Source organism: Phyllobates terribilis, unplaced genomic scaffold (assembly GCF_046119375.1).
Source record: "Phyllobates terribilis strain yellow unplaced genomic scaffold, ASM4611937v1 Scaffold_4__5_contigs__length_816908805, whole genome shotgun sequence".
Lineage (NCBI taxonomy): Eukaryota > Metazoa > Chordata > Amphibia > Anura > Dendrobatidae > Phyllobates > Phyllobates terribilis.
The window spans coordinates 159,443,124-159,587,302 of record NW_027362764.1 but is presented as its reverse complement, the minus strand read 5'-3'; the positions used below and the strand labels follow the sequence as shown (position 1 = coordinate 159,587,302).

Genomic DNA, 144,179 nt, shown 5'->3' with positions numbered 1-144,179 from the left:
CAGGGACAGACAAGATAGTCACTTCAGTACCTTTTACTGATGGAAATTCAGGCACTCCCCAGAACACTGTAGGGTGGTGTATGTCCGGATCCTCCCCAATGAGCGAGTTTTGGGCCACCTGTTTCTTGACTCTGCGTAGTAAGTTTCTGACCTGCCTGGAGCTAGGCATAACTTTGTCTCTGTCCTGCGCTGGCTGACCTTGTGGTAGGGCCTTCTCTTGGAGTGCACGCTCCCGACCTACGGGGCCTATGTGTCTCCTGGCTCTGGTACGTATCAGCACTTTAGCGATCCTGGGACTTGAAGTTCTCCAGGGATTCCGGTTTATCTTACTGGGTCATGGAGATCCCGGTAAGCTTCGGACCCGGTGTCCGGTAACTGCTTCTTCGGGGTGAGCTAGTTAAGCTCCTCTGCCCCCTATGAACTAACTCTCTCTACTCGCCTTCGGCCTACTCGGGCCCTCAATAGGCTACTCACACTAACGGCAGCTGACCGCGCTTCACCGATCTTATGGCGCCGGCACACCTGAAGCTCACCTCTCTGAGCTACACGGAGTCTTGATCTGGAAGCTCCACTGCAGGATATCAATTGCTGGAGCTGGAACAGGTTTTTTGTCCTCTGAGGTAACTCTTCTCAGACTGCACTGGACTCACTGCTAAACCCAGACTATACTCCAACTTAAACTCTCACTTAGACTAACTGCTGCCTGGCTCCACCTTCCCTTTTATATCTCCCTAACGGGCTCCCTCTGCTGTTCTGAGGTGGAAGGTGGAGACATGTGAATGGTCATGGGGGCCTCTTGTGGAGGAATCCTTCGATACACCCTTCTAGGATCTGTGATACCAAGCACAGCTGGGCTTCACAGTTGCTTTTACTGCCACAAACAGATTTGGTAAGGCAATAACTAAGAAGATGAATTTTCAAAACTGAATGAAGTTACAGACATATCCTTAGAAGATCTGACACTTCAGTTGTGATTATGTTAGTGAGTGTGGAGTAGGGAATGCAGAGAAACCCCATAAGCTCCCACATTGCAACACATTTGAACTTTTGGACACAGCCATAGGTCTGTTTTGACAGCATTAAATTAATGTCAACTTACTTGGCTTTTATTTCTCTTTGAATAATTTAGAATTGAGACTCCCCATAACTAGTGATCACTCTACAAACCTTATGCCAAGCTTTAAGGATTTCTATCCATCTAGCACCATCTACTGGTCATTCAGCTGTAGTGCACATCTCACATGTTCATTCCAAAGGATTAACGACATATTCACAGGTGATGACATATTTGCTGCTTGTATCTAACAATCTCCTAAATCTGAGGCTTTGATCCAGTGCAGGAGCCAATATTAATAGGATTATACTTAAGGGGGAAAATCTGCCATTGTATTCACCTGTTATCTGATTATGTTATGAAGATGTAAATGATTGACATTACCCCTAGCAAATGATTTCTTGTCTTGTTTCTGTGTTCACACTAGACTGCCATTTAGTACGGAAGCTTTGATTTTGTTCTTATTCTGTCATTTGATATAACAGATCCAAACACTGGTTGAGAACCCTAGTTACCTATGATGGGGTCTATAAGGGTTTTGTTGAGATTTCCTTCATTCTTAGGCCACGGCCCCACTATCAGTATTTGGTCAGTATTTTTTTCTCAGGAGTGGGAGCCAAAACCAGACGTGGGTGATAAATGCAGAATTGGTGACTTGTTTCTATTATACCTTTTCTCTGATTGTTCCTCACCTGGTGTTTGCTCCCACTCCTGAGAAAAATAACTGACCGAAACTGACCAAACTTGTACGGCCTTGGCCTTGCAGCAAAAATAGCTTTCCATGCTACATTAAGTACCAATGAAAATGTGACATATAAGCCGGCTGAGGTTTTGAACACAAATGTGAACCAAGTGCATCGTGTCAACATTTTCTGTAATGCAAAGTTCAGCGAAATGCAACAGATTTCGGCACTTTATAGGGTGTAGTTGCTCGTTGTGTCACAGCACAATGGTAGTTATGGTAGTTATAGTGTTTCCCATTAGAGTGTAGTTCCCCACAAAAAAAAGAACCAGGACTGAAGGGTAACGCATGAAGTAATTCTGAGTTAATAGAGGTGGTGGGTCTTCTATAAAGGATTCCTTATTTCTCAGCCGTAGAGAAGAGTGGCTTTAAAGAGCATCTTGCTCAGGAGGACCTGTCTTATCCTGCATGACACAGAGAACATCTTCATGTGAATAAGTCCTCCTGTGTAATGCTTCATTTCTTCTATGGTGGCATTGCAGGGAAAATAAACACTTTCTGCTAAACTTCCCATGGATTACTGCTGATTGAGGGAATCCCAGTAGGGGGACACTTTGTGATCCATTTACTGTCAAGGAAAATTTTTAAAAAATATGGATAGTGCAAAGTGCAGGACACCTAAAAGCCTACGAGCCCACGATCAGGAATAGCAGCGTTTTGGACTCATCTCACCTGCACTGTGTCCTATACAGCAGGGTTCCCCAACTCCAGTCCTCAAGGCCCACCAACAGGTCATGTTTTTTGTATTTCCTTAGTATTGCACAGGTGATGGAATTATTGCCTGAGCAATACTAAGGAAATCCTGAAAACATGGCCTGTTGGTGGGCCTTGAGGACTGGAGTTGGGGAACCCTGCTATACAGTACACTGCATTCTACATTACAAGCACAGTGGATGGATTTATAGAAATCCCATGCCCACTGTGCTTCTATTTGACGCTGCATAAACTTACCGGCGGGTTTACGAGCTGCAGCATGTTAATTTCTGTTGCTAAGACGCTTGTCTCCGCAACAGGGATTTCCACAATAGAATGTATTGGATGCATTAAATCTGCATGGTTCACTGAACACCTGCGGATTTAACTGCGTGATTAGAACACAGCGTTTTGGACGCAACGAATATACGCTGCTACTGCCTGATCGTGATCACATACCCTGAGGAGTCAAGCTGTCAGAGTATATAACAGCTGCAGGCACAAAACAGGGGATGGACTGTGTTTCGCAGACTGCAGATGGTGCTGTGTTAATCAGGGCTATGGAGTCAGAGTACATTTCGGTGGAATCGGAGTCGGTATAAAATGGATGAACTCCCGACTCCTAAAATATATAATAAATTGGGTACAGTAGTTCAATGCAGTTTGTGGGGAATAGATTTTCATAAGAATTTGGGAAAGTTATGAAATGTCCTATAAATGTCTGTTCTATTCCTGATCTAAGGGTCTAGACTTTTAGCTGAGATGAATCTGTGCTACAGTAAATTTATCACTTAAAAATGAGCCGTGTATGAGGGAGTCAGAGGTTTGGCTTACCGACTCCACAGCCCTGGTGTTAATTATCATAATTTCTTTTGCTCGTCACAGTTTTTTTTGCTGAAATCCTCAATGATTTGACTATGCAGATAGTAATTGTTGTATGTCTCAAATAAGACTGTTCATTCTCGCACAGCGCCTAAGTGATGATTCTGATGTGAGGTTTCTATTCTTTCTTCTGATAAATTGGCCCGTCTACTGACTTTTTAATGCACAAACACTGCCAGCACTGACCTTACCAAAATACCAACCTGAGCAAATTCAGCCAGCAGTGACCCAAGTCAGTATATTGTTCTAAAAATTCGGGACTTCAGAGTTTTGGGGAAAAAATGGTATTTTCTGTTGCCATGTTTCAAGACTTTTATTTCAAGTTTCTAAAAGCTGCCCTGTTTTGTTTATATCGTTCCCCTTAAGGCTCTTTTTACACCTCAGTTCCCATTGCAATCGTCCTGTTCAAGAGGTCCTGGTCCAACAAAGTTATGCTCTGGGACATGTATAAAATGGAGCTTCTACTGTGATGGTTGATGCCATGGAAAGAGGCAGAGCCTCCTTCATTAGAGCAGTGTGCCTGTATGCTGAGAATGAAGAGGAGTGATGTACTGTGGGATGGGGCTGGGTGTAGAGGTGTTGAGAGGAAAGATAAACTGCAGGATAAAGGCTGCATACAAGGTGCTAAAGGAGGGATATTCTGCAGAATGGTTTCACACAGGGAGCTGAAAGGAACGATATAATGGCAGGATATGACGGCTGAGAGGAGAGATATACTGCAGCAGTGGGCTCTGTATACAGAGGACAGAAAGGAGGATATACTGCAAGATGTATAGAGGTACTGAAATTACTCGCCTGCAGCTGAGAGATCAGTGTTGAGAAACGTCAAATGCTGCTCTGTTGATGCATATAACAGGATTATATTCAATCATATGCATCAAAAGAGCAGCATTTGCAGCTACACAAAACTGAGTTTTCAGCTGCAGGCAAGAAACACAGCTCTGCATTGTTGTTGCAGGAGTGCATGAGATTTGAGTAAAATCACACTGGAGCTATACCGATGTAGATTGCATGTGATGCGCCCCCAGGGCCGTGGGGTACTCGGCAGCCGGGCCTCTGGTTGCCGGGGGATATCACGGTAGCTGGCCTGGTCCGTGACCCAGGGCGGTCAGTAAAAGGGGAATATTTTTATATGGGGTTTTTGGGATTGTTCGTGACGCCACCTGTGGATTGCGGCTAAAGGGTGCCGCCACTGCGGAGCAGGTCCTCTGGAGGTGGTGTTACGGTAGCAGGGGTGGTGTGGCTCTCCATAGGTAGAGCTAGCTCCAGAGCAGTGTAGAATTTGTAAGGTGCGCTGGGAGTTGAAGTGCAGGGAGGGAACGATGGCGCAGATTAAAGAATGGACGGAGGCAGTGCTGTGCAGTCATCCGAGTTTTTACTCACAGTTCTTATGACAGTTCTACTGGTGCACTGTACAGGTGCTAACCTCCCACGTCGCGCTGCGTTCACCAGGCAGGAGTTCAGCACTTCCTCAGGCAGATCAGGAGTACCTGGCAGAACCCCACTTTCACGTGTTCCTATCTAGACCGACTTCACGCTGGGTCTTTCTCCCTCCTGCCCTGCGCTTCCCAGCCTCAATCCTGCTCGGGTACTCTGAAGTCCCTCCTGTATGTCGGAGTTCACAGACCTGCTTGACCCTCACGGGGATTAGAATGAGGCTTCGGCAACTGACTATATAAGCCAGGAGCCTCCGGTTTTTCCAGCCGGGACTTGAAGTACACGACGGGGCCAGGGGCCGGTCCCCTTCTTGCGGCCTACGATCCATCTGTCTTCTGACAGATGCGGGGCGTACGGGTGCCGTCCTGCACTCGCCGTACCCCCTAGGATCACTTCTACAGAACGGAGCCTACTCCCTGCTCCCCTCCTGGGCCTCTGACACTGGGCCCTACTTGTGGGGCAGAGCTCCTACTGAGACTCTGCTCCTGGACTGTTCATCTGAACTGTCCCCTCACTACTCCACTATCACTCATCTGACTGAACTGCCACCCTAAGATGGCTTCCCATTTTATACTCCTACCAAAGTGCTCCCCCTAACTATTTCCTCCACCCACACCCACTACTGGTTCCCCCTACTCCAGCCAGGGTCAGGGCTCAGCAGGAACATACATTGCGTCTTGCCCTTCCAGCTGGCCTGGAGCAGTGTAGTGTTGGATGCAGGTGTTGGGGTTCCAAGCAGCACTCCCTCCTTACCTGAGAGGAGACACCACACCTCTGGGTGAGGTGCAGTACCTCTGTGGCGACTGAACCCTCAGGGGCGGCACACATGTATGGTGACCCATTAGTTAGTACCATAGCGCTGGGGTCCTGGATTCAAATCCCACCAAGCACAGCATCTGCAAGGAGTTTGTATGTTCTTCATGGGTTTCCACCGGTTTCTTCCCACACTACAAAGACATATTTACTGATAGGGAATTTATATTGTGAGCCCCATGGAGACAGTGATGATGTCTCTAAGGTGCTGAAGAATTAATGGTGCTATATAAATAAAATAGAAGATAAAACCAGTCAGGCAGGGAACTGTACAGGAGCATAGAGTCATGATGGAGAATTCTACAACTAGATTAGTTTGATCATAACTCAGAGTGGGGTTAGTATGGAGCACACAAGAGAGGGAGGGGTCAGCAGCACTGAGGAGAAGCAAGCGCTGCTGGGAAATGTAGTTTTAGCAGACAAGAATAGGACTGACCATTCAGCTCTGTGAAGCTAGATGCACGGAGGGACAGATAGTGATGAAAAGAGGCACAGAGGTACAAGAAAGAAATGTTTTGTTTGGCTTAGTCTGCATATTAACAATAAGTATGCCATACCTCACAAATTTTGAATAACAGAAAGAGGGACAAATCATGCATCGCAGCAAATTTTAACCATGCTCCTGGCCACACCCATTTACCATTTCTTTCTATCCTGGCATTAGGAGATGTCAGAGGGGCGCTGGTAGTGAAGGACATTCAGCAGACACCAGAGACTGCAGGACGTAGAACCAAATCCGGGAATTTCATGCTGTAGCCAGGATGGTTTGGACTAGAGATGAGCGGATCAATTCACTGGACTCCAGTCCAGCGTCCAGGTCCGTGGTACCGGGCAGCTGAATGGGAGGCCTGAGAATCTCTGACTTTCCGGCATCCCCGGCACAGCTGTTGATTAGCCAGGGCTGGTGCTATGACATCTGTGCGTCATGCTGATCTCTATTTGGGAGCTGTGGATTTATTTTTTGTTCATTAATTCATAGTCATATTAGCCAGAATGTTATGTAGCTGCACTATATACAATATGAAATCTGGCTTTTTGTGTCTGTAAAGTCGTGTTCACACTTTCTGCAATTACAGTCTTTTTGTTTTCTGCAAGTGTCCGCACCAAACTACACAATAACTTTCTGGTTATTGCATTTTAGCTGCATTTTTTATGCTTTTTACCCCTTACTTGATGAATTTTTTTGGGGTGCAGATGTGAAGCCACATTTTTAATGTGGTTTTTATAGTACAGAAAAGCTTTGATTCTGCAATAAAAAATAATGACTGCAGTTTTTCACATGCATTTTTTAAGGCTCCACATAGAAGCCTCTAGGGGAAAAAAATACCAAAGCCTTACAATTCAGCAGTGTCTTTAGATGCACAGTGGGCGCAGTTTTCATGAAATCATATCCACTTTGCTTGGACAGTTAAACAGCAGTATTTCAGTGCTAAAAAAAAGCATCAGAAAATAAGCAGCATTTACGCTACATGTGAACACAGCCTAAAAATCAAAACAAAGTGGATGTGATTTCATGAAAACTCCTGACCTCGGTACGTTTAAAGACACTGCTGAACTGTGTGGTTTTGGTGCTTTTTCTCTCTATAGGCTTCTATGTGGAGCTTGAAAAATGCACGTAAAAAAAAAGGTGTTGCATTATTAACACCTTAATGACCTTGGTCGTATACAGTACAGACCAAAAGTTTGGACACACCTCATTTAAAAATTTTTCTGTATTTTCATGACTTTAAAAATTGTACATTCACACTGAAGGCATCAAAACTATGAATTAACATTATGAAAGACCATTTCCGGTGACTACCTCTTGAAGATCATGAAGAGAATGCCAAGAGTGTGCAAAGCAGTCATCAAAGCAAAAGGTGGCTACTTTGAAGAACCTAGAATATAAGACATATTTTCAGTTGTTTCACACTTTTTTTGTTAAGTATATAATTCCACATGTGTTAATTCATAGTTTTGATGCCTTCAGTGTGAATGTACAATTTTCAAAGTCATGAAAATACAGAAAAATCTAATCTGATCTGATCAGCTGTCATGTGCCCCTAACAGCAGCAATTGGAATCACGATACACCCAAGGCTGTTAACATGTTAAATTCCGCTGTCAAACACAGACAACGGCATTTACGATGGCTGCACCGGAAGAGCATCATAAGACCCGCCCATTGGCACATGACCGCGGGTCTCCGATGGGTTGGCATGACAGCCCAGGGTCTGCAGGAGACCCCTGTGGTTCTCATAGCCGACCTGCTAGGAGCGGCAACCGCTGTTGCACAGGCGATCAGATGATTGCAACTTCTAGTCTCCTACGGTGACTATTGGAAGCAAGTGAAAAAAAATGTTTTTAAAAATATTAATAAAATATAAAAAGGTCAACTCTTTGCTTGTTTTGTTTTTGAATGAGGTCAAAGGGGTGGGGGGGGCCCTTTCACCTCGTTCAGAAAGAAAACAAAAAAAAAAAAATACACATATTTGGTATCGCCGGAACTAATATATATATAAAGAATTAATCCAATCGGTAAACGGCGTAACAAAAAAAAAAAATCAAAAACGCCAGAATTAAGTTTTTTTGGTCGCCGTAACATTGCAATATAATGCACTAACAGGTGATCAAAACAATGTATCTACACAAAAATTGTATAAATAAAAACGTCAGCTTGATGCGCAAAAGATAAGTCCTCACCCAGCACCAGATCCCGAAAAATGGAGATGCTACGGGTCTCAGGAAATGGCACCATTTTGTTTTTGCTTTTTTGTTTCTTACAAACTTTGGATTTTTTTTTCACCACTTGAATAAAAAAGAACTTGTACATATTTGGTATCTACAAACTTGTAATGACGCGGAGAATCATAATGACAGGTCAGTTTTAGCATTTAGTGAACATGATAAAAAAAAAATTAAAAAAAAACTATTGTGGGATGGCAATTTTTTTGCAATTTCACCGCACTTGGAATTTTTTTCACGTTGTCCAGTACATGGTATGGTAAAACCAATGGTGTCGCTCAAAAGTAAAACTCATCTCGCAAAAAAACAAGCCCTCATATGGCCATATTGACAGAAAAATAAAAAAGTCATGGCTCTGAAAAGAAGAGGAGCAAAAAATGAAAACGCAAAAAAAAACAAGGCGGTAAAGGGGCTGAGCACAGAATCTAAGCTTCCCTGTACTATTAAAAAAAAGTGTTAAAAACGCTTCACATCTGCACCAAAAACACATTGAATAAAGGGAAAAACACAGAAAAGAAAAGCAACAAACACGCAATAATCAAAGAAGATTGTTATTACGTTGTGTGCTGCGGACACCTGCAGAAAAAAAGCAGTACAAAAAACTCAACATTTACGCTACATTTTTTTTACTTTTTTTATGAATTTAAGGCCGGGTTCACATTAGCGTATAGCATCGTATACGATATGCTAATGACACTAGGCTCAAACTCTGCTGCGAGAGGGAGCCGAGTGTCAGTGCTCTGTGCTCCGATCCTCTTGCATGAGAGAATCCCAGCACAGGAGCGGAGGGGACGCAAAAAGTAATTTCTCCATCGCCTCCATTGCCAGCATCCGCAGTAATCGCACTGCACTCGAACAACATGGAAGTGCAGTCTGATGTTTTGCATGCACCCATAAACTTGTATAGGTGTGTGCTGTCCGTGATACGCTGCAAATCGTATAAACGCCAGTTAGAACTGCTCCATAATATAACATTGGCACGAGTGCTATCTGATGAAGCATTGGACACCACTCGTCCGGGTTATATGCTGGCAATATGTCAGTCTGAGTAAGCCCTAACAGAGAAAAAAAAATCAATCATGACATTTTTTTTTTTACACCATTTAAAGATTAGTATAAATAATCTGATTGCTGTGTTGTATTGGTCTTTAGAATTACAAGGACACGTCTGTTATTTGCTGATTTGCGGTCCTTGTTTTTTAAAAATAAAAGAAGAAAAACATATTAAAAATGTCATTGTAATTGTTTTTCATCATTTTTAGTAATTTTATAGGAAGCAAAAAATCTGACTCATTTTCCTTCTAGAATATAGAAACATAGAAATGAACTACTATGTACAGATGTATCTCCATGTACCAGTATAATCTGCCTGTGGGTCAGAGACTGCACTGCAGCTGCAAGTATATAAAAACCTCCGAAGCCTTCTAGTGTAGGGTTTGGCACATACTTTTACTGGCTGCCTGCAATGATTTAGGTTGTGAATTTGATTCCTGGAGAGACCAGTTCTCACAAGAAAGAAAAATTGACATTTTTGTAATTGTTTTTCATTATTTTTTTTATTTTTTTAGTAATTTCAAAGGATCAAAAAAATTCAGCCTTTTTTATTCACCTCTAGAATACAGGGACAGTGTAGTTTTACGCACAGATGTATCTATATGCACCAATACAAACTACTTCCAATGCAGTTCCAAGTACACAAAATCCTCCTAGCTGAATCCTTGCAGGCTGTGACTCATCGCTTTAGCTACTGTCTGCAAAGATAGACATTGGGGGTTTTATTCCCGATGGAAACCAAATCACAAAAAAAGAAGAGAATTGTAAGTTTAGAGATGAAGAACCAGACCCTGAGGAAGAGGAGCAATGGAGATGCCGGCGAGACGAGAGTGTGGTGGAAGGCTGGGACAGTTCTGCAGAATCTGGGGGAGTTGGGAGCTATGAGTATACATTTACTCTGATTTGTGAAACATAATGAGGATCTGGGAATAACCCTTTAAGAGTGACAATAAAACATCTGATGTGTCACCAGTACTGGGACATGTGAGGGTCTGTTTAGAGGTGATGTAGGGCGGTACGGTGGTGCAGTGGTTAGCACTGAAGCCTTGCAGCCCTTGGGTCCTGGGTTCAAATCCCACCAAGGACAACATCTGCAAGGAGTTTGTATGTTCTCCCTGTGTTTGCGTGGGTTTCCTCCGGGTTTTCTGGTTTCCTCCCACACTCCAAAGACATACTGACAGGGACTGTAGATTGTGAGCCCCGATGGGGACAGCAACAATAATGTATGTAAAGTGCTGCAGAATATGTTAGCGCTATATAAAAATAAAGATTATTATGTAACAAGGGTGTAGGTGCTATAATAAACTGAGTACCACTACACACTGCTGTCAAACTACCACAGTGGCAATACCAACAAGTACAGGTGATTGTGATCATGTCATTGGAGATTTCTTTGATGTCACGAGAGGGATTGCCAGAAACAGGGGTGACATTCCCTGACCTGATTCCTTTAAGATCTACGGACCTTCAAATATGTGGTGAGGTCTTGTTTCCGCTAAACACACAGTGATTCTCTCTAAGCCATTCATCTACACAAAGAAAATGGTTGGTATTCATTATAGTGTGGAACTGAGAACATCACAGTAGTTCTGGTCTGTATAAGAGTTTGATTTTCTCAGAGAGGTCTCTCCCTTTCTATATATATATATCTATAGAAAAAATATAAAGAGGCAGCACTCCAAGAAATTTTTGAAAAAAAAAATGGACTTTAATGAGCCCAAAGGCGATATATACAGTGCCTACAAGTAGTATTCAACCCCCTGCAGATTTAGCTGGTTTGATAAGATGCAAATAAGTTAGAGCCTTCAAACTGCAAACGAGAGTAGGTTTTATGAACAGAAGCATAAATCTTACAAACCAAAAAGTTATGTTGCTCAGTTGAATTTTATTAAATTTTAAACATAAAAGTGTGGGTCAATTATTATTCAACCCCTATGTTTAATATTTTGTGGAATAACCCTTGTTTGCAATTACAGCTAATAATCGTCTTTTATAAGACCTGATCAGGCCGGCACAGGTCTGTGGAGTTATCTTGGCCCACTCCTCTATGCAGATCTTCTCCAAGTTATCTAGGTTCTTTGGGTGTCTCATGTGGACTTTATTCTTGAGCTCCTTCCACAAGTTTTCAATTGGGTTAAGGTCAGGAGACTGACTAGGCCACTCCAACACCTTGACTTTTTCCCTATTGAACCAGGCCTTGGTTTTCTTGGCTGTGTGCTTTGAGTCGTTGTCTTGTTGGAAGATGAAATTACGACCCATCTTAAGATCCTTGATGGAGGAGCGGAGGTTCTTGGCCAAAATCTCCAGGTAGGCCGTGCTATCCATCTTCCCATGGATGCGGACCAGATGGCCAGGCCCCTTGGCAGAGAAACAGCCCCACAGCATGATGCTGCCACCACCATGCTTGACTGTAGGGATGGTATTCTTGGGGTCGTATGCAGTGCCATCCAGTCTCCAAACGTCACGTGTGTGGTTGGCACCAAAGATCTCGATCTTGGTCTCATCAGACCATAGAACCTTGAACCAGTCTGTCTCAGAGTCCTCCAAGTGATCATGAGCAAACTGTAGACGAGCCTTGACATGACGCTTTGAAAGTAAAGGTACCTTACGGGCTCGTCTGGAACGGAGACCATTGTGGTGGAGTACGTTACTTATGGTATTGACTGAAACCAATGTCCCCACTGCCATGAGATCTTCCCGGAGCTCCTTCCTTGTTGTCCTTGGGTTAGCCTTGACTCTTCGGACAAGCCTGGCCTCGGCACGGGAGGACACTTTCAAAGGCTGTCCTGGCCGTGGAAGGCTAACAGTAGTTCCATAAGCCTTCCACTTACGGATGATGCTCCCACAGTGGAGACAGGTAGGCCCAACTCCTTGGAAAGGGTTTTGTACCCCTTGCCAGCCTTGTGACCCTCCACGATCTTGTCTCTGATGGCCTTGGAATGCTCCTTTGTCTTTCCCATGTTGACCATGTCTGAGTGTTGTTCACAAGTTTGGGGAGGGTCTTAAATAGTCAGAAAAGGCTGGCAAAAGAGATCTTTAATCCACACATGTGAAGCTCATTATTCTTGGTGCCTGAACTCCTTCTTAATACTTTAGGGGGACCAAACAGAATTCTTGTGGTTTGAGGGGTTGAATAATAAATGACACTCTGAATTAACTTTTAACGTTTTAAAAAAAAAAAAAAAAAAAAAATTTGCTGCAGTGCATTTCCCACTTCCAGGCTGATCTACAGTACAAATGTCACAATGCCAAGTTAATTCCGCATGTGTCAACCAGCTAAATCTGCAGGGGGTTGAATACTACTTGTAGGCACTGTATATATTATTTTTTTTATATATATATACTTTTTTTATTTTTATTTATTTATTTTGCTCTACAGCGTATACCACAATGAATCCAAGTGGGTTGGGTTGAGATAAAATCGTTTACATCATGAAGTTTAGAGGCCATGACAGTGAAAGCATGCTACACATGCAAAACCCAGACATTTAAGTAGGTATATCAGAGTTTAATTCCTACTAAATCAATGTCACAGTGCCATCTAGTGGATCACCAAGACCTGGCACACAGGAAAAAAATATAGAGGAAAACAAACTCAAAATTGTGTTGGTATAGGAGAAATACGAGATTGTAAACTGTAAACAGGGCATATTAGCACACTTACTTCTTTGACAGTCACAGATTTTGCAGAATCATTTAAATTAAGAAATGGAAATCAGTTTACAGCACATGCATTAATCCTGAATGCCTCGTATACACTGTCGTATAGATCTGCAATCTTGCGCCTATCCCAAGTTGTCAAAATGAAGGCACATACTGACAATCCTGTTCTGGGCAGCTATTAATTAAAGCAGATCCTTATAGCCTCCACTCCAGTCTTGATGAAGGCACCGCTGGGGTAAGATGCGCCCAATTCATTAACAGGCACACACCTCTTAATGAATTAAGAGAGTCTTCGAATTGCCGTGTGCCCCCGCTAGAAATTTTGCTCAATTCAGGTACTGGAGTATATATCTAGCATAATTTACACATGAAATTTGAATAATTTGCCAGGATGGCCTTGCCACAACCCTTTTAAAGACAATTCAGTGGAGATGGCCTGGACCAGAACAAGAACTGAAATGTTTGCTCAACTTTGAGTTATGCAAAAGAACTGCAACATTTTAAGTGGTTTTATCCCCCAAAAAATGCTGAAAACACCTTCATGAATTGGGCTCTTCATGTTTTGCCCACTCCTGCACATGATACAAATCAATGGGAGCTCTCTCTCAGATGCCTTCTCGTACATTTGGACCACAAAACAGCAGGAATTAGCAAAATGGGAGCTTCCTAGACAGATCATGTCTGGATAAGAGAATGTACGTATTCTCTTCGGATTGTGGTGGACAGAGCAAAACTAGGGTGTTAGAAGATCATAGGCACAAGCCTCAAGGGATATATTTCACTGTAAGACCTCACCATTGCCTATATATATTTATTATATAACACCGCTACTGCACAAGGACTAAATAATACTTACATACTGTTACTAATAACAGTGTACAAAACATTATTACTAAGAATACCACTTTACAAGGCCAAAATAATACTGCTACACTATGTCCACTACATGGCGAATAAAAAATATTATCATACTTCTGAAAAGAAACACGCCGTAGAAAGACCAGTGTTACTAATAAAACCACTGTACCTCTATCACTACATACTGACTGAACTGTACAACACACTAATAAAAAAAAAAACAATATTAGCACCATACAGTGACCATACAGTGGTAGCTATCAGTTCCTCATATATCCGTATAAGTGACTAGCCATTAGTGATGTCTGCACTGTTTGAAACAGACATTTAACTTCTCACATTTCCAGCACTCTTCCTAGCTTTTCCCAATCAATACAAACTCTTTATCCTGCTGCTTCCCTTAATTCTGTGCCTGTTGCCCCACCACTGTGTCAAAGTGATCCAATACTTTAAACATTGCGTATATAATTACTCCTCATTTGAAAATTATAATGCTCTGAAAGTGTACTTACAGTAATAATGCTCCTTATATGGTCCCTTTAAGTCCCACTAAGTACCCAGTTAAAGTAATAATGCCTTAGTGTCCCCTCAAAAAGTAATAGAACCTCTGAGTGTTCTCTTAAAAAGTAACAATCCCTCCTGAGCGCTCCCTTAAAAAGTAATAATATCCCGATGGCCACCTTTAAAAATGAATGTCTTGATTGGTCCCCCGAGTTCCCCCTTTTAAAAAATAATGCTCTGTGAATGCTACTTAAAAAGTAATAATGCCACTTAAGTGGCCCCTTAACAAAATTATAATGTCCTGAGTGCCCCTTTTAAAATGTAATGTCCCCTGATAATGTTAACACTGATACAGTTCAAAGTGGCATACTAGGCAAGAGGTCCTGGGCATGTGCACATGTGTTCAATGCTAGCAACCCCTTTGGGCAGGGGGCTTACACATACTACACATTGATCAGACAACAGTCCTCTCTATTCTCTATGATTAGTGTACACGATCATTGCTGCCCGATAAATAACTTGAGAAATTAAATTTCACTTCTGCCGTGCCAAAGCAAATACGGAGGAGCCTCCAAAAAGGTATCAGGGACATTATTAGGTTATAGTTTACATCGGTTTATCAGGATACCTTCTGTTCATATATGCTACTACTAGCAGCCCGAGTTCCGAAACAAGTTTCGGAAGTTAGAAAAAAGTGTGCTCTACCTAATAAAAAGTAACTCAAATTACCCATGTCTATCTACTTTCAGCCTTCTTATACGATAAACAACAAAGTTGTCATAATTAATAAAGTAGTAAATGGCATTACGGAAAACAAAAACAACATTTAGAAGATTACAGAGACATTCGCCAATTCAAAAAATTAATTGCCCTGGGCAGATTTCATAGAAATCTCTTTGTATGCCTTATCACCTTTAGCTGATCCTGTTAAAATTTCTGCCTCAAGAACATTTCTATTCAATGATGTTACAACTAGTGGTGTACCACTGCAGAGTCCTTGTTTTGTTTTAAAAAAATTTCAACAACATAATAATGCTGCCTACCTTAAGTCTAAGTCAATGACTTGGCATGCCTGATGATGTTAAAGGGAACCTGTCATGTCCTCTCTACTATCTACACTGCCCCCATTGCTTTGTTAGTGATGCAATGTGCAAGCTTTTTTCATTAAAACTGGTGCAAATATAATGATTTTATAACCTTTTATGTACTTAGATCCTACCTGCTCATTTTTAGTCATAGGGGTGTGATTCTGCTATTCAGTCATGGGCGGGCATCACATTCAGTCACTGCTGGCTCCACCCACGTATTTGAATATTGCTCCCAGCAAGCACTATTATTGTGGCGCATGCGCATTTTTAGGTGTCCAACCACTGGTCCCCGCGCATGCGCAGCGAGGCTGTGTAGTTCGCACCTTCACTGCGCATGCGCTATGACCCGCAGCTCCCCGTGCGTGTGAACTACACAGCTTCACTGCACACGGGCGGGGACCTGCGGCCGGACAAGTACACAAATATCAGCGCTTGCTGGGAGCAAATTTCAAATACGTGGGCGGCGCCAGCAGTGACTGAATGCGGCACCCGCTCCTGACTGAATATGAGGATCACACCCCTATGACTGAAAACGAGCAGTTAGGATATAAGTATTTAAAATGTAATAGAATCATTATAATGCCACCAATTTTAATGAAAAAAAGCTGGTTGGTGATGCACATTGAGTCACTAACAAAGCAATGCGGGCAGTGTAGATAGTAGATAGGACATGACAAGTTCCCTTTAAGCTATTTAAAAATTCAATAGGAAAATGTTCCCTTTCATCATCGCTCCAACGTCAGCTGATGTTTTTCTCGGACTCACTTCAACATTAAGCTCTTTATATAGTAAGATGGTAGAACATCCTCTGTGTTAAGGGGATATCTTAATTTTACAACTTTAAGTCTTGAAAGTTTGTTCCAATCAAAATTATCCCAGTTATGCATTATATGAAACATTCATTTAACCTAGTTACAGTTCAATAGTATCATATTTTTATGGATTAAAAGGAGTTTATCTATTTGTAGTCCTATTTATTGGCAGCAGGAACTCAGCCGATTGTTCTAAACACATGTGGAAAAAGATTATTTAGTCTCAGAAGTCCACTGGGCGGTCCTAGATAGTGATTGACAGCATTGTCTGCACAGTCATAAGGGCATGACTGTCAGTCACTGAATAGGACCACCCACTGGGCTGCTAAGCATAAAAGAGTAGGGATTTAATAGCATAAAAGAGAACAGATTGATACAGTTTTACAGAAACAGATTCAGATCAGCTTTTCCTGCTCTATAACATGCCGCCTGCAGATCAAGAACTTTGACATGACTGGGTCCGTATAGTTCAAAAAGATACACATCATAGGAAATGTATTTAAGTTACAAAGTTTACGCACATGCCTTTTTCTAGTGTACAACCACAGCCTTTGTATCAGTGTTTTATGTTTATCTTTAGCTACTTTTCCCTTTGCAGTAATGTTACAGTCACACAACAGACATTCTCAGAGATGTAGAAAGTTTCCATGTGCTTTACTCAGACTGTTGACAGGAAAATTATATATTTGTCTATAAAGTTCCATGAAAATAACCATAGCAATCATAAAGCTTTGTGGTGTAAATTTACTGAACAGCAGATCCTATTGTGCGCTCCCAACCATCAATCTTCAGAGCTAATAATAAAAGCAGTTTATCTTGGTTCTGCAGCAGATGAGTCTGTACTTCACATTGTACATATTTTAGTTTGGTAGTTTGTGGGATTTTCAGCTGCCTTATTCTCCTCCTATTAACTTGCTTTATTAGCTTTTTCTAGAAATTAATACAGAGAAGTAGAACCACGGCAATGCTTACTGCAATCAGTATTTGTTTTCAAAATCAAGAGTGGGTGAAAAATACAGAAGTATGAAAAATGCATATTTATATTATACTTTTCCTCCATTTGTTCCACTCCTGATTTTGGCTTACAAATACCGATGTAAAATACTGACCAAATACTGAATGTGTGAATGTGACCTTACAAGCTAAATCTAATGAGGAGCGAAATACTAATGAAATACTATGAACAAGGCATGAGCAGATACCAAGCCAGCTTATTTCTGTTGACGGTATCATATGACAACTGCAGTTGGGAAAGCCAACTTTTTCAAACATTTAAAGGAGGTCGGTCACCAGATCTCATAATACAAACTGCATACATCATTAAATAGATTCTATAGACCTGGTAAGGCTGGTGTACTTACTTGTCAGAATTGCTGTATAAAGTTTTTGAAAATGTGGCACCTGGTAAAATGAGCATTGTAGGAGTTTACCTAGAGCTGAGCTCACAAAATGCTCATCCTAATACCGAGATTATACAGGCATTGTAGCATCATTTTAAAATGTAAATACAGAAACTTCAAGAGGCCAAAGGGGTCTGTTTAATAAGGTGTTCAGTTTATTGTATGAAATCTGATGACCGATTCAATTTTAAAAGAAAACCCAGTAGGTACAAGAAATCCCCCCCCCCCCATGGCTTGTTTTTGGATACATATTCAACATCTTGATTATCTGACTATGTTCTCATGGAGTTGTTGAAGAGTTGGGGAAAAAAAACAAATTTTTCAAGATTAAACTATTTCAGGAAATGCTCCTTTTTTGGGAAGAGCTTTTGTTTTCCAGAAGAGGTATGGGAGGTTTTTTTTTAACCCCTTATGGGGGTTAAATGCTTTGTGGGTTACTGTCACTTTATGAGGTAATAACTCTGGAACGCTTCAACGGATCCCGCTAATTCTGAGGTAGTTTTTTTCGTGACATTGTACTTTATGGTAGTGGTCAAATTTCTTCGATATGACTTGCGTTTATTTGTGAAAGAAATGGAAATTTGGCAAAAATGTTTAAAATTAAAAATTTGAAAAATGTGAAGTTTTTATGTCCTTAAATCAGAGTTGTGCCTAGAAGAGCCGCAAATCATGCAGACGCAGGGACTCAAACATAATATACGAGCAAGATAACACCCAACCATGTTCTGTTTACCCCTTATCCGAGTACTTTCGCTTATCACTAAAAACGACAAACTGGATCAAGTTCAAAGAGCTACCAGGATGGCAAGTGGAGTGCAAACTATGTCTTATGAAGAATGGTTAAAGGATCTGGGAATGTTTAGCTTGCACAAATAAAAGGCTAAGAGGAGACTTCATAGCTGTCTACAAACATAATAATCTTTTTATTTATATAGTGCCAACATATTACGCAGCGCTTTACAATTCAGACAATTTACAGACATTATTGGCACTGTCACCATTGAGGTTCACAATCTACTGTACATTCCCTATCAGTATGTCTTTGGAGTGTGGGAGGAAACCCACGCAAACACAGGTAGAACATATAAACTCCTTGCAGATGTTGTCCTTGGTGGGATTTAAACCCAGGACCCCAGAGCTGCAAGGCTGCAGTGCTAACCACTGAGCCACCGTGCTCCCCCAAATATCAGAAGGGATCATCAATATTTTCATTTGTACACGGAAACACGAGAAGCAATGGAATGAAATTGAAAGGGAGAAGATACAGACTAGATAATAGAAAAAAAAATTTGAGAGTGAGGGTGATCAATGAGTGGAACAGGCTGCCACGAGACGTGGGGAGTTCTCCTTCAATGGCAGTCTTCACACACAGACTGGACAGGCATCTGTCTGAGATGGTTTAGTGAATCCCACATTGAGCAGGGGGTTGGACACAATGACCCTGGAGGTCCCCTCCAACTCTGAACAATGTCGGATTAATCTTTTCAGATGAAGTTCAACATAACGTAATTTTCAGGAGAGAAAACCGACTACGTTTTTCAAGAGTAAGATGCTTCATGAAACACCTGCATTTTGTTTTCCTGAATAATCTTTTTTGGTAGCTTCCCTGAGTGGTTTTAGATGTTTTTGGCTGCCTATGGGGTTTTTTAGCACGTCTTTTTTACTGGCGTCCTTCAGATATACAGTACAGACCAAAAGTTTGGCCACACCTTCTCATTTGAAGATTTTTCTGTATTTTCATGACTATGAAAATTGTACATTCACACTGAAGGCATCAAAACTATGAATTAACACATGTGGAATTATATACTTAACAAAAAAGTGTGAAACAACTGAAAATATGTCTTATATTCTAGGTTGTTCAAAGTAGCCACATTTTCCTTTGATGACTGCTTTGCACACTCTTGGCATTCTCTTGATGAGCTTCAAGAGGTAGTCACCGGAAATGGTTTTCACTTCACAGGTGTGCCCTGTCAGGTTTAATAAGTGGGATTTCTTGCCTTATAAATGGGGTTGGGACCATCAGTTGTGTTGTGCAGAAGTCAGGTGGATACACAGCTGATAGTCCTACTGAATAGACTGTTAGAATTTGTATTATGGCAAGAAAAAAGCAGCTAAGTAAAGAAAAACGAGTGGCCATCATTACTTTAAGAAATTAAGGTCAGTCAGTATGAAAAATTGGGAAAACTTTGAAAGTGTCCCCAAATGCAGTTGCAAAAACCATCAAGCGCTACAAAGAAACTGGCTCACATGAGGACCGCCCCAGGAAAGGAAGACCAAGAGTCACCTCTGCTTCTGATGATAAGTTTATCCGAGTCACCAGCCTCAGAAATCGCAGGTTAACAGCAGCTCAGATTAGAGACCAGGTCAATGCCACACAGAGTTCTAGCAGCAGACACATCTCTACAACAACTGTTAAGAGGAGACTTTGTGCCGCAGGCCTTCATGGTAAAATAGCTGCTAGGAAACCACTGCTAAGGACGGGCAACAAGCAGAAGAGACTTGTTTGGGCTAAAGAACACAAGGAATGGACATTAGACCAGTGGAAATCTGTGCTTTGGTCTGAGGAGTCCAAATTTGAGATCTTTGGTTCCAACCACCGTGTCTTTGTGCGAAGCAGAAAAGGTGAACGGATGGACTCTACATGCCTGGTTCCCACAGTGAAGCATGGAGGAGGAGGTGTGATGGTGTGGGGGTGCTTTGATGGTGACACTGTTGGGGATTTATTCAAAATTGAAGGCATACTGAACCAGCATGGCTACCACAGCATCTTGCAGCGGCATGCTATTCCATCCGGTTTGCGTTTAGTTAGACCATCATTTATTTTTCAACAGGACAATGACTCCAAACACACCACCAGGCTGTGTAAGGGCTATTTGACCAAGAAGGAGAGTGATGGGGTGCTACGCCAGATGACCTGGCCTCCACAGTCACCAGACCTGAACCCAATCGTGATGGTTTGGGGTGAGCTGGACCGGAGAGTGAAGGCAAAAGGGCCAACAAGTGCTAAGCATCTCTGGGAACTCCTTCAAGATTGTTGGAAGACCATTTCCGGTGACTACCTCTTGAAGCTCATCAAGAGAATGCCAAGAGTGTGCAAAGCAGTCATCAAAGGAAAAGGTGGCTACTTTGAAGAACCTAGAATATAAGACATATTTTCAGTTGTTTCACACTTTTTTGTTAAGTATATAATTCCACATGTGTTAATTCATAGTGTTGATGCCTTTATTGTGAATGTACAATTTTCATAGTCATGAAAATAGAGAAATCTTTAAATAAGGTGTGTCCAAACTTTTGGTCTGTACTGTATATATATATTTTTTAAAGTCCATTCAGCAAGAAACCACTAGCAGTTTTTCAAGTAATGCTGCAAAGAGCTCAAAAAGACACTCATTGGCTTGTATTGTAAATTATAAAGCGTTTTTGGAGAAGATGCTTGAAGAATTATCTCCCTTTTTCTAACCACTTTAACCACATCTTTGGAAACCAAAAGAAGTTAAAAGATGCTCAAAATACATATGAACAGCAAGACATTTTTCCATAGAAATGCCTATTGTTCATTCTTTTGAGCATTTAGTTAGCTGTTTTCTAGGCGGTTTTCAGAGAACCAGCTTGAAAAAAACAACATCTTGTGCACATACCCAAGCTAGTTAGAGCTTGATATTTGTTATTTCCACCTTAGTCTTCATGACTGTTTCTGTCAAAAGCATATGTGGACATAACATGATGTATCTACAGCATCAAGATTTGGTGAAAAGGAGTATGATGACACCTTGTGGTCAAAAACAGAAACCACAACATGTTTAATAAACTAATACATAAAAACTCTATACTCTATACATGGAGTTTAAAAAAACAGCTCACTGTGGATTTGCAGGTACAATAGTCAAAGCACTTACAGATGTTCCAATGGCTCATGCTCCACAGAACACATTTATGTGTTTGACCCCAATGTCAAAGATGTGGGAATCTTTATGTAATGATAGGTTTCACCTTGTAGTTTTTTTGGGGGAATACTGCATGTAATATTACAAATCAACACATCAAGCAACAAATACATCATAAAGTGTCTTTAAAGAGGCTATTTTCATAATTTCATTCCCAGAGTTGCATTGCATAGCTTATAAATCTCCTTTCGCCCACTTGGTGCTCTCCACAAGGAGAAATTTTATCCCTTATACACCCTGTCAGAAGCAGCTCACCCAGCCAAACTAGTACTCCTGCTTTGCATTAATGAGGGGGGCAAACACCCAGAAACATATGGAGTTTCTGGTTTGGCTTCTTATTTTAAAGCCTTCTTCACAATACTGTATAAAACACATACGTGAAAAACGGGTACCGGTGTCAGTGTTTTCTATCAGTGTGTCATCCGTGTGTCTATTTTTACCATGGATGTGTCAGTGTTTCGCCGATACAGATAGAGAAATTACAAAACTTCTCCTATACTTTACAATGTTAAACACAGACAGCATAGACTGATGCAAACCATGCACTGTGTGTGGTTTTCGCAGACCCATAGACTAGTATGGGCCTTGGTCATCCGTGCTGGCAGGAAAAAAAACGGACATCTATATTGTGAGCATTCAGTCTGACCAGTGTGAAATCATACAAGTGTGACATATTGAATTAGACCTGAATTTAATACGATGTATACAGTCCGCATCTTGTCATCTACTATCATCGCACTCTAATCAGCATGTCCATTTGTCTATTCTTCTTGCAGGTACGGCACCCAACTTTCCATGTGTGTGAGGTATCTTCCTCTCCTGTGTTCACGAACTCGGTATGTTTGTAAATTGACCACTGCACGACCCCTGTTCAACACTTTTCTTTATGGCCAGCCTGTTTTACTTTGCTTGTGTTATATCCTGCAACTGGCCCAATTTGTAATTATCCAATAAAGATGGGTCGGAGGCCTCTCCCCTCTGCTTAACACCTGAATGCATTTACTAGCATATATATTGTGAGCACTCAGTCTGCTGATGTAGTCCGCCCAGTGTGAAATCATACAAATGTGGCATATTGAATTAGACCTGAAGGGAACCGAAGGAAACTGGATACCCAGGCAAAGTAAACAACGTTTGTTTGTTTTCACTCTCTCCCTTATAGTCCTCCACGTTCTACTAACCCCCCTAATCCCTACACCAAGTAATGAACTCTTCATTTCTCCCTCCATCCTCCCCATTCATCTCACCTCCTCCTCAGAACTATTCCTCAATATTCACTCCTGTCTCTCCAAACACAGACAGCCACCTCATGCCCTCTCCTGCTCCCATCTACTAACACTTTCTCTGCTCCTTCTGACTGCCTGCGATCTCTCCAAATCCTGGCCCTCCTCAGCACATCCTGTCACTTCCACCTCCTATCCACGATCTGTCACAATCTCTCGCAACTTTTCAAATCTTATATCCATCCGTCTAGCCCCCGCTTCCCCAGTCCCACATCCGTATTCAAACAGTCCCTCACTTCTTTCAAGTCCACACTTACCGTAGCAAAACAAACCTACTTCTCATCTCTCATATCCACCCCATCTCGCAACCCTAAACAGCTATTGCACTTTCAATTCTCTCCTCCGTGCCCCAGCACCTCCTCCCTCTCCTCTCATCTCAGCCAAAGACTTAGCCTCATTCTTCAAGCAAAAGATTGACACCATCAGACAAAGCTTCTGCCTAAAGTCCCCACAGCCCCTCCTGATATCCACTCATCCCTCCTCCTCCAAAACCAGCTTCTCCACCATTATGGACGATAACATTTCCTCTTTACTCTCCAAATCACATCTCAGCACCTGCTACCTTGACCCAATCCCGTCCCACCACACCCTAAGATCACCAGTCTTCATCCCAACCCTAACCCACCTTTTCAACCTGTCACTAAGAACTGGTGTCTTCCCCTCATGCTTCCAACATGTCTCGATGACATCCATCCTCAAAAAGCCCTCCCTTGACCTATCCTTTCTGACTAGCTATTGCCCCATATCACTTCTCCCCTACACCTCAAAACTACTGGAACAACACGATCATTCTGAACTGTCCTCCCTCCTCTCTTCCTACTCCCTCTTTGACTGCTTACAATCTGGCTTCCAACCGCATCACTCCACTGAAACTGCCCTGACTTTAGTCACCAACAACCTACTAACTGCCAAATCCAAGCGACACTACTCTGTCCTCCTCCTCCTGGACATGTCATCTGCATTTGACACAGTAGACCATTCCCTCTTACTACAAACTCATGTCCCAGCATCACAGACTTGGCCCTATCTTGGATCTTTTCATACCTAACAGACCAGACATATAGTGTCTCCCACTCACACACCACCTCTTCATATTGCCCCCTATCTGTCGGTGTCCAAGGTTCGGCTCTAGGACCCCTGCTCTTCTGCATCTATACCTTCAGCCACGGACAGCTCAGTCTCACAGCTTTCAGTATTATCTCTATGCTGATGACACACAGATCTACCTCTCTGGACCTGATATCACCTCCTTACTAACCTGAATCCCACAATGTCTGTCCGCTATTTCATCCTTCGTCTGTAATAGATTTCTAAAACTTAACATGGATAAAACTGAATTAATCATCTTTCCACCGTCTCACTCAACCCCCCCCCATCTGACCTATCCATCAGTCAATGGCTGCTCACTCTCCCGTCCCGCAAGCTCGCTGCCCCGAGGTAACCCTGGACTCGCCTTCAAACCACATATCCAAGCCCTTTCCACTTCCTGCCGACTCCAACTTAAAAATAACTCCTGGATCTGCACATTCCTTAACCACGGACCTGCAAAAATACTAGTGTACGCCCTTATCATCTCCAGCCTCGACTACTGCAACCTCCTGCTCTGAGGCCTCCCTTCTAACACTCTCGCACCCCTCCAATCTATCCTAAACTCTGCTGCCCGACTAATCCACCAGTCCCCTCCCTCCGCTATTCCCCAGCCTCTCCTCTGTCAATCCCTTCACTGGCTCCCCATTACCCAGAGACTCCAGTTCAAAACCCTAACCATGGCATACAAAGCCATCCACAACCTGTCTCCTCCATACATTTGTGACCTAGTCTCCCGGTACATACCTGCACGAAACCTCCGATCCTCACAAGATCTCCTTCTCTACTCACCTCTTCCCACAATCACATACAAGATTTCTCCCATGCATCCCCCCTACTCTAGAACTCTCTACCCCAACACATCAGACTCTTGCCTACTGTGGAAACCTTCAAAAGGAACCTGAAGACCCACCTCTTCCGACAAGCCTACAACCTGCAGTAACCATCGCTCCACCATACCGCTGCACGACCAGCTCTATCCTCACCCAAGGTATCCTCCCCTATAGATTGTGAGCCCTCACGGGCAGGGTCTTCCCTCCTCCTGTACCAGTAGCTGACTTGCATTGTTCAAAATTATTGTAATTGTAAGTGTTTTTGCTATGTAAACCCTTTTCACACGTAAAGCACCAAGGAATAAATGGCGCTATAATAATAAATAATAATCTCTCCATGTGTTTTGCACGGACATACGATCCGTGTAAAATACGGATATGTGCATAGCAGAATAGGTTATAAGAGCTAATCCCCATAAAAAGTACAGATGTTTAGGTGGTTACATTTCATAAAGATAGAGGCTGGAGGTCCCACAATAGGTCAATTCAATGTTATACCCAGAAAGAGACCCAGAAAGCAGCTGTGGTTGTTGGGATTGCCATGGACACCTTTACTGTTGCACGATCTGGTGACGTTCATGTCTATTGCAATAAACAGATAAATACATACTTCCCACATACAGTGATGCTCTATTCTATGAATTGGCCCACCATGTAATACCCCAGAATCGACCTTTATCCCCTGTTTGACCGGGAAAATTTTCACTTGTTTTTAACTCCCCTCCTTCTAAGATGATGACATTTTTTTTCATCAACATAAATATCCTTTTTTATGTGGGATGAGTTGTAGTTTTCAATGATTGATGCACAAAGAACGATTTTATTTATTTTTCTTTCATTTTTCTGCTGAGTCTGAAAAATGGCAATTATGGAGTTAATATTTTTTTCTCTCGACATTTAACATGAACTGTACATTTAAAGAATGTAATATTTGGAGAGATCAGACTTTTACAGACACAAACACCGAATGTTTATTTTACGATATCTTTATTTTTGAACTTGAAAAGGGGTGTGACTTAAACTTAGATATTTTTTTTTTATTATTATTTATTTTATTTTTTTTTAAATCTTTCTAGGGAACTTGAACCTGCAAATTAAAACTGCATCCCATGGTCCATACAATACGGTATTTACCTGCTTAAGCAGAATATTCTTCAGTTTTCCAGTGCCCTAACGTTCTACTATTTCTATAAAACATACAAAAACAGATTTTAGAGGATTTATTCCATAAAATTAAAAGAAAACTCTCATTTTGACTGAACAACCGCAAAAAAATGAAAACAAACGAACGACACCTGTGTAAAGATTGCTAATAAGGTATCTGAACAAAAGCTAGGACAGACCAGAGTTGAATTTGTTCCTGCAGAAAATATTAGTTAACTCAGGCAAAGTCTGCCGGCATATTGTCATCAGTCACGTCATCTGGCAAAGGAGGATATTCAGGCTCAGAAACCTGAAAATATTCATGCATTTTGATGTGCTCAGTCGGTATGCGATCTCCACAGCATACAAGGCGGGACAGCAGAGCCTTGGTTTCGATATCCTAGAGTAAATAAAAATGAAGACGAATGGCTCATTACATAGGACACATTGACGCTTTTCACCTCTCTCAACCAACTTCACCTTTTATTGTATGTCACAGTCTGGCACCTTTTTTTTGCTACTTATGGGTTTTAATACTTGAAGCCATTCTAGAATAATGAACTTTACAGCCTACTGCCAGTTGTACTAAGCTCCCTGGAGAGCTGCATTGACAATCCTATGTAATGAAGTGTGGTCTACAATAACGACATCACCTGACCATGGCGGCCAATCTCTTACTCTCCAATGTGTGGTTTTTCTGTGGTTAGGTGATGTTTCATTGATATGGAACCCATGAATCGAACAGGGCAGGCAGCACAGGAGCAATGCAAAATTAGTGAAGTGGAAAAAGTATTATTTCCCTATTATAGTCGATGCAGTTTCACCTTGTATACCAGACCGGTCATCAGATTTTACAATACAAACTGTATACATTAATATATCAGACTGTACGACTCTATAATCCTGATATTAAGATGAGCATTTTATGACCAGTTATACTGCGAGAGAGCTGAAGTCTAAGTGTATTCAGTCTCCACTCATCCAGCCTGAAGGACAGCTGCAGCTTGTACTGAACATTGAGAGATCTCAGCAGAGGCAGTGAGGAAGAACACTGAGGAGCTGTCAATGAGACTATGTGAATACAGTTTGAATTTAAAGGGGTAATCCCATCTCTAAGATCCTATCCCAATATGTAGTAGGTATAAATAATAATGACTATATTACATTTCTAATCGTGGGTATTTAATAATAATATAATATTAGTATATACCCCCAATTAGAAATGTAATATAGTCATTTTGATTCGCTGTGTCGCTTACCCCATGTGGAGGGCATTGCAGTAGCTTAGGTATCCATGGTTACATGGTTACGACCACTCATAGTGAAAGTCACTTTGTTGTTAGTGGTCATAACCATGGATACCTACTATACTGCAATGCACTGCACATGGGGTACGTGACATAGAAAATCAGAAGAACTATACTACATTTCTAATTGAAGGCATTGGCTAATATTATTATACCAACTACATATTGGGATAGGATATTGGTGATGGGAATAACCCTTTAATCTTTCAACTAAGATTATACGGCCATTTTGACGTGGATTTTCACAGGAAATACAGCAGCCTCATCAGGGCTAAGATCTATTTATGTATGCAGTTTATTCTGTGAAACCTGGTGACAGATCCACTTTATGTCAATGAAAGTGATTGCTGAGCCACTTTTAAACTGTAACCTGACCTTTTATCTGGTCTCTCCCTGACATCTTGACTATGGCACATAAGATACTTAGAAAATAGTGTTACTGGTTATTGATTTTGAAATTTCTTCAGTGTCCACAAGGAGAGACTAACAAGTAACATTAACATGAGGATCCCGGCTCATATATGAAGACGGAACTACAGTAAAATTACTACAAAGTAACAATATGCCCATTCTGCCCCGGTCTTATGATCACACTAGGGATCCAGTCTCTCTGCCCTTGTCCATATGTATGTCACTTGACAAATGGTAAGGTTTTTAATATTAAAGTTAGGACTGTCCCATAAGGGTTGCCGTGCAGTGGCGGGATGGCTTTCACATAATTTTGATCAAAATTATGCTAACTAAACACCCTTTATTACTTATTATTTTTGCACTGTGCGATTTATACATTTACTTTCAGTTATTTGGGTATTTTTCTTGTCTTTGGTTTCTCTCTGTTTAATGGCCTTGTGTGAACATGCATTTACATTTTGCATGCACATCTACTTACGTTTCAGTTCAGACCTTCAGGTTTCTTCTTTGCAGTCAGTATGCTTAGTGCATATAAAAGGGTGTGGCCGCTCTTTGTCTGGGCTGAGACGCCCATTCTGCCCCGGTCTTATGATCACACTAGGGATCCAGTCTCTCTGCCCTTGTCCATATGTATGTCACTTGACAAATGGTAAGGTTTTTAATATTAGAGTTAGGACTGTCCCATAAGGGTTGCCGTGCAGTTGTGGGATGGCTTTCACATTATTTTGATCAAAATTATGCTAACTAAACACCCTTTATTACTTATTATTTTTGCACTGTGCGATTTATACATTTACTTTCAGTTATTTGGGTATTTTTCTTGTCTTTGGTTTCTTAAAGTAACAATATGGCAGAATTATATGTGATTGTGACATCAATCATTTAAAGGTTTTCCCCCAAACATCTTCACCAACGGAAGAGGCTATTATCAAAATAATTACTACAGTAATTTATTCCATACTACCATTTAAGAACACCAATTTTATTGTTTGGGAGAATACTGAATAATGATTATTTCATTATTTCAGACTATTCCTTCCAATGACAGACACATGGGCTTCACAAAGATCACTTCCATGCTATTAATGGTCCTGATATGTAGCCATTCTTTGGATTTGCTCAAACTGGTGTCATGAGGTTAACTACACAAAAAATGACAAACATGATATATTTATATGGATCACACTGACTAGTAATGCATTTTTATTTTACCATGAAGAACTGCACAAAAAATTACCCACTCTGGCAGTCAAGGGCGAAGAAAACGTCATGAAACATATAGGTCCTAAATATAGAGAGATATTGCATCCAAGTAGAAATAACCCTAAATAATAGAGATGCTTTCATCAATTTGAGCATGTTAAACTGCCACGTTATGGAACGGTCTCCGTAGAGCTGAGTAAAGTGTAATTTTTATTCTTTCATTCCTCCTATCCAATACAGAGATATTAACTTGTAAAGTTCAGGTTATGAATTATGTTATCGTTTAACTGGGTGTTACCAGAGATTTGTCTCTCGGGGTGTGTACTTCTTCCCCTGCATGACTCTAATCAATCTGAAGCAGGCAACACAGTGGGAACTAATAAAGAACACGTCCACTGATCTCCATTGATCTCTCCTGCCACTGGGTGGAGAGACCTGCGTTAAGATTCATTACAAGCCCTTCTAGATCTCATCTCCGTGCTGTCACTTCTTGACCTACTCCACACTGACTACTGTGAGAGGAGATCTAGAAGGGTTAGTCACTTAGGAAATGTTAAATGCTTTATTTTTATTAAATTACAGAATTCTAAGTAAATGTCTTGCTCATGATCTCTGTAGTACTAAATAGATAAAAAGACAATAATTAGTTATTTGCAGAATTATACAACATACCAAGCCATATTTCTCAAGATCAGGGGTTCCGTCAGATTTGTGTGTAACATTTTTCTTCCCTGTGCAAAGCTAAAAAAAAAAAAAAAAAAAAAGTTTCAGATATTTAAAAAGGTGACAGATCTCCTCACAAAGTAGGCAGAATATACGGCACTCCGGAATGTAATGGAGGAGGTGTCCGAGTAGGTTTACAATCCGTGGTAGCTTTAGTAAAACTCTCATAGTAAGATTAGTGAAAAAACGTGAAGGTTTAATCATTATCCTAAACAGTCCATAAATTATGACGCTAAGTCCAGATAGGACCTTCATCAAATAAATGTGGACTGTGTACAGATAAAGAGCATGCAGTGCAGATGTGAAGTCAACGATGTGGAATTGCGCCAGATCTCCTTACAAAGGCGTAAGAACAGTGTTTTATTTACACAGCCCTGTATTGTAACAAAGCGAATATCTGTGTGTCCGCCACAGACCAGGAAAGATGCTTCTCTATTAGAAATAAACAAAGAAAGTTCAAACTGAAGCAGAAATCTAAAATTGTTACAGAAAGAGAGGATTTTTGGTACTCACCGTAAAATCCCTTTCTCGTAGCCTTCATTGGGGGACACAGGAAACCATGGGTGTATGCTGCTGCCACTAGGAGGCCGACACTAGGCAGAAATAAAAAAGGCTAACTCCTCCCCAGCAGGCTACACCTACACTAGGAGAGAACTAACCAGTTTGTAAGAAAGCAGTAGGAAAGGAGGTATAAAGAGATTATCCTGAGATGAACCAACAATGGCACAAATAAGGGCTGGTGCTGTGTCCCCCAATGAAGGCTCCGAGAAAGGGATTTTACGGTGAGTACCAAAAATCCTCTTTTCTCTATCCCTTCATTGGGGGACACAGGAAACCATGGGATGTCCAAAATCAGTCCCTAGGGTGGGAAGAGACAAGTACTCAAAAGGTAAGGTCGGTCCACTGCGGCATGAGGGACCTACTATTCAGATTGGAGCTGCTGTGGCCGAAAGGAGCTACCGTGTAGTACAAGAAGGTGTGGACCGAAGACCATGAAAGATGACCAGTTCCTGGAGAGATAGGAGGATTTTGGATAATCTTGGAGTGTCCCCCTTCGGGTGAGAAACTGCGGAGAAAAACAGAACAGTGAGTTCAGCGGAAAGAACCAGACTGTCAAATTTAGCGCTCCGCCCTGGATGTAATCCATGGCTGGGAAGATAAGACGGGAGAATCATGGACTTCCCGATGGCCATTGACTGAGGTCCTAAATGGCAGTTCCCAGGCCGGAGAATAAGTGTCCCTGGACATTTCGTACTTTCGACAGGCGGAGAGCTTAAAAGAGAAGAGGATGGCTCCTCCCATGCAGGAAAAACTTCGCCCAGGGGTAAGACAAAGGGTCACCCTGTCGCATGTTTTACACTGTCCCCCCATATTACTGAACATGCTTATGTAGAGATGATAGAAGGGGGAAAACAGGACAGGGAGATAGAAACCAAAGAGTCCGACTTTGAAAGGGAAGGATCGAGGACTCTTACCGTGGGAGCCTTGGCGCCAACGGAGGGAAGATTCCACACACGATAGGAGTAATCATGACACCTGTCGGGATGGAGTAACGACCGCCCATCTGATGACACCTGTCAGGCTGAAGTAATGACAGCCCGACTGAAGTGAAAACTCTGATGAGGAAAAACTTTATCTGTTTCTGGAAATGTAAACGACCGACTGGTCCGTGTTACGCAGGACAGGCCGGCTTGAGGAAGGGCCATCATATCCTGAATGGCGGAAGTTCTCTCGTCGACGAGGAAGACACGGTAAGGGACACGGCCTTAGGCGTCAGACTACTCAGGATGTGGAGTTAGGGATCCATCCTAAGCCGTCCGGAAAACGATAGTCCGTCTTGGTCCTGGACAGGTGACAATCCTGAAGGGAGGAAGAGAAGACGACTACCTGTACGCGGAATCATGAATCCAAGCTGAGTTTCCCGAGATGAGCTCCGTTAACAACCAATTAACCTGCAAATGTCGGGCGCTGTCAACAACTGTAGGGAAAAAGAAAAAACAGAGACAACAACTCGTGTAGGGGCATTCCATTACTTTCTGTAGGAGCCCGGAGGGAAAAATTGGCCAGGAGCTTGGACAGACGGGAGCAATCCTGAAAGCCCCATAACGGCAAGCAGAAGCAGTCATGAGGACTGAACCTGCGACCTGACGATGCAGAGATAACCAGCGGCTTGTAACTGAGGTCAAAGCCGTGACGTGGCACCACGTACCAGACATTAACGAACGAGGCTACTGAAAAAGGATACAGGATGAGCGGGCTGAGAGAATCTGTTTCCGAGATGAACAGAGGCCTGTTCCTGACACGCACCAGATACCAGGTCTGTAATACCATCAGGGCTGGAAAGACATCATGACGTAACTGATGAAGACCATGCTGATAAAGTCTGCTGATAGCTGTTGACCAGCTGTGCATCATGTCCTGTAACTTAACAGTCGAGATGTAAATGGCAGGGGATTAGCGACAGACCCCTGACTGCCTCTGGGAGAGGGGAGTGGGAATCATGGAAGTGAACCTGGATGGTGGTCCAGACGTTGAGTGGGAGTGAACCCGCTTCTTCGACCTGTGTAAGGTCGGTCATGGCTGCAAGTATCTGATTCAGGAGGAACTAATCAGAGCTGCTTAGGCGGATATATTCTTAGTCAGCCGCATGGGGTCCTCAACCAATGACTGAGATGCGCCCGCTTCTAAGACCTATGTAAGGTTCGTCATAGCTGCATGCGTCTGATTTAGGAGGAACTGATCAGAGCTGCAGAGGCGGATGGATTATTAGTTAGCCGCAAGAGGGCCTCAACCAAAGACTGAGATGCGTTGGTTAGGTCAGTATGACTGAAATAGGGAGGCAACCTACTCTGAGGAGGGGGTGCTCTCTCATCCCTGGCGACGGGGGGCTGCCGAGAGACTTGCATGAATCTGGCTGTGGTCAGAGCAGGGACACTTGGTCTGGAATGATGAAGTCCATAAAACCCTACAGTTCATAGTCAGGGATGATTCAAACCCTATGGTTCTGCAGTAAGATCCTGCACGAGAGAGAGCACCTTTCATTTGTAATTTTTTTTTTTTTTTTTTAATATATAGGCATGATCATAGGCTCTATGGTTCTGGAGTCTACAAAACTATATGGTTGCAACAAGATGTCTCTGATATGCCCACAAACACCTTAAGAGTTTGGAATGAGATGCCCCGCAAACACTATGGAGATGGAATGAGATGCCCCGCAAACACTATGGAGATGGAATGAGATGCCCCGCAAACACTATGGAGATGGAATGAGATGCCCCGCAAACACTATGGAGATGGAATGAGATGCCCCGCAAACACTATGGAGATGGAATGAGATGCCCCGCAAACACTATGGAGATGGAATGAGATGCCCCGCAAACACTATGGAGATGGATTGAGATGCCCCGCAAACACTATAGAGATGGAATGAGATGCCCCGCAAACACTATAGAGATGGAATGAGATGCCCCGCAAACACTATGGTTGTGGAATAAGCGGACTAGGCCTACCGAGTCCTGTGTGGAGACCCTGGTGTTGCCCAGCTAGAGGTCCACGAATATTGCCTGAAAATATGCTGGGGGCTGTAGGCATCCGCTGTGCATGGACGTGTGGCTGCAGCTACGCCAGGGCAAAAGGCAGCTGCAGATAGACAGGTGGTGTGGCTGGGCCATGCTAAGAGTCACAGACAGCCATGTTGATGAGTGGCGAGCATATATAAGCCGTGGGCATCCGCAGACGCACGGATGTCGTGGCAGAGACTATGGTGGGGGCCCAGGCCGCCGCACGGAAGCCGCGGCAGGAGCTGAGCCAGGGCTTTGAGGCCGCAGTCGGATGGGAACTGCGGCTGGAGACATGCTGCGAACCACAGACAGGTATATAGATGTAGTGGAGAGCGGGCTAGAAGCTGCGGGCGTCCAGAGACGCATGAATGCTGCGGCTGGAGCTGAGGCCCGCAGGAAGCCGTACTGATGCCGCGGTCAGGGCTGAGACCAGGCCGGTCGTTAGCCACACGGTTGCGGAGGCTGGAGCAGAGCCGGGGCCAGCAGTCAGCAGCGCGAATGTTGAGGACGGGGGTGTAAGGCCGCAGTCAGATGGGAGCTACAACTGGAGACATGCTGCGAGCCACAGAAGGAATATGGATGTAGTGGCAAGCAGGCTAGAGGCTGCAGGCGTCCAGAGACGCACCGTTGCCCGCCGGCAGCTGCACAGATGCTGCAGAAGGAGCTGAGCCGGGGCCCGCAGGCAGCCACACAGATGCCACGGCCAGGACAGTGCTGGGAATCACAGGTAGCCGTACGGATGCCGCGGCCGGCCGAACCGGGAATCGCAGGCAGCTGCGCGAATGCAGAGGCCTGGGCAGTGCTGGGTCCCGCAGGCAACCGCACGGAAGCTGTAGCTGGGGCTGTGCCAATGAGATGCACCTGCAGTCTCGTGGAAAAAGATGGTGGGAATGGTGGGGAGCGGGGCCAAAAAGGGCGCTCAGAGAGCCCGAGCTGAGAAGACAGTAAAAACACCCGGGATTGGTTCAAAAAGGTGCAGGGAAGACACCGCGGCTATGATAGGCTAGGGGGAGTGGCCTAAATAGAGCATGGAGCTGGGCCGAAGCCCGGGTCTAAATTTATTGGAAAGGGCTGAGAGCGACAGGGATGCAAATAAACAGAACTGCAAAACACGCTAGGGGGTGCAAATGACGCCTCTTGCTGACACGTGTCTTTGCTGTGGAGCCCCGCCGCCAATTACAGGGAGCTATGGAAGGGAGGGATACCTGCATCCAGACGTGGTCCCGACTCCTTCACAGTTCTGAAGACGGCATCAGGAGCCCCCGGGACGGTGCAGAAGAGAGTGTCAACCCTGGATGAGGTGAAGGTCACTGACTAGTGACCACTGTCTTCCTCCCGGCCCGCTCCGAGGAGGGGGCTGGAAGGGGGGGGGGGGCAGGACCGTCCACCATGAGCCGCTCCGAGACACGCTTGAAGTGTTGGAGGGAAAAAAGGGTCCTGCCTGTTAGACAAGAGAGTGGACGATGTGGGAGACACCACACTGTTCTCTCTGTCCCAAAAGATGGGAAATCAGGGTGAGCTGTTACACCCTGTTGCCCGAAGTCACAAGCAGTATCTGAAAGAAAAAGAGCATTAGTAAAACACAACAAGATGATAGGGACGGTGATTGGACACTAAGCAAAAACTGGTTAGTTCTCTCCCTGTCAGTGGGTGTAGCCTGCTGGGGAGGAGTTAGCCTTTTTTGTTTCTGCCTAGTGTCGGCCTCCTAGTGGCAGCAGCATACACCCATGGTTTCCAATGAAGCGATAGAGAAATATCTATTCATACAATAACTTATTTGCTGAATCTATACTATTGTAAGAGTTTAAAGAAGACCATCAGTTCTGAGAAAAAATAGATTAAATGATAAAGACTTATTTTTTTTAAGTACATATCACTAGTGATGAGCGCAAATGCAAGTTACTCGAGTTTGCCGAGGGTTCTCAGGTATGCTCAGAGTATCGCAGGTGCTCGAGTGACATGTTTAAGTCCCCGCGGTCAGATGCTTTGTGGTTGTCTAACAGCCGCGAAACATGCAACCGCGGGGACTCGTACATCTGCGCTACCCGATGCATACCCAAGCATCCTCGGCAAACTCGAGTAGCGCTCATCACTAATCACCAAACCACTTGAGGTTGGGATGTACTAACTGAAAATGCTGATGTTTCTATACAGCATCTGTATGGTAGAGCCTCGTACTTGGTTCTGCAGGATTTAGGGTGGACAATTTGTCTGTTTAGTCAAGTCACTTCTCCAATGAATACAATGCAAAAGAATTAAATATTTTCCCTTCACCCTATGACAGCACACCTGAGAGAGAGGATCCGCCCTTCAAGGACAGGAAACCATCTGAAATAAAAGGGCGGCACCTCTCCCCCGCTTCAGTTGGTTTCCTGTCCTTGATGGGAATCCTCATGAAGTAATCAGGCGGCTGTTAGGCTGAAGAAAAACTTACCCAGACCTGTCCCGGCGCTGGAAGAGTGGGCGGTTTCGTTCGTGGCGCCGGCCTTCAGGTGCTGGTAGAGCCGTCCGCAGGTTCCCAGGGGACCTGTCGCACGTGCTGGTGCAGGCGGTGCAGAGGTCCTGGGCTTCCGTACACCGCCACGCCGCCCTCCCCCAGCCGTCCACATGACTGCGGTCATGTGCTTCTGACGTCATTGTGCGGGGCATGCTGGGTAGGGCGTGCCCGATGACGTCGGGGGCGGAGACTAAGGAAAACATGGCGGCGCCCTGTGTAATGCCGGCCGGCATCGCAAAAACGCTAAGCGGCGTTTGCGAGGAGAATGGCGCCTGGGGGAGAGGCCTAATTACCGGAAGGGAGACCGCAGGAACCAGGAGGTGGCTGACTTCGCCCGACTCCCTATAAAGAGGAGCACCTGGGGTCAGAACACTGCTCGTCATAATGTCTGACATGGAGCAACAGCAGCTGTCGCCACGGCCACAGTCGCTACCACCTTCATCGCCACCTCTGTCTGCTCGCCGGTCTAGAGGGTCCAGCGGAAGGAGCAGCGGTCGTCCGAGTCAGAGGGGTAAAGCTTCTCAGGACTCCACGGTCTCCAGGAGGGATACGTCACGTATCCTGAAAAAGCCTTCAATTCCGGTATCCGCAGCGGCGGGGTGAGTAATCTTCGTGAATGTCATTAGATATTTTGCTAATGGGCTCCTACTGTGTGTTTAAATCACCAGGAGGAACCCAGGAAAGCAACCGCAAAGAAGCGAAACAGAGAATGTGCCATATGCAAATGCCCGCTAGCAATAGATTGGCAGAAGGAGCTCTGCTCGGACTGCGTTCAAAAAACTATTTGTGAGGGCACCCCGGATTTTGCAGCCAGCCTCAGATCGGTTATCAGATCGGAGGTAGAGAGCGCCCTTAAAACTATTTTGAAAAAAAGAAGGAAAATCATATCTGATCCTTCTTCTGACTCTGATTCCTCTGGATTATCGGATGGACAGTATCATAGTGGGGCCTCATCCTCATCCTCTTCGGACAGCGATAGAGGGGGGAGACCATGCTTCCCTATAGAAGACACAGACAAATTGGTAAAGGTCGTCAGAACCACTATGGGGTTAAAGGAAGATAAATCCGTTAAGTCCCTAGAAGACATCATGTTTGCAGGGTTAGAAGAAAAGAAAAAACGCACCTTCCCGGTGAACGCTAAGGTCCAGGCACTATCAATAGAGAATGGAGGAAACCTGAAAAAGTAGGAGCCTTGCCTTCATCCTCAAAGAGAAAGTATCCCTTTGACCTAAAGGACTCTGAGAACTGGGACAAGGTGCCAAAAATGGACGCTGCAGTGTCTAGATCATCAAAAAGATCGGCACTCCCTCTTGAAGACTCAGGGGTACTTAGAGACCCCTTAGACAAGGCGGCGGATACCTTTTTAAAACATGCCTGGGAATCTGCAGCAGGAGGTCTAAAGCCGGCCATTGCAGGAACATGTACCGCTCGTTCCCTTATGGTATGGTTACAACAGTTGGAAGATCAGCTGAAAAATAAAAAGACCTCAAGGGAAAAAATTCTAGCCAGCCTCCCCATGTTGCATGGTGCAGCTGCCTTTCTAGCAGATACCTCTGCTGACTCCGTAAAACTGGCAGCCAGGTCGGCCGGATTATCAAACGCGGCTAGACAAGCTCTGTGGCTCAAGGGATGTCCTGGGGACTTACAATCAAAGTCTAGACTGTGTTCTATCCCCTGTGACGGCCAATTTCTCTTTGGCAAAAAATTGGACGATGTCCTTGAGAAAGCAAGGTTCCCTGGGTTTTCGGCGGATGCCAGAAAGACCTATTTTCGGAGGGGGAAATTTAGTAGAGGTCACCCCCCGGGAGAAAAAAAGAAAGTGGGATTTTAAAGAACAAAAAAGAGTCCGGATATATGTTCAGGGGTCCCTCCGCTGCCTCCAAAAAGCCTCCACAATGACGCCAGGCCACAAGTTGGAGGGAGACTTTCTCATTTTTTTCATGCCTGGGAAAACATTTCCTCCAGTCCCTGGGTCCTCAACATAGTGAGAGATGGACTAAGGATTCAATTCCTTCAGCAGCCATACCGCTCGTTTGTGATAACTCCGGTAAGAAAATCCCCAGACGAACAACTGGCCCTAGAATCAGAGATCTTGAACCTGTTGAACAAGCAAGTGCTATGCGAGGTTCCGGTCAGTCAAAAAGGAAGGGGATTTTATTCCCCTCTCTTTTTAATAAAAAAAACGGACGGTTCATTCAGAACTATTATAAATCTAAAGGGCCTCAACCGGTTTGTAAACAACCATACGTTCAAAATGGAGTCAATAAACTCAACAATAAAGCTTCTTTTTCACAATTGGTTTATGGCAGTGATAGATCTCAAAGACGCATACTATCATGTCCCAATTCACCCAGGTCATCAAAAATATCTAAGGGTTGCTCTTTACATTGAAGGAAGTCTCAGACACTTCCAGTTCCAAGCTCTTCCCTTCGGGTTGTCGATTGCTCCAAGGGTATTCACCAAGCTGATAGCCGAGGTAACAGCCTTTCTCCGCATTCAGAATACAGTTATAATACAATATCTGGACGACTTCCTTATAGGGGGGAATTCAGAGAGCCACTGTATTTCACAACTGAATCAAGTCATGGCTGTCTTGCAGAATTTAGGCTGGATGATCAATGCCCAAAAATCAAGGCTAGAGCCAGCAAGAATCCAGGCCTTTCTGGGGTTTACACTAAACTCAGAGTCAGACTTGTCTTCTACCCGACAGCAAAATAGACAAAGTCACAAATTTGGTGTCAGCAGCCATACACACCCCAGACATGTCCTTAAGGAAGGCTATGTCCCTGCTAGGTACTCTAACATCTTGCATTCCGGCAGTCAAGTGGGCCCAATTTCACACAAGAAACCTTCAGTGGGAAATCTTGTCAGCACAAAGATTGTTAAAAGGGTATTTAGAAGGAAAGATACATCTCTCCTTGCGAACCAGGGACGCCCTCCTGTGGTGGACAGACAGGTCAAATTTATCTCGGGGGGTCCAGTGGGACACACCAGTACAGGACATCATCACGACCGATGCAAGCAACTCAGGGTGGGGCGCACACCTAGAAAATCACATGATTCAAGCCCCTTGGTCATTCCTAGAGGAAAAGCGGTCATCAAATCTAAAGGAGCTGTGGGCGGTGAGAAACGCTTTAGAAGGCTTCCTCCCTTTACTCCAGGGTCGCCATGTTCGGGTTATGTCGGACAACAGAACCACTGTGGCCTACATAAACCACCAGGGAGGAACAAGATCTTATGCTCTTCTGGAAGCAGTAGGCAGGCTCTTTCAAATAGCGGAGAAAAATCTTTTACCTCTCACAGCGCTACACATACGAGGAATAGACAACGCAAAAGCAGACTTCCTAAGCTGCAACAAGTTGAGACAAGGGGAATGGGCCCTGAATCCCAGAGTATTCCATCAGATAGTACAGCTGTGGGGGTCTACCAGAAATAGATTTGTTCGCCGACAAAAACAACAGGAAAGTGGAGAAATTCTGCTCACTAGACCCAAGGGGAAACCCTTTGGCAATAGATGCTCTCCAGATTCCTTGGAGCTTCAAGTTGGCCTATGCATTCCCGCCAATAGCTATGATACCTCTGGTGGTGAGGAAGATCAGGAAGGATCAAGCGAGAGTGATTCTCATAGCCCCCTTCTGGCCAAAGAGACCATGGTTCTCCCTTTTGAGGATGTTGTCACAATCAGACCCATGGATCCTACCAGAGACCCCGGACCTTCTAGCTCAGGGACCAATATTCCATTCTCAAGTGAAGGGTTTCCACCTAGCAGCATGGGCAATATTGACGGGCAAAAGGTTTTCATCAGGTTTAGTGTCTACTCTATTAAAAAGTAGGAAGCCCATAACCACCAAAATCTATGGTAGAACATGGAGAAAATTTTTACATTTTCTAGGAAAGCCATGAAGCCAAAAACCTCCAATTAAATCCATCCTGGAGTTCTTACAGAAGGTGTGAGTTAGGTCTAGCTACCAGTACACTTAAGGTCCAGGTTTCTGCCTTGGGTGCGCTATATAACCATAACCTTGCAGCCAATAAATGGATTACAAGATTCATTAAATCCTGCAGTAGATCTAGGCCAATCTCAATACCCGAAGTTCCTCCATGGAACCTAAATTTAGTACTTGATGCACTAACTATGGAACTCTTTGAACCAGTTCAGGAGTTGTCCGCAAAATACATAACTCTCAAAACAATTATTTTGGTAGCCTTAACATCGGCCCGTAGGGTAAGTGATTTACAGGCTCTATCCATAAATCCTCCATATACGCAAATATTTGAGGATAGAATAGTACTGAGGCCTGATCCAGCCTACCTTCCTAAGGTTGCGCCAAAGTTTGATATATCTCAGGAAATTGTTCTGCCCTCCTTTTGTAACAGCCCAAAGAACCCAGGGGAGCAAAAGTTTCATAACCTTGATGTTAGAAGGGCTCTATTACAATACATAAAGGTAACTAGCCAGTGGAGGCGTAGCCAATCCCTGTTCGTAGCCTTCCAGGGGAGTAGGAAGGGGTATGGGGTGACGAAAGCAACTATAGCCAGATGGATTAGGGAGGCCATTTGCTTAGCCTACTCTACAAGTAGCACCCCGATCCCGGACGGCATCAAAGCTCACTCCACCAGGGCCGTGGCTACTCCTGGGCAGAGTAGGCAGAGGTATCGATATATCAAATCTGTAAGACCGATACATGGTCATCACCATCTACCTTTTTCAAACACTACCGTTTGGATCTATCCTGCCTATCTGACTTAACCTTTGGTAGAAGGGTGCTACAAGCGGTGGTCCCTCCCTAAGGTTTCTTTCTCCAAAATTCTCTCAGGTGTGCTGTCATAGGGTGGAGAGAAAAAACCAAGGTTACTTACCGGTAGCCGATTTTTCCAGAACCCATGACCGCACCCGTATATTCCCCCCCTTCTCTCTCACCATATGGGTGTGCACGTGTGTTGGGTGTTGTTTGATGTGGTGTTGGATTTGTGTTTAACTCTTTTTTATGGAGGTCCTCTCAATGCTCTGTAACCAACTGAAGCGGGGGAGAGGTGCCGCCCTTTTATTTCAGATGGTTTCCTGTCCTTGAAAGGCGGATCCTCTCTCTCAGGTGTGCTGTCATGGGTTCTGGAAAAACCGGCTACCGGTAAGTAACCTTGGTGTTTTTTCTCTTAAATTCTCCTAAACAGATTCACAAACATAGTGACTAGATTTCACAAATGCAATTCCATGCGCAGTGAATCAGTCAAACAAATCAGGCAAACGTTTGTGACGAATGTATCCTGTGCGCAACTCCGTAGCCCATGCAGACTTAGCACACCCCACCACTGGGTTGTAAAAACTGCAAGCAGTCCAAAAATCCAAGACGCACAGTAATATTCAAAGAAGTTTTACACCAGTGTACACACAGGAAAAGCAATAACGGCCACGCAGTACGGCTTTTTTTTTTGGCTTCATAAAGCTCCTGCATAGTCAAAACACCGTTATCGCTTTTCCTGTGTACACTGCTGTCAATAAAACTTTTTTGAAGGATATTACCTGGTGCCTTAGATTTTAATATTTTTAACAAATCAGGCAAACATTTTCCTGCCTTTCAACAGGAATCGTAATTTTATGGGATACTGACAATTGTATTTATCATATATGTAATCATATGTTCTGTGTATTCTGCACAGCAGCTAAAAGATGAGGACATAGTTGTTTATAAAGGGTTAATCTATTAAGACACAGCTGCTTATAAAGGTTTAATCTGAATTTCTTACATACTGCATAGATAAACCAGCAGCCAATCCACCCAGGGAATACCGTAGGATTTACCTTTACTGCTGCTCCTATCCTCCTGATTTTGCCACATACATGTGCATCTCACTAAATTAGATTATCATCAAAAAGTTAATTTATTTCAGTTCCTCAATACAAAAAGTGAAATGCATATATTATATAGAGTGATTACAAACAGAGTGATCTATTTCAAGTGTTTATTTCTGTTAATGTTGATGATTATGGCTTACAGCCAATGAAAACACAAAAGTCATTATCTCAGTAAATTAAAATAATTAACAAAAAACACCTGCAAAGGCTTCCTAAGGATTTAAAAAGGTCCCTTAGTCTGTTTCAGTAGGCTCCACAATCAGGGGCAAGACTGCTGACTTGACAGATGTCCAGAAGGCAGTCATTGACACACACCACAAGGTCCCAGAGTTCCAATTTTCATTTGGAAATCAAGGTCCCAGAGTCTGAAGGAGAGTGGAGAGGCCACAATCCAAGCTGCTTGAGGTCTAGTGTGAAGTTTCCACAATCAGTGATGGCTTGGGGAGCCATGTCATCTGCTGGTGTAGGTCCACTGTTTTATCATGACCAAAGTCAGCGCAGCTGTCTACCAGGAAATTTTAGAGCACTCCATGCTTCCCTCTGCCGACAAGCTTTTTGGGATGGAAATTTCATTCTCTAACAGGAGTTGGCACCTGTCGACACTGCCAAAAGTACCTATACCTGGTTTACAAACAACATTATCACTGTGCTTGATTGGCCAGCAAACTCGCCTGACCTTAACCCCACAGAGAATCTATGGGGTATTGTCAAGAGGAAGAGGAGACACCAGACCCAACAATGCAGACGATCTGAAGGCTGCTATCAAAGCGACCTGGGCTTCCATAACACCTCAGCAGTGCCACAGGCTGATCGCCTCCATGCCAAGCTGCATTGATGCAGTAATTGATGCAAAAGGAGCCCCGACCAAGTATTGAGTGCATTTACTGAACATACATTTCAGTAGGCCATCATTTCGGATTGTAAAAACATATTTCAAGCTGGTGTTAAAAAGTATTCTAATTTACTGAGATAATGATTCTGTGTTTTCATTGGCTGTAAGCCATAATCATCAACATTAACAGAAATAAACACTTGAAATAGATCACTCTGTTTGTACTGACTATATAATATACGAGTTTCACTTTTTGTATTGAAGTACTGAAATAAAGTAACTTTTTCATGATATTCTAATTTAGTGAGATGCACCTGTATATTACTACATCCAGCATGAAATAAAGTGGTCCTTCTGTGTTATTTACATGCTACACGATCCCATATCCGAATCAGGAACCAGCACACACCTCTGAGACTCAACTTGAGCCGACATTGGTCTACTTCTCTTAAAGAGCCAGAGCTTTTATCACTAAATTAGCCAGGAAAAGTTTAAAATTTTTCTAATTATATATATTTGAGAACTATTTAATTTTTGGTCGTATTTTATATTATGAGGTTTCCCTGGAGGTTATAAGTCCTCCTAAAGTAAATAAACCCTCTAAATCAGAGGTCCCCAACCGCCGGTCCGCGGACCAGGACCGGGCCGTTGGGGTTTTTCAGCCGGTCCGCGGCACCACCACAGACAATCACTAAACATTGACAGTGTGCTCTGGTCTGCGGTGGCTCAGAGCACACTGTGTGGGGTGGATGCTGCCCGCTGTTCTAGACTCCCGCAGGGTAGACCTGTAGAGGACCTGTGATGACATCAAGGTACATAACTGTGATGTCACCACAGGTCCTGAAGCAGGATGAAGCAGGGGCGGAACTACCGCCCGTGCAGCCGGTTCATTGAACGGGGGCCCCGAGGGAGAGGGGGCCCCTCCAGCCTCCAGCAGGGCCGCCATCAGGGCATGACTGCCCTGACTCCAGTATGGGGCCCGGCCGGTAGGAGCCCCCTCGGAGGCCCCCTCTTGTGCGCCTCTCTCCTCATGGAAAGCGCCGGGTCCAGGACATCTCATAATTCCTCTGACTTCCGGTCATGTGACGGCGCCGTCACATGACCGGAAGGCAGGAGAACCTGGTGTCAGCGATTTGGACGAGCGCCAGGATTCTGCAGGGATCGCATGGGGGTAAGTATAACAAGTTTTATTTTTTTTTAAATACAATTAACTAGGAGTGGGGGGAATGGGAGATGCACATGGGGGGGGAGGGGAGAGATGAGAGATGCACATGGGGGGGGAGGGGAGAGATGAGAGATGCACATGGGGGGGAGGGGAGAGATGAGAGATGCACATGGGGGGGGAGGGGAGAGATGAGAGATGCACATGGGGGGGGAGGGGAGAGATGAGAGATGCACATGGGGGGGGAGGGGAGAGATGAGAGATGCACATGGGGGGGGAGGGGAGAGATGAGAGATGCACATGGGGGGGGAGGGGAGAGATGAGAGATGCACATGGGGGGAGGGGAGAGATGAGAGATGCACATGGGGGGAGGGGAGAGATGAGAGATGCACATGGGGGGGAGGGGAGAGATGAGAGATGCACATGGGGGGGAGGGGAGAGATGAGAGATGCACATGGGGGGGAGGGGAGAGATGAGAGATGCACATGGGGGGGAGGGGAGAGATGAGAGATGCACATGGGGGGGAGGGGAGAGATGAGAGATGCACATGGGGGGAGGGGAGAGATGCACATGGGGGGGAGGGGAGAGATGCACATGGGGGGGAGGGGAGAGATGCACATGGGGGGGAGGGGAGAGATGCACATGGGGGGGGAGGGGAGAGATGCACATGGGGGGGAGGGGAGAGATGCACATGGGGGGGATGGAAGAGATGCACATGGGGGGGATGAGAGATGCACATGGGGGGGATGAGAGATGCACATGGGGGGGATGAGAGATGCACATGGGGGGGATGAGAGATGCACATGGGGGGGATGAGAGATGCACATGGGGGGGATGAGAGATGCACATGGGGGGGATGAGAGATGCACATGGGGGGGATGAGAGATGCACATGGGGGGGATGAGAGATGCACATGGGGGGGGATGAGAGATGCACATGGGGGGGGATGAGAGACGCACATGGGGGGGATGAGAGACGCACATGGGGGGGATGAGAGATGCACATGGGGGGGAGGGGAGAGATGCACATGGGGGGGAGGGGAGAGATGCACATGGGGGGGAGGGGAGAGATGCACATGGGGGGGAGGGGAGAGATGCACATGGGGGGGAGGGGAGAGATGCACATGGGGGGGAGGGGAGAGATGCACATGGGGGGGAGGGGAGAGATGCACATGGGGGGGAGGGGAGAGATGCACATGGGGGGGAGGGGAGAGATGCACATGGGGGGGAGGGGAGAGATGCACATGGGGGGGAGGGGAGAGATGCACATGGGGGGGATGGGAGAGATGCACATGGGGGGGATGGGAGAGATGCACATGGGGGGGATGGGAGAGATGCACATGGGGGGGATGGGAGAGATGCACATGGGGGGGATGGGAGAGATGCACATGGGGGGGATGAGAGATGCACATGGGGGGGATGAGAGATGCACGGGGGGTGGATGAGAGATGCACGGGGGGTGGATGAGAGATGCACGGGGGGTGGATGAGAGATGCACGGGGGGTGGATGAGAGATGCACGGGGGGTGGATGAGAGATGCACGGGGGGTGGATGAGAGATGCACGGGGGGTGGATGAGAGATGCACGGGGGGTGGATGAGAGATGCACGGGGGGTGGATGAGAGATGCACGGGGGGTGGATGAGAGATGCACGGGGGGTGGATGAGAGATGCACGGGGGGTGGATGAGAGATGCACGGGGGGTGGATGAGAGATGCACGGGGGGTGGATGAGAGATGCACGGGGGGTGGATGAGAGATGCACGGGGGGTGGATGAGAGATGCACGGGGGGTGGATGAGAGATGCACGGGGGGTGGACGAGAGATGCACGGGGGGTGGACGAGAGATGCACGGGGGGTGGACGAGAGATGCACGGGGGGTGGACGAGAGATGCACGGGGGGTGGACGAGAGATGCACGGGGGGTGGACGAGAGATGCACGGGGGGTGGATGAGAGATGCACGGGGGGTGGATGAGAGATGCACGGGGGGTGGATGAGAGATGCACGGGGGGTGGATGAGAGATGCACGGGGGGTGGATGAGAGATGCACGGGGGGTGGATGAGAGATGCACGGGGGGTGGATGAGAGATGCACGGGGGGTGGATGAGAGATGCACGGGGGTGGATGAGAGATGCACGGGGGGTGGATGAGAGATGCACGGGGGGTGGATGAGAGATGCACGGGGGGTGGATGAGAGATGCACAGGGGGTGGATGAGAGATGCACAGGGGGTGGATGAGAGATGCACAGGGGGTGGATGAGAGATGCACGGGGGGTGGATGAGAGATGCACAGGGGGTGGGTGAGAGATGCACAGGGGGTGGGTGAGAGATGCACAGGGGGTGGGTGAGAGATGCACGGAGGGGGATAAGAGATGCACGGAGGGGGATGAGAGATGCACGGAGGGGGATGAGAGATGCACGGGGGGGGGATGAGAGATGCACGGGGGGGGGATGAGAGATGCACGGGGGGGGATGAGAGATGCACAGGGGGGGATGAGAGATGCACGGGGGGGGATGAGAGATGCACGGGGGGGGATGAGAGATGCACGGGGGGGGTGAGAGATGCACGGGGGGAGGTGAGAGATGCACGGGGGGTGAGCTGCACATGGGGGGGGGGTTATGTTTACATAACTTTGTTGCCTTATGAAGGGTGGGGGGGGCCCCCAAAAATTTCTTGCACAGGGGCCCACTACAGTCTGTGTCCGCCCCTGGGATGAAGTAAATGCAGCTGAACAGCAGCTGTCAGGACAGCTGCCCTGTCTTGCTGCAGGGCGTGATGGGGCCTCAGTGATGCGGCTCCTGGCACAGCACATTATGTGGGGCTCCTGGCATAGCTCCTGGCGGGGACCTGGTCTACACTATATGATAAGTATGCACTAAACTCCAAATCCCTCCATTACCCCGCCCCCATATGACCAAAGCCCCGCCCACCCCACCCCCTCCTTGCTGGGCCATGGAAAAATGATCTTGCTTCAAGCCGGTCCCTGGTGCAAAAAAGGTTGGGGACCACTGCTCTAAATGATAGTTCTATATAAAGATTACTTGGGGACAGAGGCTACCAATGACTATGCATGAATTATAAATAATACTGATATGCGGTGGAACTTTAGTAGTATATCTTCAGGTGAGGTATACCGCATGTACCATACCCATAGCAGAAGGATCCCATAGCTGTATACATCCGAGGAAGCTGATGGCGGTTGTCCCAATTTTACTTCAGGAGCAGTCAACAGTGGGAAGCAAATAGAGGAAGCAGAACTCCGCTGCTCCTAGAAAAGTAACCAAAATTACCAAAACTGACAAAATATGAAATAGTTTGACTATGCACTATTTTTTTATGGTTATTGTAACAACTGTACAACATGGAACACAGAAGAAGAATATAATACATGCTTCTGCATAGACATGCTGAGAAATTAGGAAAGAGGGTAACCCTGTATGGGTACTGCTTAGGTTAAAGGGAATCTGTCACCCTTGGCACTTATCGGACCTCTAATATGGGCATACAGGTGCCTTGACGTGCAGTCGCCTCGGCCAAATCCCGCACCTGTGCACTTCCCCTTTTACACAAGGTGCACTTCTTCCTGCAGTCATTCATTGTAGAGCAGGGATCTTGTGCGCAGACGAGTCATCCTAACTTCCCGACGCCTGCGCAGAGGATCCCTGCTCTACAATGAACATAGACGGCAGGAAGAAGTGCACCTTGCGTAAAAGGGGAAGTGTGCAGGTGCAGGATTTTGCCGAGGCGACTGCAAATCACGGCAATGTGACGTGCAGGGGAGGGGGAAACATTATAATTCACAAAGGAGGTGGGATTTCTTGGGGCCTCAGGACGGGAACACATCAGAAACTTGTAGGAATAAAAAGACATTTCACAGCAACCTCTAATATGAGGCATACAGGTAGGTATAAATTTTACATTTCTATCACCTGTGTGCCCATATTAGAGGTCAGATAAGTGCCAGGGGAGTGACAGATTCCCTTTAACCCCTTCTACCTGTAGTCAGTTTTCACCTTTCCCAGTAGGCTACAGTTTTCAAATCTGACATGTGTAACTTTATGTGGACATAATGCTGCCAGATATCCCAGTGATTCATAGATTAGTGAAGCTGAGCGCTGGGCACAGCTCCTGTGACCACACAATCACCTGGACGTACTGGTGCAGGAACACCATCCCAAATAGAACGTACCAGCAAGTCCAATTTCAGGAATGGGTTAAATATCTAAACAAAGTTGTGTGCATGTCACATGACTGACGCCATGCTTACTCCTGTTCAGTGAGCCTAAGGCTGCGTTACAATAGGAGTAACCTGTGCTACATGTGACTGCACTGACGGAAGATATGTGAGCAAAATTCAAATACATGCAGCTTAGAAGGTTACATTCTACACATACAATAAAAGCATAAAAACTTGAATATCCCATAAAAGAAATGCTGTGGGACAAAATCATCCATACATTATTTAGCAACCTGACAAAGCAGCCATATTTTATCACTACATGCACAAAGTAACCAAGCCCAAATGAACACACAGGCATGATGATGAGCAGAAGGCAGGGGCAGGAAAAGGGTTTGGAAAACCTAATATAACGTTTTCATTTTTAATGTCCTGGACATTAATAAATCCTTCTCCTTCATTAGGTGCAGAGAGACAAGATAGGGAAAATCAGCATTATAGTCTCTGAACACCAATGAGGTAAAAAAAAGAGGCTGCAAATATCCTTAAAGTATCACATTAAAGATGACCAGTCACTTGCTTAAAAGAAAAGTGCCTTTTAAAAATCTCTGAGCTCTCCTGATTCTGCCCATTTTTCCTATTTTGCACTGCAGAGATATTCACATTTTTTTCGCTTTTGGAGTGCAATATGTGAAATCTCTGCTTGTAGCCCGACTGGGTGTTTCTTCAGAGTTTTTTTTCTGGAAGCTTGTGCTTTCAACCCCTCGCAGACATTGGGAGGGAGGGGTGAAAGAACACTTCCCTTGAGAAGATAACACTGCTAGACAGCCGCGCTGTGATTGGAAGCACTTGGGAGGGAGAGGTGAAAGCACACGCCCCAAGAGAAAACTGAAGGAACCGCAGATGCACTAAAAGCAAAGATTTCACATATTGCGCTCCAACAACAATAAATCTTAATATCTCTGCAATGGAGCAACAAAGCTCAAAACAGAAAAGAGTGTCAGAATCAGGGGAGCTCAGGGATTTATAGAAGTGATGTAATTTTTTACTTTGAGCAAGTGATAGGTCTCTTAAGAAGCAGTACATTCAGGGTATTTCACCATCTCAGAAGTTACATTACTAATGTTCTACTGTACATTTGCAAAGTAGATAAAAGAAATATTGGAATAACCCAAAAACTGTCAACAGAAAAATCTTAGATGTCATTCTAGGACAAGACTTTTAGATACAGTAGTATGTGAGCTTCAACACTGACTACAATTTGCTACATAGAAATGGGTAAATTAAACTGACAATCACCCTGACAAGAAACAATGATTAGACCCAGATGCCATATTAACACTCAGGATGGAGGTGGCATCTGATCATCCCTGCATTTCATCATACAGTCTCCCAAATACACCAATGTAACACAATCACCGCACTTGTCAACACTTCAGTAACTTTTACTTACAGCATTTCTTGTGAAGTCAAAATCTCCAACTATGCCCCTCTCACGATTCACAGCAAACACATTGTTTTCATGTAAGGAGCCAATAATTATATTGGAGGCATGCAGCGTATGCAGGCCATGGGCGACCCCTCTCATCACTCTCACTGTCTCCTGTAAAGAATATTCACAAAACAGTAAAATCGTTAAATTACTGAATAACAGTATCATCGTCTCTCATCATCAACTCATCCAAGAGACAACATGTAAGAATGCCAAACCTACATACAAAATATAAAGGCAGAATTAGAACTGTGCGATAAGCTCAGAAGAGGTAACAATAAAGGGGTTGCCCACTACTCAGACAACCCCTTCTCAATCACTACATTTCCCCCATGTAAAATAGTAACAGCTATACTCACCTACAGGTCCAGCACTGTTGACGCCTTGTCTCCCGGGACTCACCTGAGAATGTCACGCGAGCCCTGCAGCCAATCAGTGGCAGCTTTATTCCCACCTCCTTTGCACAAAACGGACATCAGGAGAAAGTCAAAGAGCAGCAGCAATTCTCAGTTCTTCTGGCTGTCAGTTTCATCCTAAAGGCAGTGAGACTGTAGCAGCCACTGATTATTGCATGCAAGCCAAGCAGCCAAGGTCAAGCAAGCCCCGGGCGTCCAGGCACCAACATCGCTGGAACGGCACCCGCACTGAATGTGAGTATAGCTGTTATTTTACATGGGGGAAATATATAGTGATTGAGAAGGGAGTTGTCCGAGTAGCGGTCAACTCATTTAATATAGACACAATGTACTTACATACGAATTCAATTTATTGTTGGCTTGAATGTAGCCCAAACTTTCGCCTTGATAGAAGGGAACCATCAGATATACCACAGGATCAAACTGAGAAAAATACACAATAAAATATAGATATTTTGAGTAGTTTAAAGTGTACTTAAAACAAGTTGCTTTTTTCACATTTCAGTGCCCTTATAATTACAAGCAGCTCGGTGAAAGTCTGCGCTTCATCACTCCCATTTATTGCTTGTCAGGAAAAAAATGTATACAAGATTGAAGCAATGCCAAAACACAATTAATGGCACCCATTGTTCATTTTGAAACAAAGGAAAAATCTGAATTTTATCTGTGATTAATTAGAAATTACTCTCCTGTCCTCAAACTTGTCAGTGCTTATATGACTATTTAGCAAATAAATTGTGGCTTTACAGTTTAAAATGGCTAGTTTTATTCCCTGATGCTTAAAAAGGCCAGACAATAGAGCTGTCTGATCAGACCAGTAATGCTATTATCACCAAGCACAAGCAGTCTTAACGGACATAAGATTATCTCCAAAGACCTTGGCATCCTGAATTCAACAGATTGAACTGTTAACAAGACGTGTGTTCCACAAATAGCAGTCGGTCAAGAACCTTCTAGGACTTAATAGAAATAAAACCGATGAGACAACCCTATGAAAAATTGTTCAAAATGTTGCAAAGAAACCACGTACTGCATCCAAAGAATTACAGGCTGAGCTGAATACATTTGCAGTGATTGTTTCTACCCGTATCATACACCACACACAAAACAATACAGGTCATTATGGGTGAGGGCCAAGGAGGTTCCGACAGATTATCCTCTTAAGCAGCCTTAATGACCAAGCCCCATTTTTCAGTTCTGGCATGTGTCAATTTATGTGGTAATTCTGGAATGCTACTACATATACCAGTGATTCTGAGAATGTTTTTTCATTACACATTGTGTTTTATGGTAGTGGTAACGTTGGGTCAATAAAATGTTATTTATGAAAATTCATGGAAATTTGGCAAAAAATTTACAAATTAACAAATTTTCAAATTTTTAACCTCTTACAGAAGATAGCCATAGCACACAAAATCGTTGAAGTTTAGCAATAAATTTACAAATTCTCTTTTGTAAGGAATTGTCAAGTTTGAAGTGACAAACTATTTATTGGGAACAACCCACCCCCCACACACCCGCCTACAAAAGAAATGCTATGTAAACAGTGTAGACTTCAGAAGAAGGACTGATAGATAATTAAATGGGTCACAGTAGCCAGCAGAAACTCACTCAAGGATGAGAGTCTCCTCTTTCCCCCAACAAGGAAGTGAAAGAATGGAAAGCTGCAAGCTGTTCAGGAGACTAGTTGAGAATAGCCCTTTAAGTGTGTGAATTGACATGTGCGACTTTAGAAAGCTTTTTATAATTCACTAATTAGATTTATTCCTATGTTTGTACAATCTCGATTAGTAAAATGAGCTTCATTGTTAACAGTGCCATCCAGTGTACATGTTGTTGCATGTAAGCAATCCTGTAACAGCTGTTTGAGGGTGCATACTGCTGTGCTAGATGTGTGCATGTTGAGAGTCTGGACACTAGATACTGGATGTAGATCTGGAAAGGCATTTTCTGATCACTGAGCAGGAGCTTGTAGGGGTTGAGAGGTCCTGGGTTCAAATCCCACTAATGACACCTGTAAAGAGTTTGTATGTTCTCCTTGTGTTTGCGTAGGTTTCCTCCCACACGCCAAAGACATACTGATAGGGAATCTAGATTGTGAGCCCCAATGTTGACAGTGATGATAATGTCTGTAAAGCGCTGTGGAATCAATGGTGCTATATAAGTGAATACAATTAAGAAAATTAAAGGGCACTTAGAAAAAATAAAATACTGATGTGGGTTTGTTATAAGTCTCCAAATATAGTTTGACAGCTTTAATACATGTGAGGAATGCTGGAAACACAGGCATTCCTCACATGTATTAAAGCTGTCAAACAGTCGCAAATCATGTTCACGGAGGAGCGGCGAATACTTAACACCCGAGCACGCTGAAGATAATAGGTGCTCGCCGGAGCATGCTCGTAAATCTCGAGCAACGAGCATGCTCACTCATCACTAGTTATCACTTTAGTAATAGTGATCATAAACTGATACATTTTCCCTTATCCTTTAAATTGACTGTCAGTTCAGAATGATTAAACAAAGTACAGGCGCTCAGTGCATCATGGCGTGGCCAAACATTTAACTGCACCTTACCACCCGCTTATTTTCCCTTTATCTCCACCCCTCCACATTCACCCTTTAAAACAATGTTTAGTAAAGGAGTTACAAAAACATAAAACTAGACATGGGGTCAATTACAAAGAAAGACTATATGAACAGACACTACAGAGAACTTTCTAGTGATTTACCCAGGCCTGGAATGACGACAAGGGGGCAGCCTCTACATCTAGAGGAGAGAAACCTTAATCGTCAGACTACGATTTTTAACTGTACAAGCAGTGATTATGGAACGCTCTACCACACAAAGTTGAAATGGATGATTTACTCAAAAAAGTGTTCTGTAGACCGAAGCAAAAAAACTAGAGCTCTTTGGCAATTCAGATCAATGTTACATTTATAAGGAAACAGATCATATAAAGAAACAACGTAAAATCCACAATGTTGTAGGACTGCTTTTGGGACTGGAGGCCTTGAACTTACGAAGTCTATATGAGAAAATGTGTGGCAGTCCAGGAGTTATATGCTGCTGTAGTTGGTGCACATATAGATCATGTAATGTATACCTTCTTTAAAGCGCATTGAGCTTTATTACCTTGCAAAAAAACAAGTAAAGAAGTTGCATTATCCCAGATTCCTCTTTTTGTTGTAACCAAGCCTTTTGATACTTTGATGCCCTTGTAATTACTTGTGCTTCGGTATCCACGCCTACTGAATAGCCCTAGAAGATAAAATACTAAAAATCAATGGCAATTCAAGCTACAAACACTGGAGACAGTCAAATTAAAGATAATATGGTAAAGCAGTTCTTGTGTAGACATTCCCTGATCGGTTGTTCACAGAAAACAAATCAGCAATAATGCTGCAGCTTTCACTTTCCAAATATCCTTTGCAAATCAGGTCTCCCCGAGAAGGAAAAGAACTGAAAGCTCTATAGTGCCATATGTTAGGGTATGCGAAAACCTTCAGTATTTGCAGCAGATTATTCTGCAGCAAAAGCCAGAGTGTTGGCAGGAAAAATGCTGTGTAAAATAACACCTTTTCACTCATTTTTACATGCATTTTAATGAGTTTGACTTATTCCACCAAGCATTTACCATAAACGTCACATAACCCCCTATATACAGTATGATTCCCCACATAGCCCCTATATACAGTATGAATACATAGCCCCCTGTATAAAGTTTAAGCCCCCCACATAGCCCTCTATATACAGTATGAGCCCAGACATAGCCTCTTTATACAGTATGAGGACCCACATAGCCTCCTTATTTACAATATGAGACCCCACATAGCGCCCACCCCCGCCCATATACAGGCACACATCCCATACATATATGGGAGGGAAAAAAAAAAAAACACAGACAACACACCTCTCTCCCATTCCTCCAACGCACAGACTCTCCGCACAGTAGAAGCGATGTAGTGACATCATTGCGTCTGCTGTCTCAGTCACACACGCTGATATATGGAAGAAGGAGAAGGCAATTCAGTCCTCCACAGATGTATTCACCGCTATCTGCATCTGGAGGATGCAGATAGAGGTGACAACAAGGACTGTGGAGTCGGTAAGCCAAACTCACACTCCTCAATTTTCCTGACTTCCGACTCTGACTCCACAGCCCTGGTAGGAGGAGCTTCACTACTGAGCATGTACATAAAGTGCAGCACAGATTCATCTCCACTAAAAGCCTAGAACAGACATTTATAGGACATTTCATGACATTCCCAAATTCTTATGAAAACATTTACAGCACATCCTGCATTGTACTACTGAACCTAATCTATTATATATTTTAGGAGTTGGAGTCGGTCCACTTTATACCAACTCCACAGCCCTGGTGACAACGGAATAAGGGCGATGGCAGACAAACAGCGGGGGCATGGTGTGGTCCGTGGGCCACCGTTTTCAGCCCTTCGGCAGTCTCGGTCTGCAGGCCAGAATGGAACAGCCAGAGGGCCGGTTGTGGCCCACCCTTTTGCCCAGGTCTGCCTTAGTAGCTACCCTGTAATTTAATGTCCAACCCATTAAAAAGCCTTGAAACAAGACTAGAGATATCAGCCATAACTGGTATGCCTAAAAAAAGCAGGAGCACAGATCCTACTAAACTATGTTTAAATCTTTAAAATAAAAAAAAAAAATTATGTTTTCTCCAAAACAACTATTGGTGCATAGAAAGATCTGTTGACCATAATTAGCCAACTAGATGGAAGCTGGATTGGAGCTGCTCAGCCAACACTTACTAAGCCAGGTACATGGCTGCAAACCAGAGTGAAGGCTAGGTTTTCTCTAAAACACTGCAGTCCTACTGAGTAAAACAACAAAGCACCTGCGACTATATCATGGTAACATTGTTTAGGATAGAATGATCTTTCATGCAAGTTCACTTTAAAATGGATACAGCCAAGAATATGGCAATTAGACTCCCTTATAAACTGCACAATTCTGCCTGTCACCTCAAAATTAATAAAAATTGATCTATACATTGCTACAGGGTACTTGGCCTCTTGTAAAAATCATTATGGCACTGTACCTGTTAGTAGAACAGTGCACTTTGGTGTACCCTTGGAGTGGTCAAGAGTTCGGTGCAGCATTACGTCCCGTCATTATGCACGTTAAGGGGCTTCCCCCATTTCTGATTGGCAGTGCTTGTTCGCTTGTCTGAACTCAGGAAGTGTCTCAGCCTGGCCATGCACTCAGCACCAATGCGCAGTGTGGGTGGGCACGTTCTGCTCCCTGGCTCTTCCCTGCAGGATAAGTTCCAGGTATCTTAGGGTAGTGAGCGGAGTCCGCAAAGAGGAGACATAATCAGACACTGTGCGTGCTTGCGGACACATGACAAGTGAGTTCAGGCAGCTTTGAAATCAATCAGAAATGGGACAAGGTCCTCAACATGCAAAATAAAAGAGCATAACAGTGCACAGAAGCCACATCATCATCATGTGAATGAAAAGTATTTTTCTCAAGAACTGCACCAACAGGTACAGTGTTAGTATTATCTTTACAAGGGCACAGTCCCCTATAGCAATGGGAGATAAATTAATATTGATTTTGGGGATGATAGGCTCCCTTAAGGGAAGGTTAAAGTAGATTTACAGGACATAAGTGATCTATATGTCACAGTAAGAGCAAAACCAAGTTTTTGAGAATCTGTTAATGGCAAAAACAGAAAGTTGCTAGATCACAGTGGAGGCAGAACGAAAGTGACCCTTAAAAGAGGATCGGTCACTTGCCATAAATACACAGGCCCAAGTTCCTCAAAACGTTTGGGTCAGAATACTGGCAACAATCACTTTGAAAAGTTGCAAAAGTTTTGCACAACAAGGAGCTGCCCAAAAATTTTGAGACTTGGCGGTTTTACATTACTTTCAAGCAGCTCTGCCAAAATGGGCAGTGCTAGGGAGGACCTGGGGCGAGACATGATAGCATTCCTTACGTCAAAAATGTTACTCCATTCCCCACAGGAATAAGATTTGTGAGAGCTGCAGCTGCTAATGTGTTTGTTAGAAGATAAAGTTCAATTCTCCTTTACCGTGTTAGTTACATGTCTCACACCACACTGGTAACTCTATTTTTAATAAAAGAGGATCTCTGGAGGCAGATTCTTTTGCAGATCCATGTCCAGTCCAAAGCCCTAAACAGCACTCATTTAAATATAAGAAAAATTTGGCATTTTCTGGAATAAGACATCGGATCGCAGATATTAAAGCACCACTCCAGCAGTTTTCGTTTTTTTTCAACGCTGCAGTGGCTGAATGTCAGTCCCGTGCCACTTATCATTTACTCACCCTCTGGTGTCTTCATCATTTTTTGGCGGCGCTCCAATCCCGTGGCACCATCTTGTGAAGTAGCTTCTGACTGGCCAGAAGTTAGAAGCTAGGTCACAAGCTCTCAATGCCAGTCTATGAGAGCCAGAAAGGGCTCTCATAGACATGTATTGAAAAGTGACCTCCATGCCGCTCCATGAAACACTGAAGCAGCCAGCAGGTCACACTTCGCCGGAGACCGACGGGAGCGACAGCAAAAACAGATGAAAATGACGAAAGGAGAATATGAGACAGGGGACTTACATTTAAAGCACCACTCCAGCGGTGAAATTAAAAAAAACACTAGAGTGGTGCTTTAAGGTATTATTTCATTCAGCTTCATATGACTTACATGCCCACATAGACGGCTTAGGAGGGTTGATCATACTGACAGATTCCCTTTAAACGTAGTTTATAGTGATGGGCGCAAGTGTGCGTTAACTAGAGTTTGCTTATGGTGCAATACCCACGTTTTGTGGCTGTCTAACAGCCTCAAAATATCCGACTGCGGGGACTCGAACATGTCACTCGAGCACCCGCAATACTCAGTGCATACCCTTGGCAAACTCAAGTAACGAGCACTTGGGCTCATCACTAGTAGTTTAAATTTAAAAAACAGTTATAATTTATTTCCATTTTCCTAATCACTATCTGTATTTACAAAAAAAAAAAAAAAACAACTTTTACACTGGCCACTAGGCTTTATGCTACACTCATATTCCTGTTCTTTACAGAAGACTTTCCAGCAGTCTATCATGGCAGATGACAGATAACACCTTTAGGCCACGGCCCCACTATCAGTATTTGGTCAGTATTTTTTCTCAGGAGTGGGAGCCAAAATCAGGAGTGGGTGATAAATGCAGAATTGGGGACTTGTTTCTATTATACCTTTTCTCTGATTGTTCCTCACCTGATTTTGGCTCCCACTCCTGAGAAAAAATACCGACCGAATACTGATAGTGGAGCCATGGCCTCATATTCAGACAACATTGGATCCAGTCCACCATTCACAATAGGTGATGCTTTGAAAGCTGACCTGTATACATATCAATAGGGGTCTGAGTTAGTCAATTGCTGTTTATGTTCATTAGGCTCCTGAAAAGAACAGGAAGTATAAGGCTGGGCTCACATGAGTGTATTTAAAAAAAAAAGGCAATTTTCATTCAGAAAAAAAAGGAGATTTTTGTGTACTCACCGTAAAATCTCTTTCTCTTAGCCTCTAATTGAAGGACACAGGACCATGGGTGTTATGCTGCTGTCCACTAGGAGGCGACACTATGCATAATCTGAAAAAGATTAACCGTGGCTCCTCCTCTGCAGTATACACCCCTGGACGGCGTCCGCCTTCTCCAGTTTTGTGCAAAAGCATTAGGAGGAACGTAACATGGATAACATAATCATGCCTATAAGAAGGCAACTATGTACAGTACAGACCAAAAGTTTGGACACACCTTCTCATTTAAAGATTTTTCTGTATTTTCTTGACTATGAAAATTGTACATTCACACTGAAGGCATCGAAACTATGAATTAACACATGTGGAATTATATACTTAAAAAAGTGTGAAACAACTGAAAATATGTCTTATATTCTAGGTTCTTCAAAGTAGCCACCTTTTGCTTTGATGGCTGCTTTGCACACTCTTGGCATTCTCTTGATGAGCTTCAAGAGGTAGTCACCGGAAATGGTCTTCCAACAATCTTGAAGGAGTTCCCAGAGATGCTTAGCACTTGTTGGCCCTTTTGCCTTCACTCTGCGGTCCAGCTCACCCCAAACCATCTCGATAGGGTTCAGGTCTGGTGACTGTGGAGGCCAGGTCATCTGGCGTAGCACTCCATCACTCTCCTTCTTGGTCAAATAGCCCTTACACAGCCTGGAGGTGTGTTTGGGGTCTTTTTCCTGTTGAAAAATAAATGATGGTCCAACTAAACGCAAACCAGATGGAATAGCATGCCGCTGCAATATGCTGTGGTAGCCATGCTGGTTCAGTATGCCTTCAAATTTGAATAAATCCCCAACAGTGTCACCAGCAAAGCACCCCCACACCATCACACCTCCTCCTCCATGCTTCACGGTGGGAACCAGGCATGTAGAGTCCATCCGTTCACCTTTTCTGTGTCGCACAAAGACACGGTGGTTGGAACCAAAGATCTCAAATTTGGACTCATCAGACCAAAGCACAGATTTCCACTGGTCTTACGTCCATTCCTTGTGTTCTTTAGCCCAAACAAGTCTCTTCTGCTTGTTGCCTGTCCTTAGCAGTGGTTTCCTAGCAGCTATTTTACCATGAAGGCCTGCTGCACAAAGTCTCCTCTTAACAGTTGTTGAAGAGATGTGTATGCTGCTAGAACTCTGTGTGGCATTGACCTGATCTCTAATCTGAGCTGCTGTTAACCTGCGATTTCTGAGGCTGGTGACTCGGATAAACTTATCATCAGAAGCAGAGGTGACTCTTGGTCTTCCTTTCCTGGGGCGGTCCTCATGTGAGCCAGTTTCTTTGTAGCGCTTGATGGTTTTTGCCACTGCACTTGGGGACACTTTCAAAGTTTTCCCAATTTTTCGGACTGACTGACCTTCATTTCTTAAAGTAATGATGGCCACCCATTTTTCTTTACTTAGAATTTGTATTATGGCAAGAAAAAAGCAGCTAACAGTCTATTCAGTAGGACTATCAGCTGTGTATCCACCTGACTTCTGCACAACACAACTGATGGTCCCAACTCCATTTATAAGGCAAGAAATCCCACTTATTAAACCTGACAGGGCACACCTGTGAAGTGAAAACCATTTCCGGTGACTACCTCTTGAAGCTCATCAAGAGAATGCCAAGAGTGTGCAAAGCAGTCATCAAAGCAAAAGGTGGCTACTTTGAAGAACCTAGAATATAAGACATATTTTCAGTAGTTTCACACTTTTTTGTTTAGTATATAATTCCACATGTGTTAATTCATAGCTTTGATGCCTTCAGTGTGAATGTACAATTTTCATAGTCATGAAAATACAGAAAAATCTTTAAATGAGAAGGTGTGTCCAAACTTTTGGTCTGTACTGTACGAGCTCAAACAAAGACAATATGAGAACTCAACATAACGGCCCGGAACGGGCGACAGGGTGGGAGCTGTGTCCCCCAGTTAGAGGCTAAGAGAAAGAGATTTTACGGTGAGTACACAAAAATCTCCTCGACTCTGTCGCCTCATTGGGGGACACAGGACCAGGGGACGTCCCAAAGCAGTCCCTGGGTGGGAAGCAATGGACGAATATTGAGTAGACAGGCCACTAGAATTGGGGCACTGCCGCCTACAGAACACATCTACCCAGGCTCGCGTCTGCTGAGGACTGAGTATGAACTCCGTAGTGTTTGGTAAACGTGTGTAGACTAGTCCAGGTGGCTGCCTTACACACTTGTGCCGAAGCCTGGTGCCGAATGGCCCAGGAGGCCCCTAGCGCACGTGTAGAGTGTGCCATAATTCCTGCTGGAAGAGGAGAATTTTTGAGGTGGTAGGCCTCTTGTATGGTGGATTTAATCCACCTGGCAAGGGTAGCTTTGGAAGCTGGCAGACCCTTGCGGCCGCCTTCCAGTAGAAGGAAAAGAATTAGATTTCCGGTAGGGCGCAGTCCTAGACACAGATACGCAATGCCCTGACAAGGTCAAGCGTATGCAGAGCCTTCTGCACTCTATGAACCGGGACCGGACAGAGGGATGGCAGTGAAATTTCCTCATTGAGGTGGAAGTTGGACACAACCTTCAGAAGGAAGGATGGGACCGTACGGAGAACTACCTTGTCCTGGTTAAAAAACAGGAAGGGCCGTCTGCAGGAGAGTGCTGTCAGTTCAGACACCCTGCGTAGCGAGGTGATTGCCACCAGGAAAACCACTTTCTGGGATAGAAGGCAGAGTGGGACTTCCCTAAGGGGTTCAAAGGGTGTTTCCTGCAATGCTGTCAGCACCAGGTTGAGGTCCCACGTTTCTAGTGGTCGTCTGTAGGGGGGAACCAATCGGGAAACCCCCTGAAGAAATGTCCTTACTTGCGGCTTGTTAGCAATGCACTTCTGAAAAAGCACTGAGAGAGCTGACACCTGGCTCTTAAGGGAGGCCAGGGACAGTCTGGCCTCCAGACCCGATTGGAGAAACCCAAGTACCCTGGCGAGGGAATAAGGGAATGGGGTCTGGCCACAAGATTCGCACCAGGTAAAGAAGGCTTTCCAGGTAAGGTAATAAATCTTAGCAGAGGTTGGCTTCCGTGCCCTGATCATGGTTGCAATGACGTCCGGTGAGAACCCTGACTGGGTTAGAACCCAGGTCTCAATGGCCACGCCGTCAAATTGAGGGCGCCTGGGTTCTGGTGGTAGAACGGGCCATGTAACAGAAGATCCGGGCGGTCGGGGAGACGCTGGGGGACGTCTGCTGTGAGCTGTACGATGTCGGCGTACCATGTACGTTTGGGCCAGTCCGGTGCGATTAGGATGGTTGGAACTCCCTTGCTTGATCTTCCTCACCACTCTGAATATCAGGGGGAGAGGTGGAAAAATGTACAGGAGCTGGAACTGGGTCCAGTCCTGAACCAGGGCGTCCGCTTCTAACGCCCGCGGGTCGTGTGTTCTGGCCATGAAGTTGGAGACCTTGGCATTGAAGTGGGATGCCATTAGGTCCACGTCCGGAGTCCCCCAGCGATGGCAGATCTGGCAAAAAACTTCGGGATGGAGAGACCGCTCTCCCGAGGCCGTTGCTTGCCGGCTGAGGAAGTTGCTTCCCAGTTGTCCACACCAGCAATGTAGACCGCAGAGAGAACCGAACCTGTGTCTTCCGCCCAGTGGAGAATGTGTGTCACTTCTCGCACCGCCTGGGCACTGCGGGTCCCCCCATGGTGATTCATATATGCCACAGCCGTGGCATTGTCCGACTGTACTCTGATGTGAGAGGCTGCCAGTAAGTGATGGAAGGCTCTCAACGCCAGGAGGATGGCACAAATTTCCAAGATGTTGATGGGCATGGTCGCTTCCTGGGGACCACTTGCCCTGTGCTCTGTGGTGTAAGTGCACCGCACCCCAACCCGTTAGGCTTGCGTCGGTGGTCAGAACCTTCCATTGACCCGTGAGAAAGGATTTCCCCTTTGTTAGTGAGGCTGGCTTGAGCCACCAGTGCAGGGACCTCCTGGTTGACGACATCAGCTGGAACTCCCTGTCGAGAGAAAAAAGGGGTTCCTGTCCCATGACTTGAGGATGGCTAGTTGGAGAGGCCTGAGGTGAAGCTGGACAACTGGGACCGCTTCTATTGCCACCATCATCCTGTCGAGGACTCTCATGGCAAACAGGGGAGATCGAGGGGATTTGCTGAGGAGGGTGCGAACTCCTAGACGGAGAAGCAGTGCCTTGTCCTTGGGAAGGAGCACTAGACCCCTGAAGGTGTTGAATAGCATTACCAGGAAGGTCAGAGACTGACTTGGGGTTGGTGATGACTTTTGTAGGTTGACTAACCAGCCCAGGCGACTCAGTGTCTGTTGTGATTGAGACGCTGAGCTCGCAGTCCTTGAAAGTAGGAGCCTTGATAAGGAGATCGTCCAGGTATGGAACGACTACTATGCTTCTGGAGTGTAGGACGTCCATGGTGGCTGCCATGACTTTGGTAAACCCTCTGGGAGCCGTGGCAAGTGCGAACGGGAGAGCCACTAACCGGTAGTGGTCCTGGTCGATTGCGAACCTGAGAAATCTCTGATGGGGGGGTGCAATTGGTATATGCAGGTATGCGTCTTGTAGGTCTATGGAGGCGAGAAATTCTCCCTTCTCCATGGACGCAATGATGGACCGAAGGGACTCCATGTGGAAGTGACGTACCCATACATATTTGTTGAGCTGTTTTAGGTCCAATATGGGCCGTACGCCGCCTCCTTTCTTGGGGACTACGAATAAATCAGAGTAGAACCCTCGGAAGCGCTCGGCCGCGGGGACCAGTACTATGACTCCTGCTTGAAGCGAGAAGACCGCTTGGCGGAAGGCACAAGCCTTGGCTGGCGGTTTTGGGGGAACAGAAAGAAAGTCTGTTTGGTGAGTTGGAAGTGAACTGTATCTTGTATCCCGAAGACACTAGTTCCCTGACCCACCTGTCTTCTGTAATAGGCAGCCAGACTTGATGAAAGAGCAAAAGTCGGCCGCCTACGGGTGGGGTGTCTTTCGGAGTCTGTGAGTCATGATGAGGAGGAAATCTGAGATTTTCCTCCTTTGGACTTTGACTGGCCTGCTTTTGACTGCCAGGTTTTGTCCGACTTTTGCGTCGACCGCGAGTTGTCCCTGCGTGAGGAGCGGTTGCTATTTTGTGCTGGACGCGAGACGGACCAGCCCGAAGAGTTCCGAAAGGATCAGAATCGAGTTTGGTTACGCTTCCTGTAAGTTTGGGTTTCAGTTGGGGGAGAGAGGTACTCATAACCCCGGTGGCGTTGGATATCATCATGTCCAACTGTTCGCCAAAAAGTCGACCACTGAGGTACGGGAGGTGCGTGAGGGACTTCCTTGAGGCTGCGTCTGCTTTCCATTACCGCAGCCAGAGAATACGCCGAGTCGTGATGGCGTTTGATGCTATCCCCGCTGCACCCCTTGCTCAATCCAGAGCTGCATGAAACATTTAATCTGCTACAACTGCTATTTGAACCGTTTGTTCCGACAGCTTAGGAGCAAATGCTTGGAGGCCAGCTTGTAAATTTTTGGGGCCAAGCCAGGAGGCCTTGGCAGCCCCAAATTGAAGCGAACGCGGGAGCCAGGGAGGCCCCTGCGGCCTTGAAAATTGAACGAGCCTTGCGTTCCACCTGCCGGTCTGCTGCATCCCTGAGGGTTGAGCTATCTGGCAGTGAAAGGGGTGACTGTGGTGCTAGCCTAGAGACTGGGGGAACCACTTTGGGTGGATCTGTCCATTCCTTGGTAACCTCCTGTGGGAAGGGGTACCGCGCCTCCAGATATTTGCGATTTAAGGATCGATTTAAACTGTGGGTGGTTAAAGAGATCTTAGGCGGCTTCAGAGCTCCTTCGAAGGAAATGTTCTGGTGCCTCCGGGGGCGGATCAGAAATGTCCAGCACCCAATGGATGGACGAGATTACGTCCTCAACTAGCGTTGTATTGCTAAGGGGGATTGGGATCAGGGACCCTTCAGTTTCCTTGTCAGAGTCGGAGTCACAGATGTCTTCCGAATCCTGTGTATCGCTAAGGCGTCTCCTGCTGGATGAACCGGGGCGAAGGCATTCTCTGGTCGGGGATCGCTGTTGTCTGTCCCTGGTAGGGGACGGTCTAAATGACCTGGGATTACGTTGTCTCTCCCTAGAAGGGGATGACCGTGTGTTATGGGATGACGCAGATAAACGTGACCTGTGGGTCCGCTTGCATCCTGACCTAGACGTGGATGTGCTCGGGTCATCATGTCCCTGAGTCGAGCTCTCCCTTTGCTGGGTAGCCTGAGTCAAGCTCTCCCTTTGCTGGGTAGCGTTCATAGCAGAGGCAGGACGCTGCAGAGCCTGAAGCAATGTGGAGGTTAGGTTATCTATAGACTGGGTCATAGATTGCGACATCTGAGTGACCCATTCCTGCGTGACATTAGACCCGAAGCATTGGCAGGGGCTTCTTGGGGATCTGGCACAGTAGTCTGGATGCAGTCCTGGTAGTGCAGGTACGTGCTACCACTGGGGAGAGTATTACTGCAGGCTGTACAGAGTGCATAATAGCAGTCCTGCCTGGTTCTCTTGAACCTTGAGTCCGGCATAGTGCACAGGGGTGGCTATGCAGAGGGCCCTACTATGCAGAGGAGCTTAGAAGAAATAATGGATTCACAGCCGAGGAGGAACTCCAGCTGTGATCTTACCCCACTAGTGTGCCCCTAGGTTCAGCGCCGAAGATCCACAGTCCTGTGCCTCCCCGGAGACTGGCAGGCCTGGTCTGTATCTGCCGACCGGTAGCTGCAGGGTTAATTCTTTATCCTGCAGCAGATAATGGCCGCCGGAGTACAGTTTAACCCCTTTACAACCCATGCCGTATTAGTAAACACATTTGCGATACCCCCGTTCAGTGAGGGCTGCTGCACTGAGCCCGCACTGAACCGAGCACATGTCAGCTGATTCTTACAGCTGACATGTGCCCGCAACAGCCCCGGGTGGAATCGAGATCCACCCGCGACTGTTAACATGTTAAATGCCGCTGTCAATCTCCGACAGTGGCATTTAACGCGCGCTTCCGGGTAGCGCGTCATAAGCCCCGCCCATCGGCGACCCCGTCACGTGATCGCGGGTCACCGATGGGTGGGCATGACAACCCAGGGTCTGCAGCAGACACCTGTTGTTGTCATGATCTGGTCGCTATGAGCGCCACCTAGTGGCCGGCGCTCATAGCACAGGACCATTTCTACTACATGCAGGGAATCTGCTCCTCCCCTGTATGTAGCAGAGCCGATCAAACAAGTGCTGCTTCTAGTCTCCTATGGAGACTATTGAAGCAAGCAAAAAGTGAAAAAAAAAAAAAGTTTTTAAAAATATTAAAAAAAAATCAAAAAAAATATAAAAGTTTAAATCACCCCCCTTTCGCCCCATTCAAAATAAAATATAAAAAAAAAAACCCTACATAGACATATTTGGTATTGCCGCGTTCAGAATCGCCCGATCTATCAATATAAAAAAAGAATGAATCCGATCGGTAAACGGCGTAAAGAGAAAAAAATTCTAAACGCCAGAATTAAGCTTTTTGGTCGCCGCAAAATTGCAATAAAATGCAATAACGGGCGATCAAAACATCGGATCTACCCCAAAATGTTATCAATAAAAAAGTCAGCCCGGCGCACAAAAAATAAGCCCTCACCCAGCCCCAGATCATGAAAAATGGAGACGCTACAGGTCTCGGAAAATGGTGCTTTTTTTTTTTTTTTTTTTTTTTTTAACCAAATTTTGGATTTTTTTTTCCACCACTTAAATTATAAAAGAACCTATACATGTTTGGTGTCTATGAACTCAATGACCTGTAGAATAAGAATGGCAGGTCAGTTTTAGCATTCAGTGAACGTGGTAAAAAAATACATAAAAAACAACTGTGGTATTGCACTTTTTTTGCAATTTTACCGCACTTGGAATTTTTTTCCCGTTTTCCCGTACACGATATGGTAAAACTAGTAATGGCGTTGAAAAGTACAACTCGTCCCGCAAAAAATAAGCCCTCACACGGCCATATTGACCAAAAAATAAAAACGCTATGGCTCTGGGAACAAAGGGAGCAAAAAACGAAAAAGCAAAAATGGAAAAAGCTCTGGTCCTTAAGGGGTTAAGGAAGAAGGGGGGCGGAGAGCTGAAAAGGGCGGCAGTTGCTGTGTGAAATCGCGCCCTTTCAGTCTGGATCCGCCCCCTCTATGACACTGTAGAGTCATATTTGTCATCCGGGGGGCGGGCCGGGGGACGGAGAGGAGGTGGCGGCTTCGCCTAGGCTGAAGCCGCGGTCTAAATTAGATGCCTGATGCCCAAAAGGGCACCAGGCCGGCGCGGAAGTCCGGGAGGGGGCCAAATCTGACCCGGACCCCCCCCCCCGGATTTAAAGGCAGGATAGCAGAGGGGGTATAAGTGGAAGGGGGGGCCCTGAGTAGAGTCCCCCCTGAGGCACCATAGAGCTGGTGCTGCCGCAGAGACAGGGATCAGGGAGGTCTGTGCCTGTGTGTTGTGCCATGCCTGTCTGCACTCCCCCCGGCCCCGACAGGAGCCCACAGCAGGGCTGGGGTCCCTGGATTCAGTTGCAGTGTGCTGGCTACTGGGAGCTGCAGAGTGTTGCCTGTACAGGCCCTACCTGAGGCGTTTCAACCTAATACCCCCAGAGGGGGATTAGGGAGGGTGCTGCTGTCACTATCAGGGGGCTTCATCCTCGCCTCGACCTCAACCCATAAACCAAAAGGAATTAGGGAAGGAGGGAGGTCTCGACTTCGAACCAGCACCCGAGGGGCAGGGGAAGGAGCAACATGGGGAATAGCTATCTCGACTTCAACTGTGCACCCCGTAATAGGGGGCAGAGGAAGGAGCCATGCCGGGAGTCTCGCAGGAGACCCACTTTTCTTCATCTGTAATCCCGTCGGAGAAAACGGAGTAAAAGTTTTAGGTGTGCCTCCTATGCGACACTAAGCAAAAACTGGAGAAGGCTGACGCCGTCCAGGGGTGTATACTGCAGAGGAGGAGCCACGGTTAATCTTTTTCAGATCATGCATAGTGTCGGCTCCTAGTGGACAGCAGCATAACACCCATGGTCCTGTGTCCCCCAATGAGGCGACAGAGTAAATATGATTTTCATCTTTGTGGTGGTCATTATACAATCCGTATGGCATCAGTTTGTTTTTTTTACGCCACCTATTCACATTTACAAGGTAAAGGCTCCATGGCTAGTAATGGCAATGTATCGCTGATAAAAAAAATTATGCTACACAGATGATCCATATGGGAGTTTTTTTTTCTGCGCACCTGTAGACTTGAATAGCGGAGTCTCACCAGACATAATGAAGAGACTAGTGCATGCAGTGATTTTTTTATTTAAGTGCAGATTCGGTGCTTAAACAAAAACGCTCATCTGAAAAGCCCAATCAAATAGCATTGGTCCTAGTGATGTGCATGTGATGTCAGTTTTTGCAATGAAAATACAGTCATGTGAACATAGTAGTGGTATGGAAAACTGAAAATTGTCAAAAATATATTTGACATAAAAAACTAATAGAAATAATAGGTAATGTTCTGATACATTCCCTGTAAAGAAAGTACACTGAAAAACATATACTATACCTTCAGTAAGACATTTTGGTTCTGGATTTGAGTGCATACTAAAGGGCGTTTGCTGCTAAATTCCTTGAGTGGTTCGGCATCAAACAGCTCCCTCTCCATACTACCCGATAACAGACCCCCTGAATTCTAGGAAGACAGAAGAAGGCACACATTACCCTCTACATCACCACTACAATGTCCAATTACAGCTGTCCACTCTCACTTACCATGTAGTTGGTTATCCCTACATCAAAGTACATTAAAGGAAGCTCAGGAAACCAGTGTTGGACCAAATCACTTAATAATGCCTAATGGGATAAGAAGATTTATAATATTAACGGATGAAGGTAAAGAAACAAAACAAGCTGAACTAATTTTTATTGTAAAACAATCAGCTTAGCTCCCACAATGCACCACCTTCTGTAAAGTGGAAACCAGAATAATTCTGTACAATTTATTTGAATCATGAACATGATTAAGGGTTTCATTACCAGAAACTACTTGTTTTATCCACTACCATGGCATTTTAATTCACCAACTGGAGTGTTTCAATCACACCAATAAAGAAGAGTTTTTTGGATTTTCGTGGAACTTGATTTTTCTTTCTTTACATTTCATCTGTATACGTAAATTTAATCTTTACCACCATCTACTAACCAAGCCGCATTTAAAAAGAGGCAATCTGTCAGTAGGATTTCACCTCCCAAACTAATTAGACTTGCAGGCAGCTCTTTCAAAGACAAGTCCAGCAATACCATTACATGGCCGGTCCGTTCCTCTGTTAGGGTGCTTTTCACATTGCATTTTGTTATACGCTCGTTCACGTCGGGGCTTACATCTGATCTTCCCTGCAAAAAGAGATTTGGACATGTGTGCCGACAGGGCCATAGACTACAATGGTGCTGACGGAGTGAACATGCCCTCTACTGTGCATCATTTTCAGGCATATTTGCCTACTGGAGGCAGAAACCCAGACGTAGTAGACTGCGTCAGTTTCCGCTTCCAGGAGGCGTATGCTTAAAAATTATGCACGTTTAAGTGCATGTTCACGCTGTCGGCACTAGTATAGTCTACGGCCCAGTCGGCACATACATTCGACTCCAGTTTTGGGGAGGGGGGAACGTATGTCCCAACGGGAGCGAGCGTGTAACAATATCCAACGAAAAAGCACCCTTAGGCCATGGCCTCACTATCAGTATTTGGTCAGTATTTTTTCTCAGGAGTGGGAGCCAAAACCAGGAGTGGGTGATAAATGCAGAATTGGTGACTTGTTTCTATTATACCTTTTCTCTGATTGTTCCTCACCTGGTTTTGGCTCCCACTCCTGAGAAAAAATACTGACCAAATGCTGATAGTGGGGCCTTGGCCTTACTGAGAAATCAGCATTCGAACTGATATGCAATGAGACTGAAAGGCTCTAATAGATCTGAACCTCTGCCACTCCAGCTCTATCCCCTAGCTGCTTAACAGACACCGCCTCAATGCTGTGTGACTTCAGGCAAAGGAGCAGTCAGTCAAGCAGGGGAAGGCGGCACTGGTTGGGGAATAGAGTTGGAGTGACCAAAGCTACATCCTCCTTGCATATCACTTAAAACGCTGATTTCTCAGTAATGGGATAACAGACAGGCCATGTAAGTCTATGTGCGCACTTTCAGGATTTGCTTGCAGTAATTTTTGCAGCGTTTCGGCAAGGTTCTGCTGCGGAAATTCCCAGCGGTTTTGATGCTTTTTTTTTTTTGCATTTTTATGCGTTTTTGCCTGCGGATTTGCCATGCGTTTTTTCCAATGCATTGAATAGGAAAAACACAGGCAAAAACACACAAAGAATGGACATGCTGCTTATTTTTCCGCACATGAAATTCTGTAAGGAAAAATCCTTATGTGCACAGATCTTGCACAATCTCATAGGAAATGCTGGGATAAGGTTTGCAATGGGGCCAATTCCGCACGGATTTACCACATCAAAAATGCACAAAAAAACGCACCGTGTGTACATAGCCTAAAGGTATTGTTGGACTTGTCTTAGAAAGCTACATGCACATATAGAGGGTGGTGAAATCCTGCTGATCTATCAGCCATAAGCACATACAGATGAATATGTAAGCAGAGCGTCACATAAAGCCCCACCCCACCCCATAGGCCGCCCTGAAGCACTAGCACCTCATTATCTCAAAACTGAAAATAAAGATTACACAAGAACCACAGGACGGATTTTATCAACACAGGTATCATTTTAATTAGTGTAACGGCGCCCACCTAACAGTGTATGTAGTTTACTTCGTATAATCCTGCTGACTGGTTCGCTTTAAAGTGTTATTCCCTTTAAAACCCAACATTACCCATAATTCTCTGCCTGTTACTTTATAAAGGCAGTTGTGGTTAGATCACATTCACCCATAGTTATAGGAATTTATTATACACTGAGCAGAAAGCTAATGAACCTCAGATGTGTAGGTTAAAACAAATGTTTTACCTCACAGATGGAATCAACTGTGATCCCGTGCTGTAATGTCTGTATACTCTTTTGCTTCCTCCCCTGCCCAGGAGATGTGGTATGATCAGACCATGTTCTGTACATGGTCAGACGCAGCCAGTACACAGTACACAGCAAGGGCACATTGAAAAGATTAAAAAAAATATGTTCCTGGGCAGAGTTAAACACATCCCACTGTGGACCACAGGAACCATTTGAAGGCTGACATTTATATAAAAAAGATAACTGAAAAAAAAAAAAAAAAAAAAAACCTTGCTCCTCCTATGGAGGCTACACCCTAATTACAAGCCAACGAGCTAACCGGTATGTTACCCCAGAGCAGTAGAGGAAGAAGCACAAAAGAAACATAGAACTAAAAACAGAAAAGGTAAACCTCAGTGCCAATAGCAGGGATTGTGTTGCCCAGTGAATACGGAGAAATCGAAGTACATAATTCCTCATACCATTGAAAAACACAGGAAATATGGGGCATTAGACTAAACAATTACATTAAATATGTATTTTTATTATACACATCACGTTTTATTTTGGACTATATGACACACCTTATTATAACATGCACCCCAGTTTTAGACATCAGATATTATATAAAGCATACTTTCTTCGAATTAAAGGGGTTATAGGAGACTATTTTTTTCTTATGGGGCTTTATCAGCAGGTAGTTGCCCTGCGACAATCTCTCCTGGCTCAATGCGGTCTCGGACCGCTCCTGCCAGCGATTCTTAGGCTTTCTGTGACGTCATGGACAACAGAGCAGTTACTTCTCTTCCACTCTGGTCTGTCGATGAGTTGTCACAGGCAACATCATTGGGATTGACAGTCGGCTCCCTGCAATTGGCTTTAGTGATGTATAGTTCAGTTTGCTCTCTTGTCTTACAAAACTGACAAAGTAAGTGGTTTACAGAAGTACTTTGTGCCATGACCTGCGTACGCTGATGCACATATGCAAGATTTGGATAATAAGGAACAAAAAAAAAAACACAGATCAAGAATCCAAGGTAAGTGTGAAAAATATTAATTTTATAGGGTCAAGTAATAACATTAATCGGGGTGGAAGAAGAAAAAGCACACGATTACAGGTGGCAATCTGGAGCAGATAACTTATACATGCACGTATACAATCAGCACCAAAGTCTAAAATTTTGAAGTGCGCAAAAACTAATTTTGTGTGTAAATATCAAAGTAATTTCAATATATAATCATGTTAAAAATATAAAACAAAGTGCATGTGTGTATAAGAGGATGAGGTAAGGTGCTAATATTTCTATGCCTCAAATGGGATATAGAGTGTATACGCAATGAATATCTATAATAAGATCACCAAATGGAGTACATATAAAAGATGAAAAAAACTGAAAATTTGGTGAAATGCACAAAAAGAGATATAGATATATATATATATATTATATATATATATATATATATATATATATATATATATATATATATATATATATATATATATATATATATATATATGTGTCACAAAGTAATATTAGAAATGTTGAACAAAGTGCATAAGAGAATGGAGTAGGGTGCTAATGATTATAAGCCTCCAAAGGGCTATACAGTGTATACTCAATGAATATCTATAATAAAACCCCTTTAGAGTTAATATAAATGATGAAAAAACTACTTAGTCTGTCAAAACATTAATACTGGTTCACATGGAACTATCATGTGATATGATATGTGCCATATAGTGGCTAAATGTACATACCTATATGAGGAGGGCCAAGAGAGATTGCCACTAGGATGCGTCCATCTTCCTCAAGGGGTGATGTCATCCACAGAGAGGAGTGCTTAAGAGGAATCCAGCCAATGAGAATGGTGGTGGGCGTGGCTCGATGCATGATCGCACAGGAGGTTGTGGGGCGTCACCGCACACCTACCCCACGTAACCCCCAATGCTGCGATCACAGCATCGGTGGTCACGTGGGTAGGTGTGTAGTGATACGCTGCAACCTCCTGTGCGATCATGCATCGAGCCACGCCCACCACCATTTTCATTGGCTGGATTCCTCCTCTTAAACACTCCTTTCTGTGGATGACATCACCCCTTGGGGATTTTATTATAGATATTCATTAAGCATACACTGTATATCCCATTTGAGGCTTATAATATTTAGCACCCTACTCCATTCTCTTATGCACTTTGTTCTATATTTCTAATATGATTACTTTGTGACATCCACATATATGTAATCTGTATTTGTGCATTTCACCAAATTCAGTTTTTTTCATCTTTTATATGTACTCCATATGGTGATATTATAGATAATCATTGAGTACACACTGTATATCCCATTTGAGGCATATAATTATTAGCACCTTACCTTATCCTCTTATGCACATATGCACTTTGTTTTATATTTTAACGATTACATATTGAGATTACTTTGTGATATTTCCACATATAATTCGTATTTTTGCACTTTTCCAAATTGTAGACTTTGGTGCTGATTGTATGTATACATGTACGTATATATTTTCTATGTATAAGTTATCTGTTCCAGATTGCCACCTCGAATCGTGTCCTTTTTCTTCTGTTTTTTTCTCCCATCCCAATTAATGTTATTACTTGTTCCAATAAAATTAATATTTTTCACACTTACCTTGGATTCTTGATCTCGGTGTTTTTTCGGTCCTTGTGCTTTCTGTGCTTTACCGAGGATTCCCATTCCTCTTTCCATGCACACATTTTGTGGTAGTGGGGAATTTTCCCTATATTTATGTAAATCATTTTACACTACCCATATATGTGTATACACTGTGTGCAGAATTATTAGGCAAGTTGTATTTTAGAGGATTATTTTTATTATTGATCAACAACTATATTCTCAATCAACCCAAAAGACTCAAATATCCAAGCTTAATATTTTTGGAAGTTGGAGTGTTTTTTTTTTTTTTATTTGGCTATCTTAGGAGGATATCTGTTTGTGCAGGTAACTATTACTGTACCGAATTATTAGGCAACTTAATAAAAACCAAATATAATCCCATCTCACTTGTTTATTTTCACCAGGTAAAGCAATATCAGTGCACAAAATTTAGAAATAAACATTTCTGATATGTAAAAAAAAAAAAATAATAATAATTAGTGATCAATATAGCCAACTTTCTTTATGATTACACTCAACAGCCTTCCATCCATAGATTCTGTCAGTTGCTTGATCTGTTTTCCATCAACATTGTGTGCAGCAGCCACCACAGCCTCCCAGACACTGTTCCCAGAGGTGTACTGTTTTCCCTCCCTGTAGATCTCACATTTTATGATGGACCACAGGTTCTCTATGGGGTTCAGATCAGGTGAACAAGGGGGCCATGTCATTATTTTTTCTTCTTTTAGACCTTTACTGGCCAGCCACGCTGTGGAGTAGTTGGATGCATGTGATGGAGCATTGTCCTGCATGAAAATCATGTTTTTCTTGAACGATACCGACTTCTTCCTGTACCACTGCTTGAAGAAGTTGTCTTCCAGAAACTGGCAGTAGGTCTGGGAGTTGAGCTTCACTCCATCCTCAACCTGAAAAGGACCCACAAGTTCATCTTTGATGATACCAGCCCATACCAGTACCCCACCTCCACCTTGCTGGCGTCTGAGTCGGAGTGGAGCTCTCTGCCCTTTACTGATCCAGCCTCTGGCCCATCAAGAGTCACTCTCATTTCATCAGTCCATAAAACCTTTGAAAAATCAGTCTTAAGATATTTCTTGGCCCATTCTTGACGTTTTATCTTATGCTTCTTGTTCAAAGGTGGTTGTTTTTCAGCCTTCCTTACCTTGGCCATGTCCCCGAGTATCACACACCTTGTGCTTTTTGATACTCCAATAACGTTGCAGCTCTGCAATATGCCAAAACTGGTGGCGAATGGCATCTTGGCAGCTTCACGCTTGATTTTCGTCAATTCATGGACAGTTAGTTTGCGCCTTTTTTGACCAACACGATTCTTGCGACCCTGTTGGCAATTTTCCATGAAACTCTTGATTGTTCAGTGATCATGCTTCAAAAGTTTGGAAATTTCAAGACATCTCACAATTTTGGACTTTTCAGAGCCCGTCAAATCTCTCTTCAGATCTATTTTGCCAAAGGAAAGGAAGTAGCGTAATAGTTAAGCACACCTTATATAGGGTGTTTATGTCATTAGTCAACACCCCTCCTCATTACAGAGATGCACATCACCAGATTTACTTAATTGGTAGTAGGCTCTCAAGCCTATGCAGCTTGGAGTAGGACAACATGTATAAAAAGTATCATGTGATCAAAAGATCCTAGTTACTTACCGGTAACGGGATTTTACAGAGCCCATGACAGCACCACCTGAGAGAGGGTATCCGCCCACCAAGGACAGGAACCTACTGAATAAAAAGGCGGTACCTCTCCTCCGCATCAGTTTTTGTTTCAGAGCATGAGAGGGCCTCCGAAGACAGGTTAATACATAACCACCACCTCAACATTTGTACTAAACACCTTAAAAAGTGCACACCACAGTGATAAAGGGGAGGGAATTAATAGGGTGCTGTCATGGGCTCTGTAAAATCCCGTTACCGGTAAGTAACTAGGATCTTTTCCCCTTCTCCCATGACAGCACCACCAGAGAGATTTATAGAGATCAAATACCAGAGGGAGGGATCACCGCTTGCAACACCCTTCTACCAAAGGACAGATCAGTAGAAGAGGAAAGGTCAAGACGGTAATGTTTGTAAAATGTAGCGGGGGATGACCAAGTTGCCGCCTTACATATGATGTCGATGGGCACATCCGCCTTCTCAGCCCAGGAAGCAGCTACCGCTCTGGTGGAATGGGCCTTCAGGTTCTCAGGAACCGGCAGATTGCTAGAAGAGTAGGCTAAGGTAATAGTATCCCTGACCCATCTAGCTATGGTCCCCCTTGTAACCTTAAGTCCTTTCCTAGCCCCCTGAAAGGATATAAATAAAGCGTCACTCTTTCTCCAGGCTTTTGTCACTTCCAAATACTGGACTAACACCCTCCTAACATCTAAGGTGTGAAGCTTATGTTCCTCAGAATCCCTAGGATTAGGATAGAAGGAAGGGAGAGTGATTACTTGCGTCCTATGGAACTTGGAGGCTACCTTTGGAAGATAGGCCGGGTCTGGTCTTAAGATTACTCTATCCATACATACTTGAGTGAATGGATGGTTAACGGATAGTGCGTGTAAGTCACTGACTCTACGAGCTGATGTCAGGGCCACCAGTAGAGCAGTCTTTAAAGTTAAGATTTTTTCTGAAACCTTCTCTAAGGGCTCGAAGGGAGGTTTGGTTAATGCTTCCAGAACTAAATTAAGGTCCCAAGGAGGCATTCTTGGAACAGGAATAGGTCTGGATCTATGACAGGCTTTAATAAATCTAATGATCCATCTATTTGCTGCCAAGTCATAATTATACAGTGCCCCCAGAGCTGATACCTGTACCTTAAGAGTACTGGTGGCTAGTCCCATGTTTAACCCCTTCTGGAGGAATTCTAGTATGGCCTCAATAGGAATCCTCCCTTTGGCGGACTGACCCGAGGTAGACAAGAACTTAGCCCAGGTTCTACCATAGATTCTAGTTGTTATCGGTTTTCTACTTGCTAGAAGGGTAGTAACAAGATCCGGAGAAAACCCCCCTTTGCGTCAATAGCGACCTCTCAAAATCCAAGCTGTCAAATGCACGTCCCGCTCTTTGGGGATGACAGACTGGGCCCTGCCTGAGGAGATCTGGGATGTCCGTAAGAACCCATGGATCTGCTTGGGACATTCTCTTCATCCAAGTGAACCATGGTCTCTTGGGCCAGAACGGGGCGATCAATATAACCCTCACCCGTTCCTCTCGGATCTTCCTCAGGATAGTAGGGATCAGTACTAAAGGGGGAAAGGCATAAGCTAGAGTGAAATCCCACGGAATCTGCAGCGCGTCCACCGCAAACGCCCCCTCTTTTGGATTCAGGGAGCAAAAGGTTTCGGTCTTCCGATTGTGTCTGTTTGCAAATAGATCTATCTGGGGCTGTCCCCACCGATCCACAATCTGCTGAAAAACGGCTGGATTCAACTCCCACTCTCCTTGTTTCAGGATGTGACGACTCAAGAAATCGGCCTTTATGTTCTCTTCCCTTTTTATATGCAGTGCCGAGAGTGTAACCAGCTGACTCTCGGCAAACCTGAAGATCTGATCCGCTATTAACATCAGAGGGAGAGACCTGGTACCCCCCTGATGATTGATGTAGGCGACTGTTGATCTGTTGTCTGACATTATCCTGACGTGAGGACCCTGAAGAACAGAACTGAATTCTTTTAGAGCGTTTCTGGCTGCCAACAGCTCTTTCATGTTGGAAGAGAGACTTGTCTCGCTGTCCGACCAGAGGCCTTGTACAGAACGATCCCTTAGGTGAGCTCCCCAACCTTCCGCACTTGCGTCTGTTGTAATTGTATCCGACACCTGGGAGGTCCAAGGAACCCCCAAAGATAGGTTGACCGGAGATGTCCACCAGTCCAGGGAGTTGATCACGACATCTGGAAGAGATATTTTCCCATTCAGGCGACCTTTGAGCCGCCTGTCCGCTGCCAGAATCTCCTGTTGAAGACATCTGGAATGGTGGTGCTGGGCCCACTGAACCGCCGGGATGCAAGATGTCATTGTACCCAACAGAGACATTGCACTCCTCAGGGTCATGGTCGGATTGCTGACAACCTGAGATATTAGGGATCTGATCTTCAGCTTCTTTTCCTCTGGCAGAAGACAGGTTTGGTTTTCTGAGTCCAGAATGAGACCCAGGAAAGACTGAACCCTCTTTGGTTCCAGCCTTGACTTCTCCAGATTTAACAGCCAACCTAGGCGTCTTAGACTGGCCATGACGTCCGCCAGGGCTAGAGCACAGAGTTGACTTGATCTGCCCACTACTAAGAAGTCACCCAGATAAGGGATGACCAGAATATCTCTTTCCCTCAAGTGCGCCGTGACCTCCAGAATAATTTTTGTGAAGACTCTCGGCGCCATGGAAATGCCAAAGGGAAGAGCTGCGAACTGAAAATGCCTTACGTGCCTGCCGAATTGTACAGCTACTCTTAGAAACTGTTGATGATCTGGCAAAATCGGGACGTGGCAGTGGGCGTCCTTCAGATCGTGGACGCACATAAAACAGTCCGGAAATAACATCTTTATGGCCGATTTTATTGTTTCCATCTTGAACGGCCTGTAGATTAAATGGTCGTTCAGCCTCTTTAAGTTCGCAATGGTCCTGAAGGAGCCGTCCGGCTTCTTTATTAGGAAGAGAGTCGAATAGAATCCTCTTCCTTACTCGGGTGCAGGTGTTTCCACCAGAACTCCTTTCATGAGCAGAGAGAGAACTTCCTGCTGTAAGGCTATCTGTTCCGCTAAACCTCTGGGGGCTGATATTTTGACAGTGTTCTTGGGCCTGCTTTTGAACTCTAATGTGAGCCCCCTCCTGATTATCCCTAAGATCCAAGAATTGGATGAAATTTCCTTCCAGGCAGGCAGGAAGTGGGACAATCTTCCTCCCACCTGGGGGGAACTGTCACTTAGGGGCATTCTTATTCTCGGAGGAGGGACCCCCGAACATGAAGCCTCTGTTATACGGCTTTCGGTCTTTCCAGTTACCTTGGTCTCTGGGAGCTTTACTGCGGCTGTATTTTCTCTTCCGAAAGGAACTGTTAAATCGGGAACCAGACACCGTGGGAAATCCATGTTTTTTGTCTGCGGCTTTATCTAGGATGTCATCTAGACCTTTGCCGAACAAGAAGACCCCCTCACAAGGGATTGAGCACAGTTTAGACTTTGACTGCACATCCCCTGGCCAGCTCTTGAGCCATAGAGCCCTACGGGCTGCATTAGAGAGGTTTGCAGACCGGGCAGCCAGCCTAACTGAATCTGCCGATGCATCTGCCAGGAATGCAGCCGCTCCCTGCACAAGAGGAAGGTCTGATAGAATTTTCTCCCTGGACACATTCCCCCTGATCTGGTCTTCCAATTGTTGAAGCCAGATCATCATAGATCTAGCTGTGCAGGTCGCTGCTACTGCCGGTTTAAGGGCCCCTGCTGACGACTCCCAGGCTTGTTTAAGGAAGGACTCCGCTTTTTTATCCAGCGGGTCTTTTAAGGCTCCTAAATCCTCAAAGGGCAGAGTGGATTTTTTTGAAGATTTTGAAATGGCCACGTCAATCTTGGGGGTTTTGTCCCATTTAGCCGCATCCTCATCCTCATAGGGGTACCTCCGCTTGGAGGATGACGGCAGCTGACCCTTCCTCTCCGGTTTCTTCCATTCCCTTTCTATCAGAGATTTAATCCTGTCATTGACCGGGAATGAGTGTCTCCTCCTTTGGTCTAAGCCCCCGAACATAACATCCAGGACTGTTCTGGGCACCTTGGTATCGGTAATACCCATAGTCCCTCTGACGGCTTTAACTAGTTTCTCAGTATTATCAACCGAAAAACAAGGTCTGCCCCCCCCCATCATCATCCGAAGACTCCGATGACGATGAGGAGTGATTAGAGGAGGAAGGCAGTTCTCTCGTAAAACGGGACTCCACTGATTCCTCTGATTCTGAAGAAACTAGTTTTCGCTTCTTCTTTTTGAGTGAGGTTAAGCCTCTTAAAGACTCTCTGACCTCTGTCTGGATTAGATCCTTTAATTCTAAAGAAAACCTGGGGGACTCCTCGGCAATGGTTTTCTGAATACAGTCCGAGCAAAGGTTTTTGGCATAGGAGGTGGGAAGACCGATTTTGCATAAAGCACACTCCCTGTTTTTACTTTTAGCACTACACTTCTTCACCTCCTGCCCCAAGAAATGAAAGGAGAAGAAGGAGGAAAAAGAGAGAGAGAGAAGAGCACATTATTCAGGGTGAGACTTTCACGAAGATCACTCACCACACTGCCGTTCAGACTAGGGTACCGGAGGCGGTGGTTGCCGTTCACATGAGGGCTCCCATCTGGCGGAGGTGGACTGACGAAGTCTTTTCTGACCAGTCTTGCCGGAACTTGTACGCCCTCCACTGCGGTGACTTTGTCGATGGGAAGATTCTCATTCCATTTGTTTAAGCTGCTTGCGCTGCTTTGATGGCTGTGGCTGCTGCTGTACTTCCTGTGGCGGTGACAGCTGCTGCCCAGGTGACTGCGGCTCCTCATCCACCATAGCGGGGATGCAGACACCGCCATCCTGATTGCTCCCCATCCTTAAAAAGCAGTAGGGCTCCACCTCCTTTAGGCTCCTCCACTTCCGGCAGCGTGCTCATTTCAATCTCTCTTTTTTTTTTTTTGAATTTTAGCCAGCTGGCGCGCTACCCGCAGATCCACTCGCTTCTGCGCGTGCGCAGCCCAGCGGCACCCAGCGCGCTTGCAGCGGGATGACAGCTTCCCACCCGCGCATGCGCAGACCCGGCTTCCGGCGCACTCCGTGATAGGGCGCGTCAGCACCCCGCGCGTGCGCAGCCCGGACTTCCGGCGTGCTCCGTCACAGGGTGCGACGCGACCCCCACGTGCGCAGTCTGGAAGACCTGCCGGCCGACGCGCTCAGTTCGTCTTTGCGAGGCGCAGACCCGGCCGCAGGCCCCGGCGCACGCGGGGAGAAATCCAAAAAAGCAGCACCTCCTCCCCACACGCAGACTCGGGCAGCAGCCAGACGGGCTGGGAACAGGGACCATCTGCTGCTTCCACGGCCTCCAGGCCGCACCGTCCATAATCCAGGTACGTGAGGTACCACCTGGTGAGGCTCCCATCAGGGACAGGAACCAAAAACTGATGCGGAGGAGAGGTACCGCCTTTTTATTCAGTAGGTTCCTGTCCTTGGTGGGCGGATACCCTCTCTCAGGTGGTGCTGTCATGGGAGAAGGGGAAAATACTAATTTGCCTAATAATTCTGCACACTGTGTATTTAATAAGTTTATTTTCTTTGGGTGTTTTTCTTTGCTAAGATTTAGATAATGGATGGATGGGAAGACCAAGTAGCATCTGATGATTCACTGCCCAAGAAGCTCCTACCGCCCAGGTATAGTGCACTTTGATCCAGAAAGGAGAATCCAACCCTCATTGACAACTTAACAGATCCAAAACAGCTTTTGTCACCTTGGATGCCAACAGCTCCTTATGTTTTCTGTCTGACAAATAGATGGTGTCTGATCACCTTAAGAGTTGAAATAAAGATACAAGTACAGTCCAGCTCATTGTTATTGGCACCCATGAAGTATAAGTACATAATGTGGAATATCTCCTGAAAAAAATGAATCAAGTGAAAGTTTTTTTTGTATAAAGCACTCGTGTTAAATACAAAAAAGCAAAGGATAGACAATTTAAAACAAAAAAACAATGGGAGGGAAAAACAGAAAAACCTAAAGCTTGTTGTGACACTGGTATTGGCACCCTTTAATTTAGTACGGAAACACATTTTGACTCGCCTGTGGTAAATCACAAAAGAGATTTACCGGTGATCGTCGGTGCCCGTGTGAAATGAATTAGCCAATGAATGATAACTTCAGTGTTTTAAAAAGCCACATGGAAGGCCCTGTTACTTTGTCACAATAGTGAAGAAAAAGGAGCTGTCTAAGGGCATCAGAACTGCTATTCGAAAACACAAGACTTCCAAAGGGTATATGGCCATCTCCAAAGACATTGGTATCCCAGTTTGAACAGTGTGCAATGTTATTAAGAAGTTTGCCAAGCATGGAACCACCAAAAACCTCCCCAGACATGGGGGAAAGAGGAAGATTGACAAGAGAGGCCTTCGATGGTTGGTGCGAATGTTGGAAAAAACACCACGTCAAACATCCAAAGACCTGAAGGCCAACCTGGAACAGTCTGGGGTCATAGTTTCAGCAAGTAGCATACGCCGCATACTAAACCAAGCAGAGCTTAATGGGCGAAGGCCAGGGAAGAATCCATTGCTCACGAAAAGACAAAAAGGAACGACTGATCCTTGCCAAAGAGTACCTTGACAAACCACCATCCTTCTGGGAAAATGTTCTGCGGACAGATGAAACAAAAATAGAGTTTTTTGACAATGCAAAGCAGGTGTTTGTTTACAGATGGCACAATGAAACTTATAATGAAAAGAACACCTTACCAAGCATGGTGGAGGATGCGTCTGGTACTGGAGGCCTTGACCGTATCATAGGAATCATGAAATCAGAGAATTTTCAAAAGAGATTTTCAGAGCGAAATGTTCTACCCACTGTAAGTAAAAATAGTCTCTCTGTCAATCTTTGTAAACTGGCAGAAGGATGGTAACACTTTTTTGGCTTAAGTTTGTGTGAGATACCACCTTTGGGAGGAAGGAGGGATCCAGTGGGAGTATTATTCTGTCTACAATTTTTAGCCGTGGTGACTGCCACTAAAAATGCGGTTTCATAGAAAGTAGTTTAACACTAGACTCTTCCAAAGGCTCAAAGGGAGATTTACATAGGGCGGTCAGCACTAGGTTTAAATCCCATGGCGGCATAGGTTTTGTAATTGTGGGCCTTAGGCAGGTAACTGCCCTAGAAAACGTTGACACCGAAGGGTGATCAGCTAGTGCGAAGTCCAAGAGGAAGTCTAGCATTTTAGGAATATCTGGACTGGCCGACTCTGAAATAGGCTCCCCTATGAAAGAGCAGAATTTTTTCCCCACCTTGTAATAGATGGCTAAAGATACTGGTTTCCGTCCTGCTTGCATTGTTGTTATCACTTTATCTGAAAGACCTTTAGAGCTTAGGATTTGTCTCAGGATCCAAGCCATGAGATGAAGGAAGTGTATGTCCTGATGAAAGAGGGGACCCTGAAAGAGAAGGTCTTCTCTTTCCGGAAGAAAAAATGGATCCTCCAGGGCCATCTCATGTAGTAAAGGAAACCAGCTCCTTTTTGGCTAGTAGGGGGCCACCAGGTTCATTGTGGCTTGATCCTCCTATACCTTTTGTAAGATTCCTCTGATAAGAGGGATTGAAGGAAAGGCATATAGGAGACCAGCTCTCCAACTTTGAGATAAGGCGTCCACCACTTCTGGGTGGTCTCCCGGATTTATAGAATACAAAATTACCAAGATTCTTTTCTTTTTGGTTGCGAATAGATCTATGCGGGGAGGTACCCCATCTCTGGATTAACAGCTGGAAAATCTCCTGGTTTAGTTCCCATTCGGAGGGCTCTATCTTTTCTCTGCTGAGGAAATCCGTTATCTTGTTTTACGAGCCTCTCAGATGAACCGCCGAGATAGAGAACAATCTTTTCTGCCCACAGAAAGATCTGCTCCACTAATGTCTGCAGGAGTCTGCCCTTCGGACCTCCCTGTCGATGGAGAAAGGAGATGGCTGTCACATTGTCTGAGAAGACTTTGATGTGCTGGCCTCTGACTATATCCTGGCACAGCTGTAGCAACTCCCAGACTGCTCTTAATTCTCTAACTGGACGATCTGTTCTTCACCTCGGGAGGCCATACATCCTGAAGATATCGTCCTATCTCTGCTCCCCAGCCTATCTGGCTGACGTCAAAGGAAGTGCAGATGAAAAGAGACCGAACCCAAGATACTCCTCTCTCGACATTCGTCCGTGATGTCCACCATGATAGGGAAGCCTTTATGTTTACTGACAATCTCATCTTCTTGTCTAGGCCTGATGGATGTCTGTTCCAAACCGACAGAATTGCTCCCTGTAAATGTCTCGAGTGGGCCTGAGCCCATTGAAAGCTTGGGATACAAGAAGTCATTATGCCCAGGATCCTCCTGGTATATCGGATTGAGACGGATTTTCTCCTTTGGAAAGTCAGAATCCTGGTTCTGATGTCTTCTTTTATAAGGAATAGGGACGAGATTTTGTGATGTGAATCGAGCAGTTCTCCCAGAAACACCTTCTTGGTGTCTGGTTGCAAGTCTGATTTTGTCCAGTTGATGCGCCTCCCCAGATATTCCAGTGTGGCGATCGTCTGGGCCGGTTGCTGAATAAGATGGGAGATTGAATCTGCCACTAAAAGGAGATCGTCCAGGTATGGGATTATGATATTGCCCTTTTCCATTAAAAAGGCTGCCACCTCTGTCATTTTTGTAAAGATAAAAGGTGCCGAGGATAGGCCAAATGGTAGGCATGTGAATTGCAGGTGATAGATAATACCCTTTCTTTCTAGAGCAAACCTTAGATACTGTTGATGAGAGGGATGAATGGGTACATGATAATATGCATCTTTAACCGGTTCCCGACCGCCCACTGTAGATAAACGTCGGCGCTTGCTGGGCTCTGTGCAGCGCCGACGTTTAAAAACGGTGGGTGGTCTCGCAGCGCTCAGGACCCCCAGGGTCCTGCAAGCGCTGCGATTCCGGTGCAGAGCGTTAGCTCTGACAGGGAACATCATCGGGACCTGATTAGATCAGGTTCCAGTGATGTTAACCCTTTGCTGTCTCCTATATGCTGCGATCTATAGTGATCGCGGCATATAGGAGACAGCAGGAGGAGAGGGGGTCGTCAACTTACCTCTCCGAAGACCTCCGAGTCCTTCCAGGACCTGGGGTTGCTATGGCAGCTGGAGGTCACATGACCGCCTCCAGCTCTGCCATATATGGTGTCCTCTCTGGCTCAGCTGCAGCTGTAGCCTGGCAGGAGACTCTGACTGAAACAGTCAGGGAAGATCTCATGTAATGTAATGTAATACATGTCTATTACATTACATGAGATCAGTGATCAGAAAAATAAAAATTAATGCCCCATACAGGGACTAAGAAAAAATGTAAAAAAAAGTAAAAAAAAGTTTTTAAACTATTAAAAAAAAAATCACAAAATAAATAAATAAAACATTAAACCAATAAATCCGTATATTTTTACAAAACCAAAAAAAGTACACATATTTGGTATCGCCGCGTCCGAAACAACCCGAGCTATAAAACGGTCACACTAATTAACTCCTTCTGTGCACACCGTAATAAAAATAAATAAAAAACGGAGCAAAAAAATATGCTTTTTCATCATATCGCCAAACAAAAAGTGGAAAAAAATGCGATCAAAAAACAAAATAGAAATAAAAATTGTACCACTGAAAACGTCATCTTGTTCTGCAAAAAAAAAGCCGCCATACAGCTCCATCAGCCGAAAAATAAAAAAGTTATAGCGCTCAGAATAAAGCAATGCAAAAAAAATATTTTTTTCTATAAAATTGTTTTATTGTGTAAAAGCGCCAAAACATAAAAAAATACAGTAAGTGTAGTATCGCTGTAAACGTACTGACCCGAAGAATAACGCTGCCTGATCACTTTTACCACACGCAGAACGGCATAAAAAAAACTTCAAAAAACAATTCCTGAATTGTTTGTTTTTGTTAATTTTACCTCCCAAAAAACGGAATAGAAAGCGATCAAAAAATGTCACGTACCCAAAAATGGTACCAATTAAAATGTCAACTCGTCCCGCAAAAAACAAGCCATCACATGACTCTGTCGGACGAAATATGGAAAAATTATAGCTCTCAAAATATGGTGATGCAAAAATTAGATTTTGCAAAAAAAGCGTCTTTTAGTGTGTGACAGCTGTAAAAACCCGATATAAATCTGGTATCTCTGTAATCGCACCGACCCGAAGAATAAAGTAATCTAATCAGTTATATCACACTAGGAACGGCGTAAAAAATAAATAAAACCAATTCTTCACCTGCTACTGATTTGTTTATTATGTCCCCAAAGATCCCAGTAAGGCTCTGCTCACATTTATCCTGTGCTCTGCGCTGAGCACTTACACCAGAGTTTCCATGTAAATCTCTGAAATACATGATTCAGCCGGAACCCATGACGGAAAATTCCCTGTAATGAGACAGACATAGGCCACTGTGGACGCCGTCTAGCCTGGGATCCCACGGTGTAATTTGTTTTAGGCGTGCATAAGAGTGCGGTTGGCCACAGTTTTGTGCACTTCTGAAAAAAAGGACACCGCTAAACAGAGGCCAGATGGTGTCCAGAGTAACTCTGCTGCCTCATTACAGTGAATGGATCCCGCAGGGGTTTCATCTGAATTACATCACTTGGAAATTTATATGGAAACCACGATGTAAGTGCTCAGCCTAGAGCGCCGGATAAATGTTACGTAAAATGTTCCCAATAAAAGCTCCAACTCAGTCCTCAAAAAAAAGCTAGTCCCCACTCAGGTCCGTCATCTGTTAAAAATATAAGGGACTTCCAAGTTACTGGTAGCAGAAAGGCTCTGGAAAAGCAAAATGACCCTTGCCCCCCAAAAGAAATTCAGAAAATTTTGTGCTCCCAAATCCAAATGCCTATTCTACAATAATTTGTTCTCCAATTGTCAAATAGCACTCCGTCCCCCCCAGATCTCACCGTATGGCTAAGCGGTACGATACAGCCACATATGGGGTATTGACACTTTTAGAAGAAATTGTGTGACATTTCGGCACCATTTTTACCCATCGCCCTGTGTGAAAATGTAAAATCTGAGGGTAAAACATTTTTTTGTGGTAAAAAATATAATTATGCTTTTTTCACTGCCCAATGGTATAAATTTAAAAATTAAAAAATACTCACTGCTTCCCTAGATGAATTCCTTGAGAGGTGTAGTTCACAAAATGGGGTCACTTGTGGGGGTTTCTGCTGTTTTGGCATGTCAGCGACTCTTCAAATGTGACATGGTGTCTGCTGCCTATCCCAGCCAACATAGCGCTCCTTTCTCTTCCGAACCCTGCCGTACACCAAAGCAGTGGTTTTCCCCCACATATGGGGTATCGGCATACTCAGGAGAAATTGTACAACAAATTTCATGGTGCAATTTATCCTGTTACCCTTATGATAATGCAAAATTAGGGAATGAAAAACATTTTTTATGGGAAAAATGTGAAAATTTTATTTTTACGGCTCAATATTATAAACTTCTGTGAAGCAGCCGGGGGTGCAAGGTGCTCACCACACATCTAGATAAGTTCCCTAAGGGGTCTAGTTTCCAAAATGGCGGCACTTGTGGGGGGTTTCCACTGTTTAGGCACATTAGGGGCTCCCCAAATGCGACATGGCGTCTGCTAATTATTCAAACAAATTTTACATTCAAAAAGTCAAATGGCGCTCCTTCCCTTTCAAACCCTGCCATGTGCCCAAACAGTAATTTGCCTCCACATATGGGGTATCGGCGTGTTCAGGAGAAATTGCACAACAAATTTCATGGTGCAATTTATCCTGTTACCCTTATGATAATGCAAAATTAGGGAATGAAAAACATTTTTTTGTGGGAAAAATGTGAACATTTTATTTTTACAGCTCAATATTATAAACTTCTGTGAAGCAGCTGGGGGTGCAAGGTGCTCACCACACATCTAGATAAGTTCCCTAAGGGGTCTAGTTTCCAAAATGGTGTCACTTGTGGGGGGTTTCCACTGTTTAGGCACATCAGGAGCTCTCCAAACGCAACATGGCATCTGCTAATTATTCAGACAAATTTTACATTCAAAAAGTCTAATGGCGCTCCTTCCCTTCCGAACCCTGCAGTGCGCCCAAACAGTGGTTTTCCCTCACATATGAGGTATCAGCACGCTCAAGAGAAATTGCACAAAAAAATTTGGGGTCCATTTTTTCCTGTTACCGCTGTGAAAATAAAAAAATTGGGTCTAAAGTAACATTTTTGTGAAAAAAGTTAAATGTTAATTTTTTTCTTCCACATTCCAAAAATTCATGTGAAGCACCTGAAGGGTTAATAAACTTCTTGAATGTGGTTTTGAGCACCTTGAGGGGTGCAGTTTTTAGAATGGTTTCAATTTTGGGTATTTTCTGTCATAAAGACCTCTCAAAGTGACTTCAAATGTGATGTGGTCCCTAAAAAAATGTTTTTGTAAATTTTGTTGGAAAAATGAGAAATCGCTGGTCAACTTTTAACCCTTATAGCTCCCTAAAAAAAAAAAAATTTGGTTCCAAAATTGTGCTGATGTAAAGTAGACATGTGGGAAATGTTATTTATTAACTATTTTGTGTGACATATCTCTCTGATTTAAGGGCATGAAAATTCAAAGTTTGAAAATTGCAAAATTTTAAAAATTTTCGCCAAATTTCCGATTTTTTCACAAATAAACGTAAGTTATATTGAAGAAATTTTACCACTATCATGAAGTACAATATGTCATGAAAAAACAATCTCAGAATCAGGGGAATACATTGAAGCGTTCCAGAGTAATTACCTCAAAGTGACAGTGGTCAGAATTGAAAAAATTGGCCCGGTCACGAAGGCAAAAACAGGCTCTGGCGCGAAGTGGTTAAGGTCCAAAGTGCACATTATGCTTATTACTCCATCTTGAACTTCCTGTATCTGACCCATTGATTTAGAGGTTTCAGATTTATGATGTATTTTCCCGAAGGCTTTTTTTTTTTTTTTTTTTTTTTTTTTAGAGAAGAGGGAAGAATAGTGACCCTGCTCTGTTTTTAAGGAGGGAACTGGGATGACTGCCCCTATGTGTAACAGGTCTGTTATATCCCGCCACAGCCTTACTGCAGCGAGGAAAGATTGTAGCCGAGTGAGCTGATGGGAAAAGTCTAACTCCATCCACAAAACTATCCTGTATCCTGTACAGTTCGCAAAATCCATTGATTGCCCATTATGGACTGCCAACCCTCACTTTTTTGGCGTCAGTCTTCCCGACGGGCAGGGGTGGAAACTGGGTGGATCTACCCTTACCTCCCTTGGGGTACCTCCACATACCAGTCTTACCCTTACCTCTGTAATCTTGTCTGAGAGACTATCAGGGCTTACGAAAGGACTGGTATCTTTTGGATCTATCCTCTGGAAAACCTTTTTTGTTGCCCGAGACTCTTTCCAGGATTTCATCTAATACTGGACCAAAGACTTGTGTGCCTGAGAATGGGATGGAGCAGAGCTTTTTTTTAGAATGACTCTCTCCTGACCAAGCTCGGCCATTCTATCCATGGAGTAGAGGAGGCAAGGAGTCCTCAAAGGGTATTGATGTTTTCCTTGCTGTTTTGGCAATCGGAATGTCCACTTTTGGAATCTCTTCCCAAAGTTTGACTTCCTCTGGGTCAAATAGGAGCCGGGCTTTAAAATCCCCAGGAACAATCAGCCTTTTTTCTGTGTCCTCCCATTCCTCCAGGATCATCGCTTTAATATGCTCGTTCACAGGGAACACTATTTTTCTGTGTTCGCAGCCCCTTGAACATTTCGTCCTGTATGGAGTGTGCCACCTTAGTCTCCTCTATTTTCATAGTACTCCCTACTGCTCTTAGTAGTTAGTCTGTATCCTCAGACGAAAAACGGAGATTAGATCTACCGGTAATATGGTTTCCAGGAGTCCATCCTGACAGCACCATGAAGGTTGTCCTATCCTTATAGGGACAGGAAACACACGAGAGGTTAAAAGACCCCTCCACCCACACCTACCAGTGTATTTTCCAAGTACCATACAAGGATGGATACAATTCTGATTTATTGAAACTCTGAGCCATGTTTATTTTTACAATAGTACAGAAATTTTCAGGGAGCGAAGTAACAGTGCTGTCAGGATGGACTCCTGGAGACCATATTACCGGTAGGTCTAATCCCCGTTTTCCAGGACGTCCCTCCTGACAGCACCATGGAGAATACCAAAGCATGAAACATTAGGGTGGGACTACTGCCTGGAGAACTCTCCTACCAAAGGCCATTTTGTAACCCAACATAGTATCCAACTTATAATGTCTACAAAATGTGTTTAGTGTAGACCAAGTAGATTCCTGGCAAATCTGTTCCACCGATGCTCCGACCTGGGCTGAGAGCCCAAAATGTAGCAACTGTTTTGGGCCTCCTTGGTGACTAAGAAACAACACTGTCGTCATGTTGTCCGATAATCTTTATATGTCAATCTACTAAACGAGCGTGGTCAGCTTTAGAGTTTGCCAAACCACGTACAACTCTGTAGTTCGAGGTCTGGGACTGGATGTCTGGAAACCAGGTCCCCTGGAAAAAATTTTCTTCTATATGGGCCCCCCATCCTTCATTGCTCGCATCTGTGAGGATTGTGATACAAGGAGACAATATCCATGGGACTCCTAGACTGACATTCTTGGAACCGGAACCAACAAAATTCTTTGTCCAGGGAAATCTGTTGCCTGTCCCAGAATGAAAGAATCTGACACATGGTATACAGGCTGTTAAGGTACCTAGGACCTTTATCGCAATACTTATTGATGATAGATTCTGTAAAAACAGGCGGATACTGTTAGTCACTGTTCTGTTTTTCCACTGGTAACAGTAAGATTCTTCGACTGGAGTCCAGAATTAACCGTAGAAATTTCTTCATGGTTCCTGGTACTAGATCAGATTTCCCTAGATTTATAATCCAACCTAGACCTTCTAATGTTGCAATAATCATACTGAGCTGGTTTTTCAGTTCGGTCACTGAACTGGATATAATTTATTCCCTATATAGATGATATTTCTCTCCCTTAGGTAGGCTGCAATCTCTGCGACTAACTTTGTAAAAATTCGAGGCGCCGAAGCCAAACCAAAAGGAAGACATTGAAATTGGAAGTGGCAGGTTTTTTTTTTTTTTCTTTTAATGCAAAAAAAAACGCAGAAACTTCTGACAACAGGGATGGATCAGAACGTGGTCATATGCGTTCTTTAGATCTATTGTACACATCACTGAATCTTTGTCTATGAGGGGAATGGTTGACCTTATGGACTCAATCCTGAAATTCTTGTACCTTAACCACTGATTTAGTGGTTTTAAATTTATTATGGTATGACTGTCTCCTGATGGTTTTTTGATGGTGGTCAGACTTGAGTAATGACCCTGACCTAGTTCTGACTGGGGAACTGGAATCACTATTCCTGACTTCATCAGGTCTTTTATGTCTGACCACATAGGAGACCGGAAGGCCCTAGAAGGTAGGTTTGTGATCACAAATCTTTCTGGAGGTTCCCGAATGAGCTCTAAAATGTACCCGTGGGAAATAGTATTTAGTGTCCACTGATTTTTGGGAGATGAGTCGCCAGGAGTCTGCAAGCTCTTTGAGACATCCCCCTACACTTATGGCATCACTGTCTCCTAGCTTCTGAACCGAACTCAAAAGGGGGGGGGGGGGGTTGGGGGGGCTCTACCTCTACCCCCCCTTGGGGTAGCTCCACCTACCGATTTTACCTTTACCCAGATATTCTTGCCTCTGGGAGGGGTGGGACCTCAAAGGGTAAAAATATTTTTAACCTCTCCTCAGGAAACCCTTTCTATCCAATACTGGACCAAATACTCTTGACCAAGAAAAAGGTGTAGAACAGAGCTTATTCTTAGACTGATTAACCAATGCAGCTCGTAGGGCCATTTGGATGAAGATTTGGTCGTGAGATAAAGAATTGTTCCTGGCAGCAAATCTAACAGACTCTGCAGTTGCGTCAGCTGAGAAGCCTGTCGCTAACTTCATTAAGGGGACACATTCTAACATGTCTTCCCTAAAGGTTTTTTCCTTTTAACTGTTCCTCCAGTTGATCGATCCACAGGTGAATGATTCTAGCAACTGAAGTGGCGGCTATATTAGCCTTCATAACTGCGGCTAATGCCGCTCTCTTTAGGAGGCCGTCAGCTTTTCTGTCCATGGGCTCTCTAAGGCTTGACAAATCTTTAAAGGTTATTGAAGATTTCTTAGGCACTCTGGCAACTAGGACATCGATCTTCGGGATCTCCTCCCAAATCTTTATATCCTCAGGTTCAAATGGCAACCGAAGCCTGAATTTTCGACATTTTTCAGCATCTTCCCATTCCTCCAGAATAATCGCCTGGATGTGGCCGTTTACTGGAAAAACTCAATGCTTCTGTGACCTCAGGTCCCCGAACATCTCGTCCTGGATCGACTGGGGTTTCAGGGTTTCTTCAATCTGCATAGTACCTCTTACTGCCTGAAGTAATTCGTCGGTGTCCTCTGAGGAAAAGAGATACCTCGTTCCCACTTCTGCGGGTTCTGAGGTGATTACTCCCTCCTCTTCTAGGTCCGAACTTATAAATTGAACCTCCTCCTCCGAAGTCAGCTCCATCTCCCACCTTGGTCTTTTGGCACGAGGACCCGGCTGAGATGTCTGTGCAGGCAAAAGACTAGAGATGGAGGCCTGAACCTCTTCTCTAACCATGGTACGCATGTCCGTAAGAAAGGAAGATTGTTCATCTTTAATGATCTTAAGGGTGCAACCTTCACACAGCTGTTTCACCCAGGCATCTGGTAATTTAATATTACATATAGCCCATCTCTTGGTCTTCCCAGAGGATTTGCCAGTCCTCCTTGATGACGATGTCATTGTGGCTGTTACCGCTTTGTCCTAGTGTATAACATTGGACAATTTGTTTAGTATATAGAATACCAGCATGAGTGAGTGAGGGGTTCAAGTAAAGACCACTTACAATCACCAGGGACTGCTCAACAGGAGTATCAGCCTTTCCTTTATCATCCATGTTGATCAAGAGGTTCTCTCTATCACAGTGGTGTATGTGTGTCCCAAGAGCAAGGCAGCTTTTATATATCCTACCTTGTCTTTGGCGATTGTCAGCAAACCACCTTAAATTTGTCCCATGAAAAATGATACTGTTTAATAAATAAAGAGAAATAAAAGCACTTTCGCAATTGGTCGTGTTTAAAAAAAAAAAAAGTTACTGTGCAGAGATTAGCTTATAATGTCTCTGATGTATCCTGCCTGTGTAGAGCTGCTTTAGCTGCTGGTCGCCGAGCATGGTTTGTTTTGAGCCCACAGACGTAAGCAAGGGTAGGGAGGATAAGTGAATATTCTCTACTGATGCACCAGCAGGGACACTTCCAATCTGCTAAATAGTCTGACATTACTCCTCCATGTCAGTTCCTTTCCTTCAAGTAAAGACCGCATGTGCCGAGACAGAGGACCTTTGAGGTCATCTCAATTAATCACACCAGTACAGTACAGCGAGCTCAGTGGTTGGACATATAAACTGAGAAAACAGCATATCGGGCCTCAGAGCTCGTTGTACTGCCCTGGTGTGATTTATTGAGATGGATTGTAAACAGCAAAGCAGACTGCATGTGTCTGTGCTGGAGCAGAAATGGAAAGACAGGAGGAAGACATCTCCCTGTATGACAAAGTCAATCAGTTTTAGAAAAGCAGCACGCTGAACAGCAGTCTCTCTCCACCACGTTCACGGGCTGGCAAGGTCTAACTAGGAAGGAGAGGTAGGGCAGGCAGGGTGAGAAGACTGATAGCCACAAGAACATTGACAAGTCCTCTAAAAAGATGGAGGCACACAGGTTAAGTTTTTCCTTAACAATTTCTAACCAACTTCTATGAACAACGTCTAAGTCAAATAGAAAGAGCAGACAGGATGAAGCCAAAAAGGAGCCACACAGCAGACACTTCTCCCCCTTCCCAGGACGAATCTTCTACATTTTTCTGGTTGACTTTTAAACGTATAAATTGAACAAATACAATTTGTCTAGCTAAAAGTTTAAAAGCTGTTATTCCATGATGAAGTTTTATATTTTTTTCTGTTCTCATGCAAAACAAAACAAGTTTTCAATTAAAATATTTTTTTGAAAAATACTCCTTTAACTAGATATTGGTAACTGAGCTTTATCGTTACGTCGCTCCACTGCTGTTCTTCTGACTGCGTCTCGCAACTTCCCTCTAATGTGATGGTGAGAAAGCTGCAGCTTCCAGTGTGCTGAGATTATTGTATGGCCTGTACAATAGCAGGTATCGCTCCTGTACATTGGAGCATTCAGGCAGCCAGATACTGAGCATGTGTGGCCACAGCTAATGAGCATGTGTGACAACACATTGGAAGGACATTCTGAAAGGGAATCAAAACACTACCACGGATGCCAAAATATACATGTAAAACAGTAAATCTACACTCGAGCATTTTTAAAAAATCATTCCCACTAAAAACATACATTTTTGTTATCAACAAAGTCAATTAAGATTGGGTGGGTCAATTCCAGTTATATAATTCAATGCCACTTAAAATACATGAACTCACATATTCATTTTGCTCTTGTTGGATCTCATAGAATATCTTGTTCCTTATGGTTTCAATTTCATGTTTCACTTCACTGTGAGCGGTTGCATTGTAGTCATCAGACTGCAAAACAGTTAAATTGTCAGATATATACAGTAGGATATTTGGGATAATCATCCTGTGGAATATTTACAGTGCATTTACATGCCAGATTTTTTGGTTCATCATGTTGGCTATAAATTCCGTTAAAAAAAAAATAACAAAACTTTTCACACAGTGGGTATTTACATGCAATAATCACTTTATCCAAGGAAAAGTATATAACATTTAATTAGTATAGGGGAATATTGCTTGTATTAATTTCAATGGGTGTGAATTTCTATTGTTTCATGAAACAAGTTAGTTTGTGGGGCTAATTTTGACAGTTTACTTAGGCATTATTTAAAAATAACAAAATAGTTCCTTGCGGAATTCGACTTTCCATCATAGGCTAGCTAGGGTTACACCTAGACTTGAGGTGCTGTCCGTTTTATATTATTGACCTAGGGCAGATGAGCAATTCTTTAAAATGGCCACTAAAAAAATGAACAAAGGTCATCAACCCTTTTAGGTATACTAATCAGCTTGCCTGGAGAGCTTCTCAAGATACAAATGTAGCGCCTCCAATACAATAGCAAACATTCTACGTTAACAGTGTAGCAGTCATTTGTAGTAAGACTATCCTCTATCCCAGGGGTGGAATCCCAATAAATATATATATATATATATACACAAATTGTGCTTCAACTCCACCCACAAAGTAATTCTTGACGCTGGCACTGGTGTCAGGAGGTGATCTTTCATTGCACGCATCTCAGGATTCAGTAGTGAACACTCTGTGTGTGTGCTCACAGGTCAAGAAGAAATGAATGGGCTGCCGCTCAACTACTGCGGCCCCCAGGATAGGCCCAGGGGCCGGATCAAAGGTTATCGAGGCCCAAGGACTGGCGATCCCTACCCCTGCTCTAGCCTAGAGGCTCCCATACACATTGGGTTAGAGTCAGCTGAACCTGGTGAGCCAATAGTCTAATGTGTATGGGGCTTCCAGACTTTCACCCGAGAGATTATGTTGGAGGACAGAACGATTTGGCCTGTTGGATTTCCAACAGCCAATCTTTTTGTTCTCCTTGACTTAAGTCGCTGGCCGAGGAGTCCACCAGAGACTCTCTCATACAGAACACAGCAGCTCTTGACTGAGCGATCCTTTGTAAGGGAGAGTGGGCAGATACCAGCATGATGAGCGTACTGGCCCTAAATGGTGAAACTGCATAACCCATATTCAGTTACACAGAACAATGGGGTGCTTTGGTTAAGAAGCAAGAAGTGAAAACTAATCAAACCTCTTCCATGCTGCTGCTCTCGAGCAGTTTCCACCTCAGCTGTGCTTTCAAGCCCTTAATACTCTTCTTGACAGTTGTCAAATCATCCACATTTGGGTTTTTATTTATCCACTCAGACATGTTCTTTTTGAACTGAAATGTAAAAAGAGCATGTATTAAATGCGGAACATCAAGCGGTGAAACAAATAAAAGCTACGCAGACGTAGTGTTCACACTATACACATTGTAACACTGCTGGATAAGACTTTATACAAGATTTTCAGACACAAACTTACACCATACCTTATTGCAATAACAGAATGTTTCAGGAAAACAAAAAATTCGGAATTAAAAATCTGACAAGTTTCAAAATAGATTAAAAAATGTTGCTGCCTTGCCATAAGAGTAGATGTTTTCCATCTTCTACTAACTACTTTTAAAGCCAAAATGTGTCAATCTAGGAAGAAGAAGATAAAGATAGATGCAAAACAAGTAGGTGGGAAGGTGCCCTAAACTGCTCAGCCACGCCAAGGGTGCCCTAAACTGCTCATTAGCATATCTAAATATACAACGATTTCTTCTGACAAACACAGCAACAGATTAAGACACTAATTGTACGATTTTTATTATGGCTATGTCCCCTACAAGGTGCTGTGCTTTGCTTGAATAGTCATTTTGTGCCATCAGCCCCCTTTAAGTGTTTGCACCAAGATGCTGTAGACTTTAGTACAGAGCCTGCACAAAATAAAACCAAGCACAACACAAGTCATGTGATATACAAAAGTGATTATCATGTTCTTCAACTTGGCTTTATTCTGGGCAGATGCTTTTCCATAGGGGCAAATGTTGAATGCACACATTACACAAAATATGCTCCTCCTGCAGACACTGAGCTAAAGCAGTATGTACTCAAGCAGTAGGAGTAGCAATCTAGGCAGAGTGTAGAGGAGAAAGAACTATCAAACAAATCCAAGCTGTGCTCCCCAATGAACTAAATGTGACTTTACAGTGAGTGATCAAAAAAAAAATCCCCCTTTTTTCCTTAAGTTATTGAAAAATAGTGACACTTTGGGATGTCCCATAGCGTTTTTAAGGGGCAGGAACAACAAACAGAAAAATGAAATGAAATGAGGGAGCCTAATGGAAAGCAGCCTACAGAACCCTGCACTCAAGTAAAGAATTTGATGATAATTTATTCACCATTCACAATTTCATGGAAGACCAAGTGGCAGTGTTGAAAATCTAAAGTATAGCCAACCTCCTGAAGCCAAGGAAGCTTCTACTGCTCTAATAAAATCACCTTCAATTCGGAATAAGGGATCCTTACACTTGTTACTCTATGCCTCGTCAAAGGCCAACCAGATACAAAGGCAGTGACAGCTATAGAGGCCAACAAGCTCTTTCATTGACCCTTTGGGACACGACATGTTAGGTCCATACTATAGACATAAAACGTAAGAGACAAATACATTCAAAAAGCTCAAAGCACATCCATCTTATGGTGAGAATGTAAGCTACAGTTAAACAAAAAGAGGGAAGGATCATTTCCTCTTTTTTGGGTGAAAAAGGAGACCACTTTTTGCAGAAAGCATGAAACAGGACAAAGCCCTATCCTGAAGAACATGACCAGAATGATCACTTCTTCACTCTCCAGCATGACCAACACCTAATTGTGTTTTCCTGGGAGGTTCAGAACGGCAAGACATAGTTTGAAGTAAATTAAAACTTTTGCCACACAGCCAGAAAGATGAACAGACAAGTTACAAATTGGGATGAGTGGACCCGTGTAAGTTTAAGTCCGACCAAACTGTAATCCAAAAGTTCAGGTACCAGAACTTGAACCCCATAGAGTGTCTCTCTAAGTCACTGTTTGGTGTCTGGTACAAATCGCAAATTTCACAGATCGGGTTCACTCATCTCTAGTTACAAAGAGAAAGAGACCCAAAAAGATAAGGGCTGCCAGAAAGCACTTTGAAATGTTAAAGCAAAGTGTTAACAGACAAACATTTATCAAGCTGTTGTGCAACAGCCACTAGGAAGGCAGAGGCACAAGCCTTCCTGCAGCCAGAGACTTGGTAATTTCCTGATAAGTAAATTCCACTAAGTGCATCTGGGGAGATCCTGGGCTTGGTGATCTAAAGTGGTTTGGAAACAAAGTGGCGTTAAAAATAAAAAAAAAGGAGTTGTTGTAGTTGAATATGAATCTGTGGACTAGCTCAGAGTTTTGTTTTCTTTGTACCATTTAACAAGTTTTTGTTTTTTGCAGTTTGAGTCATAACTACTGACAATTTATAACCCATGTTTCCGGTCTGCTTATTTTTAATGAAGAATTAAAAGGGCTGTCCAATTTCAGAATTCTCCTCTCCATTACTCCACTTCAACTTTGTAATGTTCTTAAAGCACCACTCCAGCAATTTTTGGGTTTTTGTTTTTATTTTCAGTGATTGAGAGGTGCTTCTAAGCAAAGTTCCCTGACCCTAGTGTTATACTTACCCACCACAGTATTCACCTTTTATTGGCGGCAGGTAAGCATGTCACTTTCCATAAGGAGAAATATTATCCCTTAGACCCCAGTCAGAGGCCTCTCATACAGCCAAATCAGATCTCATGCTTCGCACTGAAGATGGGTAACACCCGAAACACATGTCTGCAAATTAAGATTCTGGTTTGGATTCATCCAAAGTCATGTGGCAAGGCTCATTAACAGCTTCCCGACCGCCCACTGTATATAAACGTCGGCGCTGCAGGATCCTGCAAGCGCTGCGGGTGCAGTGCAGAGCAACAGCTCTAACAGGGGACATCATCGGGACCTGATTGGATCAGGTTCCAATGATGTTAACCCTTTGCTATCTTCTAGATGCCGCGATCTATAGCGATCGCGGCATTTAGAAGATAGTGAGAGGAGAGGGGGTCGTCCACTTACCTCTCCGACGGCCCCCCTGATGTCTGAGAGGACCTGGCGTTGTCATGGCAGCCGGAGGTCACGTGACCGCCTAAGGGTCTACCATGTACGGTGTACTGCTAGGCTCAGCCTGCAGCTGAGTCTAGCAGGAGATAATGACAGTTTTACACTGTCAGCAGAGCTCTCATGCAATGCAATACATGTCTTTTGCATTGCATGAGAACAGTGATTAGAAAAAATAAAAATTAATGTCCTATACAGGGACCAAGTAAAAATGTAAAAAAAAAAAAAAAAAAGTCTAAAAATGTATTCAAACTGTTATTAAAAAAAAAAAAAAAACCCACACAAAATAAATAAATCAGTATATTTATGCAAAAACAAAAAAAGTACACATATTTGGTATCGCGGTGTCCGAAAAAACCCGATCTATAAAACTGTCACACTAACTCCTCTGTACACACCGTAAAAAAATAAAAATAAAAAACGGAGCAAAAAACTATGCTTTTTCATCATATCGCCAAACTAAAAGTGGGATAAAATGCGATCAAAAAGTCAAATGGAAATAAAAATGGTACCGCTGAAAAAGTCATCTTGTTCCGCAAAAAAAAACAAGCCGCCATACAGCTCCATCAGCCAAAAAATAAAAAAAGTTATAGCTCTCAGAATAAAGCGATGCAAAAAAAATTTTTTTTTTATAAAATAGTTTTATTGTGTAAAAGCGCCAAAACATAAAAAAAGATATAAGTGTAGTATCGCTGTAAACGTACTGACCCAAAGAATAACGCTGCATTATCAATTTTACCACAGGCAGAATGGCATAAAAAAAAAACTCAAAAAACAATTCCTGAATTGTTGGTTTTTATTCATTTTACCTCCCAAAAAACGGAATAGAAAGCGATCAAAAAATGTCACGTACCCAAAAATGGTGCCAATAAAAATGTCAACTCGTCCCGCAAAAAACAAGCCGTCACATGACTCTGTCAGCCGAAATATGGAAAAATTATAGCTCTCAAAATATGGCGATGCAAAAACTAGATTTTGCAAAAAAAAAAAAAAAAGCGTTTAGCGTGTGACAGCTGTCAATCATAAAAACCCGATATGAATCTGGTATCGCTGTAATCGCACCGACCCAAAGAATAAAGTAATCTAATCACTTATACCACACGAGGAACGGCGTAAAAAATAAATAAAACCAATTCTTCACCTGCTGCTGATTTGTTTATTATGTCTCCCAAAGATCGCAGTAAGGCTCTGCTCACATTTATCCTGTGCTCTGCGCTGAGCACTTACACCGGGGTTTCCATGTAAATCTGAAATACGTGATGCAGACGGAACCCCTGACGGAAGATTCCCTGTAATGAAGCAAACATAGGCACTGTGGATGCCATCTGGCCTGTGATCCCACGGTGAAAAGTCAAAGATGCTATAGGATTTTTACAGGATGAAAATGGAGAAATGGTAAGAGAGGATGTTGAGAAGGCCGAACTTTTTAATTCCTATTTTGCATCTGTTTTCTCTCAGAAAGAAAATGTAACATCAACTGATCTTCACTGTCTTTTTAAAGGAATAGAGGAATCCAAGTTATCTGTAAACAGAAAGATTGTGACGGAATATTTAGCTAACATAAATGAGTTCAAGTCTCCAGGTCCAGATGAATTACACCCCAGAGTACTGAAGGAGATCGTAGAAGAAATTTTAGAACCACTCTCCATAATCTTTGAAAATTCTTGGAGAACAGGAGAAGTCCCAGAAGACTGGAGAAGAGCAAATGTTGTTCCTATCTTCAAAAAGGGGAAGAAGGTGGACCCAGGGAACTATAGGCCGGTGAGTCTGACTTCTATACCAGGAAAGATCTTTGAACAAATTATTAAACAACATGTATGTAAGTACATGGATAAGAATGAAGTGATTAACCAGAGTCAGCATGGGTTTGTAACTAACAAGTCATGTCAGACTAACTTAATTTCCTTCTATGACAGAATCACTGACTGGGTGGATCAGGGAAATGCTGTAGATATAGTATATCTTGACTTCAGCATAGCATTTGACAAAGTATCTCACACCATCCTTATTGAAAAAATGACCAAGTATGCAATGGACCAGGCAACTGTTAGGTGGATTCATAACTGGCTTAGTGATCGGACTCAAAGGGTGGTTGTAAATGGCTTCACATCCAGCTGGATGAATGTCTCAAGTGGGGTACCACAGGGCTCCGTCCTGGGACCTGTATGTTCAACATCTTTATCAATGATTTAGATGAAGGAATTGAGGGTAAACTGATTAAATTTGCTGATGACACAAAGCTAGGAGGGATAGCTAATACTAGAAAAGAGAGAGAGAGGATTCAAAAAGACCTAAATAAACTGGAGCAGTGGGCAGCAACCAACAGAATGGTTTTTAACAGGGAAAAATGCACAGTACTACATCTGGGCAATAAAAATGAAAAAAGCATATACAGAATGGGAGGATTAGAGCTAAGCAACAGTACATGTGAAAAAGACTTAGGTATACTAATAGATCATAGACTGAACATGAGTCAACAGTGTGATGCAGTAGCAAAAAAGGCAAATACAATTCTGGGATGTATTAACAGAAGCATACAGTCTAGATCACGTGAAGTCATTATCGGTCTTTACTCCTCTTTGGTCAGACCTCATCTGGAATACTGTGTACAGTTTTGGGCACCACATTTTAAAAAAGACAGACAAACTGGAGCAAGTTCAGAGAAGAGCGACCAGAATGGTGACTGGTCTGCAAACCATGTCCTATGAGGAACGGTTGCAGGATTTGGGAATGTTTAGCTTGCAAAAAAGAAGACTGAGAGGAGACTTAATAGCTGTCTACAAATATGTCAAGGGCTGTCACATTGTAGAAGGATCATCTTTATTCTCATTTGCACAAGGAAAGACTAGAAGCAATGAGATGAAACTAAATGGGAGGAGACACAGATTAGATATTAGAAAAAACTTTTTGACAGTTAGGGTGATTAATGAGTGGAACAGGCTGCCACGAGAGGTGGTGAGTTCCCCTTCAATGGACGTCTTCAAACAGAGGCTGGACAGACATCTGTCTGAGATGATCTAGTGAATCCTGCTTTGAGCAGGGGGTTGGACCAGATGACCCAGGAGGTCCCTTCCAACTCTACCATTCTATGATTCTATGATTCTATGGTGTCATTTGTTTTAGGCGTGCATAAAAGTGCAGTTGGCCACAGTTTTGTGCACTTCTGAAAAAAAGGACACCGCTAAACAGAGGCCAGACGCAGTCCAGAGTAACTCTGCTGCCTCATTATAGTGAATGGATCCCGTAGGGGTTTCATCTGAATTACATCACTTGGAAATTTAGATGGAAACCCCGATGTAAGTGCTCAGCCTCGAGCGCCGGATAAATGTTACGTAAAATGTTCCCAATAAAAGCTTCAACTCAGTCCTCAAAAAAAGCTAGTCCCCACTCAGGTCCGTCATCTGTTAAAAATATAAGGGACTTCCAAGTTACTGGTAGCAGAAAGGCTCTGGAAAAGCGAAATGGCCCTTGCCCCCCGAAAGAAATTCAGAAAATTTTGTGCTGCCAAATCCAAATGTCTCCCTCACTTCTGAGCCGCACAATGTGCCTAAACTACATTTAGGGTCCACATGTTTGGCATTCCTGTAGCGGTGAGAGCTTGCCTAATTTACAGGTGCATGTCTCCAGAAGCACGATCTGGGCACAACGTACTGGTCACTACAGCGTACTGGTCACTTCAACAGCAGTTTGAAATTTTCACTCAGCAACATCCACTGCTGCTTGTTTCTGGAAAAGACCCATGGAGTCAAAATCATCACTACACCTGTAGGTAAATTCCCAAAGGGGCATAATTCCCAAAATGGGGTCACTTGAGGGGGGATTCTGCTCTTCTAGCACTTAGGGGCTGTGTATATGGAGTCCGCAAACTATTCTACAATAATTTGTTCTCCAAGAGTCAAATAGCGCTCCGTCCCTCCCGGATCTCGCCGTATGGCTAAGCAGCACGGTACAGCCACATATCGGGTATTGCCACGTTTAGAATAAATTGTGTGACACATTTAGGCACTATTTTTACCCATTGCCCTGTGTGAAAATGTAAAATCTAAGGGTAAAACATTTTTTTGTGGTAAAAATATAATTATGTTTTCTTCACTGCCCAATGGTATAAATTTAAAAATTTAAAAATGCTCACTACACCCCTAGATGAATTCCTTGAGAGGTGTAGTTTACAAAATGGGGTCACTTGTGGGGGTTTCTGCTGTTTAGGCATGTCACAGACTCTTCAAATGTGACATGGTGTCTGCAACCTATCCCAGCCAACATAGCGCTCCTTTCTTTTCCGAACCCTGCCGTACACCAAAGCAGTCGTTTTCCCCCACATATGGGGTATCGGTATACTCAGGAGAAATTGCACAACAAATTTCATGGTGCAATTTCTCCTGTTACCCTTATGATAATGCAAAATTAAGGGATGAAAAACGTTTTTGTGGGAAAAATGTGAAAATTTTATTTTTACGGCTCAATATTAAAAACTTCTGTGAAGCAACTGGGGGTTCAAGGTGCTCACCACACATCTAGATAAGTTCCCTAAGGGGTCTAGTTTCCAAAATGGTGTCACTTGTGGGGGGTTTCCACTGTTTAGGCACATCAGGAGCTCCCCAAATGCGACATGGCGTCTGCTAATTATTCAAACTAATTTTACATTCAAAAAGTCTAATGGTGCTCCTTCCTTTCCAAACCCTGCAGTGCGCCCAAACAGTGGTTTTCCCTCACATATGGGGTTTCAACGTGCTCAGGAGAAATTGCACTACAAATTGTGTAGTCCATTTTTTCCTGTTACCCTTGTGAAAATAAAAAAAATTGGGTCTAAAGTAACATTTTTGTGAAAAGTTAAAATGTTTTGTTTTCTTACACATTCCAAAAATTCCCGTGAAGCACCTGAAGGGTTAATAAACTTCTTGAATGTGGTTTTGAGCACCTTAAGGGGTGCAGTTTTTAGAATGGTGTCACTTTTGGGTATTTTCTGTCATAAAGGCCCCTCAAAGTCACTTCAAATAAGATGTGGTCCCTAAAAAAATGTTTTTGTAAATTTTGTTGGAAAAATTAGAAATCGCTGGTCAACTTTTAACCCTTATAGCTTCCTAACAAAAAAAATGTTGGTGCCAAAATTGTGCTGATGTAACGTAGACATGTGGGAAATGTTATTTATTAACTATTTTGTGTGACATATCTCTCTGATTTAAGGGCATGAAAATTCAAACTTTGAAAATTGCAAAATTTTCAAAATTTTCGCCAAATTTCCGATTTTTTCACAAATAAACGCAAGTGATATCGAAGAAATTTTACCACTATCATGAAGTACAAGATGTCACAAAAAACAATCTTAGAATCAGGGGGATCCGTTGAAGCGTTCGAGAGTAATTACCTCATAAAGTGACAGTGGTCAGAATTGAAAAAATTGGCCTGGTCACGAAGGCAAAAACAGGCTCTGCCGCGAAGTGGTTAAATGGTTGATATGGACTTTAAGGTTTGCTATTTCCAATAGGTGGCACTAGCTCTAGTCCTCTTCCTCTCCGAAGAGACAATTTGCATATTTAATTTCCCACAGGAGAATTGCATGGCATATAAGCCTCCTTACCCAACCAAGTCAGGCACATCACTCTCCATAAGGAGAAATGTTAGGCCACGGCCCCACTATCAGTATTCGGTCAGTATTTTTTCTCAGGAGTGGGAGCCAAAACAAGGAGTGGGTGATAAATGCAGAATTGGTGACTTGTTTCTATTATACCTTTTCTCTGATTGTTCCTCACCTGGTTTTGGCTGCCACTCCTGAGAAAAAATACTGACCGAATACTGATAGTAGGGCTGTGGTCTAACCCTCTAGTCCTCTATACTGGAGGTGTGCCTCATACCTTTAGACCCTTAGTTTTTCTTACTTATTTTCCTCACTGCCATTTGTGGAAAAATATTTAGTATTTGATACAATGCCTGTGATGAAAGCCGGCCGGTGGGTGCAGCTCTCTGGCGCCCCCTTACCTCTCAGGTCAGTCAAGGTACTGCACCTAGAGAAAGTAGTGCCAGGTAGCTGCAACCAGCGCAGGGAACACGGTAGTGTGTTATCCCTTCAACGTCACTAAACCGTAACGTCACTACACAGCACAACTCGCTAGCGCCCTCTTAGCCTCAGGTCAGTCAAGGAACTGCACCTAGGATAAGCGGTCGCCAGGGAGACTGTCCTGTAACCTACTGGGTATCGGGGCCCTCTGTAGTGAGGGCGGTATATATATCTTCCTTGGCCGCGCCAGGAATATATATATCTGAACCTCCGACCGTCACTACCAGCCTTCCCCAATCCCCAGTTGGTATGCTGCCACCAGTCCCTATTTTAGATATACGCCCAGTCCGTGAATGGGCCTATATCGGGTCAGGAACCAACCCTGGGTAGCGTTTTGGCTTGAGCCGAGCTCACACGGACGTGCGTTCGTTATGCAGAATAAAAGGCAGGCCCACAATTACTTGAGGTAATTGATTATAATAATACACTAGATACACGATATACAACTAAATATACACAGGTATAAGGTCAGGCTAAACTATACAACAATGGAATACAACACACAGAATCACCACAGCATATCAGTTACCGGTTTCTTGATTTTCTTGTGACGCAGGGAGAGGATTCTGCGGTCGCAGGCACGGTTCTTTGTTACAGGCTGAGGCCTACCACCGCATGGTCAAACTGCTCCTCCCCTTGGTGGCCTCAGCTGGTGCTCAGATGTTCAGCACCCCACTCTTGGGTCAAGACTGACTTATCTCTTGTCTGTCCTGCTATCTTACCTGCCCCGTCCCGCCCACTGCTGGTGAGGTCAGCTGGCTCAGTCTCCACCCTCAGGTCTAACTTCGATCAGAAGCCCAAATTCTATGGAACCCAATAACTTCTTCTGGGATGGTCTCATGATACCCCCAGGGGTTCCCATGGATTCGGGCCGCCGTAACCGACCTTTTGATATCAATTATGATACCATACGGTCCTCAGGAATGGCTCCGCGCTATATCTTGGCTTCCAGAGCACGTACAAACGTCTACCGCGGAGGCTTGTGTGCGCAATGGCTCCGGGACGCCGTGATATTTTTTTATTGGCCCATCCCATGCAACATGCGTGTACTTTTCATGTTTCTATATCTTATGCCTCCATGCTTGTGACAGACAAAGAAACTAGTCCTATGGGACAAATGGTCAGGTACAGATAGACGAAGCACCCCCCCCTGCTGGCTGTGTTTCCTCTCGAAGTCTTTGAAGCTCCTAGCATTCAAGTGTTAAGTAGGCCCCGGGGCTTCTTATCTTACAGGAGCCTGGATGGGGGGAAACTATCTAGTTGACGTTTTAACAGAAGGTCCCAAGGGTGGGGGCTGCTGAAGTGTGGCCATCCCTGGATATGATTTATCATTACCAAGATGGCGGCTACAGGTTCATCACAATGCCGATTTTGCAAGTTTTCCCACCTACAAAGAATGGAGTGGTCCGTAATTTTTATAGTAGGTACACGTCAACTGTGAGACAGAATCTAAAAAAAAAAAAAATGCAGAAAATCACATTGTAGGATTTTTACATAATTAATTTGCATTTAATTGCATGTATTTGATACAATAGAAAAACAGAACTTAATATTTGGTACAGAAACCTTTGTTTGCAATTACAGGTCAGATGTTTCCTGTAGTTCTTGTCCAAGTTTGCACACCATGCAGCAGGGATTTTGGCCCACTCCTCCATACAGATCTTCTCCACATCTTTCCTTTTTTGGGGCGGTCACTGGGCAACATTGAGTTTCAGCTCCCTCCAAAGATTTTCTAATGGGTTCAGGTCTGGAGACTGGCTAGGACACTCCAGGACCTTGAAATGCTTCTTACGGAGCCACTCCTTAGTTGCCCTGGCTGTGTGTTTTAGATCATTGTCATGCTGGAAGACCCAGCCACAACCCATCTTCAATGCTCTTACTGAGGGAAGGAGGTTGTTGGCCAAAATCTCGCGATACATAACCCCCATCCATCCTCCCTTCAATATGGTGCAGTCATCCTGTCTCCTTTGTAGAAAAGCACCCCCAAAGTTTCCCCCACCATGCTTCACCATTGGGACGGTGCTCTTGGGGTTGTACTCACCCTTCTTTCTCCAAACACGACGAATAAAGTGGATACCAAAAAGTTCTATTTTGGTCTCATCTGACCACATGGCCTTCTCCCATGCTTCCTCTGGATCATCCAGGTGGTCATTGGCGAAACTTCTAACGGGCATTGACATGTATTGGCATGAGCAGGGGGACCTTGTGTGCCCTGCAAGATTTAAATCCATGATGGCGTAGTGTGTTACTAACGGTAATGTTTGAGACTGTGGTCCCAGCTTTCTTCAGGTCATTGACCAGGTCCTCCCGTGTAGTTCTGGGCTGATTCCTGGCCTCTCTCAGAATCATCCTTACCCCACAAGGTGAGATCCTGCACAAAGCCCCAGACCGAGAAAGATTGACAGTCATCTTGTGTGTCTTCCATTTTCTAATAATTGTGCCAACAGTTGTTGCCTTCTCACCAAGCTGCTTGCCTATTGTCCTTCAGCCCATCCCAGCCTTCTGCAGGTCTACAATTTTATCCCTGGTGTCCTTAGATAGCTCTTTGGTCTTGGCCATGGTGGAGAGGTTGGAGTGTGATTGGTTGTGTGGACAGGTGTCTTTTATACAAGTATCAAGTTCAAATAGGTGCAATTAACACAGGTAATGAGTGCAGAATAAGAGGGCTTCTTAAAGAAAAAAACTGACAGGTCTGTGAGAGCCAAAATTCTTGCTGGTTGGTAGGTGATCAAATAATTAAATTGGATTTCATTGCATGAAATATTAAAAAATCATACAATGTGATTTTCTGGGTTTTATTTTTAGATTCTGTCTCTCACAGTTGAAGTGTACCTACGATAAAAATTACAGACCTCTCCATTCTTTGTAGGTGGAAAATTTTGCAAAAGCGGCAGTGTAACAAATACTTAATTTTCCCCACTGAATATCCAAAAGAACAACCAGGATGCTTGTACATAAACTGACAGCAGCACTTTGTTTAACCAGTTCCCGACCGCCCACTGTACATAAAAGTCCGCGCTGCCTGGGCTCTGTGCAGCGCCGACGTTTAAAAACGGTGGGTGGTCTCGCAGCGCTCAGGACCCCCAGGGTCCTGCAAGCGCTGCAGGAGCGGTGCAGAGCGTTAGCTCTGACAGGGAACATCATCGGGACCTGATTGGATCAGGTCCCAGTGATGTTAACCCTTTGCTGTCTTCTATATGCTGCGATCTATAGTGATCGCGGCATATAGGAGACAGCAGGAGGAGAGGGGGTCGTCTTACTTACCTCCGAAGACCTCCGATTCCTTCCAGGACCTGGGGTTGCTATGGCAGCTGGAGGTCACATGACCGCCTCCAGCTCTGCCATATATGGTGTCCTGTCTGGCTCAGCCTGCAAGCTGAGCCAGACAGGAGACTGACTGAAACAGGGAAGATCTCATGTAATGTAATGTAATATATGTCTATTACATTACATGAGATCAGTGATCAGAAAAATAAAAATTAATGTCCCATACAGGGACTAAGTAAAAATGTAAAAAAAAGTAAAAAAAAAGTAAAAAAAAAGTTTTTAAACTGTTAAAAAAAAAAAAAATCACAATAAATAAAAATAAATATATAAAAAATTAAACCAATTAATCCGTATATTTTTACAAAACCAAAAAAAGAACACATATTTGGTATCGCCGCGTCCAAAACAACCCGAGCTATAAAACTGTCACACTAAATAACTCCTTCTGTGCACACCGTAATAAAAATAAATAAAAAACGGAGCAAAAAAATATGCTTTTTCATCATATCGCCAAACAAAAAGTGGAAAAAAATGCGATCAAAAAGCAAAATAGAAATAAAAATGGTACCGCTGAAAACGTCATCTTGTTCCGCAAAAAACAAGCCGCCATACAGCTCCATCAGTCGAAAAATAAAAAAGTTATAGTGCTCAGAATAAAGCAATGCAAAAAAAATATTTTTTTCTATAAATTTGTTTTATTGTGTAAAAGCGCCAAAACATAAAAAAATATACAGCAAGTGTAGTATCGCTGTAAACGTACTGACCCGAAGAATAACGCTGCCTGATCACTTTTACCACACGCAGAACGGCATAAAAAAAAACCTCAAAGAACAATTCCTGAATTGGTTTTGTTAATTTTACCTCCCAAAAAACGGAATAGAAAGCGATCAAAAAATGTCACGTACCGAAAAATGGTACCAATAAAAATGTCAACTCGTCCCGCAAAAAACAAGCCATCACATGACTGTCGGCCGAAATATGGAAAAATTATAGCTCTCAAAATATGGTGATGCAAAAACTAGATTTTGCAAAAAAAAGCGTCTTTTAGTGTGTGACAGCTGTCAATCATAAAAAACCCGATATAAATCTGGTATCTCTGTAATCGCACCGACCCGAAGAATAAAGTAATCTCATCACTTATACCGCACGAGGAGAGGCGTAAAAAATAAATAAAACCAATTCTTCACCTGCTACTGATTTGTTTATTATGTCTCCGAAAGATCGCAGTAAGGCTCTGCTCACATTTATCCTGCGCTCTGCGCTGAGCACTTACGCCAGAGTTTCCGTGTAAATCTCTGAAATACATGATTCAGCCGGAACCCATGACGGAAGATTCCCTGTAATGAGGCAGATATAGGCCACAGTGGATGCCGTCTGGCCTGTGATCCCACGGTGTCATTTGTTTTAGGCGTGCATAAAAGTGCGGTTGGCCAGTTTTGTGCACTTCTGAAAAAAAGGACACCGCTACACAGATGCCAGACGGAGTCCAGAGTAACTCTGCTGCCTCATTACAGTGAATGGATCCCGCAGGGGTTTCATCTGAATTACATCACTTGGAAATTTAGATGGAAACCCCGATGTAAGTGCTCAGCCTAGAGCGCCGGATAAATGTTACATAAAATGTTCCCAATAAAAGCTTCAACTGAGTCCTCAAAAAAAGCTAGGCCCCACTCAGGTCCGTCATCTGTTAAAAATATAAGGGACTTCCAAGTTACTGGTAGCAGAAAGGTTCTGGAAAAGCGAAATGGCCCTTGCCCCCCAAAAGAAATTCAGAAAATTTTGTGCTCCCAAATCCAAATGCCTATTCTACAATAATTTGTTCTCCAATTGTCAAATAGCGCTCCGTCCCCCCCAGATCTCGCCGTACGGCTGAGCGGTACGATACAGCCACATATGGGGTATTGCCACTTTTAGAAGAAATTGTGTGACACATTTCGGCACCATTTTTACCCATTGCCCTGTGTGAAAATGTAAAATCTGAGGGTAAAACATTTTTTTGTGGTAAAAATATAATTATGCTTTTTTCACTGCCCAATGGTATAAATTTAAAAATTAAAAAATACTCACTACTTCCCTAGATGAATTCTTTGAGAGGTGTAGTTTACAAAATGGGGTCACTTGTGGGGGTTTCTGCTGTTTCGGCATGTCAGCGACGCTTCAAATGTGACATGGTGTCTGCTGCCTATCCCAGCCAACATAGCGCTCCTTTCTCTTCCGAACCCTGCCGTACACCAAAGCAGTCGTTTTCCCCCACATATGGGGTATCGGTATACTCAGGAGAAATTGTACAACAAATTTCATGGTGCAATTTCTCCTGTTACCCTTATGATAATGCAAAATTAAGGGATGAAAAACGTTTTTGTGGGAAAAATGTGAAAATTTTATTTTTACAGCTCAATATTATAAACTTCTGTGAAGCACCTTGGGGTTCAAGGTGCTCCCCACACATCTAGATAAGTTCCCCAAGGGGTCTAGTTTCCAAAGTGGTGTCACTTGTGGGGGGTTTCCACTGTTTAGGCACATCAGGAGCTCTCCAAACGCAACATGGCGTCTGCTAATTATTCAGACAAATTTTATATTCAAAAAGTCTAATGGCACTCCTTCCCTTCCGAACCCTGCAGTGCGCCCAAACAGTGGTTTTCCCTCACATATGGGGTATCAGCGTGCTCAAGAGAAATTGCACAAAAAAATTTGGGGTCCATTTTTTCCTGTTACCCCTGTGAAAATAGAAAAAAATGGGTCTAAAGTAACATTTTTGTGAAAAAAGTTAAATGTTAATTTTTTTCTTCCACATTCCAAAAATTCCTGTGAAGCACCTGAAGGGTTAATAAAGTTCTTAAATGTGGTTTTGAGCACCTTGAGGGGTGCAGTTTTTAGAATGGTGTCACTTTTTGGTATTTTCTGTCATAAAGACCCCTCAAAGTGACTTCAAATATGATGTGGTCCCTAAAAAAATGTTTTTGTAAATTTTGTTGGAAAAATGAGAAATCGCTGGTCAACTTTTAACCCTTATAGCTCCCGTACAAAAAAAAATTTGGGTTCCAAAATTGTGCTGATGTAAAGTAGACATGTGGGAAATGATATTTATTAACTATTTTGTGTGACATATCTCTCTGATTTAAGGGCATGAAAATTCAAAGTTAGAAAATTGCAAAATTTTCAAAATTTTCGCCAAATTTCCGATTTTTTCACAAATAAACGCAAGTTATATCGAAGAAATTTTACCAGTATCATGAAGTACAATATGTCACGAAAAAAACAATCTCAGAATCAGGGGAATACGTTGAAGCGTTCCAGAGTAATTACTTCATAAAGTGACAGTGGTCAGAATTGAAAAAATTGGCCTGGTCACGAAGGCAAAAACAGGCTCTGGTGCGAAGTGGTTAATAGCCTATCATTGGAAACAAACTTCTCCCCCATCTAGATTTGATATATATGCTGGGATCAAAGAGATTAGAAATTTTGAATATCGTACTGCTCTGAATGACAAGATTGTTGAGAATTTAATTGTCTCTGTTCCCCTTGTGGTACTTTCTGGGCTCTTCTAACCATTTCATATTTAAGAGTTTAATAAAAATAGGTTACCTACTCATTCCTACTATTAACCCCTGCCCTTCCTAGTCGTCGTCTAAATGCAAGGTTGTTTACCCACTTTTCTTTTTTTTGCCATGTATAATCTGATTATAATCTGATTAACCGGTTGAAAAAACAATTACATCATAAGACTAGTTTAATGTTATATAACTGATATTATAAATGTTAAAAATCTCTAATGTTTACTGCATTTTTTTTTTTTTTTTTAAGCAAAAATTACAATTCTAAAAAAAATATTTCAGCTTCTAGATGTGCAAAGACATACCCCAAAAGACTTGCAGCAGTAATTGCAGAGAAAGGTGGTCCTACAAAGCATGGACTCAGAGGAAACTTTTGTTTGTAACTTTATTGATAATGTTGTTCCACTGTAACTGGGTTATCCATAGAAGCCTCAGTTACAGGGGAAAACAGCACAGTACAATGGCATAACTTAATGGCAGAGTTGATCTGGGTCTACTTGGAACCAGCACCTCTACTAGGCTGGCTGCTCCCTGGGGAAAGGAGTGATCGCCAGAACCTACAACTAATATATCTGTATATGACATATCGCTCGTTGAGTGCAGTTTTTCATGTAAAACTGGACACACAACCAGTGGCTGAAGAGCGGAATAAAACTTTTTTTTTTATTCACCTTTCCGTTGTGGAGAAAGATGGTAACACCCACTTGGACTTAAAAAAAACTAATTTATTAGATGCCAAATACTTTGGATTGGTAATCTCTGCACTGGAAAGGCAAAATTAAAACAAAAATCATTTTTAGGTTTACAAAGACATTTTTAACATGGATATATAATTTATCAGAATACTTTTAAGTGTCTGCGCTAGCATTTTGCCTCAAATGAAAGATTATTTAGAATAGACCAAGATTCAAGTCACTTACTTCAAGACTGTCCAGATATTTTGCCTTTAAGGCTGAGATGAGACACGTCTCTTCAAAAATCAGCTTGACGACTCTGTTATATGCTTTTGTGATTATCTTCCGATCCTCTTCACCTGGTTCCTGCAGTTAATGATAAAAAGTAAAAAGCCTGAATTCATTTTTTTTTCAATACATACTTGAAAAAGTAGATTTATTTTTAGAGCACCATCAATTCCATATTGCTGTAAATGAGAAGGGATTACATACAAAGTACAAAAATAAATTACAGTCAACAAACTAATAGACTGGTACAGAGGAAGAGGGCCCTGTCCTTGTGGGCTTACATTCTGCAGGATAACGGGGAAGCAGGCAGTAGGTTCGGTTCTGCATCAATCATATTTTACAGCCAAGAATATAATGCCAGTGAAATAATATACTAGGACTTTAAAAGCTTCCCACAGCTAGAATATACGGGATAAAAGCTTTGATTTAATAATTTTAAGGCTATGTTCACACATCATGGGTTTTTTTTTTAGAGTTTTTTGCTGCACATTTTTATGCAAATTTTCAGCTGCCTTTTGCAGTAACAGCAAAGTCTATGAGAAACCAGAAGTCTCTGTTCACACATCATGGTTTTTTTTTTGTTCCGTATTTTGTGCCTTGCATGTTTTTTTTTTGGAAAATAGAGCATGTCACTTCTTTCAGCATTTTTTCACCCATAGGAAGTAATGGGTCGTGAAAAAAACAAACTAAAATTTGCATCAGTGTTTTTTTCAGCGTTTTTGATGGCAAAATGGAATGGGGTTCTTTTTTTCACAGAACTTTATGTACATGCATAAATAGAGACAAAGGACAGTGAAAAATACACTGAAAAAAACGCACCAAAACTGCAAGAAAAATACTGAACAAAATGCCCCGGAAGATAAAACTTTTGCTGCAGATTTGTGACGGGAAAAAAACCATGATGTGTGAACATGGCCTAAAGCTGCAAATTGTATTTTCATACTGAGAAATCTATTTTCAGAAAAATAAAAAAGGTATGGGTCATTACAGGATCCTTTTTTTTTTTTTTTTTTTTTTTAAAGGACTTCGTTATTAATTACCTAACCTAAAACTAAATGCAGAGGACCATAAACTCTCTCAAATTCTGTAATCCAAGAGGAATCGGGCAGATTATGCAAATCGCACAGTGTGCTCAAATTCTCTCGGATGAGGAAAGATGGAGAAATTTTTTTTTTTCGCAATCTACTCCATTCTGTAAGTAAATGGAAATTGGTCTGCACTCAGAAGTTATCCAAGTGCAGTCTGATGGTTTCCACGGACTTATTGACTTGCAAGACAGAGTGTGATCAGAATATTGGATCAAACACGGACATATAGCAATTATTTTCTTAAACCGGCATGGTCCGCAGAAAAAAAATCTGACATGTGCACAGACCCATAGAATAACATTAGTCAGAGTGCGATCTGATGTTTCGTCAGATAGCACTCGGACCGAAAATACAGCAATGTGCACAAGCCCCAAGAATAGGTCAACAATGTCAGACTGGACAAGGTTGCACACCCAGCATCCTCACCAATCGTCTGTTTGCAGCCGGATGCACACAGTATGCAGAACCAGAATAGCACAGATCCATACACTGTGTAGCGGCCATTCTTGGATACAGCAGCACGGCTCCCATTCACTTTACTAGGAGCTGGACTGTAATATGAATAAGGAAGACACTAGGGTGGAAGTTCACTAATGAGAAGATTATGGGGTAACCTAAAGTCAACTCTCAAACCAATCGACCAAAATAAGCAGAAGGATGGTGCACACAAGGACATGTGTCACAGATCACAAAGGGGCATTTTGCATATTAACTAGAAAATATCAAAATAACAATGAACGCATTTGTTTAACCACAAATGTAGTAATCTCATCAATTTAGGAGTTATCTACTCAATTTTTTAGTACCATCTCTTGCCAAGGAAACATTAGAACATGTTCACACAAATGCATCTCTCATTAAAAAGAAAGGGCCTAAAATAAAGCTTACCACAAGAGAAATTTCCAGCTCCTTTGAAACGTTGTAATCAACCTTTTCCAGGATGATATCAATATCCAACACAATGTCACATGAGCCACGGGAGAAATTTGATTTCAGGTCAAAGAACTTTAGGAACAAAATAAGTAGTAGTTGTAAATCAACAGCTAAATACATCCAGAAATGAGTAACAAAGCAGAGTAAAGGGGCCCTTACACAATGGATAGTTCTGCTGGCAGCCATCTCTCCTGACTCCTCCAGTGAGAGAGTGGAGGGTGGTGGTTTATCTTGTCCAGAATAAAAGGATCAGCAGTCCGAAATTAGACATGCTCGATCCTTATCCCCTCCACATCAGTGGGGAAGAGTAAGGAGGCCCTCATATACATTAGATGGCGGTCAACATTGGCAGGTTAGTCTAATGTGTTTGGGGGCATTAACGCTACAGATCAGTAATCCGCAACTTTTGTCACTCAAGCGGTTGTGAAACTACAGCTCCCATAATTGGTCTGAAAGTCGCCTTACAATGGATGCTGGGAATTAGGGTAAGGCCAGACGTAGCATTCACATCAGGCCTGTGGTACAGCCGCAACATGACCAGCTGTGACTATAGTTTCCAAATTACAGGACTATTTTGTGGGAAAAGCCGCTGTTCTTCCTGCACAATCAAATCATTGCTTAATAGGCAATTTGGAAGTCACAACCACACCTGGCCGCTGTAGTCCTCAGCCGCAGAGTGCCATTTCTTGCCTTACTCTTGGGGTCCTTTCACGTGAGCATATGCCCTTAGTGAGCGCCAATCAACATTCGCTTACCAACGCTTAACTGAGTTTCAGACTTTATTCACATATTGAAAATCGCATTATGGGTTTTTCTTTCTGCAATCGCAGCAAAAACATAACATTTTTAAAAACTGTAAAACCATTGTGGTTCTACCGTAATCGCAAAAAATAAAACCCCAAAACAGCTCAAAAGTGTGAACGCAGCTTTACGGATCTTTTTTTTTTTTTTTTTTCAAACAGAAAAAAACATTGTTTTAGTGTGCTGGACCCATTTTTGGTTAGTGTGTCAGTTTTTACTTTGCTGTTCGTATTGTACTGGGAGAAGCAGACAGATGATAATTTGGGATCGTTTTTTTTTCATGTGGCCATTCGGATCAAAGTAGGGATTCTGTGATTAAGCATAAAAAGAATGGATGGTGCAAGTAAAAAAAATATTGATGTTTGAAAGAGCCATTACTTGTTGCAGCTATTGTGACGGTTTTCATAGGTGTGATCAGTAATTCCCTCTTCTCTCAGTGTGTATATCACTGTTGGCAGCACATGTTCTCTTTACATTAAGAAAAATGCTGCCGACAAATTATATGCCTGCATAAATCGAGCAAATTATTATGTCATTCAGCTGCTGGGCATGTATCACTGCACAATGATCAGCAGTGAATGTTCATACAACAATTACACAGGCCATCATCTCAACAAGTCTGCCTCCTACTGACACCAAGCTAAACTGAGTAGCTTGTTTGTTAGTAGGAGACAACTTTTTTTATTCATTGTAATTCTTAGGCTATGTGCCCATGATGCAGAAATGAAGAGGAAAATTTCCGCTTCATTTCTGCATGTCCTTGCCTGGAAAAACGCATGCGGAATTTCATATGTGCATCGTGGGCATGCACCCTTAGGGCTCTTTCACACATCAGTGTGTCCGGTACGTGTGGTGACAGTTTCCACATGTACTGGAGACACTGACACAGGTAGACCCATTCTAATCTATGGGTCTGTGCAAGTCAGTGTGTTTCCACAGACCGTGTGTCGTTGGGCTCCACACGCTAACCACACACGGATGACATCTGTGTGTCATCAGTGTGATATGTACTGGCACCTGGGAAATCAGCTGTACAGTTAATGCTGTTCCCAAGCGCCGGGTGCTGAACGCTGCCCTCATCAATGTCCCTTGCTCGCGCTGTGATCAGCATGAGCAAGGGACAATGTTGGGAGTAGTAGTCTGCTCCCGCAGTGTCCATGTGTAAAAATAAGAATAAAATCCTTATACTCACCTGTCCGGAGATGTCCCCCGCTGTAATCTTTTGACGCCGAGGAGCCGGGGAGAATGAGCCGCTCCAGCGAGCGGGCCCCGGAGTTGCGCTGAGCTCAGGAGCGGTGTCCTGTCACTCAGTGAGCTCCGCTCAGTGCAGGGCCCCGCTCACTGGAGCGGCTCATTCTCCCTGGCGTGAATAGTCAGAATTACAGCGAGGGACATCTCCAGACAGGTTAATAAGGATATTATTTTATTCTTATTTTTACAAATGGACACTGCGGGAGCAGACACTACTCCCAACACTGTCCCTTGCTCGTGCTGATCACAGAGCAAGGAACAATGATGAGGGCAGCGTTCAGCACGCAGCGCTTGGGAACAGCACTAACTGTTCTGCTGATTCCCATTCGCCGGTACATGTGCTCCTGATGTGGCACACGGTTGCCACACACGGACACTGATTTCTCCGGTACGGGTTCTTCCGGTAGTGGAAAAATTAAGACCAGTGAAACCGGCCTTAGTGTCAGCCTCCTGGTGGCAGCAGCGTACACCCATGGTCTCCCGTGTCCTCCAATGACGCAACTGAGAAAAACGATTATAGAAAATAAGCCATTACATAAAATGGTACTATAAAACAGTTAACTGGGAAACTCAGGTCAGTTTGTTTCTCTAACCTGTCGATTTACTAAATTATTCAGATATTTTAATTGACAAGACGATGACCAAATACATTCGGGCCACTGATCAGAAACAGGCCAAAATGGCAGTGTTACATATCCCAAACTCTAAAATCAATAATTAAGAAGCAGAGATCGAGAAGTCAAAAAAGTAATAATAATGCAGAGGGACAACAGGAAAAGGACAATAACTATAGTGGCAATTTCTACTATCGTTAACCATCATTCATTTCAATAGTTTTGGCAAGTATACCTTTTGGATGTTAGCCAACCATGTAGCCAGAAGGCCCAGAGAGCTGTCAGTGTCACGTCTGAGAGTTTTGAATTTCTCCAATTTTGCCTGTTTCCAATTATAAAACTCCTGGAATCCAGCATCCGAATCCTCACAGTCACAAGATGCTCCATACACAACTTCAAGGGAATTCAGAAGTAACTGTGTGGAGACAAAGGAAAGAAAAGTATGGATCAGCACCAGTGACCAGGGGTACGAAGAATTCCAGTGCAAGGGTAAGTATTTATTGAAGACATTTTTGCATCAAAAACGCATCTCTTGGCAGGTAAAATGTTGCATAAAAAACACGCACTTTTGATGAATTTTTTAGGCAGAGTTTTTCCCTCAGACACCAAAAATTAAGATGGTTATGCTTTATTTTAAAAATCAATAGTACACATGAAAATAAGCAACCTTGTAATATATCTTATCAAAGAAATCTGCTTCTTTCTCTGCCAAAATTCATCAGTCATTATCAAAATTCCCAATTCTGAGGTAAAATCTGTAGTCAGTGAAAACAGACTTTCCCATTACTGAGATAGGAGATGGCAGCTAATCTTACAACATAAAGAGCTTAATGTTGAGGAGAGTTCGCTTTACCGTATATACTCGAGTATAAGCCGACTTTTTCAGCACATTTTTTGTGCTGAAAAAGCCCCCCCTCGGCTTATACTCAAGTATATACATTCCAGTAGTGGATAGTGGTGGGGGGAGTTGCTTGTAAAGCGTGGAACAGGGCACACAAAGTAGCTGGCTGCTGCAGCTACCATCTGTGCCCGCTGCTAAAGGTAAATGAATATTCACTCTTCTCCACGTCCATGGGAGTGGAGAGGAGTGAATATTCATATCTTTAATAGCGGGCACACACTGTCAGCAGCGCCACAGCGGCTCAGCGATCCTCCGTGCCCACTATTAGAGAATATGAATATTCACGCTCATCCACTCCCATGGGCGTGGAGAAGAGTGAATATTCATTCTTTTTAGTAGCGGGCATGGAGGAGCGCTGAGCTGCAGCCGGAGCAGCACTGCTGACAGCGCTATTAAAGAAATTAATATTCACTCCTCTCCACTCCCATGGGCGTGGAGAGGAGTGAATAACCCCGCAGCTCATCTCGGCGTCTGATGGTGCACAGCAGTGATGTCATGCGCTGCTCAGATGCTGACATGAGCTGCTGGCAGAACAGGACGCAGCGCTGGAGCAAAGCAGAGGGGAGTTAGGTGAGTAAGAGTGTTTATTTTTTTCATGTGTGCAGTGATGGGGGGGTTGCCATGTATACCAGGATAGGAGGGCCATACATACCAGGATTGAGGATGACAGGGCCATGCATACAAGGATGGGGGCCATTCTTACCAGAATGGGGAGCATGCATACCAGAATTGGGGATAAGGAGGGCCAGGCATACCAAGATTGGGGATGATGGGGCCATGTATACCAGGATTGGGGTTGAGTGGGCAATGCATACCAGGATGGGGAAATTTACCAGTAGCTACTGCATTTCCCACCCTAGGCTTATACTCGAGTCAATAAGTTTTCCCAGTTTTTATGGTAAAATGAGGTGCCTCGGCTTATACTCGAGTATATATGGTACTCTGGCTCTGCCATTACCAACACAGCTTCTACTGATCTGTTCTTTTCTGGTTAACTCTAAACTTAATACTACAACACAGAATCAACCTGCTTATGAAATACGTATTTAAATGCAGGAAATCCAGAAATGTAATTAGGTTTTTTTTTTTTAATTGGAAGTGGTTCCGAAATATGAAGTTTTATTAAGGGATTACCATTGTACAATAATGCATGTGTAGGGTGCTTTGTATATTATACACTGCACCTATTTGCCCTTGTTTTTATAAACACTTCCGTAATGCCATTTTCTAATTTATTAATTATGAAAACTTTGTTGTTTATCGTGTAAAAAGGCTGAAAGTAAATAGACATGGGTAATTTGAGTTAGGTTTTATTATGTACAGCACACATTTCTAGCTTTTGAAACGTATTTGTTTCGGAACTCGAGCTGTTAGTATGGATCTAATTCTATGTTCATGGGAGGAGGAGGGAGGAGCTACATCAGCTACTCCACAAGCTCCCTACAAAATGTGGGGGAAAGGTGGGGGGGGGGTGGCGGAAATTGGTACCTAAACAAAAGCCCACCACACCAAATCATGCTGCTTAAATGCCACTGTCAGCAATTGTCAATTTTTATTTTTAACTTTTTTTTTGTTCATTTCACAGTAGCAATTTGGACTATTGTCCGCTCCATTACATAAATGGAAGAAAACAGGAAAAACACCAAGTGGGATGATTACTTTCACAAGACAACATATATAATAATACAATCTTAAAGAGTTCCTGGCAGCTCTTATGACAGGTCCATTTTAGTGAATAATTTAACAACTTGTGAAATAATTCTGCAGCATCTTTTCTTAGAAATCCTCATTGTGCCGTTTTTCTAGTATTCATCCTAAAAATGCATGAAAATATTGACAACTGGGTGTTGCCATTCCGAGAGGGGCAGAGGGGGAGATGGGGGAAAGAGGGAGGAATAAGAATGAGAGGAGGAGTGGGGAGAAAGAGGAGGTGGAGAAGTGGAAAGGGGGAGGTGAGAAATTTTTTTTTTGGAGGAATCGCAGTAGATCGGCACATTGTATAGGTCCAAGAAATTACGTTCTAGAATTTTTTCTTGGGGAACACGCGTAATAACTCAGACACATGGAAAAAGCCAAAAATTCCTCTTTAAATCTGTATTAAATGTTGATTGAATAACAAAAGTAAAATATACTTAACTATCAAAGTTACAAAATAACAGAAAAAAATGTATTCTTTATCCAAGTATTATCATTTCTGGAGTTTTTAAATTACTGTTCAACTCGTTAAATTCATACCTGAAGATTTGCGAGCCTCGATACAAGTGGCAACTGGTCAACCTCAATAACAAAGGCTTCTACTGAAGAATTTAGCTGTTCTTTAATTTTGTTCCGTCTGTCAATTATCAAGTCGAGTTCAACCTGAGTTAATAGATTATGCATTATGAAGAATATGTAAAAATATAAATTAATGTATTAGCAGTTTAAGAGATGTCCCATGTGGACGAATCATGGCCTGGATTTTCAGCCTAAAGTTTTGTTGTAGGAAATGGAGACCGAGACAAAGGGAAGTTAAGTGGGACTGAGGACTTGGATTGGCCGGTTTCAAAAGGAAAGTGTAAAGTCCCTTTATGCGATTGCAGACTGTCAAATCTTGACAGAGTATGATGAACACACCATGTGGAAGGGCAGGCATGTCTTTATGCGGTTATGTGACAGCATGCATGTCTTTTGCGGTCATGTACAGACTAGACTCTTGCTCTTCTCTCACTTCTCTTGATAGAAGCCTGTTGAGACTAGTTATTGGACATGTGACCACAAAAATGCAAATCAGATACATGCAGCTTTCATCTCGGGGCACAGCAAGAGGCATTTGTAACACAAACCTCTGCTCCACACAGTAGATGCCAGCAGTGAGATCAGTGAGGACACCAGAGCTGTGTGTCATTACACTTCTCACACAGAGAAAGCTGGTTCTATGATTCTCTAAGGGAGTCTTTTTTTTTTTTACCCCTTCACGACATCTCCGACTTATGATTGGTCATAGTCATGCAGTGGAAAAAGTCATCAAACCCCAGAGATGAAATGCTGCTATCGCTCCCTTGGCCTTAGTATAAGTTAGAATCTAAACTTTAATAGATATCATCTCCACAATGGAGATTAGAAAGTTAAAAAAAAATGTATTCAGCTCTGAAGCCACTATTCCAAGATATGCCTAGTTTATCATGCTAAAACTGGTTAAAGGTCCTCTTTAAATAGGAAGCGTTAAGATAATGTGCGCAACCTGCTTGTAAATAAGCACAAGTGACTCAGTATATCCCTATACAACTGGAGCACTACTATGGAGACGAGAATTGTGTAACACAGTAAACGAAAAGCAGAAACTGAAGAATGACATTATAAACCAATAAAATCTGTTGGTATCAGTTAGAAGATGAATTTGCTCTTTTATATCCTTTACAACTAAAAGTCAAGATGCCTGTGTGAACAGTGCCTAATACACCTAGGATAGCTGGTATACTAGTACACTATAGGATTAGTTGCAAAAGATCTTTACTGTATGCCATAAAAAATGCATTAAGCAGCTACTACTAATCAAAGGGACAGGCGAATCTTACAAATTTATTGCCATAAATTTGATACCCACTTCCATCTGGAGAATGGGGCCTTCTGCTCATCACTGTTAGTGGAGGGCGCACTTCGCTACATCCATTTGTATTGAAGCTCCAAATATCGTAAAGAGGGGCAATGTACGTACCCCTATTCACTGACAGCGACAAATGACAAGGCCCTGTTCTCAAGATAGTCTGGGACCCATGTATTGCATTTCCAATATGGCTATGCCATAAATGTACAAGATCGGGAATACCCCAACAACTAGATTTTAACTACTGTATGTGTGGTAAGATTTATGTTGGCTTTAGAATGCAAAAAATATAATATACAAAAAAAAAAAGTGTCAGACATGGGCGCTTATCACTTTCATTGGACCCATATCACAAGAAACATTTTTCTTTTTTTTGTATTCATATGTAATATGCAGTGGTGCATAAAGTTTTGAGACTGACGCAAATTTTGGTTTTCACAAAGCTTGCCACTTCGATGTTTTTAGATATTTTAGTCGGATGTTTCTGTGGTTACTGAAGTACAATTATAAGCATTTCACTTTCATTGACAAATACATCGAGTTTATGCAAAGACTCAATGCTTTCGGTGCTGACCTCAATTTTTCAAGCCTTCTGCAATTCACCCTCCCAGATGAATACGAGCTTCGGGGCAAAATCCTGCCAGATGATAGCCCATTCTTGCCTAATCAGTGATTGGAGTTTATCACAAATTTCTGTGTTCTTGTTTGTCCACTAGCATTTTGAGGATTGACCACAGGTTCTCAAAAGGGATTGAGATCTGGAGAGTTTCCTGGCCATGGACCAAAAATTTCAATGCTTTGTTCGCCGAGCCATTTTGTCATCACTTTTGCCTTGTGACAAGGTCTCCATCATACTGGAAAAAGCAATGTTCATCACCAAATTGCTCATGGCTGGTTGGGAGAAATTGCTCTAGGAGAATGTTTAGATAACATTCTGTATTCATTGCAGTGTTTTTAGGCAAAATTGTGAGTGAGCCCACTAACTTGTATGAAAAGCCCCCACACATGAATGGTCTCCGGATGCTTTACAGTCACGGTAGCGCTTACTTTTTCTTCTTCAGGAATTCATTCTTTCAGATGTCCCAAAGAGTCTGAAATGGGCTTCATCAGAGAAAATAACTTTACCGCAGTCCTCTGTAGTCTGGTCCCTGTACTTCCTGCAGAAGGTCAGTCTGTCTTTAATGTTTTTCTTAGAAAGAGGCGACTACTTTGCTATTATTCTTGACAGCAGGACAGCCTCCGAAAGACTGTGCCCACTGTGCGTGCACACATGCACTGACAATTGTGTAGACCGTGTACCGGGGTGGTCTCTCTCAGAATACAGTGGGCCGAGGACAAAGAACATGACCAGGTAATTTGTTAAGAAACTAATTTTTACTAACAACTAAAACAGCGTTACCCCAGAAACGCAAGAAAGAAACACAAATATCACACACACCTAGCCCAGATCAGCTAGGACCCCTGCGCTGCACAACCGATAGAACATACTGGGCCTATCAGATACACAATAATTGGCTTAACCTGTGGTTATGTCTAATGCGGTAACCGGGAGTTACCCATAGCAAGGGTATAATTAGATGAGTGCAAGAGGCGGCCCCTGCAGTGGTGCAGCGCAGAGATTCACAAACTTAACAATTCTCTAAAATTATAACTCATTTATGCTCTCTATACACAAGCTCACCCACTGAGGGGAGTATCTAGCGAATATTCACACAGCCCTATTAGCAAACAATGTGTGTAAATGAGAATTTATGTTTGGCGCCAAATTCTCTCTACAGACAGCATGCATATGCCCAACGGGATCCCTGTGGTGGGGCCTGAGCTCAGGACTTAGCGACCGTTAACGGATCACTGAAAAGGCTGTCTGATTGTCCGAACGGTCGTTTAGCTGGGAGACCGTGGATCCTGGGCTTGTCACCTGAAGCGCAGTTTTAGCCTGACAGGCTAGCAAAAGACCATTCACGTCACAGCCGATGCTTTTGGGAGGAATTCAACTCTGCATTCAACCGTAGTCGTCACCTCAACGTGTTTCTTCTTCTTTGACAGGAATTACAGGAACAATATGTCTCTAACAGGAACCCTCTCACATCTGTCTCTATTCACTGTCTCTTACAACTGCGCTCAAAAATGGCCGCCTTCAACCCTCAAAAATCCTTCAGTTCTCAACTGTCACTTAAGGCGGCTTAAACCGGTTATTTTCCTGTGTGCCAACTGTGTGTGCCAACTGACACACAGGTGACAGTAGTATGATTGAGCAAATCGCTGCCATCTAATGGCCAAAACCCAATAACATCTCTTATGTTTATACATGTAACACATCTGGTAAACACCTTTCATGTTTAGAACATCTTTTATGTTTACACAGGTAATCATATCTAGTAAAATAGCTTTAGATGGGAGTGGAGTGGGAATCTTCAACCACTCCCTCACACTTGCCTGCCGCCATTCCAGAGCAAACTCTGCGCGGGTGTCGAACCGATCCCATAGTTGAATCCTCTTTAGGAATGAATCCTCTTTAGGATTCTGGCATTTGCTGGATGTTCTTGGGCGCCCGGAAGCCTTCTTCACAGCCACCGAACCCTTCTCTTTGAATGGGGCTTTTGTGGTCAAGTTAATTTTCATGGAAAGGAATGATTTTGCAATTCATCTGACCACTCTTCAGAATCTAGAGTTAAAATGAACCTAACAGCTGATACATGCTTCCCGTGCATCAGGCAGCATGTAACAGACACTGGCTGCATGATCTCAGCCAGGTAGGTTGGTCTCCGCAGCATTTCAGACATACCTGGCTGAGATCGTACTACAGCCAATGTTTAATACTTGCTGTCCGTGGGTTGGACAGCATGAACCAGCTGTCAGGATCACTTTAATGCAAATTGCCACTATAAAAACTGAAACCGCAATCTTTGTAAAAACCAAGATTTGTTTGACTCATAACTTTTGGCCATGACTGTACAAAGAAGTATTTCTAGGATAGTATAAAAAATTAAAAGTGAAATTAGTAATACATTTTATTTTCCAAATTCTCCTCTTTCCACTAGTCTGAGGAGACAAAGCAAAGTAAAATATCCTAAGCAATATTAAGAACCTCACTGTCATTTGTAATTTATTATATTAATATCCTAAAATTATTTTTTCACATTTTTAACCACTGGTTATTTCGGTAGAATAACATATCTAGCATTACAGTAAATTTTTCTTTCAGTGGAAACTGGAATGGGTCATCAGAAAATGACCTATTGTTTAAATCAGGCTTTTATTTTAAGTGTATTTATTTTTTATTTCTTAAGACTTCTGGCAATTTATTAAATCGCAATCTATATTTAAAACAAAAGAAATAATCTTGCAATTTTCACACCAATTCTAGACTCATACTTCCTGTTTTTTTCATGAAAGCCACATGGTATTAAACAGCAACAGAATGACTACGACCCTACTATTTTGTATTGAAGCATGTAAGGAGTATGCTGTGTATAGATTAAGGTCTTTGTGAAGAGAAGGGGAGCAGGTGATCTATGAGATCGCCTATAGTGGATGGTAGATCCTGATTTACCGTATTTTCCGCACCATAAGACACACTTTTTTTCCCGCAAATTTGGGTGGAAAATGGGGGGTGCGTGTTATGGTCCGAACGTACCGAGAGTTGCTGTGGTGGTGGAGCGGGATCGTAGGAAGCAGAGCCCTCCATTCCCTCCCTCAGGTGCCCGTTGGCGGCAGCAGAAGAGGTGAGATGATGCGGGGCCGGTGTCTGGCTGCAGGCAGTGAGGCAGAGCGGCGAGCGCTGCTTTCCGGTGGCCGCGGCCATCTTCCTGAAGAAGTGATCTACAGGAAAATGGCCGCAGAGATCCCAGCCTGCATATGCGCCGGCTCAGGCGGCCATTTTCCTGTAGATCACAGCTTCAGAAAGATGGCCGCAGCCACCAGAAAACAATGCATGCCGCTCTGCCTCACCACCTGCAGCATCTCACCTCTTCTGCTGCTGCCAGGTTCCTGAGGGAGGGAACAGAGGGCCCTGCTTCCTACGATCCTGCTCCACCAGCACCGCAACACCTCAATGGCAACAGGTAACTATAATTATTAAAATTATACGATCAACAGATTTCCATTATGAAGTCCACTTGGAAAAATCAGTCCCCACGTGCATCAATGGTGTAAACCAGCTTCCCCAGGGCTGATAACCAATTTAAAAATTCATAAAAGATAAGTTGGTGAAGTAACTGGTTGTGTAATATTTCTAAATGATTATATCTTGGGTTTTTTGGAATTTGTTGGACCATATTAGATTGTGTTCAAAAGTAGTTCTGTTTAATAGAGATATCGTTCCATGTAAATATTTGGTAATCCATACGAGAGTGTATTAGGATTAACTATTGGTCCACGTGACTCAACATAAGCAACACAAAGACATTGTTACGTGGTCAAATGATGGCATGCACACTATTGCCCAAGCTACCATTGAAATGTGTTGAACATTAGTGAACCCACTCATGCACACTGTCTCTGCCTCAGATAGATATTAAAAGGTTAGGTCGTTACCACTAATCTTACAAGACGAGATGTGTTATATGTAATTGGGTGCTGGATCACCCAGGGTCCGCAGCATTCCTCCACTTCCGCTGGCTTCCTGAGGGACCTGCCTCCTGTGACCCCCCCCCCCCCAGGTAAGATACCTATATACTGTACCTATTCAGACTATAAGACGGACCCCCATCTTATAAAAACATTTAATTTATTTTTTATTTTCCACCCCAAAATTTGGCGTGCATCTTATAGCATGAAAAATACGGTAGTTGCTGTAATGTCTGAAATGACAGACTGCTTAAAACTGTTCTGTAAAGATAAAAAAGATGGATTTTGGTAAGACCTTACCTGTAAAATCCTTTTCAGCGAAGGAAGGAAGGGAGAGACAGATCCATTACTAGTGGGTAGGCAGAGCCCCACAGGATAGTTCACCTCAGATTAGAAAAAGTGACGACCGGCCCCTCCAGCTTAGGCTCCTCCTACTCCCATGTCCTTCAGTCCGTACACAAGCTAAGGAAGAGCAGACAACACCAGCGGAACAACACAACCCCTTCCGAAAATTCAGAAATGCGAGAGAACAGGTTATGCATATAACAGAAAAAACATCACAGGCACTACTCACTGGACCTGACAACTGCGATGAGCTGGCAATGCTGGAACAGAGCCCTAGCGCGCCGACCCCTGCCCAGATGACCGCCATCAGAGAGGAGTCGCGCCGCATCTAGAAAACAATAATACACTTCTGCCATGGGAGGGTGCTGTGTCTCCCTTCCTTCGCTGAAAAGGATTTTACAGGTAAGGTCTTACCAAAATCCGTCTTTCAGCAGCAGAAGGGAAGGAAGGGAGACACAGATCCATTACTGGTGGGACGTCCCAAAGCAGTCCAGAACTCAAGGGTGGGAAACAGTGGCAGAATCACCAACACCCCAACAACTTAGTCAAGCGCGCAACAAGCGCCAAAACTAGATAAAAGAGATAACCTAAACCACCGCCGCCTGCAGGACCCTGCGTCCCAAGGCCGCATCGGCGGAAGCACTCACGTCCACTTTATAAAATTTAGTAAAAGTGTGAACGGAGCGCCAGGTAGCCGCCCGGCAGAGCTGCGCTGCCGAGGCCCCCTGCTGAAAAGCCCACGACGAACCAACAGCTCTCGTGGAATGAGCTCGAACCTTAACCGGACAAGGCTCGCCCTTGAGCCGGTACGCTTCCAGGATAGCCGAACGTATCCACCGAGCTATAGTGTCCTTGGAGGCCCGCTGACCACGCCGACGACCAGCAGGAATCACAAAAAGAGAGTCCGACTTCCGAAACCCTTGCGTGATTGAAAGATAGAACTTCAAAGCCCGCACCAAATCCAACGAGTGCAAGGCACACTCCTTTGGACTTTTCGGATTCGGACAGAGGGAGGGCAACACGATGTCCTGATTGACGTGGAAACGCGACACCACTTTAGGCAGAAAATCGCAACGGGTACGAAGCACCACGCGATCCGAGTGGAACTCCAGAAAAGGGGGCGAGCAAGACAGTGCCGCCAACTCAGAAACCCTTCTCAAAGAGGTGACCGCCACCAGGAAGGCCACCTTCCAAGTAAGTAAAGCATAGCTGAATCCATAGGCTCAAAACGGCCCATGCTGAAGAGCCTCCAAGACTAGATTGAGCCGCCAAGGAGCCACAAACGCCCTCCGAGGCGGAAAGACGTGCAACCCCGCGAAAAAACGAGCGCACATCCCTGCGCGAGGCAATAGCCTTCCGAAAAAGCACAGATAGTGCAGATACCTGACCCAGCATTGTACCAACCGCCAGACCCTTGGCCAAACCACATTGCAGAAAAGCCAATAAGTTGGGAATGGAAAAAACCCTCGGGTTCCTTGACGATCCAGAACACCATAAATAGAAGGCCTCCCAAGTTCTGTGATAAATCCTAGTCGTAGCTGGACCTCGGGCCGCCCGCAAGGTGGCAACGACCTCGGCCGAAAACCCATGACGGGTCAAGATCTCGGTCTCAAGTGCCACGCCGTCAAACGAAGAGACTTCAGGTCCGGATGACGAATGGGCCCTTGGGTTAACAGGTCCGGGCGAAGAGGCAGTGGAAACGGAGGCGCCGCCAGAAGAGACACCAGCGTTGAATACCACGCCCTCCGCGGCCAATCCGGCGCCACCAAAATTGCCGGAATTCGTTCGAGTTTGATCCGCCGGATGACCAGAGGAAGCAAGGATACCGGCGGAAACACGTAGATCAGCTCGAACTGGTCCCACGGGGCCACTAGAGCATCTACCGCCACAGCCTCCGGGTCCCTGTACCTGGACATGAACGTCGGAACCCTGGCGTTCAGCCTGGATGCCATCAAATCCACCTGGGGAGTCCCCCAACGGGAGCACAGCAGTGTAAAAACTTCCGAATGAAGACTCCATTCTCCGGGATCCACCTGCTCGCGACTGAGGAAGTCCGCCGTGATATTCAGCACTCTTGGGATGTGAATCGCGGAGGTGGCTGGGACCCTGGACTCGGCCCATACCAGGATCCGAGAGACCTCCATCATGAGTCTGGAACTCCTCGTCCCGCCCTGATGGTTGATATACGCGACCGCTGTCAGATTGTCCGTTTGAATCCGGACCGGCAGACCGCTCAAGGGGACCGTCCAATGTCGGAGGCAGAGAAATATCGCTCTCAACTCCAGGATGTTGATCGGCAGAGACGACTCCTCTGACGACCAGACCCCCTGAACCCAGAGATCGTTCCAAACCCCCCCCCCCCCCCCAGCCAGTCAGGCTGGCATCGGTGGTAAAGACAGACCACCGTGGGAGGAGGAAGGATTTCCCCAGGGATAAAGCCTCCGGACGTAACCACCGTCCAAAAGACTATCGCACCCTGCGGGAGATACCGACACAGCAATCTAGCGAAGCCGGCGATCGGTCCCAACGGGTCAGAATAAGATTTTGGAGACCCCGGGAATGAAATTGTGCAAACGGTACCGCTTCCATTGCTGCCATCAGACCCAGAAGGCGCATACACTTCCGAAGGGACATCCCACGGCGGAGCGCGCAGGGACACCACAGAAGCGGTGTGCGTCTCCGCCAGGGAGCGCCCTGTATCCCCCAGGGCCGGCAGGCTTCTGCGGGGACCTCCTTAGAGTGTACACAGATCTGCCAGGGGAGGGTCAGGGGTCCCAGCAGCGCCGAGACCCCCTGAGACCTCTAGACCACGGGGGGTCCAGGTCTCCGGAGCAAAATAAAAAAATTCTTCTGAGGAGCTGCAAAGGCAGCGACTATCCTCTGCAACCTCAAATTTTTGACTGAAGAACATGGGAGTAGGAGGAGCCTAAGCTGGAGGGGCCGGTCGTCACTTTTTCTAATCTGAGGTGAACTATCCTGTGGGTCTCCGCCTACCCACTAGTAGTGCAAACCTAAAATCAGGCTTCGTGTGAAACGTGCCAGATTTATGATTTTTTTCCTTAACAGTGATATGGAAAGCTAAGAAAAATTGTAAAAAATCAAAATAAAAAGCATTTAACATATTAAACGAAAGGTTATTTTCAGATGACACAGTCAAAAAAAAAAATAATGAGAAATTGATACATCAAAAAGTATTTTTATTCTTACCACATCTGAACATTCTCGAATCATTTCCTGGGCGGTGCTGTATTCTTTCCAGTTCTCCTCTAAAGCATTTAACGAAGACGGAGCAGAGAGTTTTACCTGACTAACAGCCTTAACCGCTTCCAGAAGATCATCAGCAGCAGTCATGTTGCCATTTTTACGTCTGCCAATATATAACAAGTTATCATATGAATACCGCAAAGTGTATAACCCAAACACACTGCATCTCCGTTCATCAGATCCAGCTGACACTCACGTGCAGTTAACAAAAGTCAAGTGCCATTTCTAATAATGAACACATTTTTTAAACCAATTTTATTAAAGGGTTAATCATACATATACACATATATAAATTTGCATACATAATAATATAGGCTGCTTACACAGAGAAAGTAACGCTTTTTTTCTTCTGGACTTTCCTTGATATATTTTCAGTGTAGCTGGTGTATTTATCTTTTTATCATCTTATTATTGTGTTCTAAATTTGTTAATAAAATCATATTACAGTAAGTCTCGCACACTTCTTGATTGTCTGCATTTTTGTGCTAATGAAGACTTAATATAGTGGGCATTTTAAGCTTGTGTTAAAGGAAACCTGTCACCAAGTTTTTCCCCTATGATCTACGGCCACCACCTTTCAGCCCTGTGTTACAGCATTCTGGAATGCCGTCTACAAATCTCCAAAGTGTTGGCTCATGCGCACTACAGTACTTTGCTCCGCCCTCAGCAGGACAGAGAAGTACACCTGCACAGGAGCACGATGTGGAAACACTGTGGATGACGTAGGGACGCGTCATCCACACGAAGCAGAGGAGGACGGCGATCACAAGAAGAGAGGAGGCGCCGGACCTAGACCAACGAAAGTTTTTTTTTTGTTTTTGTTTTCTTGGACGGCGGCTTGGGGACTTATATACAGCACTCCAGAGTGCTGTCACACGGGGCTGATAGGTGGTGGCCATAGGTTGTATGGGAAGAACCTGGTGACAGGTTCTCTTTAAACTGCCCTCAAAGAGCCTGCTACTTGAGTGGAGTGGGCAGTCACCTGAAAGGCAGGCTCCATACCCTTTGAACAGCTACTGTGGCATTGCATGGTGCCAGACTTCACCCGATACTCTTTGTGGTTCCATAGTGTATGTTTGGCAGAAAGAAGTAGCCTGAGAAAGCTGAAATGCATAGAGTACATCCACACTGTGGGGACTGGGAAGGGTGGTGACAAAAATAATAAAAGACAATATCTGGCTTCACAAAGATCCTGGCTTTAGTGGTGTCAAAACACATTCCCAAAAAGGTTAGGTGCCCAGGAGGAGAGGTGGAGGGCTTGTGCTGGTAAATTATTCATCTAAACAGTGATAAGATTCCAACAGTGATCTGAAGGCGTTCCAAGGGCGAGGAAGGGCCATTATGGAAGAGAAGACTGTTGCCAACCCGAATGGGTGAGCCAAGAATTGTAAGTGGTTTGATCAGATTGCAAAAGGAAAGGACCTATTATGGGATTCACAGATAAAGACTTGTACAGAAATATCTCTAAGGCTAGGAATATAATTTGTTGTATCAATGCTAGTTCATTGCTATATCAATGCTAAGTCTATGAGACTTCATCACGAAAAGCCAGACTTGTGTGTAGATTTTTCAAATTTAAGGTTTGTTGTATTGATCCTCGCTTGTCAGAAACAAAGAAAGATTTTGGAATAGAAAAAAACAATTTCTTTCCAGTAATACCAGTACCTCTGTAAGAAAGTTGACACGGAGACAAAAATAAATGGAAGGCTTGGGAAGGAAAGCTAGTGGGAATTTAAAAAGAAAACAAAAAAAAAAAAAAAAAAAACACATTCGGGGCATGGAAGAAAATTACATTTCATAGCCTGTGTACTATTTTGTGAATCCAAAAAGTAGAAGAATTGTTCTGAAAAAGAAGGAACTGCCCCTCTCCACTAGTGTTGGCAAATTTGTGGCCAGCCCTTTGTGCAGAACCAGATATTGAAGGGAGTGAATTTAGGGCATGAAAAGGCCATAACTCACATTGCTAATGGGAAGATCAATATTTGGTCTGGTTTGTGTTACTATTTTAAGAGGACTAGAGCAATTGCACCTTATTTAAGAATCTGATGTATTGGCAAGGATCTGCAAACAGTAAAAAATTAAATGAAACCTATAAGAAACTTTAAACCCATCAAATCATTTATATGACTGTGTAGCCCTTTAAAATATAAGCCAGTCGTTCTCCTTGGGAGCCCAAAGCTCTGATCTAGCTGCGAGAAATCACATTTTGAAGTTTTACTTGCAAGTGCTGTAGAGCGTGATGATGCACTTTTAGCTTCTCAGCCTCACACTGTGTTACCTACCAAGCAGGCTTACCCGGCTGATTGACAGGTCGTTTGCTCTGGTACATAGCCACTGATCAGTCAATCAATCAACCGGATGAGTGTGCTGCTAGGTAGAAAATACAGCGAAAGGTTGAGAAGCTAGAAGTGTATTGTCACCTACCAATATACTTCCACAAAAACTTCTCGTTCCTGGAGCAGCACTTTGGGGTCAATAAAAGGGATCAACTGGCTTATTTTTCAAAGGACTGCATAGTCTTATTAAAGATTTGGGAAGGGGGAATAAAAGTTTGACAGATTCCTTTTAAGGTGCATTTACACGGCACGATTATCAAGAGCGAGCATTGGGTGAAATGATTTTTTCGTCTGCACAAATGATCATCTTTCTCAGCAGCATATCAGCTCGAGTAATTGAACAAAGACCAGCGGCAGTGTTTGCGCACTGTACGATCTATTTTAACTCCTTCAGTCAGCATCTGAAGTAGAGTCAGCATTCGTAAGCAACCAATTATGACCGCCGACTGACAAAGGCATTGCCTTTTGTAATTTTTTTTTAGAGGCTCTGTCAGCAGACCAGCATTAGAGTATTCGAAGACTGGCTATAGAGACACCTGAGGAACACACCAGTAATTTAGTCACATACAGGAAGGCTTTAGGTACTTTGTGCATATTATATTGAGCAATCTCATCTAGCTCCTGAACATGAGCCTAAGTGGCGGTGGTTGGAAGTACTTGAGGAGGATGGGGGGGTAGTCGTGATCAGTGGCTGCAAATATGACAATATAAGCGCCTTGCCAGCACCATATGATGTGGCCGGAGCAAGACATACAGGCTGGACAAGATACGAGCTCTTAGCTGAGGATAATGGGGTGACAGGGAGACGTAACCAGTCCTGTGTTCCCAGCCTATAGGAAAATAAATAGAAGACGTATCAAGGTACTTATCCTGTGGAGAAGTGATAAATGTGGGTCAACACCTTAAAGCAACTTTCCCACTTGAAAATTTTTAAATTTTGAGTATAAAATATTTGTGAAGCACTGCCTAAATGAACAGGACCATAGCTGACTGTGATTATTATTGCTGGGCTGTGACAACCTGGTGTACATTATCCATGTATGTTCACTTTCTACTATGATATCTGTGTATTAGGATCACGCTGTGAGATCACCACTTGCATGGTCGCTGTTGTGTGACATCACCGTGCAGGTTATTTCTATGTAGTGATATTACTGAGTGCATTATTCCTTTGCTAGGACAATGCTGGGTACATTATTCCCCACTATTGCGGAATCACTGAGCATACTGGACTGGGGCCATACTTCAAGTTTTACTATGGGAATCAATGGTTACATTCCCAAGAATGGACAAAAGGAGGGAAAGTGACTGCCAGGTAATCTGAAATTCTGCAATGTAAATTGCCCAAGTCAACTGAACACCAAAATGAAAGCGTCTCACAAAATAAGATCTCACCTAACACCTTTAAGCATTTCAATCTTAGCAGCTAATGCTTTTAACTTGTTCCCTGCTGCAGACTTCAAACTCAATTCCAAGTCATTAATGCTTTGTTCGAAGTACTTCTTCTCATTCTAGAAAAAGAAATAGCATGGTTACATAAAAAAGTGCACCACACCTTAGCTCTCCATTGACTTCTGAGCCTTATTCTAATCCCAAATTAGAGGCATATTAATGTAAATGTGAAAGAAAAGGTATACCTGTGCATTGTTAATGAAGGCACACTAATTAAAGACTATTAAAGGGAATCTGTCACCAGGTTAATGCGATGTAATCCAAGAGAAGCATAATGACAGGGGCAGAGACCCTGATTTCAGCAATGTGTCACTTACTGGGCTATATGCTGCAGTTTTGATACAATCACTGTTTTATCTCCTGAAGATCTCCGAATGCCAAGCTCTGTATAACCCCGCCCACACCACTGATTGGTTGCTTTCTGCGTACATGATGCATAGGGAGCAAGCTACCAATCAGTGGTATGGGCGGAGTTTCAATTTATATAGAATTATTTGAAATATATTCTGCATAAAAAAGGATAAATGCTGTTTGTTCCAACCAATAATGGGAATCGTGTTAATAATCTAGAGCAGCCTTAAGCCAATGTCAATGTATGTCAGGGTCATTTCGGAATTTACAAAATGTCTACAATGAATTCTAGTTTAAAGGGAACCCGTCAGGTCCAGATTCCCTATGTATGTAAAAGCAGAGCATGTTAGATGTGATAACCAGCACATACAGCTCGTGTCCGTCACAGTTGTCATCTGTGAAAGGAGAAAAACAATACAATAACTGCTGCGCTATGCTTTACTTACAAATGTTCCTTTTACTATACTGTAGGTTAGTCCATCTATTTGGTAAATCGGCCCTAATAGGGATATGGAATGAGTATGCAGACGATTTCTTACAAATTTTTAGTAAATCAGATTTTTAAAAAAAAAAACACAAATACCTTATTATCAAGCTCAATTTTTTGGATATGCAGCTCTAGAGCTCTCAGTTTGTGAGAGAGGACCTCCTTATCTTCTTGCAGTTGTCCACATTCATCCAACAGCTGCTTTCTCTCTTCCTTTAATTGCAGGTTCTCATTCTTTAGCTGCTTGTTCTCATCCTTTAGTTTCTCATTTTCCTCTAACCACTTCTTGTCACTTCTCACATCATTAGCATCACTATAAAGGTGATCAACAAGTAGGTAGGTTCACAAGTCATGTACTTGTCATTGGTAATTAAGTATATTTACAAGAGGATCCCATAGTAGAAATCCAAGGCTGACATTCAGATTTCAGCCATGGATGTGCCTGCAGATCCTCATGAGGATTCGCCCTATTTATGATAACTAATAGATGCATTGTGATAATCTGCAGCTGTTCCATGAGGAATCCACAAGAAAAATGAACATTCATACTTTCATGGATGCACCGCATGCAAAAAAAAAAACACGACACTTCATAAAATAAATTTTCCATCTGAATGGGTTATAAAAAAAAAAAAAAAAAAAAACTACTTTTTTGTTAGCAGAAAGAAATAATGGTTGTAAATCGCTTTGATGCAAACCTAGTTGATCCTGTGGTTGTGTAAGGCTGTGTGCCCACGATGCATTTTTAATGCGTTTCTGCAGCTGCGGAAACGCTGCAGAAATGCATTAAAAACGCATGGTAGAAGGGCAGCAATGTTCCCCAATGATAATCCGCATGTGCTGTGCGGATTATCATTGCGGAAAAAAAAGCAGCACTACCAATTATTTTGCGGAAGTGCTGCGTTTTCGCCGCCATTGACTTGCATTAAAACGCGCCAATTCCGCAAGAATGCATCTGTACTTGCGTAATTGGCGCGTTCTAATGTGCGGATGGTACCCAGGTGTAGAGGAGAGGAGAGTCTCATCCACACCCAGGTACCATAAAAAAAAGACTAAAATAAAAAGTAAAGATTATATTCACCTTCCGACGGCCCCCTTCCTGTGCTGGCTGCCGGCAATCGCACAGAACTGAAGGACCTGCGGTGACGTCACAGTCATGTGACGGCAGGTGTTTTCAGTACCGCGATCTGAAGGCAGCCAGCACAGGAGCGCTGCAAGTCTCGGGGGCCATCGGAAGGCAAGTATTAGTTTATTTTTTTATTTTTAACCACTCTCTCGGGTCACACTATATAAATCCATGCCGTTTGCATGGATTTATATAGTGTGACCTAGTTGTCACAAGCACTTTCCAAGTGATGCTAATCGCTTGGAAAGCACTTGTAAATCCACATGCGGAAATGTCAGTGAAGAACGCTTCATTTCCGCATGTCCCTGGCAGGAAAACGCATGTACAATCCGCATGCGTTTTTTTCTGCCAGGGAGATGTAGAAATGTTCAGGAAAAAATCCTGAGCATTTCTGCATCGTGGGCACATAGCCTATTACTGACTTTCATGTTGCTAAAGCACTGTACAAATTTCCTTATGTATGCATTCACCAAAGATCTGCATCACATCCCACTGTGAAGACAGAGTGATACATTGCTTTGAGTACTCCCAAAATCTATGAAGGGGGGGGGGTGCCGCGCTATTGGGCCGCCTAATGCGGTGGTCCGAGGTGTCTTCCCCGCCGGCTGCATTTTGACGCTCCCCGGACTGAGAGTTGGCGTTCCCTGAGACGGCTGTCAAACTGACAGCCGGCTCGCAGAGTGTGCAGCTCGCCGGCTCCCAGAGTCCAGTGATCAATTGTACTCGTGTCTTTCAGACGCAAGTACAATTGAAGCTCTGACAGGCGGGTCAGAGCAACGTCAGCAGCGTGATCAGGTCATGTGATCACGCTGCTGATGTCACTCGCCGGCGCGCACTGGTGGTAAGTGCTCCAGAGCTGAAGACACCAAATATTCACTGTGTAACGTGAGGGTATTTAGTATGTGTGTGTGGGGGGTGGTAAGGTAGGGGTGGGGGAGGCGGTTTAGTGTTTGTGGTGGAACTAAGAGTGGGGAGATTTGGTGTGTGTGGGTAGATTTAGGTTGAGGAGGGGGGGGGGGGGGGAGAGATTGGAGGACACAGTTTGGGGAGCAAGGCAGGGACAGGTGTAGACAATATAGGGAGAGGAAGAAATTTGAAGACACTGAGGAGCAATGGGAGAGAAAGGGGGCATGAGAAAACAGTACGGGAGGATGGGTGCAGACAATATGGTGATTGGAGGATGCGGTGTGGCTCGGCAGGCAGAAAAAGAAAGAGGCGGTGATGGTGCAGACAGTATGGTCAGTGGTGCGGACACAGTATGGGGATGGGTGGGTGCATACACTGTATAGGTAGTCGGGAGATGTGTGAGGGGGCAGTTTGAAGAGTGAGGGGGTAAATATATGAGGAGACAGTATGAGGATGGAGAGGGAAATGTGTGTGGAGACTATTGAGGGTAATAGTGTGAGGAGACAGTATGGTGGGGGGGGAGGGTGAATGGGCACAGAATTGAGACTGAGTAAGGGTGGGGGTGGGGGGTGTAGCATAGGGTGACAGTGTAAAGGCATAGCCATGAGGGGACAGTATGCCAAGGAGGGAGTGTGTCATGAGGGGGCACAGTATAGAGAATGGGCCCTATAGGGGGAACACGATGTGAGAGGACAGTGTGAATAGGGGGTCCAGTATGAAAAGGAGAGGGCAGTGTGGAGAGCATGTACCATAATAGGGACAGTGTGGGGGTCATATTTTGTGCAGGGAATATAGTGAGGGTCAATTATTTATTCGGGGGCTCAGCTTAAGGCAGATATTTTTATTCAGGAGCATTATTCTGACATTGCTATTTTTAAGGGCATTGTGTGGGGATGTGCTGCTGAAGACCGGAGAAGATGGAAGTCTGCAGAGACGAGCGGTGGATGAAAAAAAGTCATCATTGAGTCTGGACAAGATGAATAAAAGAAAGAACGACTCCAATCAGAGACGTCGTCATCTATCAGGTACCTGGATGTAAATGTTTTTTGTGATGCTGACAATCTTATTTTTATTTATGTTGGGCACAATAAAGGGGTTGTTCAAGTTTGTGAGGAGTCTGCAGCTATTCTATGTGCCTGCAGACTTCTGAATTTTCACAGTGCACACTGCACGCTGTCAGTATTCTCTCATGCCAGCGATTTGCATACATATGGTCACATGCCGACTAGACATGCGTAGCCTCACTCAATGAAAATGAAATGAGAGAGGTTGGACACATCTAGTCGAAATGTGGCCAGAAGTATACAAATCTCATACTTGTGCTCACATAGTAACATAGTTTTTAAGGTTGAAGGAAGACTACATCCATCTAGTTCAACCCATAGCATAACATGTTGATCCAGAGGAAGGCAAAAAAAAACTCATGTGGAAAACACTAAGCTCCACAATGGGGAAAAAAAATCCTTCCCGACTCCATACAACAATCAGACTAGTTCCCTGGATCAACGCCCTATCAAGGAATCTAGTGTATATAACCTGTAATATTATACTTATCAAGAAAGGCATCCATGCCCTTCTTAAATTTTAATAGTGAATCACTCATTACAACATCATGCAAAGAGTTCCATAGTCTCACTGCTCTTACAGTAAAGAATCCGCGTCTGTGATTATGTTTAAACCTTCTTTCCTCCAGATGTAGAAGATGCCCTCTTGTCCCCGTCTCCGGCCTCAGAGTAAAAAGATCAGTAGAAAGGTCTTTGTACTGTCCCCTCATATACTTGTACATAGTAATAAGATCACCCCTAAGCCTTCGTTTTTCCACAGTAAATAACCCCAAGTGTAATAACCTGTCTTGGTATTGCAGACCCCCCAGTCCTCTAATAACCTTGGTCACTCTTCTCTGCACCCTCTCTAGTTCAGCTATGTCTTTCTTATACACCGGAGACCAGAACTGTACACAGTATTCCAAGTGTGGTCGCACTAATGACTTGTATAGAGGTATAATTATGTTCTCCTCATGAGCATCTATGCCTCTTTTAATGCATCCCATTATTTTATTTGCCTTTGCAGCAGCTGCCTGAGACTGGCCACTAAACGTGAGCTTGTCGTCCACCAATACACCCAGGTCTTTTTCAGTTACAGTTTTGCCCAGTGTTTTACAATTAAGCATATAATTATACATTTTATTTCCTCTGCCCATGTGCATTACCTTACATTTATCCCCATTAAAGCTCATTTGCCATTTATCAGCCCAAGCTTCTAGTTTACATAGATCCTCCTGTAATATAAAACTGTCCTCCTCTGTATTGATTACCCTGCAGAGTTTAGTGTCATCTGCAAATATTGAAATATTACTCTGTATGCCCCCTACAAGGTCATTAATAAATATATTAAAAAGAAGGGGGCCCAATACTGACCCCTGTGGTACCCCACTGTTAACTGAGACCCAGTCTGAGTGTTTTCCATTAATAACCACCCTTTGTTTCCTATCACTGAGCCAATTCTTAACCCACATACATATATTTTCCCCTATCCCCATTGTTCTCATTTTATGTATCAACCTTTTGTGTGGAACCGTATCAAAAGCTTTTGACTAGTCCATATACACAACATCCACTGCATTTCCTTGGTCCAGTCCAGAACTTGCCTCCTCATAAAAACTGATCAGATTAGGTTGACAGGAACGGTCCCTCGTAAACCCATGTTGATATTGGGTCATGAGGTTATTCTTCTTCAGATACTATAGTATAGCATCTCTTAGGAAACCCTCCAGGATTTTACCCACAGTAGAGGTTAAGCTTACCGGCCTATAATTTCCAAGTTCAGTTTTGGTCCCCTTTTTGAATATTGGCACCACATTTGCTATATGCCAGTCCTGTGGTACAGACCCTGTTATTATGGAATCTTTAAAGATTAAAAATTAATCTTGCCACCGGCAAGGGAGAATCCTAAAAGTGTGCAGTACATGCGCTGCGAGAATTCAGAAGCCTGAAGACACATTGAGTGACTGCAGACTCATCTCAAATCTGGACAAGCCCTTTAATTACAAAATTAAGCTTTGTAGCCAATCCTAACAGCGTGTAATATACTCAATGTCAGGATTCAGCTCTGCTTGATGATTCAAAGCAGTCATCACATGGCCACTTCACACTTATGGTCACGTGACAACGAGCTTCTCTTCCTGCTTCTCTCAGTTTTTCACTGAACATTGAGAAAATTAGGGAGAGCAGCTCATCGGCACGTGACTAAGGCCACGACCCCACTATCAGTATTCGGTCAGTATTTTTTCTCAGGAGTGGGAGCCAAAACCAGGAGTGGGTGATAAATGCAGAATTGGTGACTTGTTTCTATTATACCTTTTCTATGATTGTTCCTCACCTGGTTTTGGCTCCCAATCCTGAGAAAAAAATACTGACTGAATAAGGACCAAATACTGATTGTGGGGCCGTGGCCTAAGTGTGCAGGTCAAATTTGCGTTAGGTGGGGGAAGGTGGGGTGGGCTAAAAACTGAATTCTTGCTCCAGGTGCCAGAAAACCTAGATACACCTCTGGATGGGTGTATCGATTAGCAGGACTCTGGATCATCACTCTCGTCAGTTGTCTCTGGCTGCTGGACAGAAGCTCTGCAAATCTCTTAGGTACTGGTATCAACCAGCGCAGCTTGATTAGCCAGGGACAACATCTTATTTGCGTCTCGCTGCAATTATGACGTTGCATGGCTAATGAAAAGCTGCTTCGGGGATACAGGAAAGATAATAGACTTGCTGAGCTCCTGTCCCGCTGCATGACTACTGACCTAGCCCATGGACAAGAGTCCCACAAATCGATCCGCGCATCACTAAATATGGATACATTTGTTCTTAAAGCCTTCACTGGTCACGTCTCCAGTTTCAATACAGGGAAGGGGTCTCTAATAAAGAGGCCATTCAGTGTAAATGCCAATGAAGGATTAAGAGCTATGTTTTTAGCAGAAATCACAACTTCTTTAGTGAGGTCAATGTGAGGGAGGAAAGACAGGCTTATAAACCAAGGAGAAGCAATGCCTCTCAGGAGCACTACAGACCGGTATCTCAGAGAAAGGCGAGCAGGGAATTTAACAAAAAAAATAAAACATAAAAACACAATAATAACCAGCCCCCCAAAAAAGTGCACCTACCTTGGGGCTTGAAAATTGTTCTTTCCAAAATGTTCCTTGTTTGAGTCGCTGACACTTCGGGCGATCATGGGTAAACCTTTTGGCTCACGCATGCGAGGCCTTTCCATGATTCTTGATTGCCATGGAAAGTGCAATGGCGCATCCATTGTTTCCAGTGCACCATTTGGAGAGCCAGTTAGTCTACACCTCACTGCAAAACCCTTTTTAGCCACTTCTTCTCCTATGTCCAGATTATCATGTGACACTTGGACAACAATAGTGCCATCTTTGTAGACTGCCTTTTGCTGCACAGATATTTGTTTGTCACATACAAGCTGGGTTAGAAATTTTAAGCCCTGAAGAAGGACAAGTAGTAAAAGAAAAAAAAAAGAAAAAAAAACACGTGTAAAACACCACTGCAAACATTGGCAAAGAGTTCACTTCATATTAATACGATTTTAATATTGTGAAACATTTTAGGGAATATTTTTGACAATCGTTTTTCTACACTAATATACAGTGTAGTGGGCACCATGTGGTAAGATAAAATATCGGCTTTTTATTAGTCTCTCACTTTACTCACCTGTATTTGGATCTCGCATGCACACTTGCCATAAATATTATGGACAGTAAGTAATCACAGAATAAAAAAAACAGGTAATGGATTTTCACATTTCAACAGACTGTTTTTGTGTGTCTAGAAGGAAACATGAAAAATTAAAGATGTTCTACTGGATGTAAACCAAGCACCTCCTCCACGTATTCTGGAACGGTTTTTCTTCTTTTTCTATGCTCCTCCTTTCCAATGTAAGGCTGCGTGCCCACGATGCGTTTTTCAAGTGCTTTTGCTGCGGAATTTGTGCTGCGGAAACGCTTGAAAAATGCTTGGTAATAAGTGCCCCATGGTCCCCAATGACAATCCGCATGTTCTGTGCCCATGCTTTTCCGCAGCGGATTTTAGGTGAGGAAAAATTAGCAGCATGTCCATTATTTGTGCGTTTACGTCATGCGGAATTGCCTTCTGAATGCATTAGAAAAATGAATGGCAAATCCGCATGTCAAAAACGAGTGTTAAAATACGCACGCGTTTTTACTGGAAGGAAAATTTCCGCTTCTGGGCACATAGCCTTATAAAGATGCACATTTTCCCCATCAACAAACTGGACGTATTCCACAGAACATCCCTGTGGCCATCTTTTTCTCTTCTGAAGCTAGCCAATCAAAGCAGGGCCACACCCACCAAGTTCTGTTGTATACGCCCAGTTGGTTGAAGGGAAAATGTTAATCTTTATTACCTTGTGACATAACTTTGGAACAAAGGAGCACTGAAGAAAAAGAATCCAGAATCGGCGAGGAAGGGGCAACTGGTTGAGGTGCTCAATTTACATAAAAAAATCCAGTAAAAAAGGTCTTCTTTAAGTTACATTTAGTAGAGAAGAAAGTTTACTTAAAAAGAAACAAAATTGAATTATAAAACACCAAAAGCTTAGGACATGACAAGTGGCCGTAACCATCTCACCTGTTCAATATCTGAATTGGTCTGAAGCTGAAGCCCCCAAAATCTATATTTCTGAGCAATAGGTGGCACTTGTAATTCCTCAGGAAGCTCAACAATGCTGGATGTAGCTAAAACTTCTGAGTTTCCATAGTCAATATAAGTGACTGCACACTAAGGAAATAAAAAGGAAAATTAATAATTTCACCATTGGCGGGCATGTTCTAGTATTTACATATGGTATATCCAAATCCCTATTATAGGGTGCAAACTGTGTGCAAATTATAGTGCCTTATGGTGTGAATGTCCAAAAAAGACACCGCTTCTTCCTTCAGTACTAAAAAGCTGTGGGAATGACCAAGTGGTGCTGCGCAGGCAGACAGGCACTTATAGAACACTTATAGGGTAACATATAATATACATGCAAATATTGAAATAATATACATGGTAATCAATATCTTTCTGTATGTGAGGAGAGATCTTTTCTATAAAAGCACGTGCGGACTGTGTTATATAGTGACCCATCGGAAAAATAGCATGAAGAACCAAACACAAGAAAAGACCGACAAAAAGGTCAAATGGTACAAAACAACATTGAATACTTTATTGATCAAGGATTTAGGTATATGGTGGGAAGAGCAACCAGTAGAAAAGCAAGCACCTAATCCAAGCGGAAGGTAAATGTCAAAAAAATATTACATAATAGCTCAATAAATAGCTGTTTGGTATCCAAGCTGATTGAGAATTATGAGTACGTAGTTAACACAACCAAGAGCGTTAAAGAAACAAATTTGGGGAAAAAAATGGTAAGGAAATGGGGAGGTGTACTGTCACAATGACAAAATATTAGCCCACTAGCAAGTATTGTTATATGTAAACTCTAGTTACTAAGCAGTGCAGTAATGCTGGAATATCAAGTAAATAAATATGGTTGTAAATCAATTATAGATTATAAAGTGCTGCAGTGCATGGATGCCTATAATGAACAGCTAAGTGGTAAATATAATTGTTTAATGCTCATATAGATAGTTATATAGTATTTAATAGGAATACCTGTATGTTAGCCAGCAAAGATTGCCACGAGGATGTGCCCACCCCGACGCGTGTTTCGGCGTCTGTCTGCCTTTGTCAGGCATTTATCTAGTGTGCGAACTTTAAAATTGTCACCCATTATGGAAATTCAGGAAGCTACTAAGTGGCTACATTTAGATTTACTAATATATGGTTATTTTTCAATGTATTTGTCACTTTAAAAAAAAAATAGTTTTAAAAGGCGCTAAAGAGAATTGACGTCAAAATTTTCGAGATGTCCCTTTACAAATATCTGCCTTTCCAAGGAGGGAGAAATTGTACCAATAAAACTGCCAGCACTGGCAGGGGAAGCACTGCAGGGGTGATGAGTAATGGTCTCCACAATGTCAGCATACCCAATCTGCCATGACAGATGTCCTGCCACGCACAGTGGACAGAACGCCAATGCTAACAGCCAGGAGACTAGGTCTATCTTGCAGAATCACTTACACCGGGGTCAGGCAGCACCTTATTCAGCTTGGTTACTACACATTATTATTGACGTCCCTAACCAATTCTATTTTGTGACCTTACTTTTAAAATGGGACATGTGATACTTCGCCAGGTACTAAAAGGGGAAAGAAACAAGTCACATGGCTCTTACCCCAGTGTCACATGAGCCCCGGAAGACCAGGCACAGACATCACTGGAACGGCACCTGCACCTGAGGCGAGCATAGCGGGTTTTATTTTATATGGGAATACAGAAAATGAAAAGGGGTTGTCCGAGTAGTGGACAACTCCTCTAATATTGGGTGTAAAAGGGATATTCCAGTAATATTCCACAGAATAGATTCCTTTTAGATTGGTACGGGTCCATCTGCAGAAATCCCACAACGCTCTCGGAAAGGGCTACCCCACTTGAACGGATCAGCACTGCACATGTTCGACTGACACTCCATTCGTTCTCTACCGGACTGCCGGATATACACGAGAGCTGCAGTCAGTTATCTCCAGCTGTCCCATAAAGAATGAATGGAGCAGCGGTCAAGCAGGCCCACTGTCGCCTGACAGAGGGAGACAGCGACAGCAGGGCACGATACCTGATATGGTGGCCCAAACATGGGAAATGTATTGTCAAATGTAGGTTCAGAGATGGAGCGTCACTTTAAGTAAAGATAAAATTTTGGCAAAACATAAAATGTATCCGTAGGTAACTAGTGAGAAGAGTTTGATCATATGACAGAGGGCCACAGCATATTACTTACTTGCTCATCACTAACCACATGCAGCAGTTTACATCTGTACCAGCATTTATCTGCTGAAAACATACCACCATAAACCTGGAAAAAGACAGATGTAAGACACACTACATTACTTTAGATATATTTCTAAAAATATCTACTGGCACCAGAAGAAAAAAAAAAGTAATGCTACTACAGGTAGGGATCTCGGCAAATTTCAGCTACCTATGGGAACCTGCTGTTCGCTGAGGGTTATGGGGGCTGGGATATTGGGGGTCACCAAACGGCATTGCTTAGTAAAGCAGTAAGAGACAAGTTCAACCATACCATCCTGGAAACAAATTATTTTTTCAGCTTTAGAAAGTCCAACTTTGAAACTTTAGGTAAATGAGGCTGCAAGCACACTGAGGGCGGGACAGTTTCCAGCTAGTGCATGGATCCTCGACATTACCACCAGCCTAGCATCTCCTCCACATGCTTGATTGTCCTCTTTTCTGTGCTGTCAAATTTAGAGACATCAGTCAAGCACATGGACATGGCACTAAGTGAGCAATAAAGTGGAGAATCAATGTACTAGTCAGGTACTGGCGCACAGAGCCTTGTATCTATAAAGATTCAAAGTTGATATTCTTAACAATGGAAAAAAAAAATCACTTTGCAGCCAAGAAGAAAGCTTTGAACTTGTATATTACTACCCTACCTAGGCAATGCAAATCATTTGGAGACCTTAACGATCCTTACAGGTTCCCTTTAAATGGTTCTTAAAAAAAAATGTTAACAACTCTGCAGATGTTCCTTAAAATGTCTACAGCCCCATGTGCTTCCATGGTAATAGAAAGAAACCTGAATCCTTGAATCTACTTCTTAAGAACATATATTCAGTGGGTTCTCATCAACTGGGAAAATGATGGAAGACTATACAGAAAGATCGAGGATCTTAACTTCATAGGGTGTGTTTGTAGTCTGTTACCATGGAGGCATGTTAATAACTAAATTATTCCGATCGATCTTCTCCTGTAAGACTTGTCATGTCTACTTTAACTTGACAGGTTCCTAATTATAAATAAGCTAATTTGTAAATCTTACCTTATCAAGATCAAGAGATCCAAAAACAGCGCTCATGGTTGGGCAAAACTTTGCCAAAGAATCACTTATTTTTGAAATGTCATTAATTCTGATCATGGACTGTTTTAGAAAACAAAAACAATTAGTGAAAAGGACATTCTTTGACATCCCAAAGTCATATTGCCGTGTTCTGCTGAAGGAAAGTCGAAAAACCAAAGCAAACAAAGCCAATCAAGTTGGCAAGAGGGGGGGGGGGTACACAATATTATGTGAACCAGACATAAGAATATACCCAATAAAATGTAACTTTTAATACTTAACATTAAAATTGTACTAAATAGTCCAAATGGGACAGACCATAAATGTACATATCATGAAAACATTATACGGGGGAGGGATAGTAAGGATAACAGAATATACAGCCAGGCTTACCCTGTATTGCCCTTAAGGGATAGAATACCCTACCTGACAGCGGAGTGCCCGCACCCTAACGATAAGGATTGGTGTCCCCGCTCCACGGAGGCCGTCCCTAGCCCATCACTAAGTCTCCCTAAACAAACATACAGATAACATCATATGTATTGACCTAGGTCAGATACGCTCATGTCACAAATGACATGCTGAACACCACACCACAATTAAGTTGGTAAGGGAAGAAATGCAAAAACAGATCACGTGACCAATTCCTCAAAAGAGGTTTATCAGATATAGGAACCAGATATAACCCCCCCAACAATAGTGTGTATAAGTGGGGACCATACGGTATCCACTCACAAAATCCCAAACAATAAATACAAAATTCAAAAATACATTGGTCATATACAAATAAAGAATGGACTTATCTGGTCTTCAGTCCATCTGAGAGTCCCAGCAGATGCCTTGGATGATAATCCTTTTAGCCCTTAAATGGGTAGTTAACCGGTAATATAG

General features: G+C 43.6%; 1 protein-coding gene across 1 annotated transcript; it reads right to left on the bottom strand.

Annotated features, from left to right (window-relative positions):
* Nucleotides 1–26,068: 26,068 nt before the first annotated feature.
* STK31 (serine/threonine kinase 31) lies at nt 26,069–143,369 on the bottom strand. Its single transcript, XM_073676547.1, has 21 exons — nt 143,271–143,369; nt 142,209–142,283; nt 139,955–140,104; nt 138,457–138,791; nt 132,365–132,581; nt 131,374–131,489; nt 127,586–127,745; nt 118,117–118,239; nt 115,216–115,395; nt 112,270–112,386; nt 110,252–110,371; nt 93,512–93,643; nt 92,154–92,255; nt 66,970–67,050; nt 66,764–66,889; nt 52,780–52,905; nt 49,980–50,066; nt 49,189–49,338; nt 46,707–46,826; nt 29,605–29,673; nt 26,069–26,411 (listed from the first exon to the last, which is right to left on the bottom strand). Exons 1-21 carry the CDS (start codon nt 143,364–143,366, stop codon nt 26,250–26,252), a joined length of 2,844 nt encoding a protein of 947 aa, XP_073532648.1. The 5' UTR covers nt 143,367–143,369; the 3' UTR covers nt 26,069–26,249.
* Nucleotides 143,370–144,179: the final 810 nt, after the last annotated feature.

Coding starts and splice junctions, on each gene's coding strand:
- STK31 (XM_073676547.1), bottom strand. CDS start 143,366: ATGATCAGAATTAATGACATTTCAAAAATAAGTGATTCTTTGGCAAAG. Junction 110,372..112,269: donor AGCTGGAAATTTCTCTTGTG/GTAAGCTTTATT, acceptor CATTAACTGCAG/GAACCAGGTGAAGAGGATCG. Junction 26,412..29,604: donor ATCTTGAGAAATATGGCTTG/GTATGTTGTATA, acceptor TATTTACTCTAG/GATATCGAAACCAAGGCTCT.